The sequence below is a fragment of the Malaclemys terrapin genome, chromosome 4 (genome assembly GCF_027887155.1).
Source record: "Malaclemys terrapin pileata isolate rMalTer1 chromosome 4, rMalTer1.hap1, whole genome shotgun sequence".
Classification (NCBI taxonomy): domain Eukaryota; kingdom Metazoa; phylum Chordata; order Testudines; family Emydidae; genus Malaclemys; species Malaclemys terrapin.
The window spans coordinates 38728330-38841629 of NC_071508.1; the positions used below are offsets into that span (position 1 = coordinate 38728330).

At 47.3% G+C, this 113300-nt stretch overlaps 1 protein-coding gene across 4 annotated transcripts; it reads right to left on the reverse strand.

The window, feature by feature from the left end:
* Window positions 1-14153: 14153 nt before the first annotated feature.
* On the reverse strand, window positions 14154-93718 carry SLC25A22 (solute carrier family 25 member 22). 4 transcript variants are annotated; one of them, XM_054026663.1, is made up of 10 exons: window positions 93645-93718; window positions 52418-52531; window positions 44308-44433; window positions 42856-42911; window positions 34417-34507; window positions 22646-22764; window positions 19826-19997; window positions 18459-18613; window positions 15719-15794; window positions 14154-14868 (listed from the first exon to the last, which is right to left on the reverse strand). In XM_054026663.1, the coding sequence occupies exons 2-10, from the start codon at window positions 52435-52437 to the stop codon at window positions 14715-14717; spliced, it is 969 nt and encodes a 322-aa protein (XP_053882638.1). In that variant the 5' UTR covers window positions 52438-52531; window positions 93645-93718; the 3' UTR covers window positions 14154-14714. The 4 variants fall into 4 exon arrangements, with proteins under 4 accessions (XP_053882638.1, XP_053882636.1, XP_053882637.1 ...); XM_054026661.1 differs by lacking the exon at window positions 93645-93718 and adding an exon at window positions 91492-91598; XM_054026662.1 differs by lacking the exon at window positions 93645-93718 and adding an exon at window positions 59173-59251.
* Window positions 93719-113300: the final 19582 nt, after the last annotated feature.

Below are 113300 nucleotides of genomic sequence, written 5' to 3' on the forward strand. Positions count from 1 at the left end.
GAAGAATCAGTCAGGCCCATCAATGGCCCCTTGCTGGCCTGCATGTGCGTAGCTATGGTGTTTAGTGCCCAGTATTCATTCTCTCTCACTCTTTCATAGGAGATACCTATAGATTGAATCTGGCTTGCAGTTTTCTTACTCTGTTTTGGAGTTTGTTATAAATATTGTTATTGATAAATCTAACAAAGAGGAAGATAGAGAGCTGAACACTAGAGAGAATAGCTTGAACACTGTTTGCACCATTCGCATTTAGAAAATCCCGCTTTGTACCACGAAACATGGAAGAGCCTCTATAAATTAGATCAATTTCCTGCTGTTCTGAGAGTAGCTGTAAGTGGGTCACGCCTTGCTAATGTGAAGCGCAAAATAGCAAAGCATGGTGGAGCCCAGGAGTACTGATTCAGATCGAGAGGGGCAAGGCGAAACCAGTGCTTCCCTCAAGGTCAGCAAAGAAGAAAGCCCCATGAGCTTAAAATGTATCTTAATTATGGTCTATGAAATCTACATTCACAGCAGAATGAGGTACAAAATCTCAGATGATTGGTCAGAAGCCAGGTTGGCGGTTGGGTGCTAAGAGGCTGGGGTGCTGTGGAATGGTGACTCCCTCCCCATGCACTACTGCTGATCAATCTGTAAAAGCACCTGCCTCCTGGCTCCATATGGCTCCTGCTGCTGCTAACTGGGAAACTGAGTTTTGACATGGTCGGGGGGGGGGGGAAGAGACGAGAGTAGCCCTGCCTTGACCACGTTAGACAGGACAACAGCCATATAGATGGGGCTGTCAGAGAGAACACAATGCACTACAGTGTTCCCACAGTGGCTTCCGCAGAGCTGATTTTCCAGGCAAACTCAGACAGTGGAAGGCTGTTTTTAAACCTTCTAGCACCTTGGGAAATTGTTATGAGCTGCATGAGGCTGGGTGGAACTTAATCCTGCTCCACTGAAGATCATGGGAATTTGGCCATTGACATCCTTAGCTCACTGTAGCTTTTTCTTAATGAGAGGTGCTTCTGGAGGCTCAGCCATTGGGAGAAGTGACTCCCACCAATTGTGGACAGGAATTTGCTTCACGTTTCTGTAACGTGTGCCCAGTTGTTACAAGGATGGGCTGAATAGAAAGGCTTGTTTACAGGGGGCAATTTAGCCGTTTGTTGTAGTGGTCTAATTAACAGGGTAGTTATACTAGTGTAACTCCTGACTAAGTATCCACACGAGGCATTATACCAGTATATCTACAGCTGTATTATTAGACTGGTATAGTTATGCCACTTCCCTAGCTACAGAAGCCTGAAATCCTTACTATCTGCAAAGGGGCTAGGATTGCAAACCTGCTATTCGGCAGCTGGCCAGAAGATGTCAGCCACACAGACAATGGACAGAAGCAGGGAATTTTTGTCAGAATGTATAAAGGTGGCTTTGCTGCTTTAGGAGAGAGCTTGCAGAGGTCATCACAGAGGAGGGAGAGAGATCGGACTCTGGTCTCGTGCCACTGTACCCCCACTGGCTTCTAGGAGCCACTCCTGATTTCCACTAGGGTAAATACAAGAAGGCTCACTGCCTTAAAATTAAGAGGCTGATTTGCGTCTGATGTCACAATGGTACTATGTCACAGCCCCACTGTCAAGGGGAGGAAGGGAGGCAAGGTGATGGCTAGGGAGTCTCCCACAGGGAAAGGGCAGAGCTGCAGCTCTGGGACATGGTCCAATCTCTCTTACAGTCACGTTTCCATAGAAGCGGAACACATCTTGTTTCACGCGGTACAATCTCGTAAGGAACCACGTCACATGTGTTCATGGCCTGGCCTGGCCCAGCCACACACAATGTGTAGAGTAACTTCCGGGCCAGGGTGAAAAGCGAAGTGTCATTTTTTCTAGTGGATTTTTATTCTCTTGAAGGTGAGGGACTATAGTGCCACCCGGAGGCAAGCTGAGTGCAGGGCAGCGCTATGCTGCTATCCCTGCACAGGTTTGGAAATGCACTGGTCACAAACTGCACTGCCTCCTGCTATGCCAGTGTGGTGGTATTATTACTACTACCGGTACATCATCTCTAAGCAGCTGAGCTGATCCTTTTCAATCATGGATCTGCAAAGACTCCCTGCTTTCCTCGTCCTGCCTCCTTTCCCTTTTAGCATGACTTCCCTCCCCCCCCACACCTGATTCTTGACCCAAAACACCCCCTAATAGTGCACTAACGGGCCCTCACAAGCCAAGCTAATGCTCCTAATTCTTGGGTTCAGCTTCTGATCCCAGTTACAGTCCCACTTTTCTTTTTTCAAATGAAGCTATTCTCAATTTACACCAGTGTAACAGAGACCAGAATTTGGCCCATGATCAACAACATCCCCTTTTATTAGTAATACTAGGGTAGTATAGAGAGGCCCCAGCTGAGGCCAGGGCCCATTGTGCAAGGTGCTGTGCACAGTGAGAGACGGCCTCTGCCCTGACTAGTTTACAATCCATGAAGACAAGACAGGCAAGAGGTTTGAGGGGGAAACAGAGGCACGGATATACCTTGCCCAGGGTCACACACTAGATCAGTGGCAGAGGCAAGAACAGAACCAGAGAGTCTCCTAACTCCTAGGCCTGTGTCCTGTCCACTAGATAGCACTGTCTCTCCACCTAGTCTCCTCCCTAGCATTAACTAATTAGTTCATGCCTACCCATGGAGTGATTGTGATATGGTCAAACCTCTATAATGAGCTAGACAGACACACCACACTCATAGCACAGCAGGTATGTCCTGAATATTTTTATTAGCTACAGTTGTTCAAATCCCTACTTCTATATCCCTCAGTTGGCTTTCCTGGACACTCAGACACAACCCTCCCCACCCCCCACTATGTAACAAAAGAACCAGCAGAAAAAGAAATACAAACACCTAATCATAGGCCAGCACCAATAGGGATGGGAAAGATGGGCTAGCAAATGGGGTACTGAGCTGGGACTCAGGTGATTTGGGCTCAGCTTCTGGCTCTACCACAGATACCCCCATGCCTCACGTCCCCATTGGTTAAATGAGAATATACTTTCCTACCTCACAGGTGTGTCTCAAAGTCGATCATCAACCAGAAGCACACAGATACTATGGCAATGGGGTCAGATAAGCAAACAGACCGCATATCTCCCCCCCCCCCCCCCAAGCAACAGAGGGAATCCAGTTATATTTAGAATATTTATTTTACAAGACAATACACACAAAAAATTACAATATTTTTAAAAACTTCAAATAGGAAAAAAAAATGTCTCCCCCTTAAAGCAGCAGTTTTTAAAACAGTACAGGTATGGCCCAGGATCCTACAGTAACAGGATACAATGTTATATGGTGTTATTGAAAAACCACCAAAAGTCGAGGGCTGTACGCATTGCAGAGAACAGCAAAAGTTTAATACACACATGTAATGGTCAAACATTACTACACGGAACATGGAACTGAACCAGCTGGGTTTTAAAATGATGGAATGTGGGTCTCCCCCTTTTAAAAACACCAAGAAATAAATAAATTTACACAGAAAATAGTCCAATCAGTCAAAACACTCTTAACTAAGATTAGTGTTGCTGAATGGGATAGGTTACATGGGGATCTATTGGTCTTTTCCATGTTCCTGATTAGCTACTGCTCAAGAACTACACCAAGAAAATAAAGAGAACTGGAAATGAGAAGACGAGCTCTTCATTAGTAGAAGGTCCCAAGGCGCGCTCAGAACAGCACAGAATCATGCCAGCATTGGGAATGCCAAACTTGACAAGAACCTAGCATAGAACAGCAAATATTAGCAAATTGGGCAACGACAAATTTCACAGCTCGACTCCCTTAATGCCTCAGGAGCAGCAGATAGAACCTTGGACACCAAGCCACAGACACCAACAATGCACTCTACAGCTCGTTCACTTCATCACTGCGACGCCACATAGAGGGCCACATTTGGGGAGGAAAGATGGGTGATGCAAACAGAGGGGGATTTTATGCTGCTGGTCCCCTTAGCGCTGTCCAATGCCCAGTCAAGACAATGGAAGGACTCTCATGGACTTCAGTGGGCTTTGGAAGGATCATGTGTTCAGCTTTCCCTTCCAAGGTGGGGGGGAAAATGTCAGAACAAAAAGAGAAAAGACAACACACACACACACACACACTAAATACAGTGCAGAGCTGTGCAAACCCTGACACATACACAAAGCGTGCACACAGATTTGGCCAGCTGTGTGCGGGTACATTCTGCCTTTGCACATACCTTCACCTCCCGTTCATTGGACGCATCTACTGTGGATGTGTGCCATGTGCCTGGATTGCTGCAAGGGATAGGAAAGCCTTCCAGGCACAAGCAGGGCCAAAGGAAAAGTGTCTAACCAAAGGCATGCTTGTCTTGCACATCCTCTCCTTGGATTTGCTCATATCATTACTTTATTTCAGCAAGGAAAATATCCCTTCCTTTCTCCCACACGGGTTTGATCCAAAGCCCATTATAGTTGGCAGGAGTCTTTCCAGGGACTGCAGCAGGCTTTGGATGAGGCCTTACAATTTGTGCCCTGCACCCATGTCACTGTCCGGCCTACTCCTGATTTGCCAGGTATCTAGTTTTTGTCAAGAACGGTCATGTTTTTCCAGCTTTTTATGGATCGCTCCATTATAGCAAATCCCAAGCCTGCCTCGTCTCAGTCTAGTCTAGGAACAGCAACACTTTGCACTTGTAGGCAGCACTTTCCAAACAGAAGCTAATTCAGTCTCAACTGTGGGGTAGGAGAAATGATCTATTTTACCAATGGAAAAAAAGGGGAGGCAGCAAGTTTAAGTGACCTGACCAAGATCACAGAGGGAGGGAAGTGTCAGAGCGGAGATTACAGTTTATAAATTCCTGGCTCTTGGACCAATGATCAGACCACCCCTTGCCTCCCAAACTGTCTGAAGCAACGGTGGGATGTCTAGCACTTTTCAGGGAAGGTCACCACACACAAATGGACACATGCAAACCACTGGCTTTGTGTGGCAGTGGTTTTCTTTAATTGTACCTTCATCAATGGCATTTTCCAGTGTTTGTAGGATCCAGGAATGAAGTGTGTGACAGGGCCAGAATAGTATGGGAACAACATTTCTTCTCTGAAGAAATTAAAGACCCACTGATATTAGTCTCCAGAAAAGGCTGTGATGCAGTTGCGCCTTTAAATGATAGTCTCAGGACTCGCTGCTTCCCTTCCAGAATTGCAACTCTAGAGCAGCCTCTGGCTGATATTAAACAGACTGAACTGTCCAGAGGGAGCAGTCTCTCTCCAGAGGGTTTGTGCTCTAGCTCAGAAGCATACAGACTCTTGGACAGCCAGTCAGAGAATGGAGCACATTTAGCATGAAGGTTTTTGGGGAAGAGGACTCCAAATATCTGAGCCTGCTGCGCACACCCTCATTCAAAATATTTGCTCCAGATACCAAGGGCAGCAGCACTTCTGCTGTCCCTCAGGCACAACCTCACACACGAGGTACAGGACATTTTGTTGAGGTCCCTGATTCTTAGGAAACAAATAGGCTTGCCTCAAAGAGCTTAGTGCATGGCACATACAGTAGGGTAGGAGGGAGTGAAGTCCTGTTTCCATGGAAACAGGAGTCTGCTCCAGTTCTGAGAGAAATCAATTCTACTCTGAACCAGAAAGCAGTGTGTGTCTGGTTTAGTTAATTCTTCTGGGGCCAGGTGCCAGGTTGACAGCTCTGGAGGATGGAGTCCCCTGTTTACCCACAGCGTTCCTCAAAAGGCAGCTTTGGAGCTCAATGTTTACTGTCACCTTAGTGGAGGCCACGCCGAAAGGTCATGGAACCCAGGGTATCATTCCAGGTATCACGTTAGTCACCTTCGCCTGAGGCTCAACATGGTCCCCAAAAGCCATGAAAATGGGAGAAGGACGGCGCCCCTTCCACACCAAAGCATGAGTCAGGGAGAATCAAGCTGTAGGAGGGAGAAAAGTGAAACCAAAACACACACTCAGACACCCCCCGACCCCCAACACACACGGCCTACAGCTCCTTCCTGTGATGTGGCGGATTCAGATAGTGGACTCCAGGCTCAGAGAGGGATGAGCATAGGCAACAGTCAATTGTAGCACAAAATATACAGTCCATGTAAGCTAGCAATACACTGCATAGAAATCCAGACCCTCTTGCTCGTGGGCGAGACCTCCTATCACTGAGCCCCGAAATATTCCAAATAGGTTATGGCATATGAGTAACTTGAGGAAAAAGGTCTTCCGCTGCACACAAACCTACATGGATAGTATAGCTCACCCCATCCTAGAGATGTACAGCAAAACATCCCCTTCTCTTGTGCCAGCCTGCTTCCCTCACACACGTGCCAGGGGAAGACGGGTTATCCTTTGAGGGGTCCATTTAGTGAAAGCCTTTGTACCTGCCCTTGCTGCTTCCTGTCAGGCTCCGGTCATCAGTACCAAAGTAGAGCTTCCTAGATGTGTCCCCCTCATGTGGAAGTTGTGCTTACTGAAGCAGCATTGGGCCTCCACTCCCTTCCTGTTTGCCCGAAGAGCTCATGTCAGTGTGGTAACTGGGCACTGTGCTGTTTGACAGAAGATAAAGGGCCTACTCTGGCACCCACAGAAACTATAGGCAAAACATCCAGGAGCAGGACAGAACCAACAACACAGGGCATCTGGCCCTCAAGCCTGAACCCATCAACACAAACTTTGCCACTCCCCAGTGTTGGCAGGATCAAACCCTTGGCTGCTATAGCAAAGGCTTCTTCAGAGTCATGTCTTTTTAGTCCCTTCTATACCTCCTCTCTGTGCAGAGTCTCTTCTGCAGATCCCCTCGTTTCAGCTCCCCTGTGCCACGTTATATACTCCCTCCAGATTCCCCCCACCAACCGCCATCAGGTCCCTTCCACACAATGCCCCCTTTACTTCTCTCCTTGTGCCCTTATATTCACTACTCCCTCTTTCAATCAGAAGTTTTCACAGACTCCCCCAGCTTCTATGGGCCTCATTTTCAGAGAGGCTGAATAGAGCTGGTCAAAAGTTTTCCATAAAAACACAAACCACCACCACCACCCCCCACCCCAAACACAAACAAAGTTTTTCACTAAGTGTCCATGGAAAATTTAATCATTTTGTAAAAAATAAAATAAAATGCCCCCAAATCTAACTATTTCATCCAAAGAAGAAAACATTTCAGTTCGGGTATGCTGGCATGGTACCTCATGGAGCTGTAGTTTGATTTCCTCATGTCCCCTTTCTCCTCTGTGAGCCAGGCTCTTCAGCCATACTACATCTCCCACGATGTACCCTGGCCAAGGGCTCCTATGATGCACCCAGCTCTCCTTACCATGAGGAGAGACTGTTGTGTATCATTGGAGATGCAGTGATACCAAGAAGCCCAGTCTCTACAGGACAATGGGAGCACGAGGCACTCAAACTATGATTCCCATGAGGCACCATGGCAACATTTTCAAACCAAAGTATTTTGTCCCTTCCCCCCCACTCCGACTAAAAAGTCTCAATTTTCCATGGCAAAAAAAAGCCCATTCTGACCAGCTCTAGTGCTGAACCTTCAACCTTAGAGTTAATGGGAACAGCAGGTACCAAGTGCCACTGAACATCAGAATCCTTCTGTAGCCACTCCCCATCCCCCAAAAAAACCTTATACCATCAGCAGACTCAAGCCCCATGACTGCCCCCCACCTCCAATTTTCTCGGTGCCTCTTCCAGTTCCTGCTCACGTGCCATGTACCATGGCCTCAGTTTGTTATTAACCTGCACTCATGTGGCTGCTTACAAAAAAAAAAAAAAATCAAGCCAATGGCTCCTTTTTGGTGAGTGCACAACAAAACACAAATGTAACGTGTCACATGCCTCACAAAGTCCATTGGGGACAACAGCACACACGTCCTACAAAAGCCCATAGACAGCCTGAGGTTCCCAAAAGCATCAGCACTATTTGCAGGCCGGTCAACAGTTTGCTCTGCTCTCTCTGAACTTTGCAGGAATGCAAGAGATTTCACACCCTGTACATCTGATTAGTTAGGAATGGACGAGATTAAGGACAAGTGAACATCAGGTTAGAGTGGAATATCCCAGGTGGGCTCATTACAGTGACTTAGAGAACCTATTGCAAACAATCCCTACATCCAGACGGAGCAGTGGCTACATGTTGCAGATTTAAAAAAAAAAAAATTATTTCTGCCTTGTGCATGTTAATTGCAAAGTAAAGGCCAGATCCTCAGCTGATGTAAAATTAGCATGGCTCCATTCTGGCTATCACATTATCGTTCTTGCATCCAGTCAGGTTTCCCCAAGACACATGAATCCATGTTATTTAATTGGGCCTGAATGCTCAGTTCAATTCATATTTGAAGAACAGTCAACCCTTCTTATAATACCCATAAGCTGCATTCTGTAGTACCTTCCAGCCGATGATCTCAAGAGACAAATGGATTAAGCCTCACCACGTCTGCAAGGTAGGCAAGGATTCTTCCCCATCTCACTGGGGCACTTGAATTAGCAGCAGAGCCAGGTGGATCCCAGAATTCCCATCTCCCATTCCTGTGATTAGTCACTACACAACACTCACTCACCCTTACGGGTCAGTTACAAACCACCTCACCTGATTCTATCATTTAGTCTAAAAAGACTACTGACAAAGAAGACTAATCTGTTCAAGATGCCTATGCTCAGGGCACATCACGCAGATGAACTGTATACAATGAAGCTACGACTGTTGCAGTGGCCACAGTTGATGGAAACTGAAGCATTCAGCCACTGTAATGCTGTGACCTCGGCTTTGTTTTTCCATATGTCGTGGGATTCTGGCCTTCAATGATTCACTGAACTGCAAGGATCTTACACGCCTGGCATTAAGGGCCTGTCTACATTGGGCAGATTTGCTAACGGCTTTTAAGTCAGTACAGCTAAATCGGTTTTAAAACCCGATCAGAGCAGTAGCCTTGACCACTTGGCCTTCTAACTGGGCCGGGCTGCCTTAACTGCTTCAGTCCAGGGCTATGCAATGGTTCCTGACTATTTCATAAAAAAAAAAAAAAAAAGTTGGTCTAGCTGAACTGGTTAGACAATTTCTCCAGTGTAGACAGCCCTCGTGGGGTAAGCCACAGGCAGAGCTGGATGGTAAAGGCAGCCTGACAGACTCCTACTGCTGCATGCACTACAAAAGGTCACTGTAGTGGAACAAAGGGGTAATAGACCTGGACTACAGATCTTGGCACAGAGGTTTTTGGAGCCAATGCCCTCACGTTTGCCTTTGGATTTTGTAATTGTGTCCTGATAGGCCAAACCCCTTGGCCCCTACTGCAAGGCTTAGGGCAGACATTGGGACATCCATGGGTCCCCGTTCCAACAAAGCACCTGAAGTAGAGTATCATGGGGCACGAGGCTCTGCATGCATACACAGCTAGGTGATCAGCAACTAGCGCTCCCAAAAGCTATTTGGAAAAGCCACAGGCACCCTCGATCATGCGCCACAACAAGGCAGTTAAAAGGAGCAGAAATCCATGTCAAAGCACCACCTCAAAATGCAAGTTATCTTGCTGATCACTAGCACTGGTCCACACATCATGCTTTTCCTCTTCCCCTACCATGGAGACCCTTTTCCTGCTGACTCCAGGAACGCTGAATGGTGAGGACAGTGTCAGATCTCCTAGGAGAGTCACAATTACCAGTCAGCTTAGCCTGCAGGATGCTCATTACAGCTCTGGCCAGGTGAGTCTGCATTTTGAAAGACTAAAATTATTTCTGTGTTTGTTTCCCACACCACCTCTTAGCTACTCTGAGACCTCTGCAAGGGAAATACTCAAAACTGCTAGGTCTAAACACTGGCTTTTGTTGATGGGGTCCCAAGCCAAAGTCTTGGCTGTCAGGATCCCAGCCACGTCTGTTAGTTATAAAGTTAGGACCAACATTTCCAAAAGTAGCCTGATTTTAGGTGCCTACTTTGAGATGTCGTGAGCCAAATTTCCAGAGGCACCGAACACCACTGACTTCAATTAGAATTTGGGGTGCTCAGCTCTTCCAAAAAACTCAGGCCCAAAGCACCTGAGGTTGGGCACCCAAGGACCGAGCAGCCAAAATCAGAGGTCACTTCTGAAAATTTTAGTCTTCCTGTTTCTGAGATGGAAAGAAACAAACTAAAAACAACTCACGGTGCAGCTCACATGGACCTGGAAGTGCATATCATATCAGAAAGGGACAATAGCAGGCACGTCCTATAAAAGTAACAGGCTGGGCATTCTATGCCCGCGCACAAGCATATTCCACAGAAACACCAGTATCAGAGGTTTAACACCCCCTTGGAATCTTCAAGAGGTTGTTCCAAGGAATCAATTTTTAGGTCTAATCATCACAGACACTGATCTCCCTCTTGCAACAGGTAATCTCTTTAGGAGCATTCAGCTTCAACACACTAGTGTGTCTCTGTTTGAGCCCCTGAGCCAGCCAGTGTTGCAACCTCAAATCAAGTTCCCAACCAGAACAGCAGTTGCCAGCAGAATCACCAGGAAATAAAGTCAGGGGGATCATGGGAAATAGATCGCCTCTTTCCCATGCAGAAAAAAAAAAAAAAAAACCATCAGCATTTCTGCATCCTAGTCCTCCACTGCTGGAGTGACAGGAGACGATCTCCAGGGAAACACGGATGTGAGCAGGTCCTTTTAAACATACAGCATTAAATACATTTTAAAGAGTCTCCCCTCCCCTGTACTGGTCTCAAACCCTTTCCCAGGCCTCTCCCTCCCCAACAGGCAGAACACACTGCTGAAAGCTGTAGCGCGCACACTGATACAACAATGGTGCCAGACACATGCTTTGCTGGGTTCATGAAGCCAGTGAAAAGGGGATTTGGGTATAAACCCAACATTCCTGGCTTCTAGAGGGTTTGGGCATGTTCTGAAAACCCTGTGAGATGTGGGCCTGCAAGCTCCCTGCTGGGTCATAGGTTGGTACTCGATCTGACACTGGAATGAAGATACAGGACTCACTTTGAACTCTTTACCCTGATCCTGCTCTCCTCCTTCAGGCAAAGTTTTGCAGGGATGGGAGCTGCACTCCTGCCTGCTATTAATCCAGGCTCAGGCCCTTAACAGGGGTGGGTTCTGCACTTGGGCTTGGCAAGGTGACCATAGGGTGTTAGCTAGTCATTGAGCACTGCAGTTCCCCAATGGCCCTATCTACACCACCTGCAAGGAAGTGCTGGCCCTTTTGGTAATGCCCAGTGTGAAGGGGGTGGGGCAGGGTGTACGGAACTAACAGGGAGTCACACTTCTGTTAAATGGAAACTTCTACAGTTTGGTCTCTAGAGCTGCACTAAGGCCTTGTTCACATGGGGATATTAACCACTGCTGCCAAGCCCTAGCATACCCACGATCTACACCAGTGCAGCTGATTCCACTATAATCAATGGGCTACAGCTGCCAATACCAACACTGATCGCTCCCCTCCACAGCTGGAATTATCAGAACAAACAGAGGCACCTGCAGCATTCATGGGTGGCACCAGGCAGCCCTGCCAGGAAGGGACAGGGCTTAGCTGGGCGGGGGAGGAGGAGGGGTTTATTAAATGTTAACGTAAGAGTTTCTGACTTGATGGGTTGCAGGGTCACCAGCTAGAGACAGTTACTGCAGCAACGCCAGGGGCCCCCCTTTGAAATTCCAGGTCTCAGGCAGATGCAATTGCTCCTGATTTAAGGACAGACCTGTAAAATTCTGAAGTCTCTAGGCACTAAAGATGACTCCTCACTAGGCTGGAGCAGTGCAAGTTCGTCAGCACCAAGAACTTCAGCTCACAAAGGCCTCGCGCTGACATACCGCACAGGGCTCACTGTGTGCAATCATTCTGCTGAAATTTAAAAATAAAAACCGGGTGGGGGGGGGGGGGAAGAGGAGAAGAGAGATGGGAGAAAGGAAGGGATATTTCCATGGATCTTTGTCGGAGGCCATAAAGCAGCATTTTCCACCTTTTCTGTGCCCAATAACCATGGCAACAACATTGCTGGTCCACATCGCAGTGTGAACCCAAATGAGAGCAAAGCAGACAGCTGGGAGCACAGATATCCATAATAAGAGCAGCATATCTTAGGGAGAGAGGCTGCTTCAAACCTGTATTTGCCACGGAGCTCTTCATTTCCTTCTGACAAATGTTTACTGGCAATGTATTTTTAACCCCAAATTGTAAGTCTCATACACAATAATATATTGGTGGGGGGGGGAGAGGGAAGGGGGGAAATCACTATTTGAACATTAAAATTTTGTCAAGAAAGGCAAAGGACTGTTCAAAAAATGAGACACGTGTTCCTTTTGGATTCTTTATGATGTATAGAGAAGGCCTGTTTTCAAAGAGGAGGAGACCATCCCTGGTCTTGCTGGATGACATCTGGGAAGCGAGTGGGATGTTAGTCTGAGCTCTCATACCATAACTGACTGTGTTAAACAAAACCTCCTTTTCTCCAAAATGTAAGTTAGGGTCGTTAACATTAAATAGGGGTTAACACAAAGAAAAAAAGTTTGAACTAGTGACTAGAAATCCTCTCTTATCAATTGTCCAACTTTCACTCTCGTGGGACACCACCATTTCACCAGCTCTCCTACCATCACTCTTCCAGACTAGACGCGGATCTGAACCTTGCACGCAAAAAATCAAGCAGGAAAAAAAGAAAAAAAACAACAACACAACAACCACCACCACCACCACCACCTTCTACACCTTTCAGGCCTTCATTATATATCATAAAGCAGGAGAAGAGTCACCCTATGGAAGAAAAAGAAAAACTTTCCTTTAAGTGCAACTCAGAAAAATCCAGAGTGACACAAGCATCATCGTACTGATCACAAGATTGTTATGAATAGAGAGGTCATCTATGCAGATTCCCTTCTCTACATAGATAGAGAGTCATTTTTTATGTCTCACATAGGCAAAAGTAAGAACTTAGCTGTGTAACAACCTCCTTTACATTAAAGGTACATGATCAGGACAATTGGCCTCCAATTTAGGTTTTACAAAGAAAAAGTTTTACAAAACCTAAATAAAGAGAGTGTTGAAATACAGAGATTTCAACTGTTTTTTTTACTTATTCTTCATCTGTTATGTCTGAAACACAAACAGCACCATGATGCTAGTGATGGGGAAGCAGAAAGTGAAACTGACTAGTTTAGTTTACATGTTTAAATGGAATGAAGTGCAATAATAAAGCAAACTAGATTTTCAGTTCTTTCCCTTGTGACAATTCAAAGTGATATTGTGAATATAGATAAAGAAAAGGTTTGGGTTTTTTTAAAGCATTAGTGTCCCTTTAACAGAATTTGCACATGTCTAGGGTTGCCAGCCTGTTATCCAGTCAATGACCACCTCCCCAAAGTGAGCAGTAAGTCTGGCTATCGTCCTCAATCCCACAACTGGACGCACACAGGCAGGCTCTTGTGCCGGCGTGGATCCAACTGGAGTCATACTGCCTCTCTGTATGTACTTCAGAGAAAACATCATAGCAAAACCAGACCTGGCCTTTGAGAGGCAAATCATATGGAATTAGGTCCCTGTGGAAATAAAACAGATGCCCTGGCCTCATTTCTTTTCCACATCCCAATTTTAGTCTGGATAAAGAAGTTGGCAACTCAATTCCCAAGGACATTGCGCCAGATCCTCAGTTGGTGTAAACTATCATAGTCCAGCTGATTTCAATAGAGCTCACGGACGTCAAAGGATCTACGACCATTTAAACCAGCTGAGGATGTGGCCTATCCTGATCTTTAACCAAAAGGCCTGACTCTGAGACCATCTTTTTAAGTGACCCTTTGCAAGTGCAAACAACCACAGGAAAGGAGAGGAACACATCTTAGAGACAGGCCAAAAGACACACAACCAGTACTCTGGGTAGAGTAACTGCTTGACACATCAGAGCTGGGCTAATTTAAGGAATGTAATTGGATTTGTTTTTCCTGTATAAATAAAAAGTTGATCCCATGTCATTAAATTCTCCCCTCTCCCGCCTGTAGCTCGTAGCTAAACACTGATGCACCTGAAGCTATTCACACACGATCCCACGGACATACTCTTTCAGAGCAGACGCGTTGCAAATATGTGCAGCGTACATCTCCCCCCCAATAGGCCCCATGGCCCCTATTTAGGAGGGAAGTCCCTTTGATTTAAACACACACACACAAAAAAAAAAAAAAAAACAACCTTCCCCTTCCTCTGATCTCCAAGAAGTTCATCCAAGTCCAGCTGATTTTAAGGGGGTTTCAGGACAAGTCCTTATAAAGAAACTTTTTGATTCTGGCATCTACCTGCTTCCTCTATTGACAATATGGGTCCCCCTTTAGAAGGTGTGCTGGGGCCTTGTCTTCCCAGAAGCCTGGCACACCAGAAGAGGGACTGGGGGAACAAAGTCTGGTTCTTTTGCTCCTTTTTTGACTACCTGGTAATTCAGAGGGTGTGGTCGATTTCTTCCCCCCCACACACACTGCTGGGAGAAGGTCCGGGGACTGTGAGCCCAGTCTGTGCTAACCAGTGTCTTTAAGAATGACAATTAAAAATAATAGATATGCATAATTAAGTATTGTCCTGGAGGGCTGGATGGGGTGGGGGCATATCGAGAGGTAGAAGGGACTTTGTTTGGAGACGACCTTCACCCTCAAGATTGCTGCTTTAACCCTTTGTGCTGTTGCTCGGACACCATCAACGACGAATGCTGGATGAATTCTGACCAGCAGCGAGTGCGCACGAGGGTTAATCCCGGCGCTTCGGAAGCATGTCTAGGAAGAATTCTGCGATGCCTATGAAATAGACGACTTGTGCGATGCCGAAGAGTGGGGCAATGACCAAGGCTCTGCAGTACGCCCCCTTCAGGAAGGCCAGGGGCCCTTCCTTCTGCCAGATTTTCCTACAGAGGCACAGAAGCACAGAGACACATGAGATTTAGCATGAGATGATCCCACCCAGTGCCCATAATAGCAACTTGTGCGAACACAAATATTTCCCAAAGTAATGTATTGTCTTTGTCACCAGAATCAGGATGCTCAGAGTCCAACTGATCACCATATGTGGGGTCGGGAGGGAATTTTCCCCGGGTCAGACTGGCAGAGACCTTGGGGGGGGTGGGGGGAGGGTTGCCTTCCTCTGCAGCGTGGGGCATGGGTCACTTGCAGGTTTAAAATTAGCATAAGTGGTGAATTCTCTGTTACTTGAAGTCTTTAAACCAGGAGTTGAGGATTGCAGTTACTCAGCCAGAGGTTTTAAGTCTATTACAGGAGTGGGTGGGTGAGGTTCTGTAGCCTGCAATGTACAGGAGTTCCTATAAGGCAGGATCACAGAGAAAGTGTAGTTGCTGCAGATCTCACCTTTATCTATCTTAGGGGTTTTATAGTGCTGCCCACTCTAGGATCTGGGCACTTTCTCATGTTAAAACCAACAGCAATAGCAATACCCCAGTCAACTCCACAGAATCTCTGGTTCTTCTCTTTTCTGCTTGGGGCTGTGTATTTGTTTTTGAGGTTATTGCTTTTCGGGGAAGGAGGTGGTTGGGGTTTTCTGGTAAAAGGGGACACCTGCCCTATTAGCCTTCCCCAAGGGCCGGATAAACCCCTTTTAGGCATTCAGATAAAACAATTAAAAAAAAAAGAAGCCCTTGGTGCTGCAACTCCTTCCCATTGCCAAGAAGCAGGCAATGGAAGATGCCTAGAACAGAGGCATTGCAACCGGATCGTCTGGTAACCAGTGAGGAGACCTTTTACCTGGTGCAGTCTAGGATTCCTGAGTATGTGTCCTCATTCACTCCCCTTTTCAAGGACTGCAGCCTTGTCTTGATTACTGAGGACAGAGAGAAGGAGAAAAGAAGCTTTAAGAACCCTATTCACACAGGCAATGGGCTGCCTCTGATTCTTTCCCCAGAAGCTTCTGCCGGGTGCTTTACACACTGCTGCATAGCTCCTTAGTAGCCAAGAGGGATCATTTAGGGCCTAGCAAAGCCAAATTGAGATTACTGGGATTATGATCACAGATGAGATTAATCAGAATATCAGAAAACTAGGGAAAACCTTAACTGTTCCTTTACAAATGGATTTAAAAATCCCCACACAAAACACAAAGAACAAGATTTTCCAAACTGACTCTGATTTATGGGTGTCCAGACATCTTAAGGAGCCGGATTTTCAAAGGCCCAGTACTTTCTGAAAGTCAGCCCAGTGTGCAGTTGGGCACAAAAAAAAACCGAGGCACCAAAAAAACAAACAAACAAACAAAATCACTTGTCACTCTTAAAAATCTTGGTAATATAGGATTATGGGAGGGAAAACGACTTCCTATTGTTTCTCACAGGTCAGCCCTGCAGACAGAGGCCAGACCAAGCGGTGTTATTGGAAGGCATACACAGTCTAATAGACAATAAGGTAATGGCTTCCCAGGTGCTCACATTGGATGTACATAAGCCTGAATACACAAAGGCGCGTGCCATGTGCACGCACACACATGATTGTTTCTACACAGAAACACGTCCATCACAGAGACGTGATAATGGCCACTTCTGGTCCTCCCTCCATCCGGTTTAACTAACAAACACACCACAGACAGCAAGCACTCCCATGACAGGGGGTGAAGTAAAGGGAAAGCTCCGCTCCTTCTCAGCTGGGCGCAGTGGGCAAGCTCTCTCTCCTGAGCTTGGGGAGGGGGGAAAAGAAGAGCTCGGACCCCAGAGATCTCCTACTTATACTCCTGAGGGGCAAAGAATTAAAAATTCTGCGCACAATATTTTAAAATTCTACAAGCTTTATTTGTCAATAAATAAATAAATGCAGTGGCTCCAGCATGGCAGTGTGGAGCACAGGCCACTGGCTGCAGGAAGGTGAGATATCACCCTGCAGCCTCCCCACCCTCCACCCATGGGACATAGGGTAGGGTGCAGCCTCACCACTGAGTCTGACACAGCACAAGGCCTGGGCCTCTGCCAGAAACACCCTAGGGCCCTACCCCTCTGCACCAGGTGTGGGGCAGGCAGGCTCAACCAGGCAGGATCCAAATGTGGAGGGGTTCGGTGGGGGGGCATCCTGGTAGCGGGTGAGAGGATTCTGTGTGGGACAATCTGGGTGCAGGCAGCTCAGTGGGGCGGGCCCCCCCCCCCCCCCCCCAAGTTGTGCGTGGAGGATCTGGATGCAGAGGCTCGTTGCGGGGGTTCCAGGTGAAAGTGGTTGGGACTCAGCAGAGAGGTCTGGGTGCTGGGGGAGTGGGGCTTGGTGGGGGTCTGGACGGAGCTAGTTGGGGGTCTAAATATAAAAACTCCGGGTGGTACAGGGGGTGGGACTCATCAGGGTGGGGGTTTGAGTGTAGGGAGGTCAGTGGGGGGTGGTCTGGGTGCAGGGGGCTCCAGATGCAGGGGTTGAGGTTCAGTGGGGTAGGGTTTGGGTATGGAGGACTAGGGGGGTTCTGGGTGTACAGGGCAAGGCTTGGCAGGGGTGTCTGGGAGGTCTTGATGCATGGGGGTTGGGCAGATGGGAGAGCAGCTCCCTGTATAGTGACCCCTCCCCCTGCAGTTGAGCAGCAATGGGGACAGGAAGCAGGGGAGGATGCAGAGCTTCCTGCAGCTGAGGGAACTTTCTGGGATGGGTCTGACACAGCCCCAGCCACTCCTTGCAGGGGAAGAGGAAGTCCCATCCTCTCCTGCCTCCAGCCCAGCCCAGACTAGCAGCTGATCCCAGCTCAGGGTAGGAGCCACTGGCTGGGGTGTCCCCAGCCCTGCAGGGATTTACCTCTCCACCAGCTGCTCCAGGTGCCTGAAACGATGTACCTGCGCAGCTAGGGAGTGGTGCATGACTGCTCTTGCAGCTTCCTTGTCCGAAAGTCATTTTTCTGTGGGGAAGCAAAGAAATCTGCGGGGGGCATGAATTCTGCACACACAATGACGCAGAATTCCCCCAGGAGTACTTTTATGCCTCTTTCCAGGTTGGTGACATAAGGATTCTTCCAAATCTGGCATGGTAGTTCCTTCAGACCACCAGAGGGACAAAGAGCCTCCAGTTCTCCCACCTCTCTGTGGGGAGCAAAGGGAGACCCTGTCACTTCCCTTCCCCTCCCCTAGACAGAACGGCCCTGTCAGTGCTCTCTCTTCTCCTGGTACTACACAGAGGGGTGTGTGGGTGAGGTGGGGGCATAAGGGATATCCCCTTAACACACAAGCCATCTCCTTCCCCACCCCCCCAGTGCTTGGCTGATTCCAGGGCCACTTGGGGACATGGACTCCCTTTGAGTCCTTCACTCTGTTCCCCCTACCACATCTCATCATACAAGGGGGCACAGGGCCACTTCAACGTTTGACCCCAACATCATGGCAACACAACCACCATAAGTGGCGAGTTCCTCCTCCTCACTCGACCCATTGTAACCATTGCCCACGAGGGGCCAGGAGCTCCGTGACCGGGTGTCCGTGAAACTCCTCGTCGCCACCCTTAGGCGGCCAGCGTCTCCCCCCCACTCAGAACTCACCATCACACGGATTCACAGCCACTGCTGCTGTGCTGCCCGCCAGGCACCCGGACAGGAAGGACACGTAGAATGGGGCTTTGACGTCAGGGCTCTTCTGGCCCAGCTTGTTCAGGTTCGCAAACAACGGGAAGTAAACGATGGAAAACGGGACGTCTCTGTAATGGAGGGATGGGGAGAAGAGTGATCAGCAAAGCCGCACCCCCAGCCCAAGCAGCCAGTCACGGCAGGAAGGGCTGGGAGCTTTAGGGTCAACAATGGTTCCAGGCCAGGCCTCTTTCCCAGCTACTGGAATGACGTGCGAGGGGGTTTGAGAAAGACATTCCCTCTGCAGTGTCTATATCCCACAGAGAAGAGTCAGAGGGCAGATCCTCAGCAGGTATAATTCAGCACAGCTCTGCCGGAGCCAAGGGAGCTTTGCCTAGTTACTCCAGCTGAGGATCTGGCCCAGCATGTCCAGAGTTCTAATTTTTTTAGAAAGAGTTAAAAGTCCCTCCTCCTCCTCCGTCAGTCCCATTGGGTGTTACCACCAATAATTAGTGAGTCAGTCACCTGAGAAGATAAGAGCTACGTCAGAGCCACTCTCTACACTGGCTTCCTACGGATCAAATCAAGCTCAAGGTCTCGGTCCTTATCTTCAAGGCACTCCATGGATGGGGCCCAGGATAGCCAAAAGATCACCTAAGGCTCGGGGGGGGGGGAGGGGGGGAAGACTTGGCCCAATGGCAGTCTCTACAATAAGGGGAAAGCTTGCCTGCATGCAAGACGGAACTTTCCCAGGGGCTGATCCAAGATTGTGGCACGAACTCCCCCAGGCACTAAGGACCATCACAAGGTTCACCACCTTCCACTCCAAGAGCAAGGTGCATTTCTTATGATCTGCCTTCTCTAACATGAATACAGAGCCACATGTGTATTAACAAAGCAAAGACCACCCTATCAAAACAAGACACTCCACTGCACACATTTTTCCAAGAGCAGAGGATGAGAGAACTAACAACACGTGACAGATATCAGTTACATCTTTTCATACACAACTACAGCGATCAGTATGGTATAAGAACCTATGTAGACTAGAAGGAAGGCAGGTTACCAAGAATTCTCATTCTCTCTCTCTGCCCAACACAAAAGCACTAGGGGCCTTACTCTCCACTGATGTACTCCATTTCTACACCAGGGGAACTCCAGCATCACACTGATCTATGGGAGAGGAGAATTAGGTGCTTGATACACACATTTGTTAGTGACCCAGATGATTTTATAGAGTTGTCTAGTAAACAGTCCCAAATGCAGCAGCAGCACCATTGCAAGGAGCAGGGTTTGGGAGGATTACTTCAGGGTGCTCAGAGTTTCAGCGAGCACAACCCTACCTTAGCAGCGTGGCCCCAAGGCCCTTGTAAAGCCCCGCGATGCCTTTGCTCCGAAGTAGTTCCCTGGTGATTTGCGTCGCCGTGGTCCGTGTCTCCACTACCGACTCCGCTGCCCCAGCACTAGTGGTGGAGGAGAGCTGGGCTTGTGCTGCCATTAGCTTCTTCTGGGCCTCTGCATGGGAGTGACAGAGTGTTTATAAATAACACATGCTATGGGAAAAAAAAACCCACAACTTTCAATTATTGCACAGCACCAGTGCCAAGGCTATACAAGGACTTGGCTGTTTCAGAAAGGAAGATGTCTGGTGTAAACTGGATACTGGTGAGAGGGAGGGACTAACAGCATTGGCTAAAGCCAACCATGTACCCTGCAAGCTCCTTCCCCTCAGCCCTGCAGCATGCATCAGTCCTGGGCTCAAACCCAGCTCTGCCACCACACCTCAGTCCTGACCTGTAACATCGCCCCTGCAGTTCCACTCCTGGGTCTCTCCTGAGCAGACACGGTCAATCATGCAAGGCTTGCATGGTGTGGAGAACTGACTGCTATCAGGGCCGGCTCCAGGCACCAGCGCACCAAGCTCGTGCTTGGGGCGGCACCTGGAGGGGGGAGAGCGCGGAGCCCCGGCCGCCGGGGGAGTGCGCGGAGCCCCGGCCGAGCTCTCCGCCCTCCCCCTGGTGCTCTGGCCGCTGGGGAGAACGGAGCCCCAGCTGGCGCTCCGGCCAGTTGGGGAGAGCGGCCCACAGCCGGGCTCGGCGCCCTCCCCTACCGCGCTGGGGGGGGGGGGCGGGGAGCGGCGGCGGGAGGCTTTTTTGCCTGGGGCGGCAAAAAAAGCCAGAGCTGGGCCTGACTGCTATAGACTAGGCCAAGTACAAGAGATCAATGCAACAGGGACTTTAAACCCTATTGGGACACAGGTCTTCAGAGGGGAAAGGCCACTAAAGCACCCTAAAAATAAGAAAGGCTCATTCCTAATACCTTCCCTTAAACAATCACATTAAAATAAAACTGAAGAGCGCCTTGAAATAAAGTACCCTAGATCTATGCATTATGCTACCTATCTCCCATTACCTTTTAAACCCTAATGCACTACCACCATTTGGTCAGTAGATGGAGCACATGTCAATCCCTGGGGCATTCTGCAGCTCCCATACATACACTCTCTTTTGCAAGGCAGAGAATAGGCCTCGACTGTTCCACAGTAGTGGTAATCTTTTCCAAACCCCCTGTAAACAGTTTACACCCACATGCCCCACAGAACAAGGTTTGCATTAAAATTGGCAAGGGAAGGTTCTTGGGGAGGAAAAGGAAAAGAAACTATAACTCTCTGGTCTCATGGGGTGTTTGGGTTATGGGGTCCCACAATTAGGGTGTGATGTTACCATGTGTAATCATAATGGTACCTCCACAGAGGAAAGTCCCTGGACGTGCAGTTGTTATGTAAACATCACACTGGGCACACACTCTCCCCTGGGACACTGGGTATGACAATTTAGCTGCTTTGCAGAACGCAACCCTACAGGTAATATGGATGCCAAGCTGGAAGAATCCTGATCTAAGCTGGCTGCAGCCTGGTGCCTGAAATACTTCCTGACGGGAGAATGCGTGGGAGCCACTGTGGGTTAGCTGAGTAGCACCATTAACACTCTACCTGATGGGCATCGTTTAGGTGATTTTAGGACCTAAGCAGCATCTCTGGTGTGACTCCAGAAGAGATTTAGGTTTTACCAACACTTCTCTCCACAGATTCTGTTGTTCTAAGTAATTATCTTATAATTCTATTTACATTATTTCTGTGAAGACATTAGTGCCAGCCCATGGTGGACAGCTGGTGCATAACTAACAGCTCTGTCAACATGTCTCACGTGGGTTGCAACAGGACTTCTACGTAGTCTTAACTCCCTTTCCCGTCCCCAGCGCTGCCCACAAATCTCAGAACTGACACCACCCTGGTTTGTACTCATGATCCCCTCTTTCCCCTCCCTGCAGCTCTGCCAATGCACCCCAGTTCTGACCTGCAAGACCACTTGCTACCCCACTTCTGGGTTCCTACACAGTTCTGCCTATGAACCTCGACTTTTACCTGCAGCACCCTTTGCTATTCTAGCTCTAGGCCTCTCCTGAGCAAAGAACACCAAAGGTCCCAGACGATACCATGCTTCTCTACTAGAGACCAAGCTGAAATTGAATTCCATTCCCTGGCTACATGTGCCTTTGTTTGTCCCTTTCTGTGAGAGTTGATTACGGAAGCTCTAGCCCTGAACCAGAGCTCTCCTTTCACTCTGACAAGGGAGTCTGCAATTTCCTCTCAATCTCATAAGTCAGAGACTCCGCTCCGAGATCAGAGAGGAACCCAGAGAGGCAAGGAGGATATGGGACAATGACACAGAGTCCCACAGGAAGAGCAGGACTGAAATGGTCCCTCCCTCCCACCAAGAGCAGCATGCCCCACATGGGGAGCTTCAGTCACTGTTCAACAGAAGCCGATTGACTCTTGTTCTCATTCCCTCACAAACAAACAAAAGAAAAAAACAGATGACCTGCACTAGGGGACTTTCACAGGCAACAAGCCACTTGTGACAGGCTGGGGGAGGAGGGGATAACAGGGTGAGACACATCGAGGGGAAGTATCACAGGACAAGCACAAGGGGAAGTTAAACCCTTCTCCTGTGGCATTAACTGAGCATGGGGAAAGCTCTGCTACAGCTTAAGACCCCGAACTGTGACCTCTACACTCATTCCCTCCCCTTCTCCCACAGTTGCTCTCTCCCCACCCCCACTGCCCGCCTGTTGTACAAGGAGAGAAGAGATGTGCAAGGTACCAATTCGGCCTGCATCCTGCAGCTGGATTTTGAGCATCTCCATGGGAGTGGTGACAATCACCTGGCAGGTGCCCGCCCCGCAGCCGGCCAGCATCTCCTTCAGCAGCGTCAGCTTCTTCCTGCCCAGCAAGAGAGAGATTCAGTCAGAAGATCTGGCTCAGAGCAACGTGCCCCTGGAACAACACAGACAGCTGGGTTCCCTCAGAGAGATGCCTGCTCTCCGTGCCAGGCTCCATCCCCACCATGATGGAATTACAGGACAGATGGTCCTGGGCCACAGCATTGATGCACAGGTACTACCGGCTGGGACACAAAGTGGAGGTAGTCTGTACTGGGCACAATGAGCCAGCTGGTGTCAAAGGCTGGGCGTTTTGGTCCAGCATAATTTGCTCTGGAGCAGGGGAGCTCACAGCTCCCCCATACACTGAGCTCCCAGGAAAGTCACAAGTACCAGAAGTTACCACAGGGCCATTACTCTTTAACGGCATGCAGCTGCAGAGGTCAGCAACCAGGAATATGTTCTCCTTCACCTCCTCCAAAACCCCACAAAACAACAGAGTCAAGACTTCAAAAAGGAACTGCTGAGTTGGGGTGTTCAACGCAATACACCTTACTGAGGCCTAATATGCAGAAAGTGCTGAGCACCAGCCCTTTGAGAATCAGGTCTCCTTAAGGCACCAAAGATGGGCACCCAAGATCACTGTCAAAAAGTTTTCTAAAAAAATCAGCCAGAGAGTTTTTTTGTTAACTGCTATAGCCAGGCACCCTCACTTAGGGCTGGTCTACTCTAAAAGATTAGGTTGGTTTAACTACTTCGCTCAGGAGTGAGAGCAGCATTGTCAAGCTGACCTAAATCCCCATGTAGACAGCATTAGGTCAATGGAAGAATTCTTCCGTCGACCTAGCTACCACTTCTCAGGCAGCTGGATTACCTACACAGATGGGAGACTCCATCCCGTCAGCACAGGTAGTGTCTACACTGAAACACTATAGTGGTGCAGCTGTAGCCTTTTAAGGGGTTGTCTACACTTACAAGAGACTCAGTGGCAAGGTGTTATCCCCAAATTTGTCCTACCTTAAAAAAAAAAAGTTATACAATAATCTGATAAGAGTTCTCAGTATCCTAAATATTTACTATAAAAATCTACCATGCCGAAAAATAAACAGCCAAAACATTCTTTTTTAATAGGACCTACTCTAAAGCAATGTTTTTGCACCTCCTAATGGCTCTGTGGCAATATTTCACTGACACACTATTCCAAGGTGGTACCGATACCACTGATGATACAGACACAAAGTCAATTTGGGTTAGCAAGATGTATGGCTGCATTTATATAAATACAACCCCATTCAATTTTTAACAAAACCATAACAATATCCCACTGCATTGACCCAAACACTTTAACAACAGCTGTTGTGTTTTGGGCCAATACTGTGTTTTGAGGGTTAACTCCAGCTCTCTACAAAAAAGATGGGAGGACCCTGAACAGTTTCCAAGTAGAATAAGAACAACACACATTAGTAAGCAATTGGGGAGTGGGGGTGAGAAATCAGGTTTATTTTAAAGCCTCTAAGAGAGTCTTACAAGCAATAAGATGTATAAATATTGTGTGACATTCTCAGGGCACCCAGGGCCGAGAGTCACCTTGTTACCCCTCCCAACAGCAAGAGGGAATCCTTTCTTGGGGCAGCACCTTGACACTGCCAGTCCCTCAAGCTCTCTCCTCTGGGCTATGCCAGCCCTTCCTTCACCTTGCAGATTAATAAGAGGTGCACCCCAATCCCCAAGTCCCTTTGAATTGTTCCCCCGTGATATCCCCACCCCTGACACTGGCTACTCACATAAATCCCAGACCCCCTGTACCCAAAGGTGCAATGTACCCCAGTTTACTGGGTAACCGTAAACCACGCAGCACTTGTGAGTATTTATAATAAAACAAAAGAAGGTTTATTTATGAACAAATAAAAATTTAAATAGAAACAAGAGTGCTGGAAACAAGTAGTTACAATAAAAAAAAAAAAAAAGTAAACGCACACAAACCTGGGTCTACACTTATCAATTGTTACCTTTCCTATCTAATAAAGTAGATTTCCTCCCAAAGTTTAGTCTATTGCAGAGCTGGCTGGTTTCTCAAGAACCAGCATCCAAAAGTTCATGAAAGCACCCCCCATCCCAGCCAGGGATTTTCTTCAGTGAATGGATACAAAGTGCCTTATCCTACATTGTGTTACACTGAAGACAGACTGGTTTCTATTCACAGGCAGGGCAAACCCCTGCTTGCTGCAGTTTCTTTTCTACCTTTCCGTGGTTTCAATTGTTTGTCACAGTCTCTGACTGTTTTCCATTGACTGTGGCAAGGGTAGACAACAGAACCTTGCATTACCCTGCTGTCTGATTAGGGAGGGGTGACAACTCCCTTTTGCTTGATTGGGTCATCACCAAGACACATTACCTCCTGGTGACTAATTTCTGCTCCAAGCCCAGACAGCGCACTCAATATTCCCAATATACATTGTTCCTTAAACATTATCTGTACATACATCTCGCAACGATTATGAGTCTTGAGATACCTTACATGCTACTCTTTATGGATAAATAGCCCATGAGATGTGTTTGGTGTGGTGAGTCTGTCAGGTCTTAGGTTACAGCTGTTTGCAAAGAACAGGGGAACCTTTGCCAACAGATCTCTGTATCACATATTGAACTTAATGGGTCAGACCCTCAGATGGTGCAAACTCAGCACAACTCCACCAGTTTAAGTGGAGCGATGCTGGATTTGCACTAACAAATAATGTTTTGAAAGCATCCTTCGAGCCCAGGCTATAAATGAGCTCATGGAAGTGTCACACTGTTTCCGCACCACCACCTCAAACACAATACAATGCCCTTAGCAGCGGCTCAGAGATTCAGTGAGTTGTCAACATCTCCTGCCACAGGGAAGAATCAGGTGGCATGAGAAATAGCCTCACTCCCCTCTCCTCAGCAATATTCCCCCCCACCCCTTTAAAGCTCCCTCAAGGCTAAATTCACCTATCCAGTGACATGACAGGATTGCTAGTCAAGCTGCTACCCACAACTAATCCCCCATAGCCTGCATGTCAGCTGTTCAGATTTCTCTACTTCACATCTGCTCTGGGGGGAGGACGTCAGGGGAGGGGATTATGGGAATAAGGTCTCAGTGAAGATTATCAATGACTAAAGATAGATTCCTCCCTTGAGAACAAAGGAAGGAATTTCTCACCGAGTTTCCGTCTCAAAGACCCCTGGGTACAGGATGATCAATGAGTTGCTGAATTAGACAGTCACCTGCAGAGAGTCTGGGTCCACATGGACCTTTTCTCCCCCTCATTGAGGTGTTTTAAGAGACTCATTGAGGAAGTGGGTGTTTTCCTAGGACAATTATCCCTCACGGCTGGATTGAGGGCTCTGAATACTTGGGAGAGCTATTTAGCAAGCCTCTGATTGTACAACAGCCCAAGAAGCAAGATCCTCACCCCTTTCAGTCACTCAGGAGCCAGGCAGGGTTGTGTGCAATTAAAGGTGAACTTCAAACAAACACTCCATGTTCTATCAGCATCATCAGAACAAGTAGATTCCACCCACTACCACCTGCACACTAGGCAAAGGGCAGTACCTCCGCTGGTGTATGTCAGTACGACTCCACTGGCTTCTATGCTGTTATGCTGACAAACACCAGCTGAGGGTCTGTGCATACACCATTTTTAGAAGGCACCAGCTCCTGTGTGTGTCTATGCATCACCCTACGTGCTTAAATACTACGGTAAACAGGGAATTGTGGACCAGATCCTCAGCTGGTTTAAACTGGGGTAGAGCAACTGAGTTCAAAAGGAGTCACACTTAATTTACCCCAATGGCAGTCTGACCCTATCAATGCAGAGACCATGTACCATTCCTGCACCTGGTGTAAAAATATAACACCTTCTAGCAAGCATGTGTCAGGGCTGAGTACTCTGGCTGTGGAACCTATCCATTTGAATTTCCCGACATACCGTATGTCATAAAAACTGCAACCTTAAAGGCACCATGTTCCATCCTCAAAGACAGCTGAATGGTGGTCTTCAAACTACCCCCATACACACACACACACACACACACAAATGCCAGCCTGAGACAAAGAATGAGGATTTTCAACCGGAGTCAGTGATCTCGAGAAGGTTATAAGCAATTGGAACTGTGGTTTCAAAAACAAAGAACGAACCACAGTAGCATCACTGTAGAGTTGGCACTGTGATGGAGAGAGTTAAAAAAAAAAAAAAAAAAAAAAAAGCAACATTACCACCACTTCTCTCTGACAGATGCATTCTGTTCCTCCACTGCCTATAACATCAATCCCTTTTTAATCCCCTCACTCCACGTCTGCCCCCCTTTAGGTTGGTGCTAACACTTGGCTCCCAGAACTAGCAATGCAGTCTCCAGGGCAATGCACTTAGCATGCAGTTTAGAAATTAGAGGCCAGGGCAGCATTGTCCCAAGCATTGCTCCAGCTCAGTGCTCACACCACCGCTGAAATGTGACCTAGCCATCCCTCCATCCAGAAAGAGGGGCAGCCAGGCCAAATAGTGCTGTGACCTGGTGTGTGGGGAGTCTGTTCCTGCATGGCAGAGCACAGGGGAATGCACCCAGATCTCGACTCCTGGCAGCACCAGCTCATGCATTGTGTGGGTAAGTGAGAAATATCCCAAGTAGTATCTGAATTGGCACCCTGTTGTGTACCGTTGGTGGACAGCTGTTTAACCCCGTGCCATGTTCTAGCCTGGCCGTGACAGTACTTCCATGGTGGGAGAAAAGATGGATTAGAGAGACAATATATAAATATAAACACAGACCCCCTCAGAAAAAGTCACCTCTGGGGTGGAACACAACAGCTGTTTAACCACACATATCAACACTACACAAAAATATACAGGGCTGATCCAAAGGCCACTGGAGTCAATGAGAGTCTTGCCATGGGCTTTGGATCAGACTCCTAGTACATTTGAACCTTTTGGGAAGAGTGCAAGACATTATAAAATAAAGAGGAGTCAGGGTCAAACTTGAGATCTGATGGAAAGGAATATTCCCACCAGGAGCTGGCAGAATGGTCAGGGTGCCTGCCATTCTAGCAGATTAGTCCCCAGCACGTACTGGGAACTAAAATCTCTCTCATTTCTCTTCACAGAGAGAGACAATCCTGTGTACACAGTGCAAGAAAGAGGAAAAAAATACCCATTTCCCTGCAGAATTCACTTCCGTCAGCAAAGAAGCAATTAACGCAATTGTGCTGGGCTTGCTAGGAACCAAAAATCACTGAATCAGCAGCTTTCCAGCCCTGCTCCAGAACAGCAAACAAAGCGAAGGTCAAGGAAAAACAAAACAAAAACAAAACAAAAACAAAAACAAAAAGAAATATCAGAGGGGAGAGGGAGGGAAATCAATGATGAGAACGTGCCTTGGAGAGGAGCATTCAGCAAGCCAGCCGGCCGGACACTGGGATATTCTGTAAGCAAACCACACCTTTTATAACAAACCGAGACAGTTTTCAACCCACTGAGGCCAAAATACTAGGCAGAGCCTAAATATGAGACACCCTACATGACTGCCAGCTCCCATCACAGCTGCATAGCATGCTGAGTTTAGGAGACAAGGGATGAAACCCTGTGGGGCAGCTTAAAGGCTGCTCTCAGTGCAAATGCTTTGTAGAGGCTGAGATTCAAGGCTAAGATTTCCAGAAGTGACTGTTGAGTGCGAGTGCCCGGCATGAGACACCTTAAAGGGGCCCAATTCTCAGATGGGTGCTTATCACCCAAGCTCTGAAAAATCTGGTCCTTTAAAATGGCTCTCAAGTTGGGCACCCACAAATAAAATGTTTTAAGTGTACGCTGGCGGCCCCCCGTTGATGTCAAGGGTTCTTATGCACATGTTTAAGTGCTTTCCTCAATGGGGCCCTAGCAACTCCTCTCCTGTTTATATATTGCTTCGCTCTGGAGGACAAATGCAGCTGCTATCTTATCGACTGGTGTATGTACCTGGGCCTCCCACTGCAGGAAAGAGCACGCAGAGACTTCCAGCTTCAGAGAGGAGCAGGAAGAAGGCCTCTCTCCATTCTCTGTAGACTGGAAACCCCCTAGTCTCCCTCTCCTGCCTTCTCCTAGTCCGAGGGGCCTCAGAGAGGACAGACGCATAAAAGAGGAGCAGAGCGAGAACCCTCATGTGGCTCCTCTGTCTACATAGTTCTTGGAGCCCCAGAGAATTTCCTAGCTGAGACACCAAAATCAGAGGATGACGTCAGCTCTAATGATGGGGATGAAGCACAATCAGAAGAGAGACTCAGAATTCCCTTCAAAGGTTTTTGGGGTTTTTTTGCACATCTGAGACACACACAGCAAGCCCCGAGCAGAACAAAACCGGGTCAGCTGCAACCTGGAGGATATTACAGCATCCTCTCGGCTGGTTTCCACTTGGAAGAGATCTTACAAGCATGAGGCCTGCTGCACCCAGCTGCCCATGGTGGACTCCTTGGCTGGACACAGCGAGGGGTAAAAAGAAGCTTTTCTTCTGTTAAGTCAAACAAACAGAAACAAAAGCAAAGAGGGAAATGCAGCAATAGCCAATCCCAGATCATGAACCCCTCTCTCCCCCCTCACCTTAAAGTGCCCTCAGGATTTCGAGTAGTCTCAGTCAGCCCTTTGTGACTGGGACATACGCAGTCATGCCTAGTGGTCAGAGCAGGAGTCAGGCCCAGGGTTAGAGCAGGAGGCAGTAACCAGGAACCAGAGCCCCGAGTCAGTCCAAGTCAGAAATCAGAAGTTGGAGTGGAGGGTCAGAGCTGGGTTACCTGCAGTATGGCAAGGCAAGGCTGGGAACACTGAGTTGCAGGACCTATCGCAGCCATAGGCAAATGCTTGGCGCAGCCACAGGCAAATGCTTGGCGCAGCCACTGAACTGCTGCTGGGTTTAAGAGCCGGTCCGGTGACCCTTTTGACCAATCAGGCAGTCTACTACAGGCCCCCTGTGCTCACTAGGTTGCCTGGAGACTGGCTCAGCAGCAATCCCTGACTCCTGACACAATCCACATCTTTGAAGCAATTAATTTTTGCTGGTCACTCAAGGCAGGTTCACTGTAAGACTGCAATTTTCTGTGGAAAATAAAGATAGCCACGTGCTCTGTGTGCAGTGTCACTCAAGGATTGTTTGTTTGGGGTCATATGGCATCTGCCACGATACACACACACACACACACTTTGTCAGACAAGCAATGCCGACTCATGCAAATCCTGAGCATACTTCCAGCTGGGCAGCCACTGGCAGATCTACAGTTAAGACCTTCAAATTCAAACTGCCAGAGAAGATCTTTGCAGCTCCAACAGTCAGAAAAAAATAAAATAAATAAATAAGAGAAGCTGCAATCACGTCACTAGGCTGGGCATCAGCCAAAGCCAATATGTGTTTTAAGAGCACTGTAGCTACACATACAGAACAACTAACTGTTCCAGCAAATATGACCTGCTCTGCTAATGCAAGATCTCCATGGCCATGTTCCTGCACCATGTAAAACTAAACTCCAGACAACAGGCCCTTGGACTAGAATAAACCACCGCAAACAAATGTCTTTGCAGAGCTCTCATGCTACTTGCCATCCTTGTAATCACACATGCAGGAGTGGAGGTGCATTCACCTCCATGCAGAGTGCAGCCTTGCCTTTCTACAAGATAGCAGTTTGTTATTCGTATCTAGGTCTTGTACCAAGAGCTTACCCAAGGCGCTGCTGATAGACAGCCCTGGAGTTCTTGATTTAGTCACAGACCAGGGGGCACAGGCTGAGCCACGTTAGCAGGGCAGGGAGGATGCAGCTCACGCTGACGCTGGCACTGCTGTCCCTGGGCTCTGTGATTAAGCAGAGTAGTTCGGTCTGCTGGGTTGCCAACCCTGCCTGACAAGCCTTGCTTGCAGGGAAGGGGGCAGAGGAGATGGCATTTTCCCCCCAAAGGAAAGGGGCTGCCTTGATGGAAAAATTCACCACAGCGAGCAGTTTGAGGAAAGGGATCAAACACAAGGTGCATGAGGGAGGCGCTGTAGGGGGCATACACTTGGCTTAATGAACAGGGCAAAATGGCCCCCTTCAATCATCTTATAGTTAACCACGCGTCTGCCATAGCTCGGAGAAGGTCCAGTGAATGGTAAGGCAGCAGCATGGGAAGAGCACTACATGGGGCAAGCTCTTTTAAGAGGTTACACTCTCTCCATCCCAAGGCACTTAAGAGTTACAGGGGGAAAAAAGGATGCTATGCAGCAGCTTCTAACGGCCCTTATGCTACCCAGGAGACATTACTGCTCATTCAGCCACCTCCCGCTTTCCATACACGACACAAGGGTCTTCCAGACCTCAATCCATTTCAAAAATCAGATCTAAATCGGAGCATCTATCGATATTCTGTAAGGGACAGCCTAGAAGAGCCCCCTTTCCACAGAGGGGAGAGGAGTGGAGTTCCCATCTCTCTAGGGACACAGGTGAACTACCCACCACCACCACCACCACATCTGGGCATCAGCTTGAACTTCCTGCTTTCGAACCAGGACTCTTCCCCTCCCCCCGAGTGCTCCAGCTGACCGGAACCACACTGCTCCAGAGCAGACTCCTCACTGCATTTCTTCCCTGGCCCTGACTCTCACTCCCCAACTCTGGCCAGCATCCACTCGCCTCTGCAGGGCAGGGAATGCGGCAGGCTGAGCCAGCACCTTCCCTTTCCCCCCCTCCCCTCTTGAAGGGGGATCCAAGGACAGAGCAGCAGAAAAACACCTCCCTTAATCCACAAGGTCATCGGGAAAGGAAAAACACTACTCAAATCCCACAGAGCTTCAAAGCTCATCCAGGGCCAGGCAGTGAGAGAATCGAGTAGGGACCGTTCAAGTTTATCATGCAGGCAGGACCAGCTCTGGCTCCCCAAGAGCCCATGGGCGCTCTAGGCTGTCACCTTGGCTGAGGATCAGAGTGGGTTGTGAAGGAGCTTTGCCAGCAGCAAAGACTGCGCATGGTGCCTTTCCCCAGCACTGCAAGGGAAACGGGAAGAGGCAGGGGAGGGAGGGGCAACACGCACCGACTCGGCACGACAGCTCGGCCTCCATGTTCGATGAGCTGGGACCTTTTATTTGAATGCAACAGATTAGGACTGAGTGGCATCTTCCGTACTTTATTCATTCCCAGCGGTATCTAACTTGGAGCATCGCCCAGTACAGCCCCAGAGTCCCGGTGCGATCCATTACTGCAGTGCATGCCATGGCACTGGGGCCAGGCAGCTGTTCATCACTTTGGGGGGGGTGTCTCTAGTTTTATATCTGCACTATTTCACAATGAAAATGAAGAGGGGCTGGTAGCACTAACACAGCAGAGTCTTAAGTTAGATCCCAGCTGGCTATACTAGTCCTGGGCCTCTCTCAAGCAGAGCCTGCCAAATCACCCTCCCTCCCCCCCAGTGCCTGATGGTTTAGTGATGGGCATAAATGCAAGGCAATACATAGCCGAGACCATATGCAATTGGATTCTCATGCCACCTAGACCAGACTCCAACCAAGCTATCCAGAGCCAAGTGAGTAACTGCACCAGCTCTTTCACTGTCTCCAAGACGGTTTGGGTTGGAATATGAAAGCTCACAGCTAACTGCAGAAATGGACCTTTCCCAAGTGAATGCAGTGCCTGTCCCTGCCACAGCATGCATTCAGGAGCATGCCGGAGGTGCAGGAGAGGCCTATTAATCCTAACCACAACAACCCCCCAACCACAGCACTGCCCACCTCCTCCCCTATGCAAGGGAACCAGGAGGCTAAGAGAAATCAAAACTGGAAGTCCACTCCCAAAGCTGCAGACAAAGACCTACTACACTGCTGTACATGACTCCAAACACAAGCCATGCTAACCAGCTGCATCCCAGCCTATGTACTGCCTGGGGCTGCTTGTCACAACAAGTCAGATAGTCTCGGGGTGTGCGGAAGCTTCAAGGTACAGTCCTTTCCTCTTCTAGTCGAAAGCTCTAGAGCCTTCATGGGTAGGATCCAGCCTTCCTAATGCTGAAATACTCAGGGTTAAACATTGATCTGCCAGGATGCTAGGTACATTGAAGTGTAGGCTGGCCAGAGGATGCTATTTCTCTGCCAGTCTCAACTGATCGCTCTCTGGATTGCCTGGTTGAAAAGATACTCTAACGGTAAATGGCTGTAAAAAGCAACAGAGGGTCCTGTGGCACCTTTGAGACTAACAGAAGTATTGGGAGCATAAGCTTTCGTGGGTAAGAACCTCACTTCTTCAGATGGTAAATGGCTAGCAGCCCCAGGCCATTCTTCCTTCCTTTCAACATGATCCTTCCAAAGCTTGCGGCGCCTTCACTAGTTTGGGGCCTTTAGTCCTCAGATAACCCAATGTTAATAGCAAGTTAACAATCTGCAACATCTTGTGCTCTGCAACATCTGGGCTCAGAACCAATGCAATCACAGCTCTGTCTCCACTCCAAGCTTCAGACTTAGCTACTTGGAACAAGGACAGATTCTCTCCCTGTTTGTTCACAGCACAGAATAGCCACAGCTACTGAAAAAGAAACTTAAAATCTAAGGAAAAAACCCATGATGAGTAATTACAGGACTATTGGATGGTGAATCATATGGATCCTCATGTATGAACATTAACTTCTTGTTCTGGGGTCATTAAATCACTAAAAAGTCACATACATAAAAGGCCAGACCCTCAGCAGGAGTAAATCAGCATGGCTCCATTGAAGTCATGAGCTACACTGATTATACCGTCTGAAGATCTGGCCCTGTACATTATGTGGAACTGATGAATCAAAGAATTGGTAATGGGATATGGCGCTTTTCAGCTGTAGGTCCCTAGTGCAAATCCAGCTCAGGTAGCTAGTGGTCAAGAGCTGTGACCCTCTACAGGACAATTGTTTACTGGCTCATGTGAAACAGGTATCTAATTCCCAGGGAACAGGCATCCACACCACAGATGGCTTCTCTTATCAGCAGGGTCAGAGAGGTCAAGGACTGAATGGGCCACAGACCCTGAACTGTCCCCTGGGCTGGAGCAGCGATATCTTGGCAAAACAAGCAGTAGTTATTCAAGGGATACCGGACTTCAGACTTCATGGTTATCAATTTGGCACCTTTCACTGGCACTAAGTTCACATGAACAAACATTAAATGAAGCCCGTTTTACTGACTTATGACCTTTACATGCAGGTGAAGTAGCAAATGCCAATTATCGGAGAATCAAAATTCACTCCCACTCCCCAGCTGCCAAATATCTTCAAAGAAATCAAACCCCACGAGACTGCAAAGCCACAAGCTGGTGCTAAGCCTAGGGTCTGGGACCATCCAGAACTCGACTCACTACCTGCTCAAAATATAGTCATTGCAAGGGTGGGAGGAGCAGAGGAGTGTCCAACAGGGGGTTGAGAAGGACGGACCATCTCAGCAGTTACGTGGCCAGTCGCTGACGCTGTGTTCCTGTGCAGATGTTTTCTGTGGAAATTCTGGCTGAGATTTGGAACTATTTCTGGGAGCTTCAATAAAACCCTCCAGGGAGGGGCTTTTCGCTTTCAGTTCTAAGTGCAGTGCACGCAGAATGCTAGTGCTGGCTGATCCGGATTAATCGCATTCAGAACAGCAGGTTGCCCAACTGCATATCACCAGGTTATTCAGAGCAGACCAGTCCCAGTGAGCCCACATCCTAGCACAAATCCCTTTCCAGCACTGCCAGTGGTGCAAGCCATCCACTCACCCATCTTTGGAGAGATGATACCGGAAGAAGTCATTGGCTGCTAGCTTGATGGCCTTTTCTGGTGTCACTAGAGTCAGGTTCACCGCAGCCCCTGGGAAAGAAACAAGAGGAAGGAAACACTGTAGCAGCCGGAAAGACTTGTTATCTGGACACATTCAGGAGTGCAGTGGATAAGCTTTAGTGGAGTTGAAGTCAAAACCGGGCTAGGAACAAAAGGGGAAAAGGTTTCAAAAGTGCCCAAGGGATTTAGACACATCCCACTGAAAGTCAACAAATGTGATTTCTGTGTCTAAACACATTGGGCTCTTTTGACCCCCCCCCCGAAGTGTCTCAGTTCCACTTTAAACAAGCTTTTTATAATTCCCATGGAATTGGTGCAGCCCATCTCTCTCTCTCACACACACACACACACACACACACTCAAATCCCACTAAAGAAGTCAAAGGAAAGACTCCCATGGATTCCAGCAGGCTTTGGATCAGGCCCCCCAAGGAGGAAGGACACATTTTATTAGCCCTGCAGGCAGCCTGTTAATGCCTCTTCCCAGATGGGGAAGCATCAAGCTCCCCAGAACAAGACTGCCACACTTAATTTGCCTGCAAGTCAAGTAACATATACAGGCCAGAGGCTGTGAAAGGCTCAGGGCCTGATCCAAAGCCCACTGAAATCAATAAGAGTCTCTCCAGAGACTTCAGTGGCTTTGGATCAGGCCCTTGGCTACATGATTGCACTCTTATTTCCTTGTTGTCAGTGTCATCCTTCCAGCTGCCTCCCACTGGCCGCTTCGCCTAGCGCTTCACTCCTTGTCTGTAAGACATCACATCAGAGCACCAGGACCAGTCCCAACCAGAGCCAGGAGACTGCCTCCCTCTGCGCTGGTACATAAACAGAGCTTCACACCCACTGTACTATTAAGTACGCTATTATTGAGAGCAACAAATGGCAAATCCCTATATTGTGGCTGCCACAATGAATGGCCTGCCCTGCTCTGTCCTCAGACTGACAGCTATGGAGACCAGTATTAGTGAAACACAGGGGCACCCTAACAGTATTTAAGTCACCCTGAAAGGGAAAATAAAACAGTTGCTGCACCCTGGCCTGAGCAAAAAGTCGTAATGTTTGGTTTGTTGCTTCAGAGCATTGAGCCTCCTAGTGACCTGTGTGTCAGAAAGGACCTCGAAGGGTCAAGTTGTCCATTCCCATCCTGCACCGGGGCAGGATCGATCCCTAAGCCATCCTCAAGAGAGGGCACCCAGTTTAGGCCATCGGGCTCTCTGGCACCCACAATACTTGGGAAAAGTCTCTCATTCACTAAGCACTTTACAGAACAAAGCCCTACCACATGCCTGTGAGGAAGTGTTATTTCCATTTTAGTGATGGGGGCGCCCAGGCAGAGAAAGGTTAAGGCCTAGATTTTCAAAAGGATCCACTGATCTCAGGTGCCAAACCTGACATATCTCCTGATTTTCATAGGTAATGAGCACCCAGAAATTCAGCCAGAGTCAATGAGAGCTGCAGGTGCTCAGTGCCTCTAAAAATTTGGCCCCATGTTTCTCAGGGTGGGCACCCAAAAACCACATTGCAGAACCCAAAATTAGCAGGCATTTTTGGAAAATGGAAGCCCTAAAAGGACTCGCTCAAGGTCACAGAGTGAACCAGAGTCAGAGTTGGGACCAGAACTCTGGAATCCCTGGCTTCATGTCCTGTGCTCAGACAACACTGTTCTCCACACTGTGGAAAATCATCCTTGTAAACAAAGAGCCTTCACTGGTTCCTGCCAGACAGGACAGGCTTAGAGCCTCTCTCCAGCTACCATGAGTCTATGTTTGCTGGCAAAATCTTAAACACCTTCCTGGTAAGAGACAGACAGATCAATCTCCTCACTTCACCTCATCAATGAGCAACCATCAGATGGCAGTAACTTCCACAAGCATTACATCCAGGAGATCCTGTGCCGAGTCGCATACAGTCTTACTGGGACTCTTGCAACCTCCTCGCAAGGCCAGATATTGGTTCAGTTTAAAAATGTTCCTCCTCCAGGGGCGTGAGCATGTGATCAATAATTGCAAACTCGACCCCCACCACCGACGCATGAATGTTTTCTCTTGGATTTCCCTAGTGACAGCCCCCAGAGTAAGTAGGCAGCACATTCACAAGGCCCCATTCTCAGATGTGTGCGCCTAAGGTAAGTTCCTATTCAAGTGCCCAAATGCAAGAGTTGGATAATTAACCAAGTTAAAACACACACACACACACACACACACACACACACACACACACAGAGTTAAGGGGAGATTCTTGCAGCTGAGAAATACACCTCCTCACCTCCCACCTTATGTCACTAAATAACATTACCTAGGTAAAAGTAAGAAAACCAAATATCCACCTCCCAATTTAATATCTGTGCAGGGGGGGGGGGGGGGAGGAGGAAACGAATGACACCAGAAGGTGGGAAATGGGAGAGCACAGACAAACATGGAAGCCCTCAAACTAATGAGGGCGTTTCAGATCAATGTGATCTCCCAATCTCACATCAATTGGAAGAAAACCCCCACTACATGTAAAAATTAATAGACCTGGTTTAGCAGAAATCCCTTTGACATTTTCAGCAAAGCTGCTTAAGAGAATATAGATAATCCTTGTCCTCAGTAAATCCACAAGAGCTTCCAAATCACCACAGTAGGAAGAAATGGAGGACCGCAGCAACCTCTACAGTACCCAAATATGCCATCCCCCAAAAAATATTTTGCAGATCCAGAATACACAGATGTTTTTTCTAACCCAAGTTCACTTGTCGGAGCTCTCCAGGGACTATAAATAAAGCAAAAGGATCTCTAAGGGTATGCCTGCACTGCATAGCAAACCTGGGCCTGTGTGACCCGTTCTTTCCAAGCTCACCTTTGAGCAACCACACTGCATTGCTATGCACAACTCATACTATGCCAGCACATCCATGCAGTGGTACACAGACAAGCCACTCTAGGGATTAGTTCATGGTATATTGTGGAAAAAAACTTGACAGTAAAGGATTGGGAGGCAGGATAAACTGCTACCATAAAACAAAGAGGTTTTAAAAGAGGTGGGAAATCCCATGCAATCTGCAGCATGCAATCAAGAGTAACTGCCTGACCCTTTTGTAGCCCTAATACATCTTATGTGGGCCTTCCATTTACAAAATCCTCCAGGCATTGTTATAAAATATATTTTATCATAAAATCCTGTGTCCTAGCAGCAACATCTGCAAAGTGCTCCAAAAGTTGAATTGCCCTTTTGGTTTTTTTTGGTTTTAATAAAAACCATCACTGATCCAGGATCAAGGCTTAGAAATATACTGGTCCTGAAAAATGTTTGTATTAGTCCTAAGAGTATCTAGCCCTCTCGGGTCGTTAGGCACAATTGTACAAAGCAGTGGTTTCCAGAGCTAGAAAAAGAGAGACAGTGGCCATTAAAATCAAATCCCAAGTGAAGTGACACACAAGAAAGCATGATGGTAATCGGAACGATGGGTATTTCAGTCTGAGCTCTCGTGAACTGCCAGAGTTAAAAATTAATACTGTAAACCTCTGAACAGCTGAGATTCCGACAACAGTCTTAACGCCCACATGACTGTGACTCAGTAGTTACATACCTGATCTTTTAGGACCAGAAAGAAACAGAACTTAGCAAGAGGTACGTAAATCCAGCTCAGCTTTCACACCAGCAGTGTTATTTGGGTAGGCATGTTATACTGGAGCAGCCTTGCTTTGGATTCAGCTTGCAGGGTTTCAGATTTTGGGAAGTCCGATTCTGTTGCATGCAGCTGTGATGTGAATGCAACAAGGCGAGAGATCTTGGATGAAGTGGAACATCTGGAGACCTTCCAGCAATGACAATTAAGGGTAAAAAATAAACTCAAACCAGCTTGGTACTGCAGAACCAATACATTATGTGCAGCTGGGTGACCAGGGAGGTCAGAGGAGAATGGGGTGTTGCCATACATGCACACCTCTGCTTCATTCTCCTTGGGAAAGGAGAGGGCAGAGGGCGAGCAATATAAAAATAGCCACCAAGAATATAAATAGCATACGTTAAGGCAAAGTTTTTTGGACATGACCTCAGCAGCCCGGAATAGTTTTGGCAGGTATCGTGCGAGCCTGGGGACGCTGCGGAGGGTATTCTTAGCAGGAGTCCCAGAAGGCTGTCCAGTTTGCGTGCGGAGGACTGAAGCGCTATTGTCATGCTGCAATTTGGAGACAGCTTGGCACAGCGACAGCATCGTGCTCAAAGTCCAAAGTGACTGAGGAACAGAGCAGGCTGGGAGGCACAGCTTTGCTCTGTTAGTCCCTTGGCAATCACGGGCTAATCGGACTGGCTGCCAGGAATTCTATTGGGACCCAAAGGCGGCCATGTGTTAGGATTCCACTTGCACACACACACACACACACACACACACACACTCTTTCTTTTTGTTACAGTGAAGGACATGTGTAACAAACAAAATCAGTAGGGTTGGATCAGCCCATTGGACCCCTTAACAAAAATGTTGGGCTCTCCTTGTAACAGGTTACACGGTTACTTCTGGGTCAGAGAAGTGCACAGCGCACATCTGTCCTGTGATAGATCACATGGAAACTGTTCTGCTAATAAAGGCTCCTCTTACCTCTCCAGCTATCTTCAATACTTTTATGCCCCCCCCCCAATATGTCACAATCTTCAATGCACTTATCCTCCCAGTGCCCCTGTGTGGTAGAGTGCAGTGCTATTACCCCTGTATTACAGATGGGGGAACAGAAGCACAGAGACACTTAGGGTACATACATCACAGCAGCGGCACTACAGCTGTGCCGCTGTAGTGTAGATGCCTCTTGCGGAAGTGGTTTTTCCATCACTATAGTTAATCCGCCCGTCCGAGAGGCAGTCGAGCCAGCTGCATCTGCACTAGGTGACAGGTCAACCTGCGTCGCACAGGGTGTGACATTTTTCACAGCCCTGAATGATGTAGCTAGGTCGACCTATGTTTTAGATGCAGGCCAGGCCCTGGTGACTTGCCCAAAGTCACCCAGGAAACAACTGCAGCAGGAATGCAGCCCAGACACTGCCATAATGATATTTGTCCTGTTGGTAGAGCTGGACTGAAGCAAGTCAACAAAGCCATCTGTCAGAGCTCCTTGTCAACATGCAGCTCCTGTTTTTCTCCTACATAGGACCCTGCCTCTCAGCCAGGGATTGAGAGATACCAGCAGTAAACACTATGCTTTTGATCACAGCCGGATGTGGCAGGCTGGACAATTTAGGGATTGGCAAGGAGAGGATACAGAGCCTTTCACCCCTAGATCACTGGCTCAGATATAACTGTGATTGGGAGTAACAGGAGTCCACCTCCTGTGCTGGCTGCTCCTACACACACAGGAGGGGGTTAGTAGGGCATTTTGGGTTTGGAACAAGGGGCTAGATTGCTCTAAGATGGTGCAGGGGAATGTAAAGCTATTGGACACTTCTTGCCCTCTTTCAGTTGTTTCCACTCAGGTTGAATTCTCCCCTTAACAGAGGCAGAGCTGAGCCCCTAGCTGCACTGACCATGCTCCATCCACGGCCACATTGCTCCCATGCACACCCGTAATAGAGGGGAGGCTGCAGCTACTTCCAACCAGTGAACCCTCTGCCACCAGGGACCTAGAGCATGCCTAGCAGTGGCCAAATCCAAGCTAGACCCAGGGGCGAGTTTGGGCCTGTATGTTTCTGCACGGTTTTGATAGGATGACAACGACTTCTGCGTGTTTTTACATCGGATAAAAAAAATAATTAATAATACACAACTTTGGTAGAGCTGGATCCAGTTAGTTCTGACATCACCGCATTTGCTGCAATGTATTTACCAAGGATACAAAGCACCCTAGAAATCCAGCCCTTGGAGATCTGAATGTCATTCACTTTGGAATATTTCTTTAAGATCAAATTTGCTAAGACTTTGTTAGGGCCTCCCTGTCCAGGCACTGCTCCCAAAGCCACCACCACAAATCAGCCAATCCGTAACCAGAATCCACCCCGCCGCCCCCTTTTCCTCCCATCAACAACCTGGGCCAGAGAAGGCTGCTCTCAGCAGCCAATCCACTGTTCCCATTATATCAAACCACAGTATTCCTGTTTCCCTGGTAACCTAACAAAGAACTGGCAAGATATAGCATGCCCGGGAGCCGCAAAACTCAAAGATCTCTGGAGTCCCATTAACAAAGGGAGTGAGGATTCATTTAATCAAGTAATCTGAGAACCTGTTCTTTATCTGTACCAGTGAATAGATACTATGATGACTGAAAATATTTGAGGTATTTATATAGCACCATATACTTGCAGCTAGATACCACAGTTATAGAGTTTAAGACCAGACAGGACCACCAGATCACCTAGTCTGAGTTCCTGTACAGCACAGGCCTCCAATCCCACAACCAGAATTAGAGCAAAGTATTATCACGCACAGGAGACTAAGCTATTATGTGCCACAGGTGGAGAACAAAAGGGACCGAGGTGCACCAATGTCCAATGGCAGGGAACTGACTGAGATGCACCCAGATAATCCCAGCAAGTGACCTGCATGCCATGCTGCAGAGGAAGGTGAAACCCCACCCTCCCCTCGCCCCTCCAGATCACTGCCAATCTGACCTGCGGGTGGGGGGGGGGGGGAAGGGGAGAATTCTTTCCTGACCCCACCTACGGCAAATCAATCAGTTAGACCCTGAGCATGTGGGCAAAAAAACACCCAGCCAGCTAGCACCTGAGAGAGAGAGAGAGAGAGAGAGAGAGAGAAAATATCCTGGGTGCCATGTCAGATCACTGACTCACCCTGTCCAGTGTCCCACCTCTAGCAATGAATCCCTGATGCTTCAGAGGAAGGAGACTGACCACACACACACACACACACACACACACACACACACAAAATCCCTTCCTGACCCCTGCAGGTGACCAGCTGAAGCCCGTAATCATGAGCTTTAGGAACATAAGAAACTGGAAAGCCACTGAATCTTGCCCCTCTCATCACAAGCAACCCCAGCACATAATCCCACTGCCAAATTTGTCCAGCTTTCTGTTAAAACAAAGTAAGTGGTTTGGCCCCACAACACCTAAGTGGGAGGCTCTTCCACAGCCTGACCCCTCTGAAAAACTCTTATTTCCAGCCTGAATTTGTTCATAGCCAGATTATAACACATGCTAAAGAGCTTACCAGATGTCCCCTCCAGCTCCAACCTAGAGCTCTGGTAGATTTTAGTCCTTCAAACCCCCAAACTGGGTTTCCCCCGCAGTTACAAGTTCATCTGTCTTAAATCCAGAACCAGAACCATAGCTGGGCAGATCAGCCATTTCTTTATACAGCTCAGGCCTTTGTTCTTGGCCTTCTGTAAGAGGTAAATCAGCAGACAGACAGACAGACAGACAATGTTCTCTCCTCCGGGCTGGGTTTTTGCCTAACCGGAGTTTGGGAATTTGCATTAACCTCTCCCAAGTGGATTTCCTGAGGAATCCCTAAACGCTCATAGTCCCAAAAGTCCATACTTATCCAGCACATTTTCAGTATGGTCTTTTGAACTCCCAGGTCCCATGTCTCTCCTCCTGCCCCCCACAAAAGAGGTGACCAGACAGCAAGTGTGAAAAATCAGGACAGGGGTGGGGGGGTAATAGGAGCCCATATAAGAAAAAGACCCCAAAATCGGGACATCTGGTCACCCTACATACCCTCCAGGCCCATAATAATACATAAACTTTATCCTTGGAAGACCTTATTTGGGAACTTCAGCAACTGCCATACCTGTCTCAATCTGCCAGAAAATTCCCAAGTTTTATGTATAAAACAAAGAGGTAACATTTGTCAATGGAGTTCTCTCTAGAGATGATCTGCTTGTGGAACTCATTGCCAATTATTGAGGCCAAGAGAAGATTGGGACATACTCACTTCCTTTGTAAAATGCTCTGAGACCTATTGATTGAAAGCATTACATGAGAGCTAGGTATTACTTGTATGGACAATGAGACTAGCCAGTAGTTATAATAGTAAATATAACAAAACAAGGGCTTAGGAAGGGATATGAACCCACTTGTTTCTGGACATGAACCAACCTCTCAGTTTATGGGCGTTAGGAGGAATTTTCCCTGCGGACATAGTACCCCATAACTCCCTGCACCGTCCGCTGAAGCATTTGGCACTGCCCACTGACACAGACAGGGAACTGGACTGGGTGAAGCAGGGGGGTCTAGCCAGCCTGGCAAGTCCTGTGTTTCTGTATATTGAGCCCCTGGTTTTTAGGTGAGACTTTTTCAAGGTTTTTCCAGCCAGTTCAGGGCACCCCTAATACCTCACTCCATAAAGAGAGGAAAGTGGCTTTGTTTTTATTTCACCTGCGGTCACAACAGCGTTTCAGGCTAGGACGGATGAGTCAGATGCTGTTCTGCTCTGCCTCCAGCCCTTACCTCTGTACATGCCGAAGTAACCTTCCGAGCGGATTGTCTTAATGAGGCAGTCAGACCTGCAAACAAGAGACACAGAGAAAACCTCAGGAGTTCAAAGGTGGAGAGGGAGGAATCTAATCAAGCGATTTGCATTTACAGTTTGTCAGCCGAAGTCCAGGCAGAGAGGAGAACAGCGTTAGCCAGGGACACCACCATTGTGAATGCCCCAGTAGCACTCCTGTCCTTGGCGCACAGGGGCTTTGAAATACTGGCTCACCCCGCACACAGAAAACAAGTTTGCTATCTACAAATTCAAAAGGGAAAAATGTGAATTGGAGGAGCTGCTCGTTAACCAGATGGGAGCCCAAAAACAATAGCGCAACATGTTTCAGTAATCAGATCTGCTCAAGGAAAGGAAATAAAGAGCTGCCTAATGAAGTCAATGGAAAGAATCCCATTGTCTACAGTGGACTTTGGATCAGACCTATATGCACTTATTTATACCAGTCCCAGGCTTTGCAAACAAAAACTGCATGGCTCGGTCATATCTTGTGTTATTGGGGAAACAAGATCCACACACACAGTGACCTGAAACCAAAAAGCCTCCCAGGCTCCCTGTTAAGAATAATGCACTGTCTCCTGCTGCCATGAAATCAATGGCTATTTGGTCACTGATTTCAGCAGGAGCAGAGCCAGACCCCAAACTTCTCTAGGAACTGAGAAAGGTCACCTTCAGAGTGATCTTGAAAGAACATGGAAAACCGTAAACCCTCTGTGCAACAAGCCAATATTAACAAGGGACAATACTATCCCATCCACAGCTTCATGACCCCTTCCCAGTAAGTCAGACTGGCAGGTGTAAATGTGTTACTGGTTGATTAAACGTCACTGTTTATTTCAAGGCTGAACAAATAAGACACCTGTGTGCGTTCAGAACCCCACTGTGCTAGGCATGGCACACACACAGTAGCAGGCAGCCTCTGTCGCAAAGAGCTTGTAATGAGAATAGGTGAAGCAAAGGAGATATTGTTATCCCTATTTTACAGCTGGGAAACCAAGGCAGGGGAAGATTAAATGGCAATTTCACAAGGGCAGTCTGTAGCAGAGCAGAGAATTGAACCCAGCTCTTGATTTATAGGCCAATGTATAACCCCAGCCTTACTCGCAGCTCTGGTGCAACAGAATGCACTGCTGCTAGGGGTGAAAAAATTAATATAATGCAAGACACACAAGTAAAAATACGCCCAGCAGGGACTTCATCTGTGGGGTTTCAGCCTGGGCTAGTTAAAAATAAATAAATAAATAAAAATAAATTTAAATACAACTCCTTTTGATGGCTGATTTTAGGAGAGTTAAACTCCTAGAAATGCTGATGTCACCATAAGTGTGTGTTGGAGGGAGGGAAAGTTGAGAATCCCACCCAGCCAGATCAGGAGGTCCCAGCTGAGCCAGTTTGGGCGAGGCAGTACTTACATGCTGGTGTACATCCGCTGGCCATTTTGCTGGTTCTGCAGGCGAGTTTTCGCCAAGTCAATGGGAAATACACAGGTGACTCCAATCAGCCCAGCTATCCCTCCATTGATCAGCTTGGCAGGTAAACTGCAAGGGGGGGGAGGGAAGGGGAGAAGGAGAGAAAAAAAAAAAAGAGACAGATGCATTGGCAACAAGATATCAAAAGGGAAAGAGGAAGAAAGAACCACAACCTTCAACAGGAGTGCTATGAGCTGAAATAAACCAAGCTTCCCACAAGCAAATGTTGCACTTGGCACTTTCCATCTAAACACACAAAGTACTCTGCTGGGGGTATAATTGGTCTCATTTTACAGATGGGGAAACTGAGGCACAGAATCCAAGCTCAAAACACTGAATCAAGAGTGCCCAGGTCCCACACACAAGGCACGTTGCCATGCTCTAGCCACTAAGAAAGAATGAGGGGGATAGTTTAAGGCATTTTCAGCAGTCTTATTGTGACCACTTCCTGCAGTACAGTATTGGGATCCTTCCAGCTCCACAGGGGAAGGCTGGCTTTGTGGGTGAGGCCCAGAGTGGGATTTTGGAGATCTGGATTTGATACCCTGCTCTGCTACAGACTCCTTGTATGACCCTGGCCGAGTCATTTAATCTCTGACAGATGGGGAACTGAGGCACAACTAGGAAGGATTATCATCCCCGCTTCCTACTCTTCGTCCCTCTTGTTTGTTTAGACTGTCTTGCCCCATACGTGTGTATGTGCAGCACCTAGAACAATGCGGCCCTGATCTCTGCTAAGGCCTCTAGATGCTACTGTAATACAAATAAACATTATACATAGCTCTGTCCGACGCTGCCCCCCTTGTGTGACCTCTTGTCGTAGACTTGGGGAAACCTAGTCATGAAATCTAGAACCCACCAGTAGATGGGAGGGGGTAGGACTAGAATCTGTGCCTTTCCTCTTTGCCTTCTCTGTGCACCGAGTGCTCATCACTTTTGTCCTCCAGCCCAGAAGGTTGAGCAAAGCTCCCATCCGGGTTTGGTTCTTGTTACTCCTGACCAGCCAGCAGGTGGCACTGCTGAGCGATACAACACTCCCCACTGAGCTGTGGCTTCAGGTGGTTTGGGATTCATTCAGAAACCAGAAAGGGGCTGAGTGAGGTAAAGCCTTTGCCAGATAAGCAGAAACATGCCCCACTTTTCCAGACAGATGCCAGAAAATAAGCCATGGGCCCATATTTGGGGAAATCCACCTGTTCTGGCCCAGGATTCAGTGAAATATTTGCCCAGGCCCACTAATAGAAACACTGGGAGTGAAAGTTACACCAGTTCAGGGTGCAAGGCTTTCTATAGTCACTCAAGAGCCAATGCCCTGCTAGACCAATGAGGTCAGTCTAGACTGACTTCATTTAAAGGATCTGAGGTCTTACTAACCATCAGGATTAGAAATGAATGTTTTACAACAGCAGAGGAAAGTTGGCATCAGACATGCACCTAACTAGTGGTTCATGACACCACAGCTGCTAACATCATGTGGAAAGACCAGTGCAAAGGAGCTTCATTGGCAGGCTAGCCCTACATACTTTCAGAACCAGTAAGACATTTCAAACACTGCGCCTGGACCTGTGATCAGAGAAGACTCTGTGCATGTGAGGAATTAAATTTCTGATATACACAACCGTCAGTGGAGCCACATAGACAGAGGTTAAGCTGAGTGCATGTGGATATGGAGGAGTGAGATTACACATAGCAAAGAAAACAGACAAAAGCAGGCTGTATTGTGCAGGGGGTCTGAGTTGAGCTTTTCCACCTGCCCTTTTTTTTTTTTTTTTTTTTTTTTTTTTTTTTATTTCTAAGCCGCTCTCCCTGCTACCTACATGCACCTCAGTTTTAAAGCCGATCTACCACCCTGCTTAGCGAGGGTCCAGCACTCTTTCAATTACTTGGAACATCTGACATTTAAAAACCGAATGAATCACTGATGTCAGAGACAGAGGATGCCTAGGAGATCCTTCAAAGGCATTCCATCCAGCAAAGGGCAAGATACAGACCCTTGAACAGAGGATATATCAGCTATTAAACTGATGACTGATAAGCACTCCTGATCACAGCTAAACAGACTGAGAAACAACTGATCCCGCGTGGCTGCCTCAGAGGCCTCTCCCTTCTGAAGAATAATGGACATTGCATACAGGATGCCAGCAGGCAGGGCCATCAGTGGTGCACTGCTCTGAACCGAGGAAGTGGCAGGGATAAGTTGCTGGAGTGAAGCAAGGGGAGCAGGAAGGCCTATTAACTCCTCCGCAGCTCAGAGGCATTCCAGAGGGCTCAATAATGGATGAAGACTGCCAGACAGAGACCAGGCTTCAGAAGCTGTCCAGCTACAGGTATTCTGGAAGGTCTGCTTCTCTGCTACAGGCCTGATGGAAACCCTCTGAGAGTAAGGCGGCCCAGGGCATGAAAGACAGTATGTATTTATGTGTGTTGGGGAGACCTCATGGAAAAGGCCTCAGAGCAGCGTATAGAAGGAATAAACCTTGGCTTTCTATACACGCACAGAGACTATAACTTTTGCAAAGCTAAAATCCCAGGGAGGGATCCAGGGCTGGAAAGGTGCATGCGACAGGAGAGGTGTCCCAACAGGAAGAGTCAGACGCCTATATAAAATCCTAGGGCTGTGGTGAGGGGGGAAAAATAAGGGTTAGATGCCCTCGAGGCCCTGCCTCTCCTACCTTTCACCCCATAGATCAGATGGGTGAACCTGAGCCATTTCTTGGCACTTTTTGTACGGGACAATACAGTGCCATTCTGGAAGGGCACTCAACGTTGCAGAGCAGAGCTGCTCTCTTGGCGCCAGATTTTCAGCTGAACTTCAGCCCGCATTCTGCGTTTACATGTACTCTCCTATTGCCTCTACAATAAATCAGAGGTGCAAACAGAAAATCAATAGTTCGGCATTTTAACTCTCCCATTTGCAGAGTCACAAAGGAAACTGAACATCTTGCATCTACAATTTCCAACATGTGCACCCTCCCCCCGCCCCCCCCCAAAAAATAGATATAATAAAATGCATCCACAAAGCAGAGGCCCCTTTAAAAGCTCTAGCACCCTGTTTCCAATAACTATATTAGCATCTTCTCAACACTAGTTCTCAGGGCCCTCACACATGACTCTTTCAGTAGGACCCACCCTGAAGGAATGAGGCTAGAGAAAATATAGTACCTTAGACAGGTCACCATTACAGGGCATAGCATTAGTGAAGCAAGGCCAAGACACCAGTGAAAGGAAAAAGAGGGAACATTTAAAGCCAGGTGAACTGAGCTCAGCTGATGCAAAGGACATTATTGCCTGGATCTGTTCATGCAGCTAATGCAGGATGGGAGCCTGACACCTAAATGTGATTTCAAAGCATCTGCTGGTAAATTACAATCCTGAGGAGAGTCAAGCTGGGAACTGGGACAGCCCCAATCCTAACTCTGGCAATCTGAAGCAATAAGGAGAAATTATCGCTAAGAAGAAACCAAGTGGGAGTGAGGAACCCAGCCCCATAGCTAGCATTGTATACAGTAGAATACTAGGCACGAGGCAGGACAACCTCACGCATTTCAGTGTGGACCCCAGCACCACCACACAAACATAAGAGGACAAACTAGAAGGCTTGGGCATGCTGACACACGCAGAGTGTGAGGCCATGTGCAATTTGCAAGTGACGGCTGTGAGAAGCTTCTCCCCACCCCTGTTATTTGAGGGCAGGAAAGCATTGCTTAATACACCTATTCAACTATTCCGGTTCCTCCAGACTCATCACCTAGAAGAGGAGAACATGCACACAGACTCACATGGTCAAAATAGTTCAAAAAAAGAACTAGATAAGTTTATGGAGGATAGGTCCATCAACGGCTATTAGCCAGGATGACGTCCCTAGCCTCTGTTTACCAGAGGCTGGGAATGGGAGACAGGAGATGGATCACTTGATTACTTATTCGGTTCATTCCCTCTGGGGCACCTGGCATTGGCCACTGTCGGGACACAGGATACTGGGCTGGATAGACCTTTAGTCTGACCCAGTATGGCCGCTCTTATGTTAAATAATAATTCTCTAGCATCTCCCAGATGAGTCTCACAAAGCATTTTACACCCACAAATGGATCTAGCATCACAGCACCTATGTTAGGTGGGTATTATCCTCCAATTTACAGATTGGGAAACTGAGGCACAGAGGGGCAGGATGACCTGTGGTTAAGGCAGTGGAACTAAGGTGATCCAGGTTCAATTCCCAGCTCTGCCACAGATTTTTCTGTGTGATCTTGAGCAAGTCACTCAAAATTTCTTTGACTTAGTTCCCAGTCTGTAAAATAGTGATACTACTACTACTACTACTACCTTCCTCCCACCCTTTCTCGGTCTTGTCTATTTAGGCTGTAAACTCTTCTGGGCAGGTACCATCTCTTACCGTGTGTATGCACAGCCCCTACTGCCTTCGGGAACTCTAAGTGCTACTGTAATATAAACAGAGATTAAATAACTGCACAAGTTTATACAGCAAGTGGATCACAGACGTGGGAACAGACTCGTCACCCCCTAGGGATTAAAATACAGGATTGGGATATGGGAGAGTTGGGAGAAGTTCCTCATCGTTCTGTACTCCATGTGCCAGCACTGCCACGGACAGAGCGGTGGGCTGAGAAGACGTGCTGGGTGACAGCATGCAGAGGAGTATTCCACTCTGCCACAGAATTCCAGTGTCCTGCATAGCCACCTCCAGCCTGGTCAGCTGGAGCCAAGGCTGAAGTCCGCAGCTGCTGACACATGTGATTCACTCCATTGGGGCTCTCAGGCACGTACAGCCATGTGGCCTAGCAGAGATTAATCTGGGCTTGCAATTCAGACTAAGGAAAGAATACACACAAACACTGTAGAGCTCCTGAAAAAAGTTAATGGACGAGACACACTGCTCGGGGTTAAACATGCAATGATGTTTTCTTGCTGCTGTCTGCTCCGCCTGGGACTCTTCCATCAGCTGTCTATGCCTTGCAGAAAAATAGCCCAATCCTGACAAGTCCCAGTAAGGGCACCGTCAAACACAACCAAATCAAGATAACACCATTATCTGACCCAGGCTAGCCCTCCCACTCTGTTCAAAGGTGTTCTTGGGAGACAATGCAGGTCTTGGGAGGTCAGGTGTTAGCAAAGGGGCACTGACAATGGGACTACAGTGAAGTTCTGGAGCCAGACAACAGTCACCTTTCTTCAGGAAAAGCTTTATGAACAGCAAGTGTAAACCCCGCACACACTAACAAAAAGCTACACTCACCCTTGGGACCATGCTGGGCCAGCCATCATGGTTCCTGGAAGGCCAATAGCATGATCCACAACAATCAGAAGCATATTCCAGATTTACCCGCCTAAAGGACACAAATATAGCTCTGGGACAAGCCAGGAGCAAAGTCTGCAAGCTGCCTGCTGTGTCCTCACATCATCTAGTTGTTTTAAACCTGGTAGCATCAGTGCTTGGATACCAAGGAGCTACGGTTAGATGGCCAGACTAGGCTTTAGGAAGAGAAAGATAGGTCACTGCTGTGTATTGTTCCAAAATAGAAAGTGCCAGATCCTCAGCTGGTGCCTGTCAGCATAGCTCCTTTGACATTAGTGTATTGAAGTCAGAATGACCCCGATTGAAACCAGCTGTGGAACTGGCCTTCGAAAGGAGAGGGGAGCTAAAAAGGAGGAATGAATTGGGGGCTGGTGGGTGGACAGATAAAACAGGAAGAGGGGGGGGTGTAGGGCAGGATGAAAGGAAAAGACAATAGAAGGACACAAGAAAGGAGAAAAGGAGAGAGGAGAGTTGTGACACCAAGCACTCCTGTATTCACATGCTACAAACTGCGGTGATATTTGTACAAAATATGCCTTGTGAGGTATCAGTTGAAAACTAACAACTCGCTGATCATATAATATTGAGTGATGTATGTACGTGATGTGTACTAAGAGTTATGAATATATGCTGCAATAATGACTGAATGGGTGTAAACCAGGTATGGCAGAAGGAACAAAGGAATGTATATTTACCTCAATTGACACATAAGCAGTAAACAGGACCATCAAGGCAGCAGGGGGAGGAAATGGCAGAAAACCGAACAATTTGCATTTGAGCTAATAAGTGGGGGGGGGGGGGGAGAAAAAGCATGGAGCTTCCTTCACCACCAGACAGCTTGAATAAACTTTACTTTGGAAAGAACCTTCAAAAGAATCCATTGCCAAGGTTTACTGATCTATAAAGCCAAGGGGGCTGAACCTCAAGTGATAAGCAACTGAATCAACTGATTGCACTTGTATACTACAGTAATATTGTATGCCTAGAGTTAGGTCTGTTCTGATAGTGAATGACAGATACACTGGTGATTACGAGCATTCTGAAAAGTATGTACTAACACTACATGAGGAAATATGGATACCTAATGATACTATGTTTTAGAGACTGTCCAAACAAAGGAAGAAGTGGGTTCCCTCCTAGGCAGGAGGGAACATCACAGCTATTACCTGTCTCCTATGTAAATCAAACATGGTGGAATCAAAACAATGGAAGCTCTATTTACATAGAGGGGGTGGGAAGGCCACAGGAAGGGAAGAACAGCACAAGGTCAGCCTGCCTCATGAAAAAGTCACTGAACTCTGGAAGAGATAAGCAGAGAGATGGAAGCCATCTTTGGCTTCCATCACTAGACAGACAAGGAAGCAGAGCTCTGACACGCTGAGATAGATGGGTCCTTCAGCCAAGGCTGGGTCCAAGTCTCTGGAAAATGATTGAAGGTAGACACCATCTTGAACAAAGCCTGTATCTTGGTAAATTACATTTTTGACGTGTTTTCACTTTTATTTGCATGTAACCATTTCTAAATTTTATTCCTTTTACTTGGCATCACTTCATCTAGGTTTCGTAGTTAATAAATTTGTTTATATTTTTACTATCAACCAGCTCAGGGCTGTGTTTTAAGGGAATGGTGTATTTACCCCAGTTAAATTAATAAGCTGTGATGTACTTGTGTGTCTTCCTCTGAACTGTCCAGCAGAGGACATGGTTTGGGGAAAATTTGGGACGAAGGAGTGTGTTGGGGTCAACCTACAAGCAGTAATTTTAGGTTGCATTAAGAGAGGCATAGCATGCAAGTCACGGGAGGTGAAGGTACTGCTCTACTCGGTGCTGGTTAGGCCTCAGCTGGAGTACAGTGTCCAATTTTGGTCACCAATTGATAGAAAGGATGTAGAGAAACTGGAAAAAATCCAGAGGCGAGCGACAAAGATGATCAAAGGGATGAAAGGCAAGCTATGAGCAAAGGCGGAAGGAACTTGGTATGTTTATTTTGGAAAAAGATTGGGGGGGGGGGGGAGGAAAATATGAAGCAGTCTTCAGATAAGTGAAAAAAAAAAAAAAAAAAGACGGAGAAAAGTTGTTTTCTCTTGCCATGGAAGGCAGGAGAAGAGGCAATGGGTTCAAACTACTGCATAGCAGATTTAGATTAAATCTCAGAAAAAACTTCCTAACTGTAAGAACAGCAGGGCAATGGAACAGACGCCTCCGGAGGTTGCGGAAGCTCCTTCACTGGTGGTTTTCAAAAGGAGGCTGGACAGCCATCTGTCTTGGATGGTTTAGACACAACAAATCCTGCACCTTGGCAGGGGATTACACTAGATGACCCTTGAGGCCCCATCTAACCTTGTGGTTCTATGAACCAAGGCTGGTGGAAGCCAGAGTGGGACCGTGGGGCTGTAGACAGGCTATGTGGGTTAGAGCTGCTGAACCAGGGGTATCTAGCACACAGACACTCAGGGCGTGACCTGCATGCTTTTAGGCTTGTTGAGAGCATCCCAGGTTGGGAGCTACAGCAGCAAAGCATTGTGAGGCACCCAAGGTTGCAGGGAAAGTGGTGACACAGCCCCTCACTGGTCCGGATTGCACCCTGAACCCTGTCACAGGAGTGGGGAAAAAGAGAGAGTCACAGATTTTAGAGGCCGGAAGGGATCATCAGATCATCTAGTCTAACCTCTTGTATATCGGGTGAGATTCTCTGGCCCAACAGTTACTCCTAACAAAAGGAACAGCAAAACTTTTTACCTGATCTGTTTATCAGCCATTTAATTCAGACGTGATCCTGTTAAAAATCGATTTGCTCCTCCTGAATGTCCCTTAACTTCTTTTTATCCCCTTCAGTCCTGGTGAGTGGTTCTCCTGAGAAGGGCGAGAGAGAAACACCAAGATTGAGAACAGGACTTTACATTCCCCCAAAAACCCAAACCTTAGTAGGCAGAATACACAGGCTCCCTCCCCCACCCCACTCAGTGACTGCCCAGTCTGTACTTGGCACCTAGCCAATGCCTCACGCGCACACAGCACAACACGCTCCAACGAGAGACACTGAGTGAGTGCCTGCATCCATGCCCCTAAACCTGACCCCAATCCCAGAGACTCCTGCGAGCAGTTCCCAGACACGGATTATTCAGAGAGGAAGGAGGGTTAGTCATATCGTTTCACTCATTTTTAAAAGAGGCAAATTTTACAAATGACTTTCCCTCTGCCACGCACAGAAGGAACAGTCAAGAAGCTGCAAGGCTGTGAAATCATCACACCCACCCACCCCATGGTCTCTAGCTGGCTGCCAAAAGCACCATGCTCCAGCGCATGAGGGAGGAAGGATGGCAGCCAGACGCTGCAAGCGCCCTGCAGGGCTTAAAGGGACAGCAGCCTGTTTTGCAGCTGTCTGCTCTTGGGAGCAGGTGGAGGGGGGTGTCAAACTTCTACACCATCTGGTCCCACAGGGAGGAGCCTGTTCTCTCTATTACGCTGCCCCACAGAGTTACCAGGGAGCTGCTGGAACCCAGCCCATGAAGGAACTCAACCCCCAAAAGGTGGACATTTTGAAAATTCAGCATTTAGATTCCTTTAGTATTTGTCATTTCTTGCCACCTACTCCTCATCCCTGAAAGCAGCTGGTCCCCAGCTCCCATCTGGTAATGCCGTGCTGCTCATTGGCAGCTTCCTTTTCAGTTACCTGGGGAGTAGCAACCCATAGGCTGGAAATAAACTGTTTGTCCTCTGGCTTGGCAATGAAATATGCCACTGGGTTACCCATGAGAGAGTGTGTGTACACACACGTACACACACCTTTAAAGCAGTGGTTCTCAACCAGGGTACACCTTGGGGGTATGCAGAGGTCTTTTGGGGGTACATCAACTCATCTAGATATTTGCTTAGTTTTACAACTGGCTACATAAAAAGCACTACTGAAGTCAGTGCAAACTAAAATTTCATACAAACAACTTGTTTATACTGTTCTATATACAATTCACTGAAATGTAAGTACAATATTTATATTCAATTGATTTATAATTATGTGGTAAAAATGAGAGAGTAAGCAATTTTTCATAATAGGGTGCTGACATGTTTGTATTTGCGTGTCTGATTTTGTAAGCAAGTCATTTTTAAGTGAGGTGAAATTGGGGGTACGCAAGACATCAGACTTCTGACAGGGGTACAGTAGTCTGGAAAGGTTGAGAGCCATTGCTTTAAAGCAGAGGTTCCCAAAGTGGGCGATACCGCCCCCTGGGGGGCGCTGGAACGATCCAGGGGGGCAGTAGTAGCCTCGGGTGCAATTGGGGGGCGTTGAATAAAAATAAGGGGGCGGTGGAAGCATAAAGAAAGAATATAAGAAAATTTTGAAAAACCGTTCTTACATGTTTCATCTGTTGTGTAACATAGAGTTAAAGTTGTAGTGATTACTTTATTTTCCAAATAAATTCACAAATTATAACCGATCAGGTGTCAAGTCCGCCAACAACTCTTAACAAGCAAGTGTTGGCAGGCGAGCGTGTCGCGCATTGTCGGGAAGTCCAGCATGCATCAGCAGGAATATGTGCGTGTAATGACTTGTTTACAATACGATACTATAAATAGGTGACATGTATGAAATTAATTTAGATTGTTTCTTAATTGTGTAAAAAGCAGTTAACAATAGTGCAATAAGTATTTAAAATTTTTTATTCATATTCAATACCTTCGATCTTTACGGATCACATACAAAGCAAATTGTATTATTGTTGTTTCAATAAAACAGCAATTTACACGTGAGTATTTTTATACATTTTCTTACATATCTACCGTACGTTTCTGTGTCTCTAGTGCTTGCTAATAATAAAATCGTAGCAGGCTTGTGTCAGTACAGTCCTATTTGAAGTGTACAGTCAATATATTTGTCATTTTTTATTACAATATTAACGAAAACAGGAATGAAATCGTAAAAAAAACAACTATTAACATTTATTTATATCTATCGAATCATCTGTGTTAATTGGTAAATAAGGCGTGTGTTAATAAGGAACAATTATTTAAATAAGGGCAAACTAAATTAAAACTATTAACTGATTTTTAATTGCATATTGATTATTTTTTAATTAATTATTTCTTGATAAACTTAGTTTGATATTTGACAATTTAATATCAAATACATATATCTAATGCTGAGCAAAGAACAAAACCCAGTTTATTAGTTTCATTAGTATTTTAGTTTGGTTGTCTTTTGCCATCTTACGCAAAAACCACTGTATACCTGATGTCGTGGGCGATATTCTAATACATCTTTCTTTACTATATTGTAGGACGTAGGTAGAAATATAGATACATAAAAGAACACAAATTTGTCACTGCATCTTTCTGTTTGTTCGCTTAAAGAAGGTAGATTTCCAGGGGGGCGCTGAGTAATTTTTTTTCTGAAAAGGGGGGCGCTGAGTAATTTTTTTTCTGAAAAGGGGGCGGTAGGCCAAATAAGTTTGGGAACCTCTGCTTTAAAGGCTAACACTGCATTGTCATTGCAGGGTACAATTTCATGACTCTTCGTGTTTGCGACAAGGAGAAATTCCTAGAGCTACATGAAGGCAGCTACACTGCAGGCAGGCCCTGCATAAGATTCCACACACAGACGCTGCTTTGCTAGCGCACCTCAGTCTTGACCTACGATCCCCACTTTCTTCACGATAGTCCAGCTGGGGGTCTCTCTCGGGCAGAGACTTCTAGCTTCAATGACAGGCTTGGTGGTATCTTCACAGCCATCCACCATTAGGCTGAGCCTTCAAATCCATTTGCACTTGAGATCCAGGACTCATTTGAAGCCATGAGAGGCCAGTGTACTAACCCACTGGGGAATGGAGCTCTTTCTAATATACTCTGCTCTGACTTCATTCACCTGCATGTCTTCTGGGTTTCTTTTCAGACAGCCAGTCTTCGTCATTCACTAGTTTTGAAAAGTGAGAATATACTAAAATCCCTATAAACTAAGGCCCTGACTACACACAACTTGTAGCATTTAGTTAAAATGGTTGAAAAGGTGTCCACACAGGAGATTGCATTTACTTTAGCTTAAAGTTATCTGAGAAGCAGTTTAAGAGACACAAATCACTCTTAAACTAAAGTAAGAGTGTATCCACACAAAGGGGTTTGCACCAGTTTAGCTTCACACCTTTTGTTAAGCTGGTATGCCTCCATGTAAGCAAACCCTAAACCATGAAAACTCACTGGTAACAACTACAATAAATAGGGTGTTCCCTTATATGGATAGAAGAGGTCTGGGCAATTCCAAACAGTCCTCATACAGCTCTGTTGCCATCACAGAGGCATTAGGTTCACAAGATGCTTTTCACAATAGGGCTTTTGCCCAGAATACATGGTCACACCACTGCTGTGTACTAGTCAGCTGTTGCCCTCCACTCCAGAGGCAGCTGCATTTCAGATATGCTACATATTTTGTATAATAGTTCAACACACAAAACACTGTAATTTTAAATATTTACATTTTAATCGGTCGAGAGGAAAAATTGATGTTCAAGAGACAGTTTACCATGTAACTTCTTGATCTCTCAAGACAGTGGGAATGGTACAGAGCAAAGATGGTTTTGTAGCCAAGGCACTAGACTAGAAATCAGAAAACCTGGGTTCAGCTCCCAGCTCTGCTATATGTGTCATGTCTGTCTGTTTGTTCTTCAGGGCAGGTACAGTCTCTTTACGTGTGTGTCCAGCACCTAGCACAGGGGAGCCCTGCACCTCCAGAACTACAGGGCGCATTAGGGAAGACTAACCACACCTGGAGGTTGAGCCTTAAACCATGACAGAAGGCAGGCTTATCCCAGCTTTGTTTGGAAAGGGCTTCAGTTGATGCCCATTTGCAAAGCAGCCCCAATTGCCAATTTAAACTCCACCAGTGCACTTTGCTGTATTCTCCAGAATCCCATCATTCATTTTAAGGTATGAAATAAAGTTCCATGCCCCTTGGTTGGGAAGATCCGAGCGCTGTGCCAGATTCCAGTTCCTCTAACAGCCGGATGCTAACTAGCTCCATCCAGGGAGCGAGGGGGGAGTTCAGGCTAGGAAAAAGTGAGAGGATACCATCCCTGGGAAATTCTGCAGGAGGTTAAAACACTTAAACAGGGAAACAGAGGAATAAAACAGAGAACTTAGAAAAATATGTGTAAAGCACAGGGCTCTTCATAACCAACGACGCAAAACAATTAAGTGAAGCTTCTGAAGCAGAGCAAGTGCCCAGACTCACTCCTGGGGCATATTTCAGAGATCCAGACTCCTGGATTCATTCTCACCTTCATAGTCAGGACTCATCTACACTGGGAACACTACACTGCCACTGTAGTGTTCCCAGTGTAGACACTACTGACACTGATGGGAGGGCTTCTCCCATCGGCGAAAGTAATCTGTCTCCCCAAGAGGCGGGAGCTATGTCAACAGAAGAATGTCGACGGATGTGGCCTAGCATGGTCTACATGGGGATTTACATCAGCTTAATTGCATGGCTCAGGGGTATGGATTTTTCACACCCTAAGCGATTTAGCTTGGTCAAGCTAATTTTCTGGTATAGACCAGCCCTAAATCCCTGCCCTGCAGCTGGATTGTGTCTGCAGCAAGACAGATGGTGCCAAGGAAAGTTTCCCTGAAAACCACCACATGGTCATTCCAAAATGCTACAGGCCAGCCATGTGAGTCACACCACTGCTAAGACCACTTTCCTGCAGCCCAGGTAACAAAGGGGTTCTGCAAAGGACTGGATGTAAGCATGGATAGGAAACTAGAAAAATCCAAGAACTCTCTAACCTGTAACACCAGAGAAAGAGTGGGGGAGACCCTCTCTCTTGCCCCTCAAATGGGAGAGAAGAGTGTACCATTCAGCAAGCAGAAGGGTTTTCTATGGGGTCCTTCCTTTAAGCAGGACTAGCCAATGAGCCCTAAACAGCGGCAGTTCCTAAACCTTACAAGCCATGCCTTATTAAGTAGGAAGAACCGCACATAGGATGAATTATAGGGTGTTAATTTTCACCTAGCGGGTTGTTAATACAGCCAGGCATGGATTAATGCTCCATTATTCACGCACCGGGATCTCCCTTTTATGTTTATTAACATGATCGAGCAGATTAGTCTTAGCATGACACACACATCCTTCATTATTTGAGGAAGCTCTAGAGTTCTAGTCAGACAATCCTAGGGAAGGACCGTGGGACACAGTACATTAATGGCACACTTGTTAAGGGCATATATGCTGCATTACAGCCACTGCCACAGATTATAGACAATCACACTGTTTCATCTGCCTGTTTTATAAATGCCTGTATATGATTAACGCAATAGTCCATGTAAACTATGCTGGGCCCAGTACTAGTCTACATTCGTGGTTCTCAATCTTTTCCAAACCAGAACCATCTCAGGACAGCAGCCCCATTTTACCAGACCCCCTTTCCATCCAGCCAGCCCGCCCCAACCCCATTTAGCAATCTGGGGAGGGCAAGTGTTTGTGATAACCCACGCTCAGATGCTAGGACATGGGTACACATTTCTGGAGTGCTGGGGTCCCTAGTGAATGCTTCTGCAGCTGTAGCTCATTCTGTTCCCACAAACTTCCCAACAGCCCTGAGCCACCCTGGTTCGTTGACCACTGGCGTAGCTGCATCAGGGCAAACTCCCAGCATACACCTGTTTATACTGGCTTCAAACCAGAATAAACTGAACTCTGACATGTTGCAGCGCATCGGTATAAATCATGTCTACGTAAGGGATTTGCCCTGGTTTGAAGCTGCACCTCAGGATAAAGTCCTAGTGTAGCCAAGGGTCACATTCCAAAAATCAAATTATCCCTTCCCCCACCTTCTCTCTCTCACACACACACACACACACTTTCTGCAGTCATTCCCACTAATTCCAGTCCTGCCTGTGAGGGATCACAGCTGTCCAGTGCACTGTCCTCCTTCCCTCCCAAGGAAATACCCCACTGCTTAATGCCAAGAACAGAACTCTGACCCAAGGTACCGAAATCCCCAGGGGAACTGGAGCTTGTGAACCCAGTATCCTGTGCTGGCTGCGCTGGATCAGATCACCGCTCTTCATTACAGCTACAAACTGCTCCCTTTGCATTTCTTAATGAGAGGGAGTTAGACACCAAACCAATTAACAAACGTTAAAGAAAAAAATAAAAAAATAAAAAAAAAAAAAAAAAGACTCCAACCTCCCTCTGCCACCCACCCTCCCGTCCAGGGGACCTCTCTAGCAAGTCTGTGCCTCACCTTTAATCTACTTTTCCAACACCTAGTTCCCCCAAACAGCCCCACAGAGATGGAACCACCACACCCGGCTACACCAGGTAGCACCACAACGCAAACCCAGTCAGTTTCAAATGCTACTGTGGCCCCCCCATGCAGTCTGCAAGGAGGAAATAGTCACAGAAGATAAATTAATATATTCCTCTCATACGATCTCTCTCCCTCCACATGCACTGATCTCTGATGTACTGTCCACAACTGAATTCCCCTTGCATAAAATTTTACCCTTTCAAGCTGGTAAGCAGTTTTCTTCAGGGACTGCAACCTTAGTACCTCCGACTCCTTTGGTGCAAGTGTATCCCTGTGCACCTGGCTGGCTATTAACCTTTGTTTCCCTTCACCTTATCACATGAAGGAAAGTGCTTTATCACTGAATCACAGTCCACTCTGTGTGCGCAAATGCTCTTTGTGCAAACAGACCACTATGTGGAGAGGCAAGGGGGAGGAACAGGAATGGCAGGAGTTTGCTGGGACCCTCAGGTACTTCCAGTGACCTTACTAGGTGATCAAAGACACTTGAGACTTGTGTACTGCATGTCCCATTCAAAGCAAACCCTAGCTGGCTGATTCTCACCACAGCCCTCCGAGACAGGTTAATAAGTATGGTTGTCCCCCTCGGTAAAATGAGGTGGCAGGGCTTGAGTGGCATGCACAAGGCAGCAGAAGCATCAGCATGGAGTTAGCACTCACGAGTTCCCAACCCTCAGGCCCATGCTTCTGCCATCAGGCCATGCCCCGCTACTCCATCTAGAACACTAACCAGGCCTGGATTCAGGTGACACGCAACTGTATCAACTGAAGAGTTGGGGGCTCCCAAACCCGCTACCAGTCAGAGACAGGGAAGTGCTGCAGTTGCAAACTTTCAGGTCTGAAGGAGACCTATCTGCTCACTTCCCTCCAGGGTCGGTAGATTTGCCCAAGTTTGGCAACCCCCATTTGAAGTGCAGGACCCAGATCAGCTGATCTGTCGGAACCTGCCTGAACCCGCCAATGCTGCTGAAGTGACAGTGCATTAATGTCCAGGTGTATTGGGGAGAGCCCCAGAACCCTGCTAGGTCACCACTTGGCAATTTTGGGGCATCATCTGACCCACCTTTACACTGTGAGGACAGCAGACACTCATTCTCCAGAGACGGGGGTCTCACCTGGGCGAGATGCCACTTTTGGTGTTGCAGAACAGATCAGCAAAACCTGCATTGTCACCAAGGTCTCTTCTGCAGAGCCTGCACTTGGCCCCCACCAAACACGTGACTAATCCACAGAGCCAGTTGTTAAACCAAGGAAGCTCTCCTGCACACCTGTTCCCAGCTCAAGAGGATTCTAACCAGAGCCCAATCTTCAGAAGCTCTCCCGCTGACATAGCACTGTCCACAGTGGTTCTTAAATCAGCATAAGTTATGTGAGAGCGTACACAGTGCAAGGCAACATGACTTTTGTCGGGAAAAATGCCCGGTTTCGATGACAACCTTCCACCCCACAAGAGACCTTTTTTCCCCCCCTCCCTTTGACGACAAAGAGCCAGTGTAGACACCGCTGTTTGTTTTGTCAACAGAACTGGTTTCCACCAGTATCCCACAATACCTGCCCTGATCCCTCTACTCAGTGTTTTGACCTCTACTGCCCTGCAGGCATGCGCCCCTCCCCTTTCAAAGCTGCAGGAAGTATCTGACAGCTGAGGGTGCTGCCCTTTGGGGAACAAAGAGCAAATCATTGGAATGCTCCTGTTCTGTCCGGCACTAGGGACACAGAGGCAGGCAGACTGCTGTCATGGAAGGGGGGGTGGGGGGGGGGGGAGAGAAGGAAAACTGCTGTGCCTCTTTGCCATTCCTCAGCACCGAGAGCTCATAGAGCTACCCAATGTGTGCAAGCAATCAGCTCCGCCTTCCCACAACATACCCATGGTGCATTTCTCACACTGTCAATGATGGTGCCTACAATGTGGACATGATCTGTCAGAGGGAGCAAGTGTGAACACCCGTTGGCGATTTTTGTTTTGACGACTTTTGGGTGTCGACATAAGTTTTCAGAATAGTAGCCGTGTTAGTCTGTATCTGCAAAAAGAACAGGAGTACTTGTGGCACCTTAGAGACTAACAAATTTATTGTAGCATAAGCTTTTGTGGGCTACAGCTCACTTCATCGGATGCATGTAGTGGAAAATACAGAAGGAAGAAAATTTTTATATATATAAAAAAAACACACACACACACAAACACACACACACTGAAACAATGGGTGTTACCATACACATAAGGAGAGTGATCAGTTAAGGTGAGCTGTTGTCAGCAGGAGAGAAAAATAACTGTTTGTAGTGGTAATGAAAATGGCCCATTTCCAGCACCTGACAAGGAGAGATAAGGAACTGGGGGGGGGGGGGGGGGGCTGTCTATAATCGAGTGGCCAGGGAGGCTGAAGTGTTTTGAATGTTATAATTCTAGACGTCTGATTTGTGTCCATTTATTCTTTTACATAGAGACTGCCCGGTTTGGCCAATGTACATGGCAAAGGGGCATTGCTGGCACATGATGGCATATATCACATTGGTAGATGTGCAGGTGAACGAGCCTCTGATGGTGTGGCTGATGTGACTAGGTCCTATGATGGTGTCCCCTGAATAGATATGTGGACAGAGTTGGCAACGGGCTTTGTTGCAAGGATAGGTTTCTGGGTTAGTATTTTGTTGTGTGGTTGCTGGCGAGTATTTGCTTCAGGTTTGGGGGCGGTCTCCAAGCAAGGACTGGCCTGTCTCCCAAGATCTGTGAGACTGATGGATTGTCTTCCAGGATAGGCTGTAAATCCTTGATAATGTGCTGGAGAGGTTTTAGTTGGGGGCCGTAGGTGATGGCTAGTGGAGTTCTGTTACTTTCTTTGTTGGGCCTGTCCTGTAGTAGGTGACTTCTGGGTACTCTTCTGGCTCTGTCAATCTGTTTTTTCACTTCAGCAGGTGGATACTGTAGTTGTAAGAACGCTTGATAGAGATCTTGTAGGTGTTTGTCTCTGTCTGAGGGGTTGGAGCAAATGCAATTGTATCGTAGAGCTTGGCTGTAGACAATGGATTGAGTGGTGTGGTCTGGATAAAAGCTGGAGGCATGTAGGTAAGTATAGCAGTCAGTAGGTTTCCGGTATAGGGTGGTGTTTATGTGGCCATCGTTTATTAGTACTGTAGTGTCCAGGAAGTGGATCTCTTGTGTGGACTGGTCCAGGCGGAGGTTGATGGTGGGGTGGAAATTATTGAAATGATGGAATTCCTCAAGGGCTTCTTTTCCATGGGTCCAGATGATGAAGAGGTCATCAATGTAGCGCAAGTAGAGTAGGGGCGTTAGAACAACGCTTCCTCAGCTCTCGTCCCCTAAGTCAGCCATAAAAATGTTGGCATACTGTGGGGCCATGCGGGTACCCATAGCAGTGCTGCTGATTTGAAGGTACACATTGTCCCCAAATGTGAAATACTTGTGGGTAAGGACAAAGTTACAAAGTACAGCCACCAGGTTTGCCATGACATTAAATCGGGGATACTGTTCCTGATGGCTTGTAGTCCATCTTTGTGTGGAATGTTGGTGTAGAGGGCTTCTACATCCATAGTGGCTAAGATGGAGTTTTCAGGAAGATCACTAATGGATTGTAGTTTCCTCAGGAAGTCAGTGGTGTCTCAAAGATAGCTGGGAGTGCTGGTAGCGTAGGGCCTGAGGATGGAGTCTACATAGCCAGACAATCCTGCTGTCAGGGTGCCAATGCCTGAGATGATGGGGCATCCAGGATTTCCAGGTTTATGGATCTTGGGTAGCAGGTAGAATACCCCTGGTTGGAGTTCTAGGGGTGTCTGTTTGGATTTGCTCTTGTGCTTTTTTCAGGGAGTTTCTTGAGCAGATGGTGTAGTTTCTTTTGGTAACCCTCAGTGGGATCAGAGGGTAATGGCCTGTAGAATATGGTGTTGGAGAGCTGCTTAGCAGACTCTTGTTCATATTCAGTCCTATTACTGATGACAACAGCACCTCCTTTGTCAGCCTTTTTGATTATGATGTCAGAGTTGTTTCTGAGGCTCTGGATGGCGTTGTGTTCTGCACGGCTGAGGTTATGGGGCAGGTGATGCTGTTTTTCCACAATTTCAGCCCGTGCACGTCAGCAGAAGCACTCTATGTAGAAGTCCAATCTGTTGTTTTGACCTTCAGGAGGAGTCCACCCAGAATCCTTCTTTTTGTAGCGTTGGTAGGAAGGTTTCTGTGGGTTAGTATGTCGTTCAGAGGTGTTTTGGAAATATTCCTTGAGTTGGAGACGTCGAAAATAGGATTCTAGGTCACCACAGAATTGTATCTTGTTCATGAGGGTGGAGAGGCAGAAGAAGAGGCCATGACAAAACTCGGTAGTGTAGACAAAGCCTTAGTCTTTGAGTGGAGATTGTTAATCCTGTTACTTTATTTGAAAATGTTTTGTGATGTGCAAAGACTGGGACTAGGAGGAGACCAGACATTTTCCCTGGCTACTCAAGACAAGTTTTGCAGCTAGTTCTTGGGAGGGGACTAGCCCACTGAGCACGCTCAGCTGGTGTGTCTCTTTGATCGACACCTGTTAATTGTACACTACAATCAGACACTAACCTGAATGTCAGGAAAGGGCAGGTGGAAAGGGCTAGCAATCAGATAGCTGAATCAATCCAAACCAGGTATGGGTCACTGGGATTATAACTTATGTACAGAGACCTCCTCCTTCTCGGGAAGTAGGTTTAATACCGAGAAGCAGTGTTCAGACTCAGAGTGACTGTGTGGAAGAGGAGATGGAAACTGGTGCAGGAACAGTCAGGGAGCGTAGGGATCAGCCATGAGGTGGGAAGATTTTACACATAACAGCACTGTGGCCTGGGCCTGCAGGATGCAATGTCTCATGAGAAGCGAGGTGGTGATCTAAGCCCAACTCTTAGGACAGGTGTGCTCAGCACAACTGGCACAAGTGAGAGCGGTCCCCACACAGAGGCGAACTCTGCTGTGATAGCTAGAAAACAACCTTCAGGGCAGGGCTACCTGTAGCATCCTGCCTCCCTGCAGGGTACAGCCATGCAGATTCTTGCTTTGCCGATACTTCTGCTATGGTTCAAGAGAGGCCTTCAGTCTCCAGGGCTACTAGGCCAGCATCTCTAATTAGCACTAAATTAGCACACACACTTTATCCAAGCAAGGATGTCCTGGGTTCATCCCCACAATTCCTGGGGGCTGGAGGCATTTAACCCATCACTTGATGCCTGTCAATCCATCCCAAACCTGCAGTTAGGGATGTGGTTATGGTATCCAATTACACTGGATCCATTTGTGTATTTTACAAAGCAAAGTCCTTTCCAGTAATACTGAGCCGCAGATACCCTGCCAAGCTTCACTAACTAGTAAGGTGACCACGCAGTTACTGCGATGACATTTTGGGAACATAAATGAACTGAAAACGTTTCCAGAGAGAAGTCTTCTAGCCTCCCGCCGTATAATAGACCACTGTGTATTGGCACTGAGAAATCTCTCCCGGGGGCTTCTGGTGAATCAGACACTGCTCTCGCTTGATACTTTAAAGAGGGGAAAAAAAATGAAATGACCTCCTCTGTATTTCCTTCCTGCACGCCATCGGCCTTTCAGACTGTAGGCTCTGTGCAGCAGAGTGTTTGAGTCGCACACAGGGCTGGGCATCTCACGGGGCTTAGATAATAAAACACCGATGCCCCCTGAACTGCTTGATGGCATTGTCCCCTTGCATTACAGAGTCGCGCCTCTCCACAGCACAAACACCAAATGCTGCAGTTATAAAATACTGTTAGGGTTGCTGATGTGAACTCATCACCTGTCATCAGAAGCACAAAGGTTATGGGCTGGACATCTCTGTACAGGCTGTGCCTTTAAGAAGTAGAAAGCAGGGAATGAATCTCTTCCCCCTCCTCCCCGCCTTTGCTCTTAGGCAGATACAGACCAAAGTCCCTGAAGGTAGAGGGGAGGGGGAAGGCGTCAAGCCAAGCAGCTTTCCGATTGGCTGCTGGGAAACAGGGGGCAGCGCAGCCACTGGAAGGCCTCTGCCCACCCAAGCTGCAGGGATGCTGCTTAATCAGCAGCTCACAGCAGGCTGCTCCCTAGCCCTGCAAGAACGGCATTCCTACCACAGACCAGGCCTGCAGCACCTGGGAATGCAGCTCTCTCCCTCATCTCCTTTACAAGGCTTTTCTCCTCCCTGTTTTTCAAGTGGGTGATCCCCATAGGCTGTCCAACCTCTCACAGGGGAGGGCTGCCCTTCAGTCCCAAGCCAGAAATGATGTCAGGGCAGATTTGCTGTCAAAACTCAAGCCTGGAGACTTGCAAAACAGCAACTCACAGTATATCCAGATCTCCTGCCGCCACTTTCCCCATTAGCTCTCTAAACAGACTTGTTATCTCAGGGTTCCTAAACCTGTTCCAGGCCATGTTACAACCAAAAAGTCTCAGGGGACCCACCCTTCAGATCTGGCCATAAAGAAGAAAAAAAAATTAAGTGTGGTCTTGTGCTCACAGGGGTGGGAGAGAGGGTCACAACCCCCAGGCTGAGAATCTGCATGTTCTAAAGGCATTCAGTTCTGCAGACTCAACACAGTTTGTGTTTTTTGGACATGCTAGGATGTCTAAGCACCTAAAACCAGTGGCTGGAGCACATGACTGGCAGCTGGAACAGCTGAAGTGGAATCCCAGCTCTGCCACTGACTCACTGTGTTATCTGGGCAAGTCTGTTCACCTCCCTGCCCAAGATTTTAAAGACTGAGTTGTGATTTGCTGAGCACCCCCAAAAGATCAGGCCTTCAAAAATTGAGGCACCCCAAAAATTGTCACTTTTGAAAATCCTGGTCTCTGTATCCCTATCTGTAAAATGGGAATAAGAATGCTTTCCTCATAGGGGTGCGGAGAGGCTTAATTCATGGACATTTATAATGCACTGAGACCCCTGGATGAAATGTGCTATGAGAAATGAAGACAGAATCATTTCTCCTGTGCATGGCACTCAACTGGTTAATAAACTGAGGATTCCACCTACCAGGTCCTCTACCCTGCCCAGAACTTAGAGAGGGAAAGGGCCACGACAGTGCCCAGTGTCCCCCTCCCACATTGCGGACATTCTTCTGTGTGATCCAAGGATCCAACGGCTGGTACATATCTCCAGAGTGCATTCTGTGGACACACTCCAAATACCCCCACAATCCCCACCAACCCCCCAGGAGCTGTAATTTTCCTCTAAAAGGAAACCAAGAAAGACTTTCTCCCTGGCATTTCTGCAGCAAGCAAGGCAAACAGAGATTCCAGACGGGGCATGGTTCGCATAACAACTTCTGCTGCTTGTATTATTTGTACTGTGGTAGCACCTAGCCACCCCAGCCATGGGCCAGGACCTCACAGTGCTAGGCACTGTACAAACAGGACACACACACAAAAAGTAAGTCCATGAGCCAAAGAGCTTACAATCTAACTAAGCTCTGCATTGAAGGGACGGAGATTGGGCTGACATAAAGGAAGACCCAGATTGCTAACAAACCCATCTCTTGCAAGCTGCTCAGCACCCCCTGCGGGTTAGAGAGGGCACCCTGAATACTCATGTTCTTATACTGGCATCTATCAGCACAGCATTTGAGCACTTCCCATTGAGTTCAGTCAAAGTTGGGGCTATCTAGCACCTTGGAGAAACCGTCCCAAAAGCCTCTGAGAAAAACCAAACGTTTTTCTCTTTAGTTGGTGGGACTGTCTCTTTATATGGACAAGATTGAACCATGCACCCCATAAGCCACTCACCTCAGCACAGGCAGAAGAACTAGTGAGGATAAGCAGTGGCTGCTTAGCTGCAGGAGGGAGAGGTTATCTGATGTACACTTCTCTCTCCTGTTGCTCCATCTGTGGGGCCTTGTTGAGACTTCTTCATGTGTCAATACAACCCCTTCTGGCGGTCCAGTGAGCAGCACCTCATGGAAGAGGAGCCCAGTCCAGAGGAAGTCATCACACTGCTTTCAGTGCAAAATAGTCACTTTCAGGCCAGCCACATTCCAGAATGGTTAGCAGGAGTGCATAGCAGGGCTTGTAAAAGGCTGTCCAATCAGCCAGGCAACTGCAGGCTGGTTAGTCTCAGGGTAAGTCTATATAGCAATCACAGGATTTAACTGCAGCTTGAGCTGACAAACCTAAGCTAGCTTGGGCCCTAGAACTTCAAAGCCACAGCAGTGCAAGTTTCAGCTCAGGCTGTGCAAACCCACCCAGAACTCATGGAACCAGTCCACACTGCCCTGGCTTCTTTGCTCCAGGACGTGAGCTAGATAGATAAAAGCTAGATCAGGTATGCCAGATCAAGCTGTCCTGCAGTCACCGGGAGTGATTGCAGACATATCTCCCCACACTGAAGGATAGAAAGGCTTGAACAGCAGGTCTGCCTCAATCTGAAATGAACTCCAACTATACCTGAAAAGTTTGACTGCACTGGGAAACTGCTCCAATCCAGTAACCAGAAATTAGTGTACCTGCATTTAAACCGAGGTATAATTAATAACACTATTGCAGTAGCGCTTAGGGATCTAAGATCTGAGCCTAGTTATGCTAGGTGCTGTACAGACCCATAGCGAGAGAGACAGTCCCTGACCTGAAGAGCTCATACTCTCCATAACAAACGGTGGGGTTTTTTTTGGGGGGGGGGGGGAAGGGGGGAGAAGAGAAGAGGAAGAAGAGACATGCAAACACAGCTGGTGAGTGACGGAGGTGAAAACAGAACCTCGAAATCAGGATTCTATGAGAACTCAGAACTCCCCCAATCAAGCCTGTATCCACTAGACAATGCTGTCCCCCTAGTTCACTGGTGCAAATCCCAGTTTGTTCTTATCAACACTTAGGGTGGTCAGCACCAGTGCAGCTTCCCCAGTTACCGTGTCAGGGCTATTTGCTAGCATTGGCAAGCTCCAGGACACCAAGAAGATATATAGAAATCAGGGCGGTCAAGCAGTGAGAATTTTAATGGAGGGAGTTTTCAAAAATAAGTACAAGTGAGACTGCAGTTCAGTGAGACCTTCACAGAGTGGAGTTCTGCTACATAAGAGGGAGACATTTTAAATGCTCCCTTACAAATTAAAGCAACTTCCCTCTGATGTGCAAGACTTGACAGGTGTAAAAATATCCACAGCGTCTCTCGCAAAAAAAAGAAACGTCGCTAGAATTGTGAAGAATTTTACAGCTGTGCCAGCTCCCATTAAAAAAAAAACATTCTAGGAGAGGCAGTTTGGTCCAATGGAGAAAACAAAAGACTAGGTCTCTGGAGACATGGGTTTTATTCTTTGTTCTGCCAACGACTTGCTGTGTGACCTGGGGCAAGTCACTTCACCTCTGCTTCTTTTTCTTCCTCTCACCCTGTTTTTTGTGTATTTAGGCTGTAAGCTCTTCAGGGCACAGATGGTCCCTTATTGTATGTATGTATGTACAGCACTTCATACAACGGAACCCTGGTTTCGGTTGGTGCCTCTGATGCTACTGTAACACGCAACATGATTCTTAGAGCTATAGACACCAAGGTTGTGCCATTCATGTAGAAAGACAATTCCAATACTGACCCATTGTGACTTACAGGAAAGCTAGAAACGATACATGTGACCATAAGGTTACAGAGCCAGCAGGACATTTCACGTGCATCTCTTCTTGCAAAATCCTCATTCACATTGGGACACAAGGTCAGAGCTGTAGCACAGCACCAGAAGTTGAAGCACCGCATTTTGTTTTAAACCAATCTTAAAGCAATTGGGAGCAGTAAGGAAAGTCATCTGAATTGCAAAAGCTAATACATATTACTTTTCCGTCTCTTGGCAACCATGGTGATGTTAAAATATAAATAGATTCAATTCACTATTGTTGCCAAGAAATGAAATCTGTTAAAAAGGTAGCCAAAAAAAGTTTATATAGGTCCTACATTAATTTGTGCCTGATGATCCAGCAGAGGGAGCAGAAGTTAAACTAACCAACCCCATTCCCAGTGTTGTCCCAGTACACAAGCCAGGAGCGAAACAAAAGAGAACCATTGTGGCTTGAGATTTATGAAAAGCTTGGAGGAAAAGGGGGCCAGTGAATGGAGAAACTGAAGTTTGCTAAATGGAAAAACAAAGCTGGTAAGAAAAGACATTTCTTTTTCAATATTCTGAGAGGGTCTGACAGGCCATGGAGAATAAAACCCAAAATGGATAGACACAGACACCAGCTGACTGGGGCCCTTTAACTAGCTACTTTAGGAAGGGTTTGGCATAGATGCAGAATGAGTGACTTCGACCATTTATTCAGATTCTTGTGGGTACCAACAGACAGACAAAGGGCTACTGGCAGGGGTATACGAAGAGCAGGGGCATGAGAGCCAGAAAAAACAAATTTCCTCAGTGCTTTAATACAATCAAGATACAAAAGCAAGTCATTAAAAACCCAAGAAGCCTGGTATAAAGAGAGGGTCTCCCTCCAGTTCATTACTTCTAGTGGGAACAGGCTGAAGCGAGCCCTGCCACCCAGCTGAGATCTCCAGGAATGAAAGGCCCCATTCATTCCCCGTGAGTGACAAAATAAGGATCCTGGCTCAGAGCCGGCTGCTGTACTCCAAAAATAGGGCTTCAGAGGCCCCGTCAAGAAGAATAAACTTCACTTTTGTCTGGAATCCCTGCATCATCTCATCAGGAGTAGCGTCTAATGCCCGGAGAATGGCTTTTCAGGGCTATGTGCTCTCCAGTAAGCTTCCATAGAGAGACACCGGCTCAATGTACCAGACTTTCACCTCTGTAGTCTTGGGTTTAATTACAAATGGTCATGAGCATCAGACTCCATCTTAGGCCTTACTGGCACACAACTGGCAGCCTTGACTCAGGAGAGTATTAAGGTTGGACTAGCAGTGCATGCTACTGGTCAGGGTTGGGGTGCATTGGTGGAGGGGGGCAGGATGGGATGGCTGGGGGGTGCTTTGGCAGAGCAGTGGGAGGGGCCCAGGGCAGGGGATTGTGCAGGTCAGGGTTGAGGGACATAAGCAGAACTGGGATAGCTAGGAGCCCTGCAGAGAGAGAGAGTTGTACAAAGGAAGCTCACACATTGGCTGTTGGCCAGAGCCAGCCAATCTCACAAGCACTAACATTTGCCCACAATGATGTTTACAGTCTGGTAAAAGGCGTTTTTTTAAAAGTTGTTTTCCTTCTTAAAAAAAAACACAACAAAACAAAAAAACAACCACCTTTTGCCCCCTATGTTGTCCCTTTTGGTGCTGTCATTCAGCATCTGCCAAATGCCAGGAATAGACTCTGCTTCAAATATTCCAGTGCTACAAATCAGGCAGCAAGAGCTCTGACACTCAGCTACTGTTGCAGCACTGCACCAAAAGAAAGGAACGTGGGATCGATACTTTCGGTTAACTTTACCCACATCTCTGGGACCCATCTTTCTCTGCCTTGTCCCAAACCCGGCATTTCCCTCCATCCCCACAAGCAGACATTCCCAACAGGATCATCACCACAGGTAATGCCATCTCACTCACCACACACACACACACACACACACACACACACACCTCGAGGAGATTTCCACTGCAGTGGAAGAGAACAATGTTCCCCTATGTGACCCAACTGAACACACTTCTATTTCCCTTTGGAGGGTAAAAGGGATGGGTCTCCATTTTTTCTGCCCCACCCTATCATATTACTAAATGCTGGTGAGCCAACTCCTCCACTAAATTGCCCACCCTCTTGGCTACTTTGACAACTCAGGCCTGGTCTATGCTAAAAGGTTGGGTCGATCCAGCTCCATCACTCGGGGGTGTGAAAAATCCACACTCCTGAGCAATGTAGTTAAGCTGGCCTAAGCCCTAGTGTAGACAGTGGTAGGTCAAGGAAAAAACCTCTCAGAGTGGTGGGTTTGCTACAGGTATGGAAGAACCTCTTTTGTTGCAGTGGTAAGCGTTTACGCTTCAGCAGCACAGCTGCAGTGCAGCACCTGTGCGGCTGAAACATTTCTAGTATAGACAGCCTTACTGTGGGCCCAATGAGGCCATGATCCTTTGCATACAGACTCATGTAAATAGAGATTTAAAAAGATATACACCTCTACCTCAATATAACTGTCCTCGGGAGCTGAAAAAAAAAAAATCTTACCGCGTTATAGGTAAAACCGCGTTATATTGAACTTGCCTTGATCCACTGGAGTGTGCAGCCCCGCCCCCTCCCGGAGCACTGCTTTACTGCGTTATATCTGACTTAGTGTTATATCAGGGTAGAGGTGTATTAGATCATTAATACTAGTCCATTCCCCTGCCAGCTCAAGATTCAACTCTTCATCTCAAAGTTTTTAAAAGCAAAACACTATTTCTTTATTCCCCCCCTCCCCATGGTCTGTGCTCTGCAGGAGGATTAGATTATCAGATTGGTTCCTTCTGGCTTTAAAGTCTATTAACATACTGAAAGTGATATCGGAAATATCTTGTAAATTAGTTATTCAGCAAATTCCCACTAAAGCTTCCTTTATCTCTTGCACATGTTGGTATTTCACCAGAATCATGAGCTCTGTACACACACACACACACACACACACACACACACACACCCCCAAAACTGGATGACCCTGAGTCACCACCCAGACGTCTGGCAGGAACAATTGGTGTGCACTCCTGCCAAACAATGAAGAGAATATCGTTATTAGGCAATAGGATCCGCCAAACCTGGCTACTAAGACACGTTTGTGTGTGCTTTACTGACCTAATAAGGCATGTACGAATTATATTAATTCAAACAATCCCCGTGTGCCCTAGGGAAAGGGCAGAACAAACCCAGTTTGTGAGCGATAGAGGAATGGCACAGAAGTAAAACAATCTTGTCTAGACTAGGATTTAAAGGTCTGATATTAGATCGAGTTACCTAGTGCACTCTAGCGAACGCCTTCCAAAACTCTAGACAAAACAAAACAACTTAATATTAACAGCACCTGCTAACCTGGTTGATTTAACTTGGTAACTCTTACATTTTTTAATCCTAGTCTAGAGAATGCCTCTATGAACTAGAGCTATCTAAGTGAAGCCTAGGGGAACCCTACCCCTGAAATCCCATCCTGGGTGTCTACCAGAGAGCGATTTTAAAGGCAATGGCACTTCTGCTCCTAAATAATTTTGGTACTTTCAAAAAATCCCATCCCAGGGGTGAGAAGCAGCAGCCTCCATGCCCTTTTTTTTTTTTGGAAACCACCACCACCAATTTGGGGGCAGGTCCTAATCTTCAATCAGCGTAACAGGGTGTGTGGACGTTCAGAATAATGCTAATAGTTTGCACTTCTCTAATGCGCTCCAACTAGAGAGCTCAAAGCAGTTGATCATCTACCTTAGGGTTTTATACTGCTGCAATATCAGAGCACCGTCCATGTATAATCAATAGCAACAGCCAAGTACCTTGTGCACTGAATGGGGTCTCTGGCTCTTCTCCCTTTTCAGCATCAAAACTCTGCGTGGGGTACAGGGTTTTTTGGGGAGGGAAGGGTCATTTTGTTGGCAGTTTAGGGATAGAAGGGAGTCAAAACAGTTTCAAATAACTAATAAATTAATCCAGATATTCTTCCCTCAACTCCCCAGCCATGGCACACACAGACTCAATGCTTCACATGCACTCAAGTCCCAGAAGTGCCACAGACATTTCAGCTTTCACCTTTAAACCGTATAAAGGAGAGGGGAACGGAAGCACCAAGAGGCCTAGCAATGTTATCAGATGGGGAAGGGAGAGGGTCCTAGGGGGCACTGGGAGACATACAACAATGGTGACTGCATGAGGAGAGAATTTAAAAAGGTCCATTGGACGTCATCACCCCCTAACAAGCTGCAGTACTGCTTTGGGTGGGCCTCAGAGTCCCACATCGAGCAGCCAGCTGCCAATCACCTGTCTGAGTCTCAGGGGTTCAATACCATACAACAGGAAGGGGGCTGATGCAGACACAGATGCAGAGGGCAACTGACCTTGATCAATGTTCCCAATCTCTTATACCAGGGGTGGGCAATAATTTTCACAGGGGGGGGCCACTCCACGAATTTTGGTAAGTCACCACAGGCTGCACATTTCTACTACATTAATGCAGGAGGATGCAGGGTCTTGGAGGTAGCTTGGGTGCAGAGGGTGTGAGGTGCAGGCTCTGGCTGAGAGGTGCTTACCACAGGTGGCTCCTGGCTGGTGGCACAGCAGGCCACTCAGGCAGGCTGCCTGCATGGCATGGCCCCCCCATTCCCAGAAGTGGATGGCTGCTGGCACCATGGCACCTCTGCGTGTCCCTTGGGGGGAGGAGGGCAGCGGGTCAGCCGCCGGCCACTTCCAGGAATGGCATGGGGCCGCGGCTGAGCGCCCTGCTGTGCCGCGTGACTTCTAGCAGCCAGGAGATCGCGAAGGGGTAGCCAAAGAGCCTAGCAGGACAGACAAAAATGTTAGATGGACCAGATCTGGCCTGTATTTTTCCCATCCCTGCCTTATACTGAACCCTACTGTTTAACGGGGATCTCTAACCTCAGTTCATGTGCCCATCTGGGAATGGGGGAGGAGGGGAAAAAAAAAAGGGAGATTAATTGTTATATTAGCCTCCTAGACTTGAAAAACAGATCAGGATTTCCTGAGCAGAGGCCTGGCTCCCCCTCTCCCCTGGCAGGAAAAGCAGGCAATCCCAGCAGCCTCTCTTCTCTCTAACACTGAGGTAGCCAGATCCCTGAACTCTACCACCACTAGAGAGAAGTATTTCTGACAGCTCTGCTCACACCATGGCTATATTTGTTGAGTGCTGTCACCTCCCCTGGTGCATGCAATGTTGGGGAGGGAGGAAGAACAAAGGAGATTGGTCATATTTCTTCACACCTCCAAGGAAACGCCATACACAGAGCACTTCCTAAAGCATGCCCATGTTCATACAGTCCCTAGGGGCCTGGGAGACTGAATGGAGTGAGAGCCCCCTCTCTTTGTTCCTCTGCCACAGGCACCTGGTTATGCACAGAACTGACGCTTCGTAGGCCTGGAAAAAAAAAAAAAAAAAAAAAAGTTGTACCAGCTCTTGAGAAGGAACTGAGCACAGGAATTGTAAAGCGTCTTAAAGAAAAAAGTGCTGACATTTACCCTCCCATAAAATACCACAGAATCATAGGACTGGAAGGGACCTCAAGAAGTCATCTAGTCCAGTCCCCTGCCCTCATGGCAGGATTAAGTATTATCTAGACCATGACAGTTCCAAGGCTGTGAACGGGCACTCGTATGACGCAGTACATTCGTGAACAGAGGCAGTTCCAGTACTGACTCCACATGACCTTCCCCGGAAAGCTAGAAAGGGGACGCATGACCAAGCACTTACAGGGCAACCACCTTTGTGTTTGTGACCTGCCTTGCAAAATCTTAACATTGCAGTGCGAGGTCACAGCTGCATCCCATGATCCACAGCCCTGAGCAACGTAGTCAAGCCGACGACCACCGGTGTAGACCGCACTGGGCGGACATTGGGAGAGCCTCTTCCGTCGCTCTAACAAGCGTCTACACTGAAGCACTACAGCGCTGCTGCTGTAGCGCTTCAAGTGTAGACGAGCCCTTAGTTTTAACCAATCTTAAAGCAGTTAAGATCTGTTAGGGAAGACATCCTTGGACCTTAAATACTTATATGGGGTGCTCTTTGTTTAAAAGTCATTATTGTTTGCCAAGAAAAAAAAAATTGCCATTTTTTATATAGGGCCTACAACATTTTGCATTCTGCTCCCGCAGAAGGCGCATCAGAAGTCACCTGCCTGTGACCTTGCCATACACAACACTTGGAAGCAAATGGTGCCCCCCTAGATCTAAGGTGCCTTTGCCAGAAAGGGGGGGGGGGGGGAAAAAAGAGGCCCTGTTAAAATAACTGCCCTTCTGAGTTATACGCGACTAGGTTTATATACAAACACAACAGCCATCACACAGAAACTCTCTGGGAGAACAAAGTCTTCCCATCACATTCAAAGAGTGCAGCCCTTTGAGGCCCAGTGTTCAGCAGGAGCTTGCACACTGTAATTAAAGGCTAGTCTACATAGGTGGTTATACCGGTTTAAGATAAACCATTATAGTTATACTGGTATAACTTCCCATGTGGACACTCACTCCAGCCGAAGAAGGCTTTTTTTCCTGGCTTAGCTTATGTCGCTTTGGAAGCCGTTTATGCTAAACTGGAAAAAGTCACTTTTATTCTGGAATAGGAGTGACAGCCTGGGGAGTTGTACCAGGGAAACGAGAGAGGTGTAACTGCACTAGCATAGCTATACCAGCATAAAGCTCCCCAGGGAGCACAATTCCTAAGAGGGAAAACACTATACACATGGGGGGGGGGGGGAAGCAAATGCAATGCAGTCTCCTACCTCATCTCATGAGGAAGAGAGAAACAGCCTTCCCCAAGATTTCCCTCATTCCTTGCAACAAAGAGACAGAAGTGGGGCGGCGGGGGTGTCTTTTCCACAGCCTGCTCTCCTCCCCGGAACGGCCTGAGGAGGCAGCGTTAGTCTGCATGATCTGCTTTCCAAAGTGAGGGCTTGTTCTAAGGCCCACTGAAGTCAATACAGATTACCCCTGAATGAGAGAGACTGAGGCCTGGTCTAGATTAGGAAATTACGTCAGTGTAACATCGCTCAGGGGTGTGAAAAATCCACTCCTGAGCGATGCAGTTAAACCAACCTAACCCCCAGCACAGACAGTGCTAGGAGAATTCTCCCATTGTCCTAGCCTACTGCCCCGTGGCGAGGTGGAGTACCTCCGCAGATGAGAGAACCCCTCCAGTCAGCATAGGCGGCGTCTTCACTGAAGCACTAGCACAGCATCACTGCAGCATTTTAAGTGTAGACAAGCCCTGAAGCAGGAAGGCCTTTCGAACCTAGCACCTGCTTTCCGCCTCAAGAAAAGAGAGACATTTTCTTCTAGGGGGTGGGGACAAGGCCGGCTCTGGCTTTTTGGTCGCCCCAGGCAAAAAAGCCTCCCACCGCCCCCCCACCGCCCCCCCCCGGTGGGGAGCGCGGCAGGGGAGGGCGGCGAGCCCGGCCACGGCCCCGCTCTCCCCGGGTGACCGCCGCCCACCTCCAGGTGCTGCCCCAAGCACATGCTTGGTAGGCTGGTGCCTGGAGCAGGCCCTGGGTGAGGAGGCTCATTATGAGGCAAGTATAAAGAAACCTGAAGGGAAAAAAATTCGCTGCAACTAAGGATAGATTTTTTTATTACATTTTTCATTTTAGAGGAAGTACTTGTAGTAAGCATGAGAACAGCCATATAGAAGTAGTGCTGCCTGCCACAGAATATAAATAACTCCAGCTGTTAGTCTCTAGGGTGCCACAAGGACTTCTTGGTGTTTTTGCTGATACAGACTAACACGGCTACCACTCTGAAACCAGCTGAAGATGTAACACTAATTCTAGTATCATGGAACACAGCTTGGACTCTATAAGAGGACTTATAAATGGAAATTCAGAGACAGAGCCCGTTGGGCCTGCATTTCCCACTGCAGGGTGCAGCAAAGAATGACAGCTGCCTCCAACAGTCCTCTTGGAAAAGCAGCAAACACATGATTTGCCTGCAGAACTCTCTGCCACAAGAGGTCATTGAAGCCAAGAGCTCAGCAGCATTCAGAGAAGAATTGGACATTTATATGGATAACAAGGGCATCCAGAGTAACACCAGTAAGGGTTAAGGAAACTCAACCAAGAGTTTCGAAAGGGTATAAACCCTCAGGCATCAGCCTCTAGCAACTGGCTGTTGGAAGGAAACATTCCCTAAAGGGCAGGTTATCCCATAACTAAACCACACCTCTCTCTGAAACAGCTGGCACTCCCCACTGATTGAGAGGCATACTGACTTGATAGGACACTGGTTTGATCCAATATGGCAGTCTCAATGTTCTTCGCCTCTCAGAAGGTAGGGTTACCATATTTCAATACTGAAAAAAAAAAGAGGACACTCCACGGGGCCCCGCCCCAACTCGCCTCTTCCCCACCCCCTCCCCTGAGCACCCCGCATTCCCCCCTCCTCCCTCCTGCCCCCTGGGCTCCGGCTGCTGCTGCGCTGGGGAAGTTGCTTCGGCCCCCACCGCGGTGGAGAGCGGCGGGAGCCAGGAAAGTTGGAGTTTGGGGAGGAGACGGCTGCGCGCTCGGATGCCGCCCGCTGCCTCTGCGCCCCTGCAGATCGGCGGAGTTGTTAGTTTTGCTGCAGCCACTCCACTCTCACCTCGGGGTCCCCCCGAGCGTCTTTTGCCCGAGTGCGAGTGGCTGCAGCAAAACTAACTCCTCCCCCGATCTGCAGGGGCGCAGAGGTGGTGGGTGGCATCCGAGCGCACAGCCCCCTCCTCCCCGGGCTCCAGCTGCTGCTGCGCTGGTGAAGTTGTTTCGGCCCCGGCGCACAGTGGAGAGCGGCGGGAACCAGGAAAGTTGGAGCCCGGGGAGATGGTCGTCCCTTTACCATGCCTCCCTATTTTTCCCGGACATGTTCAGCTTTTTTGGAAATTCCTCCCGGACGGGGATTTGAGGATCAAAAATCCGGACATGTCCAGGAAAATCTGGATGTATGGTAACCCTACAGAAGGGGCCACAGCTGCTCTAGCCTTCAACAGAAAATACAACTGCAGGGGTGGGGATACAGGATGGCACAGGAGTCTATTGAGTCCGCCAAGCCCTTTGTTTCATGGGTACAGGAGCGTACCTGCTCTTCTCCAACATCACAAATCACAGGGTTCCCCTCCCATCTCCATTGTTTGCTGATGCTGCCTAGGAACACAACAAAATGGCTCCTAGCTAAATGCATTTCAAACAGCGATGCGCTGGTTACTTCCTCCCTAAAGAGGTTAGTGGTTACTCAGGGGAAGCCTATAGATACCAACAGTTGGCATAGAGATGGTATTTCCAAGGCGACTACAACGGTGCAAATCCGATTGACTCTGGATTCTCTGAGTTCTCTCTCACATCAAGCACTGTGAAATAGCAGTCTCTTTGGTGGTCTTTAAAGCAGACAAGCTGCTTAGCTCTTTCCAGTATATGATAAAAGCTAGAGACACAACGTGCACACAATCCTGGCTATGGGATGTTTTCTTGCTTTAAGCACATTTCATATATTGAGTGAAAGTAGATGTGGGACACGTTTTACACATCAATAATCAGAAGAAATTATTGTAGGTGAAATTACACATGTACTGGCCAGTGCCCCCCATCCTCCAGGTACATCCAGAGTAATTTGTCTATGACATGATTGCTGATCCTCAATAAATAGGTTCTGCATAATGCATATATTTACACATGCCATTGAGAATCTTCAAGGGTTTTTACAAAATTATCCCCTTGTTCAAAGTTTGCACAAGAATCCTGCTCTCTCAATTCCCAGCCCTGAGCCGCAGCCTCTAGACCAGGGTTTCCTCAATCTTTTTGATACCAGCGACCGGCTTGCTGTCTTCTTAAACTGTGTCAAGGAGATCTCAGGGAACAGCACTGGTCCACTCATTGAGAAACACTGCTCTATACCACCTGGCCTACAGCATACAATAACCACCCTATTAAATCTGATATTAGCTCTCATAAGACAATTGTGTTAACACTAGAGTAAGGATGGTCTTTTAGTTAAGGAAATAGACTGGGCGCTCTGCCAGACTTCCTGACCTTGGGCAAATCACAGCCTCTGTGCTTCAGTTCCCCATCTGGAAAATGGGCATATTGATACACCCTTTCTCCCAAAATGTCTATTTACATGGCAAGTGCTTCAGCGAATGTCTTACTATGTGCTTGTACAGCACCTGACACAATGGGGCCCTGATCTCAGCTGGGAGTTCTAGGCACTACTGTCACAAAAAGTGGTTAAAACTAACAAAGTTGTTATGACTTTCCAGCGGATCAGAATGTACAACACCCTTATGTCTGGGTTAAATGATCCTTGGGGATCAGCGAATCCATATATAGGGGGCCTCACATCTGTACTGAGCTGACAGATGAACGTTGTGACACAAAGGTGCGTGGGTGCACATATGCCCCTCTGAGCAGGGTATGTGCATACTTGCAAAGCATCACCCTGTCTGCCCCAAACTATGGATTACCACAATCTGCCTGGAAAGCGCTGCTCAAGGATGCCTTTGCACTGCTGCCGATACTGAATAAGCATGCCCATCCCTTCAATGCTATACAAGCCCAAGAGGGGGGACAAACATCCCATGCCACGTCCTTCACATAGCAAAGGGAGCTCCAGCAGTGAGCAGAGCTTGGCTCATGCATACGCCCACACACCAGGCACAGCAGTCACTGCACCATCTTTTCTTCCAGAGCCAAATTCAGACCATCTGTTGAAATATTTCTGCAAATCACTTCTTCCTTCGGTTAGAGCTGGAGGCTGATTCTGGTTATTTATCTACAGCACTCGTCACTATAGGATCTGAGCCCTTTCCGTTGCACTCTTAATTATATTCAAAGAACAGGAGGGAGAGAGGTCGGTGCATCCCCATCCCACAGTTTTTGCAAAACTTATGCTGAAAGACAAAAGCTACTTGGGTCAAGCAAACTTCTGATTGCAAACCGAGTGATAAGACAACTGTTCCCATAGATTATCCAGCCAACGAGGGTCAGGTCAATGCAGTGTAATTTTGCACAAGAACAGGTTTTTAAATGGATTTAAAATGCTCCCATAAACAACAACCAGGTCCAGTGAATGAGACAGGCTAACAAGAATGCCCACTGCATAGACACACAGGCGGAGAGCTTTTTCACCAATGGGCTGAAAAGGAAGCTTATGGGCAACATGCGGGATGGTTATAGTGTTGGTCCCAGGATCTGAGACAGACCAGAGAGGGGAGGCAATATCCTTTATTGGACCAACTTCTGTTGGTGGAAGGGTCAAGATCACGAGCTTCATAGAGCACCTGAGGAAGAGTTCTGTGAAGCTTGAAATCTTGTCCCTTCCACCAACAGAAGCTGGTCCCATAAAAGTCATTATCTCCCCTACCTGGTCTCTAAAGTGTTCCTCCAAAACAAACCTGCCATCTCGCAATGTAAAACCGAAGAGGGAAGTGAAACGACCAAAAAGGGAGATCACGCTTTAATGCAAGAGACCTAAGGTACTTACCTGGCCCACCATTACTATAGTATCAAAGCACCTCACCATCTTTAATGCATTAGCCTCAGAATACCCCTGTAAGGCAGGGCCATGCAGTTATCCCTGTTTTACAGATAGGGATCAGAGAAACTGGGAGACCAAGATCTGCAAAAGGTATTTAGGCACCTTCCTCCCACTGACATCAATGAGAGTTAGGCACCTAAAGTGATTTGCCCAAGGTCACACAGGGAGTCTGTGGTAGAGCAAATAATTGAACCAGGTTGTCCCAAATCCTACCCTCACCCCCGCCCTCTGGCCATCCTTCATCCTACTGGACTATCCCTCCTCTTTGTCAGACATTGAGACAAAACGACTTTTCTTAAGCTTTCCTTCGGCTGGGGTAGGGAGGATGACATTACTGGATAGCGTACTGGACCTCAAGAGACCCGGATTCAATTCCCAATCGAAGACCCCCTGTGCAACTCTGGCCAAGTTTTTCCATCTACCCTTTCTCAGCTCCCTATTTGTAAAAATGGGGTGTTGTGAGGAGAAAAAAATCTAACAACAATTGTGAGGGGCACAAATACTCCAGCAGATGGCCATACAAGTACCTAGATAAAGTGCAACATTGGTGCTGGAAATTAGTTCAGACAAGGCGCTTTCATGTATGCCCGTTCCCACCAATGCAGCATTTAGCTCTGCTATAAGGAAGGTCAGATGACACTGTTAAAAAACTACAGGTGTCCTGATTGCATTAGCACCGATCCCATGCCATATGTTTGGGGGCCATATTGCATTAAGTTTATGTAACACTGTGGGCTGGGGATTGTACGCAGCTCCAGAGGGGAGGGGGACCAGAACTCCTGAAGTAGCCAAAAACAGGAGAAGGTGATTAAGGTGAATCAGTCAGGTTGTAAATACCTTCAGAGAGGTACCACTCCAAGGATGGTTTGCATATATTGTTCAAACTGGGTTGTCGGAGACCAACAGACAAAAGAGGGCTTTGCACTGGCTGTTAGTCAGACTGGCTTGCTTGGGATATCACGGTGTAAGGCAGGGGGATGTGCAGCCTTAAAACCTCCACTCAGAAGAGAGCAGGTTGGGGTCCCTGCCCAGAGACAGGTGATGTCTGTAGACCTGACAAGGCACTTCTGGAGTGGACCACAGAGGGAGATGGGTACAGGTGCAGTTACCCTGAAACTGCAGCAGCCACCACAAATGGAGCTGCAACAGTAGGAAATTTTAAGAAACAGTTTATTATGGCCACGCACAAGAGTGCTCGCAATAATGCACAAGCAGTAGCAGTGGTGCCAGTACATGTGCTTGGAGCCAGGCTGCCCCCATCACAGCTTATATTGAGTCACTCTGCAGGGCTGCAGCACTACTGTAGATTGAAGGTAGAAAGGCAGGACAGTCCAGTGATTAGGGCACTAGCCTGAGACTTCAGAGACCCAGGTACAAGTCTCTGTTCCACACCCTACTTGTGTGACCTTGGGCAAGTCACTTAACCTCTCTGAGCCTTATTTATCCCCATTGCATGGAAGGGCAACAGCAGTTCCCTACCTCACAGGGGTGCTGGATGGATAAATACATTGCGAGGGGCTCAGATACTAAAGTAATGGGCTCCATTACAAGTATCTAAGCTTGAAAGTGATGGCACTACAGCCACACTGTTGCACCTGCTCTTTCTACCCCATTCCTAGTGTGCTTCAATGGCCATTCTGTGCTGTGTGCCAGACTTCCTCATCTGGACGAGTGCAGTTTCCCCAATTCTATGCATATAAGTTTCCCATTGTAGACTGTGCAGAGCGTGCACTTGAAAGGCTCAGAGAATACAGTAGTGAAATACACAAGACATTTTTCAAACTAGCTGCTACTGTATACTCTGGGGGGGGGGGGGTAAGAGATCATATGGGTGAGATTTTCCCCTGCCCTGGCACAAGGGGGAACCTTAACAGTGTCTTTCATGGCACAGTAGCGTTTGAACCCTGATTTTATCATATCTCACGAGACACTAAGTCACCCCGGGGCATGTTTCTTAGACAGGGCACATTTCTCCAGGTGGCTCTGTACCTGGCACGTTACCTCCCCCTTTGTCATTAGCCCGGTTGCACTGGCCATCGGACAAGTGAAAGGAGCCAGATTAACAACGGAGGTGTCTGAAAGCTCTTCCCCCACGGAATAAGTATACGACAGACAGCAGCAATGCCTTCGCCAGGCCCTGCACATACCCCCCTAGAGCAGGTGAGGAGGCCTACTCAGACTCCGTTCCCCCTTTCAATCCTTGCCTGCTCTGTAAGAGTGCCCACAAGTGCCAGTCACAATTGGCATGCTAGTAGGCTGGTGTGTCTACTTGCTTCACACCAGACCCCAAATCCCTGCTGCGCAGCAACCATTTCTGGTCCTTAATGCCCTGAGCTGGATTGAAACCAGGCACCTCAAAGTGAAAGGCTCCCTGCGGGCCTGATCAAATACATCTTTCCACTGACATCAGTGAGCATCTGAGCAGGTTCTGTCTCCCCCTCCCAGCAGCCTTGGTTAAAAACACACCACACATCAAGGCCCCAGCTACATTGATACAGTAGCCACATGTGACAGTGCTGTACAGACATGGTCTTTAGTGAACCAGGTTGTAGATACTGTTTGGCCAGCACCTAAAGACCAATCCCCGCCCCCCCCCCCCCCAAAAAAGTGTGTGTGCACACGCGCACACACGCAACGGGAGTTGGCTCCCAAACAATTTCTAACATGGCTTGGCCCAGTTCACACAAGTTGGACCAAACCATGGGCTTGGACCACACCACCAGCTATTAGGCACAACTGTACAGCCCCATGTTATGGCCTGGCTCGCCAGGAGCCCCTTTTTGAACCCAAAGAGGAAGGATGAACTTGTGGGTAAGGCACTGGACTAGTGCACAGGAGCTTTGAGTTCAATTCCCAGCTCTCTAGAACTTATTTTCTACATGACCACTGAATATGTTGGTGCTTCAGTTTGCCCCTCCACCCCCTCATCTGCAAAATGAGAGGTGGGCATTCTTCCTCCCCCAGCACAGAGAGCTCACTGTAAAGTTCACTTTCCCCTTCCCTTCATCATAATGGTAGAAACAAACAATCAACTGTTTAAATAGATGGAGAATATAGGATCTTGTGAGTAACTCATTCTGTCAAGATCAGGCTTTCCACTCCCCTTTCCATGCTAGTTTATAGGCAAAGCAGAACTTGTCTGGGAGCTGGAACTAGAAATAACAGTTTCATGTTCACGGTGCCTCAGAGACAGCTAATAAATCTGCCTGGAAGGGGAAGAACAAAAATGCAGCTAAAGTGGCCTCACCCCGCTGGAAGAGCAGAGACCATATTGCCACTGCATGCAGTGAGTGCAGGCGTCTTGTATGACATGTCAGAGGGAGAGGAACGTGGCAGCAGCAAGAAGTGGCCTCTGTATCCCAGGGCGGGGATGCAGAGAGCGCGCGCATGTCCACGGCTTGAAAAATCCATCCGCTACCAGGCACAAGTAGGAAACTTCCTCAGGTGATCCTACATTAGCAACTGTGGCAAAATTAAAGCTCTTTAAACATCAATTTTCTTCTCCCTTATATTTCTGGCTCTGACACAAACTACCTTTATGACCTTGGGCAAGTTTCTGTGTGCCTTGGTTCCCCATCTGTAAAACAAGGGGGATAATCCTTCATTTCTCCCACCCTCTGTCTAGATTATCTATTTAGACTCTAAGTTTTTTGGAGCAGAGAAATTGTCTCTCACTAAGTATTTGTACAGTCCCTTGTGCAATGGGGCTCAGGTCTTGGCTGAGGCCCCCCCGTGATACTGCAATGCAAAGAGTAATAATGCCCGGAGCACAGCTAAACACAGTCCAGCACTCTAGCCTCTGTCCAGCAAAGCACAGACTCTGATGGGACTTAAGTTCATGCTTTAGTGATCCAAATTCAACGAAACACTAACAAGAATCTCAAGAGCTGGAGGGGAGGAGGGATGGGCTTCCCAGCAGGACATTGCTTCTGAACCTGGTTGGTACCAACCACTCTTTTCTTTCCTGTAGGCCTCTGGCTAGAAAGCACATGGTAAATTGTTCATGCCTAGGAAGGGGGAGAGTTGGGCCAGGAAATCTTGATACCCCACAGGCTGACAGCACCGGCAGAACGTTGGCACAGGAAGGCCTGAAAGCGTGTAGTCACCCAACTGCATTATAGGGACAACAGCACCGAGCAGTGGAAAACAAGGGCAGGAGCTAATTACAATATAAAAAGGTTTTAATGAAAAACATCAAATTGCATTGCTGTCCCCCCCCCCCCCCTTACAAAGAGGCCACATTGGGCTGCTCTAATCTGAGCCCCAGGTTTTAAAAACACATTCAAATCTCTGACACGAAGTCAAAGAATAAATGTGTACTCCAGCGTGCACACCCCTTCTCAAGCAATAATCCCAGCAGAAGCAGCTGTCATAGGAAAGTAAGTATTTCAAGAGAGTTTCTATTTTCAGATATGTAAAGGGAAGTTGCCCAAAGGAGAAACCAAGCCACTGACAGGGAGAGCTTGTTTTTTTTTTTTTTTGTTTGTTTTTTTTTAAAAACACACACCACACAGAATCCATGTTTGATTTTGAGTGATGTTGCAAAGTTAAAGCTGCAGCACATAGGTTTGCTACCTGGCGAAGCCAAGCAATTCAATTTTCATCTCTGCCTTTAAATAACCTGAACAAAGATTTGCCTCCATGCTAGTGAGTGATGGGAGACCTGGGCAGAGCAAAGCTACGTATTCACAGTTAGCTTTTCTGGGTTTGTGCAATGTTATTTTTATTAGCATGCATCGCAGGTAAAAGATCCCAGCCTCTTTGAGGACTGGGAGTAGTGGGTGAGGTCCACCTAAACAATGAAAGTCCCCTCCAATGACAGAGGGACCACACAGAACCCAGCCTTGCAGACTCCAGTCCTTTGGTTTACCCACAGACCAATCACAAGCAGCAGCACTGCAAGGGAATGCACACTGCCTGACAAAGTGCCTCAGCTCTGACGTGGTATCCTTCCCGCACAAGAGAAGGGAGATCTGTCTCCTGGCCCATTCAGTCCTTCACCTCTGTTGAGGTGGCAATAACAGAGCCAGCTAAGGCCATGATGCTTTCAGTAAGGCGAGTTTGCTAGTCTCACTCCACTTCATTTAACAACTGACACCCACAGCAACTCTTAATCTCTAGTGACCTGGCCTAGATTTGAACTCATGATGCAGAGATGAAAGTCTGCGGCTTGTTACCAGACCCCTGAGGCATCAACTCCACCATGCATACATATTTTTTTAGACTGTAGCAGGGACAGCTACGGGCTACCATTAGCGGTAACTAGGAGCTGTGCATGCAAGTCCTAACCGCCCGCCATGAAACATTCAGCCCACCCTTCTGTCATGGAAGCAACTGAGAACCTGAATGTCGAGTATCTCAGCAATAAACTGGGACAGACTGTGACGGGACAGAGTGAGGGATGCCACACAACTTAGGGGGCAGGGGAAAAGAACACCCACAACACACAAAGAACATTCCCATCAGCTGAAGATTGGACTCGCACTGAAGGAGAGACCAGAGAATGACTTTCAGAGCTACAGGCACCACTGAAACAAGAGGAGCTTGAATTATTCCATTACTTAATGTCCCCAGGAAACCAGTAGGGCTCACTAATTATTGATGAGCTCTTTAAAGCTTTGCAGAGAGTCATGTGGAATCAGATAAGCTTGCACTCTCTCACACCCTGCCTCATTCTTCCTCCAGTTAAATAAATACTTTGTTCATTATTACATTCTTACTTTCTGGTACCCATGGAAATTCACAGCTAGGTTGGATGGTGACAGCAGTGGTGGATCTCACTCCAATTCCCTTCCTTGAGGCTTATGACTTCTGTAGGGTACAGCCATACAGGAAAACCCAAGCACAAGAAAATTTCATCCTGCAGAAGGTAGAATTCTGGAGGAGACAAGTTTAGGTCTTGTCTACACTGGGTATTTACCCTGATGACAACCAGCAGTATAGCTGCATCAGTTTGGACAAGCAAAGTTGCTATTTGCACCAATTGGTCTTACCCCAGAAAGGTCAGAGAGTCCTTGAAAGTTATTTACGGGGGGGGGGGGGAGGAGGAAACCACACACAAACCCAAACCAAAAACAACCAAATACAGAAAGCCATACTGACACACAACACAAAGTAATAATAGAACAGAACAACAAAAGAAAAATATGCTGCCATACATAGGCTGACATTTGCAGCTCATTTAGCTTTCCAAGTAAATGCCTTGGTACCATCTATATCAAGATTTGTATAACCTTGGTATCTGAGCATCTGCTCTACACCTAAGAAAACACTGCTGTGTAGATGTGACCAGCTAAGTTTGGGGCAATTAACTGCCAAGCTTTCTCTGAAGTGCACTTAAGAAAAGTGGCCTGCCACAGCTTTGTATAATACATGGGTCCTGCCTTTTATCAATATTAATGCAGTTATAAGAGAACTGAAAAGTGTTACATGCATACACAGCATCTTATATATACTTATAGAAGGAAAAGCATCTGACATAGAATATGCTATTCCTCAATAATTAAAGTCTGCCATAATGGATACGTACAAGGAGGTAGAATTAAGGTTACATAGGCAATTGTAACCTTAGCACTCAAAATCTGGAAGAGCCTGATCATGCAATGAATATTCTCTTTGCATACTGTTTGGATTTCTATTTTTAGATTAATATAGATGAATGGTTCTCACACTATGGATCAGATCCTCAGTGGTGCAAACAGGAGTTGCTCAACTGACTTCCCAGAATCATGCCTATTAACACCAGCTGAGGATCTTTCTCACTGTCTATGGAACACCAGTGGTGGGCAGAGCCATTTCCGAGGGGGTGGGGGTAGAAAGGCAAATGGGAGCGGGGGTAGGTTCTTGAGAGGCTGTGTCTGTCTCTGAGGAAATGGCTCAGAGAATGAGAAATAATGGCGATGATTCTGAACAGACTTATGTTCTACTGTAACATGTATACAATATATTAAGTGTGCTCACTACAGAGTTTGGCCAGCCCTGAGCATTCCAAACCAGAGCTTGTTACATATTATCTCCACCTCACAAAATATTTTGAATTTCTCTCTTCACAAACATAGGCCTCTGACTTTACATACCCATGGGGCCTGACACAGTTATGCTAATGATCTTTTATGCCACTCTGGCAGCATACACGAGGGACCTTAAAGTGGGTGCTAACAGCCCACTGAAGATACATCCTCTGCAGAGGGCCTCCCTGGGCATTGAGGAGTTAGTGGAAGGGTTCTGCACTAGCCCAGTTCCTAGATGCCCCTGACACAGACAGGAGAGGAGAAATATGCTGGAGGTGTGGCCAGGGCACATTGGATAGTCTGTTCTCAGAATAGCGTGTATGCTGGAGTAGCCCTGTGGCTGCTCTGCCTGACCACTGGTCTAAATTAGGTCCTTGTATGGCCCCAAAATTCACAGTGTTGACTGAAAAGGAGGCCGTAGGTCTAGTTATATTTAAACCTATTACTACACCTTGGCAGGTCTTGCAGCTTATAAATCATAGTCCTAATGCAGATACCGAGCTGAAGGAATTTCTGCAGGAACCACTGTATTCCCTTCCCACGTAGCCAGTGTAAGAAAGAGTGGAAAGCAAGGGAATGCACTAAAAGTTTGCGATAAGGGGGATGAGGAACAATTGTGGTTAACATTCTTTCCCTCTGCCATGCTGGTTGAACAGCACCTGAGGCACTCTAAAGAGAGATGAATGGAGTGATGCCCAGATAACGGCAGTTGGGTAATGTGGTGTGGGGAGCTGTCTGAAGGGAAAAGGGTGGAGAGGTGATGAAGTGGAGCCTCTTGAGCCTGGTCTTTCCCAAGGTAACCCAGTGAGTGAGGCCCACTTGAGCCAGAGGGCCCAGAAAACGAAGCACTGTTTAGCTGAAGTGAGAGCCAGCCTGGCAGGGTTCCTCAGAAAGCCTCACCACCAGTTTGCTTAGGTGAGCACAGTCCACTCAGGTGGAGTTGATGTGGATAGATCTTCCCTTTGCCAAGGCAGTTGGAGCCCCCTCCCTCTCATCACAGCTGCCTCACCAAAGTGTGCCATTTCTCCACAGCTGCCACCCGCTTGGTAATTACCCCAAAATAGAGAGAGATTTTGCATCTTCAGCTAGTCCTAGGGGATGAAGTCTGGGTTGGGCTCTTAGCCCAGTGAAGATTCATCCGAGTCTGCAAGATGGCCACCATCGGGGACAACACAGGTATTGAATCGGGGAGTTCCAAAGACTCAGGCTTTGGGATTTACAACTTGAGCTGTAGACAGGGCCAGGTCCAGGCACCAGCCTACCAAGCATGTGCTTGGGGCGGCACCTGGAGAGGGGTGGCCCTCCCCCGCCACGCTCCGGCCGGGGAGAGCGGGGCCCCGGGCGGGCTCACCGCCCTCCCCTCCGGAAGGCTTTTTTGTCTGGGGTGGCAAAAAAAGCCAAAGCCGGCCCTGGCTGTAGAGCCAGATTTTCAGGCTTGCACATGTCATCCCCTGTGGCTGGGCAAGGATGAGGGGGATACATAACATCCCCGTGTAACACCTGAATGCACCCTCCCAAGGGTGGGTGATCGATTGGTCACTCCCTCTCTGTGGGACCTCTCCAGTTCCCTGGGGTTATTTGGTTGCAGTGAAAAGATGATCACTTGATATTTCTGAGATTTTAATAATTATCTATTTTAAATTATTTGTGCAGCCAGAACACATTCCAGCAAGACTACTCCATGTAGTAAGCACTGTGCTCCATCCTAAGCACCACTCCTGTGAGTAAGTGTGGACGGACCCTGCATCACTTATTTTCAGGTGTCAGCTCTCATCTTTCACTCCACTCCAGCTCTGCACATTTCCCCTCTGCTTTCTCTTCTGCTGCCCCAACTCCAGAAACCTCCCTCTCTGCTTGGCCTCCCTCTGAAGAATTTCACAATACTCAGCATGACAGATGTTATGCAAGAGTTATTGTATATGCATGTGAAATATGAGGCTTGTACCCTAGTGCACTAGAGATCAGTGAAGTTCTCCTTAGAGATGGGCCTGAATCAATGCCCCAGACCCAAACAGCTCCCAAACTTTGAGGACATATAAAAATCAAAACATTTACCTCAAGCCCCTCTCTAGCTAGGACACATGCCAAGGTATCATTGCATAGATAGAAATCTAGAACATGGGATCAGACAAAACACAAGACCTATTTCCATGCTCACAAACTTCGAGTCCTTTGCACTGACCAGGAAATCATGCAAATGTTACCCATTGCCAATATCCAAATGAATGGGAAGGGCAGTAAGGGAAGCGAATGGGCCTGACAGATTATCAGTCATTTGTACAGTGTTTGGTTAACCAAACACTGTACATATCCCTCATGCGATGATGACAAGAAATCTGATGAGGTCTCTGGTGTCTTGATAGGATATTAAGAAGGTTGCTAGATCTAAAAATTGACCATTGATGTTACTGGACAATACTCCCATGCTGTAGTTCTTCTAAAGTCTGGATTTGATCCATATTTTACCTCCCCCTGCAAATAATGGAATCATTGTGATTCTCCACATAAGCAGCCTTACTCTAAGTCCCGCTGTAAAACAAACTGGCCCATACATATGGTGATAAGAGATAACATGACTTATTGGCTTGGATTTTAATGCAAATAAAATAATGCACAGCTGAAATCCTGAAGATAAGAACTTCAGTGTGGGGCAACTGTCAAAGGAGGTAAATCCCAATTAAAGACTTGTACTTACTTTCTGGGGCATAGGTTAGAATAACTCTTTTTGTTAGGAGTCTGCTATGGCCTTGCTTTCAAGGCTACCCAGCTGAGCTAACCCAGTACGCAGCAAGTCTAGAGAAACTAGCTAATGTCAGAATCCTCTCACATAAGATTCTGAGGGATCTGTTATTTACCACTTTATTTTGATGATCCATTGAGTGTCTATTTGCAGACAGCTTTATTTAAAGCTATCTGCAGAGAGTAACATTGATCAGAATCATTGCAGTTGCAGCCTGAAATAGCAGCAACCATCATGCTGTTATTTGTATTACAGTAGTGGTTAGATGGATATAGTAGTGGCTCAGAGATTGATGCACCTTTGTACAAAGGGCTGCGCAAACACACACACACACACACACTGTAGTAAGAGACGGCCCCCGCCCCAAATAGCTTACAATCTAAATGGGCAAGGCAGAGAACGGACAGGAGGGGAACAGGCACAGAGAGTGAAGCAACTCACCCAAGGACACACAGCAGGTCAGTAGAAGAGAACAGAACCCAAGTATCCTGAGTCCCAGACCAGGGCTTCTATCCACTGGGGAATTTAAACAAAAGAGATAAACCAAGTAAATGCTCCTTGCACTCTACCCTGAAGTTTGCTAGACTGCAGCAGACTGTCAGGGTGTATGAATTAAAAAGGTAAGAAATCTTGATTGAAAAAGGCTGGGTGCTTTGGAAAGTTCAGTTTATATAACTACACACACAGCCACAGTCTTAATGTGTTAGAAGTCAGAAGAAACCAACATCCACCTCTGGCACTTACTGCCTTTTTCCATCAGTCCACAGAGAGACTTACAAACATTCATTAATTAAGCTTCATCACCACACAGCTGAGATAGATCAGACCACAAATTAGTCATTCCCAACTCACTGATGGGGGACCTGAGGCCCAGGGAAATGAAGGGACTCACCCAAGGTCACAAAGCAAGTCAGTGTCACATCCAGGAACAGAAACCCAGAGTCTTACCTCACAGTCCCTGCCACAACCACTGGGTACCTTCCAGACACCCAGTGAGTGCAAAACTACAGGAACAAAGCAACAAATCAGGTCTTGGAATATGCAACACTCAACTCACTGGTTTCCTCTCATCTCTTGCGGGTGTGGGGTGGGGGAAGCAGCTTTGGGAAAGAAACAGCAACATGAATTTGCCCAACTTTCCAGTACACCATGGGTTAGCCACACAGACTGGGGGTAAGGAGGGGTGTCCCAGTGACACCTCCGCCTCACTGAAAATGCTACTGCCCTGGAGCAGACAGGTAGAGATGCAGTTCAAGGTAAAGCAAGACACGTTTACAAAGAGGGGGCATGATGCAACAAATTGGGGTGGGGGTACCTCGAGTGGAGCTGGGGGAGATTATGCCCCCACCTCGTAATAGTAGAGGAGTTCATTGCAGCCAATAGCATGTAAGCGCACTGTTTCTCTCTGCATTACAGAGGGAGAAAGGGCGCACACACACACAGGCAGCCTAATCCCGGCTGCAGGCCAATGCACAGCGAAGGGGCACTCGCAAACCCTAGTGCATTTGCACAGCATTGAGCGCGGCGCTCCCCCAGGCGAAGGCAGACGCCGGGTCCCAGTGCTGGCGAAGGGGAGACTGGAAAAGGGACGGCCTCCCACACCCCGACCTAACCGGTATCCCTGGGGAGGCTGCGGAGCCGTAGGGAGAGGCGTTCAGTGGCACTTACCGGGCTCCCCGCGAGCCGCTACTCTGCTTCTGCCTGGGATGGGGAAGCAGCCGCCGTCTCCCTGTGTCCCTTTCGCTGGCTTTCCCTTTAACTGGCGCAAAGCAGGATGTCTGCACGGTTCCTTTCCCAGCCCCACAAGGCAGCTCGCCCCTGCCCCCTTTGGCCGCTGTGCAGAGCTACAACCTCCCTCCCTCTGTTCTAGTCCCCAGCAGGAGGTTTCACGTGAAATCGTCCACGTCAGTAGAAAGTCTCCATGACTAAACCACTGAGCTATCCCTCCCACACACCATGGGTATTACTGCTGCTGCAATAGCACGAGACTGCTAACGCCACCCGCAGGCCTCAGGGATGAGGTTAGAGCCCCCCAGCCCCCGGGACATGGTCCTTGCCTTTCCGAGAAAAGGGGAAAATCAGCTTCCTTTTCTGCAGTCACTTTGGCAGAAATGTTCATTGCAAAGGACAGGGTATTTATGAACAAACAAACAAGGCTACTGAATGGCACAGCAGACGGGGCTCAAGCTATGGAGCCTGAATTTCAGAGGGGCAGAGCACCCTCACTAGGGCTGGGTCAATCATGGATTTTTCAGTTCGCTGGCCAGTCTAAAAAGTCGGGAGAGGAAACGTGTGTGCCAGGCCCAACAAAACATTGTGTTTCGATTTTGGCCATTTTAAATGTTTTTGATTTATATTAAAATAAAAATTAGATTTCAAAAGAAATGTCATTTCAACAACAAAAACCCCATTTTGCTTCAAAGATGTCCACGTGAAACAACGTGGAACTCTTGACACAAATTTGCAAAACGTTTGCGGATCACCAAATCTGCATGTTGTTTTTCCAAAAAATAAGTTTTGTCCCCAAAATGTCACTCAGCTCTACTTGCAGCCACGTACTACATAAGGAGAACTTGCGCTGACCATCCATGAGGATAAACAGTCCCTGCAAGGTGCGCACAGCAACGGGGAGCATAGGCCACTAGCTCCATGGAAATGGGGGGGGGGTGTCCACCCTGCAGACCTCTCCCCACCAGGGCACAGATTCAGCAGCAAGGCTACACTCAACCTGACACAACACAAGAGACGGGCCTGCCCTAGAAACACCTTCCCCTCGGTGCCGGAGATAGCAAGCAAGAGGGACAGAGTCTCACACACATGCCCGGCCCCCCAAGCAGTGATTTATGTTGCTCCCAATACCCTAACTGACATACCCGCTAGGGACCACTCCTGGAGAGGAGTCAAGTATCAGGGGGTAGCCGTGTTGGTCTGTATCTACAAAAACAACAAAGTCTGGTGGCACCTTAAAGACTAACAGATTTATTTGGGCATAAGCTTTCATGGGTAAAAAATGCCTCACTTCTTCAGATGTTGCAAGTGAGGTTTTTTTACCCACGAAAGCTTATGCCCAAATAAATCTGTTAGTCTTTAAGGTGCCACCAGACTCCTTGTTGTTTTTGTGGATACAGACTAACACGGCTACCCCCTGATACTTGCTCCTAGGAGGTAATCATAAGCGTAGAGCTAGAAGGGACCTAGAGAAGTCAAGTCCATCCCTCTGCCCTGAGGCAGGACTAAATAACCCTTCATGACATAAAAACCACCATGTCCCAACAAAACATCAGCAGAGTGTGACAAGAAGACCTATCCAGCTGTTGCAACATAGTGTCTGGAGCCACTCATCACTGTCAAGGCTCTTCAAGGGTTCTCCCAACAAAGCACTATCCCTTTAAGAGCCGGATAGGATGGGATCAAGAGGTATCCGCCCCAAAAATCGAGACACTAGGTGGTCTCCGTGCCATTACAGCAGAACGCAGCCAGGCTGTATCTTTGGGGGAGTGACAAGAAACAGTAACTAGCCTCTCAGCAGTCACAGGGTACAATCCTCTTAAAGAAACAGCACTGAAAGCGAACACGTGCGTACACACCCACACAGAGAGATAGCAAACCCCTTGCAGGAAAGCGAACCTTCCTTTTGGTTTAGCAGAAGCCGCCCAGGGAGGTAACAGAGGCACCCTAGGGGGAAGAAGGCGGGCTGGGCTCTCTCGTTTGAAGTAGCTCTTCCTGCTCGCTCATCCTGTGCTTTCCCTCTGACAAAAGCACGGGGGGGTTCAGATGCAACAGTTCGCTCACTCAGAGCCTTCAGAGCGATCTGTACTTACACTGGGAGCATGTGTCAGACTCTGGCTGGATTCAGACTCCCCACCAACGCGGGGTTGAGTCATATCGCTGCAGCATCAGAAAGGCTGAATACCTGCCGCTGCATTCTTTCTTGATGAGTCACTTTCGTGCACTCCTGCCAGAAAGCACCCTTTCTGGCTGCAAAAGTGGGTGGTGCCCAGATTAGCATAGGCTGGGAGAGAGTGACTCACAAATCGGCTAAACGCTGCCTTTCGCTCATCAGCAGCACCTGTGGAACTAGTACTCTACAGCCAAGGCGGCATCTGTACAGGCACCTTACTCAAAACAGGTGGTTTAGCTGAACCCACGTTGAGAAGTAGCTCCTGACTCCAGTTAATAAACACTTTTCCATCAGATGGTCAGAAATCAGTGTTTTCAGGTAAAGCACTGAGAATATTATTGTAGCGAGGGGTTGAGGGATGAAATGAACTGAGAACAAATCAACTCATTGCTTTCAGTGCGGTCTCTTGTACAAATCCCAGATTTCCTTGATACATTGTCTTATTTAATCAATCAATTTCTCCTGTACCAATCAGCATGATTTCTTAGCACCATCCAAGCAGGAGCTGGGCCAGCCTAAAGGGAAGAACAGGCTTGTGATTAAAGCACTGAATGGGACCCAGGTAACAGGTTCAATTTCTGGCTTTGCTGCCGACTTCTGGTGTGACTCAGGCAAGTCTTCAAAGGTATTTGGTGCCTAATCCTGTAGAAATCAATAGGAGTTAGGTGTCTAAATACTTTCAGGAATCTGGCTTTTAGTCCCTCTGTTTCCTATCTGTAAAACGGCCTCCATCTCTCCTTTCTATTTAGAGGGTGGGCTCTTTGGGTCCAGGACTGTCTCTCATGATGAGTATGTGTAACACCTGGCATTATGGGGCTCTGATCACAGTCAAGATCTCTGACTGCTACTGTAGTACAACTAATAATGCTATGGCCATCTTCTCTGCAGCTCCTTCATTGAGGTCTTATTTCACAGGCAGATCTCTACGGGAGAAGGAAAACTCGCCAGCCAATGTGCCATTGACTCTATTGTGGGAAAGTTTTGCCAAGAAATGCTTTTTGCAACTAAAGACCCGATCCAAATGCCATGCAGGTCTTGAATGGGATTGGGATCTAGCACTAAAAGTGGCAAGACATGAAGTCAACCTGATATCCTGCAGTAGGGAGTTCCACAGGTTGGCATCCTTCACTACAAAAGCTTTCCCCCAGCTCCTGGAAGCTTCACGCTGGCTAGCCAGAGTGTCCCGGTTGATCCTGGTACTGTTGATTTGAGGCGGAGAGTCTAGTTCTGTGAACTGTTCAGGTATAGAGACCAGAAAAAATTAAATGGCAGGTTCCTGAATAGCACCAGTTTATTCTGAGTAATAAGCAATAAATCCTATCTTGACTGATGGGACTTAGTCACCATTTCAATAGGGAAGAGAGCATCTAGGGAGTCCTTCTCCTCCTTTCCCCATGGGCAAACCTGGGGTGAATTTAGCCTCTTATGTTGCAGTATAAAGGATCTGGATCTCCCCCTCATGGAATTCCTCTGGGTATCACAGGGCTGATATAACAGCCCTTCACTGCTCCCCCCTTGTATTCTTGGTAGTGAGGTGTCCTGGGATATAGCCAGACTGCTCTGACCTCCAGCTGTTCTGGGCTGCTGGATGATCCTGTGGGGGCTGTTGTAGCCCAGGCATGCATTACAGCAGCTCCTGGGGCTGATTTGGCCCTGGCAGCCCCAGAATTACAAAGATGCAAACATAGCACAAAGCTGTCTTCTCCTGCACTGCCACATGCACCACCAGCCTGGGCTGTGCCTCCTGAGACGTGCAGCTCAGAATCAGGGCCTACAACTGTGAACCGAAACACTGATCTCCTACTTGATGGTACAGAGCATGTTCTCACAGCACTGAAATCCATGAGAGTTACTCAGACCCTACAGTAGGAGAATTCTAGCCTGGAGACACAGCACTCAGGGTTTGTCTCTATTTCAGATCTGTTTACAGAGGACACTACATATTTAACCTAGACTCTTTAGGACAGTGGTGGGCAAACTTTTTGGTCCAAGGGCCACATCTGGGTGGGAAAATTGCATGTAGGGCCATGAATGTAGGGCTGGGGTAGGGGGTTGGGGTGCAGAAGGGGGTGTGGAGTGCAGGAGGGGGCTCAGGGCAGGGGGTTGGGGTGCAGAAGGGGGTGTGGAGTGCAGGAGGGGGCTCAGGGCAGGGGGTTGGGGTGCAGGGTGTAGGAGGGGTTTGGGGTGCAGACTCCAGCCCGGCCCCGCTTACCTCGAGCGGCTCGGGTGGCAGCAGTGTGCAGCAGGGCTAAGGCAGGCTCACTGCCCTGACCATGCTGCTCCCAGAAGTGGCCAGCAAGGCCGGCAGTGGCTCCTGGGGGTGTGGTGGGGTGGGGCAGGCGACTCCACCGCATTCTGCCCTCGCCTGTGGGTACCATCTCCGAAGCTCTCATTGGCTGCGGTTCCTCATTCCCAGCCAATGCGGGGGGCGGTGCCTGCAGGCGAGGGCAGTGCACTAAGCCCTCTTCCCCCCTCTTCCCAGGGGCCACAGGGACATGGTGGTGGCTGTTTCCAGGAACGGCGTGGGGCCAGGGCAGGCAGGGAGCCTGCCTTAGCCCCACTGCACCACAGGGCTGGTAATCCCACAGGCAGGCTTGAAAGTCCTGACGGGCTGGATCCGGCCCGCGGGCCGTAGTTTGCTCTCCCCTGCTTTAGGAGTACCTTCTGTGGCTAAGACTTGGCTCCATTTAGCCCACCCACCTCTTAATACCTGCCCTGAAAATTCAGTCATGCTTTGCCAAACCCACAGATCAGTGTTACAAAGGTCAACTACTATCCAGTAAATCTAATTTCAATCCCTAGTAAAATAACAGAACAAATATTAGGAGAAACAAACCTGTAAACACCTGTAGAATAATGAAACCATCCTTATGGCAAAATTCATAACCTCTGGTCAATCACTGAAAAACTTCTTGTCTCCTGAACCAATGTGCCTGTGTCACACATTGCTCAAAGGCTCCCTGGGACAGATTTTGCTGTCAATTCCACTGGTATAAACCGAGAGTGATGCCAGTGGGACCACTTCAGATTTGCACTGCTGTCACCGACATTGGAAGCACCCTCTTGGTCCGTAGAAGTCAGAAGTGACTTTTGTTTTTCTTCAGTCAGTTAACTGGTGACACACTGGGATGACTGGCCACAGTGCTTAATTTGTAATGAAAGAGGTGCCGGGGCTCAGCCGTGACACAAATTAAACACTGACTGGCAGATCAGGTGGCTACCTTACCAAGAAGGTAGATTTACTTTTTGCAACTCTCCTGAATACCAGTTTCTTTTATGATGCCAGAGATGGTGCTAAGTCGTGTTTAGCAAGTAAAGTTTTCTGTTGATTTTTCCTACTTTTAATTGGAACAGATGGAGTTTGATTTTCTCACACTCATTATGTGTTGAGAATAACAACTCTTAGATCAGTGCTGAGTAGGCGGAAAGGAGTCACCATACAGCCCTGCAAATGCTCTTGCAGTCTGGACTTGGCTATATAGAAATGCAGCTTGGATGCAGAGCAAAGACAATTGGTACATGAGGTATTGATTAGACCCCCATCATGTGATGGACCTTCAGCTGGTGAGCAATACGCAGCATGCGCTTCAGAAGCACAAATTGCTTCAGAAGCACAAATGATGCCAGACAAATTGGATTGCTTTTTCAGATAGAATTGCAAAGGCTCACTGTACCAAATGCCTTACTGACACCCAAGCTATATTCCATCCCCTGGCCCTGCATGCCTGGTTCTCTGCTTAGCTATACCAGTCAGTGCAACTCCATGGGCAGTGGATTTACTCCTGATTTACACCTGTGGAAGTGAGAGCAAAAATCAGTCTCTGTGTCTTCTCAAAACCTTACCTCTACAATTAATTCTGCTGGCACTGTCACGTGGATTGAAAACTGAGTGAATGAAGGCAGAGCTATAAACAGCAATGTATCAAGGGAGCTGCAGCAAGCCTAGATGTCAGGTCCTGTTTTATTTACCATCTTCACTAAGAGGGAGTGAAACAGCATGTTAATGACATTCAGAGTTGATGCTGAATTTAGTGGTGATGTGAACAGAGGACAGAGAAATAGTACACAGGGACTTTGGGTTTGAACCCATACCCACTGAAGTCATTCTAAATTCTTCCCATTAATGTCCCTGGGCTCTGCACTGGGCCACCAGTAAGGGTCAGACATGGGGACATGAACTAAGAAACTAGCAGAGCTGCTCAAAAACCGGGAACATTTTTGTGAGAAAGTTGTCCCTTCTTTTTTATTGAAAAGTGTTGAATTTTGAAAAAATTTCCACCAGCCCTAGAAAATAAGCCTTGGTGTGGGAGAATATGAGCTACCATAGCAGCAGGAAAATAGCTGCAAGGCTAGACGGGCAACAGGAAGGAGGGATCTGAGGTGAGCACATAATGGACTGCAAATATTTGAGATGGTGACACACAAGGGAGCAAGAGGAGTTAGTTATCATAAAAAGCGTATGGGCAGAAGTGATGGGAGGCTGTTAAGAACAGGAAAACATAGGTCGGGCAGAGCATGAGAAAATATAGTGTAGAGACTGTCGTGCATAGGCAGAGTCTCACTCTAGAGCAGGGGTAGTCAATAGGTGGACCACGGGCCAAATCGACTACCAGAAACTTTTGAACAGACTGTAAAAAATCTTTTAATTTATTTATCATGATAGTTGTTGTTTTCTCTGGAGTCTGGATCTTGACTGTACCTTGAGCAAGAAATTTGGACCTTTCCCAAAAAAATAATGGACTGCCCCTGCTCTAAGGCTGGATGGCCTTCTGGTTAAGGCCCAGGGCTAGGACACAGGAGATCTGGGTTTAAGTCTTACTCTGCCACAGATTCTCTGTGGGACTTCACCCAAATCTCTGTGTCTCAGTTCCCCATCTGCAAAATGGAGATAACGCTTCTGTGCCCATTTTGACTATAAGAGCTTTGGGGCAGCCCAGTCTCACTCCATGTATATAAAGTGCTTAGTGCCAGTCTTGGTTGGTACCACTAGGTGTTAATGCAATCACAATACTATTCTTAATGGTCCTAGGACATGGTGTTTATAAACCAATGACCTATTATGTTTTTTTCCATCTCTGATTTGTTTGTTGCTGTAACAAGTGGGTACTGGGACTCAGCCTGGGAGTACTGGTACTGGGGTATATTTAGTGTTGCTTTCACTAGACAGCCCTGTTCCAGAGCAAACTGAAGTCACATTACAATACAGCATAATATTACAAATTGGAAGAGAGACTTCTATGGCCCAAAGATATTGATGTAGGGCACAGGGCAAATGGTCACCACCTGTCCATCTTCCGCAATTTCCTGCTCTGTAAACTGCAGCTAATATCCGATTTTACAAAGGTGTTGTGAAGCTTATTTAATGTTAATCCCTAGCAGGGGTGTCTGCAGGGATTACTCCCCAAATGCCTGGATCTAAAACTTCTACTGCTTGAGCTAAAGGAGGAACTCCATTCGTTTGGTGACAGTAGCAGCCTCACCAATCACTTACATCAGGGGTGGGCAAACTATGGCCCAGAGACCGCATTCGACCCTCCAGATGTTTTAATTTGGGTCTCGAGCTCCCGCCAGGGAGCGGGGTCCAGGGCCTGCCCTGCTCTGGTGCTCCAGCCGGGGAGCGGGGTTAGGGGCTTGCCCCACTCCAAGCGGCTCCCGGAAGCAGCGGCATGTCCCCCCTCTGGCTCCTATGTGTAGAGACAGCCAGGGGGCACCGCACACTGCCCCCACCCCATGCACTGCCCCTGCAGTTCCCATTGGCCAGGAACCACGGCCAATGGGAATTGCAGGAGCAGCACCTGTGGCTCGGGCAGCACACAGGGCTGCCCTGTGCCTCCGTGTAGGAGCTGGATGGGGGACATGCCGCTGCTTCTGGAAGCTACTTGAGGTAAGCACTGCCTGGAGGCTGCACCCCTGGCTTCCTCCCGCGCCCTGACCCCCTGCCCCAGCCCTGATCCCCCTCCTGCCCTCAAACCCCTTGGTCCCAGCCAAGAGCACCGTCCTGCACCCCCAGCCCCACCCCAGAGCCCGTACCCCTAGCTGGAACCCTCACCCTCACCCCCTCCCACACCCCAAACCCCAATTTTGTGAGCATTCATGGCCCCCCATACAATTTCCATACCCAGGTATGGCCCTTGAGCCAAAAAGTTTGCCCACCCCTGAGTTACATAGTCCTGCCCCTAGAGAGAGACAAGAGATGCAGACTGAGAAAGTGGGAATTACACTCATATACGTGAAGCGCTTTGAGATCTTTCTTAGGGTGCACTGCACCTTTAAATGCCATAAATCTATTTGGCCAAGTGGACTCAGCCTAGGGATGAATTGTGCTCAGCGTACATAGTGCCCAGCGGACATTACTTTTTATGGCAATTGCCATCCTGGGGATCACGTGTACTTTCATCTAGCAAGGAAGGGGTTAAAACAGTTATGATTTAAAGTGCTCTCTCGATACTGCAGTCGTTGTACTTCTTTTTTTGGCTCCACTACTTAAAAAGTCGGCCATGTTCAAGCTGGGTCTGAAACCTGCATGTAGCAAGTGTCCCACTTCCTCTGACAGCTGCAAAGAAAAGAAACAGAGGAAAGAGGATGCAGATTCAGCCAACCCCAAAGCTGTTGCCAAGGTTCCCTGTTCTAAGCGAATGTGAATTCTTTCTTCTGACAGCCGAGAGTGAAATTTTAAACCATTCTGTACAAAGAGGAGCTAAAAGATCAGTCACACCTTGAAATGGATTTGATGTTTTTTTTTTAAAGGCGTCACTGTGTTTAAGATCATTGCCCTGGAGTTCTTTCCATATGCGTCCACAGGCATTGAATTAGGCCCTAAAAGTTTCATGAGAACAGTGTCAAGGTACCTAAGGGAAAAAAGAGATGGATTCAATGGATTACTTGTAAATATTTCCCCCTCAACAGCTCATGCCTGTAACTGAAAAACTAGAGGTATATTAAACATTCTGACATTCATCTTTCTGCAATTCTTCCCTGTAAGCTCCCTTGAGCGCATGCTTTCTCTCAATAGCAGTGCCCCTACCCCCAGATGTCACCCTAACTGAAAGGCAGGTAACTTTCAGGAAAAAGGATGATAATGTAGATAAAGAATTGGATGGGGACTCGTGATATGGGTTTGATTCCTGGCTCTGGCACAGACTGTGTGTGCATGACCTAGGGCAAGTCACTTAATCTCTCTGTGCCCAGCACTAAAAAGGGGAGAGTAGGCCTTCCTTTCTCTCTCCTGTTGGCTATTCAGACTGCAGAGTCTTTGGGACAGGAACAAAGTCTCTTACTATGGGTAAGTGCAGCACACAGCACAATGGGACCTTCAGGGCTGCCGTAATACGAACAACCGCAGTTGGCATGACCCCTGGAAAGGGAAACCCATGTTAAAGCCTAATTTTTCTATAGCTTAAATGTTAAAGAGCAAATAATAAATGAGAATAGCAAATATGTTCAAATAAAAACTATTCACTCAGCCTCCGGATTGATCTTTATTTGTAATAAGGGTAGCACCATGTTAGGAGTTATTTAAGTACATCTAACTACTGGAGTAGTGCAATTGCAGGGAAAATCAATTTCATTACCTACTGTTAAACCTATTGGATAGGTCCAGGCAGTCCAGTTAAATGTGATTTGTACAGGGGAAAACCATGTGTCTCTGAGATTCACAAAAAATATAAAGGCATGAAGGAGCTCTCAAATTTTTTTTTCCATTAAAAATTCAAGTCTTCTCCCCACTATTTTTCCTGGAAGACTCTATGGATGACTGGAGAACCAATGCTATAACAACATCTCAGGTACTGACAAAATGAATGCTGATTAATTGAGAAAAGAAAGGAGTTTTATTGAGACTGTTCAGAAGTCATCATTTTTCAATTTCATATTTTTACAACTCATTTGATTTTTAGTAAGTTTTGGGATACCAGGGGAATTCCAGAAGCCTGGAAGAGTGCTAATGTCACACCAGTATTCAAAAAGGGCAAGGGTTATAGGCCCCTTAGCCTGACATCAGTCTCAGATAAAAATGATAAGGAATTCATTTGATAGGGAATTAAAGGATAAGAATATAATTACCGCCCTCAACATGGTTTTAAGGAAAATAGGCCTTGTCAGACAAACCTGACTTCATTCTTTGAGGTTACAAGTTTGGTTGACAGAGGTAATTATGTAGCTGTTACAGACTTAGATTTTTGGAAGGCATTTGATTAAAAAATTAGCATGATACATGATCAATAAAGCACATGTTAAATGGATTAAAAACTGGCTAACTGACAGATCTCAAAAAGTAGCTGTCAATGGGGAATCATTATTGAATGGGGGCATTTCTAGTGGGGTTCGATGGAGATCAGTTCTAAGCCTGCCCCTATTCAACATTTTCATCAGTGACTGGAAGTAAATATAAAAGCACTGCGGATAATATGTGTGGAGGATACAAAGATTGATAAATGATGAGACGGGGAGTCATGCAGCATGAGCTGGATTGCTTGGTAACCTAGGCCCATTCAAACAAACTGTGTTTTAATAAAGCCAAACACACAGTTATACATCTAGGAACAATGCCAGCCATACCTACAGAATGGAGGACTGGATCCTGGAAAAGATTGACTCTGATAAGGATTTAGGGGTCATAGAGGACAAGCAGTTCAGCATGGGCTCCCAGAGCATTGCCGTGGCAAAAAGCACTAATGTGAGCCGTGGATATATAGAAAAGGGAAGTAGGAATAGGGAGGTGATTTTACCTCTGAATACCGCATTGGTGAGAGAGATGCTGGAGCAATGCATACAATTCTGGTGCCCACACGTTAAAAAGGGATGTGGAAAAATTGGAGAGGGCATAGCAAAGAGCCACGAAAACGAGTGAGGGCTGGTGAGAATGTCTTCCCGTGAGAGACTTAAAGAGCTCAGTCTGTTTACCTTATAGAAAAGAAGCTTGAGAGGCGACGTGATATAGTAGGCCAGTACCTCCATGGGGAGAAAATACCGAGCACTAAAGAACTCTTTTAATTTAGCAGAGAAAGGAGATAACAAAGAACAATGCCTAGAAGCTGAAACAGATACATTTTTTTAATTGTGATTCAGATGATTAACCATTGAAACAAACCATCCAGGGAAGTGGTGGATTCTCCGTATTTTGAGGTCTTCACATCAAGAGTGGATGCCTTTCTGGAAGATATGCTTTAGCCAAACAACTTATAGTGCTTAAGACAGGGGTGATTGGATGAAATTTAATGATCTGTGACATACAGGAAGGCAAACTAGATGAGCAAATGTCCCCTTCTGCCTTTAAACTCTATTAATGAATCATAAGAACGGCCACACCGGGTCAGACCAAAGGTCCATCTAGCCCAGTATCCTGTCTTCCGGCAGTGGCCAATGCCAGCTGCCCCAGAGGGAATGAACAGAACAGGTAATCAAGTGATCCATAAACATACCCTGTCGCCCATTCCCAGCTTCTGGCAAACAGAGTTTAGGGACACCATCCCTGTCCATCCTGGCTAATAGCCATTCATGGACCTATCCTCCATGAACTTACCTAGGTATTTTTTTAATCATAGGTATTAATACCTATTTAATTCAAAAGCCTAACAGACTAGAAAAAAGCTCTCTCTGTTAAAGATTGAATAGAAACCCTCATTCAATTAAGGGATGAGAAACTTCCTCTCCTTTCCAGCCAAAACAGGGAAACAAGACTGGATATCCAAGAAATTAGAACAAAATAAAATGCAAGAAAAACTCTTTCAGGCCTCCTTTATTGATCATAAAGCAGCAAAAAAGGGCATGGACTCTCAATGTTCTCCCCTTTGTAGGTGACCTTTAAAACTGAACCAGCAAGATCCAAATTCACTGTGGGTGCCCTATGAATCTGCTTGATACCACCACAAAAGTAGCACCCAAGTTGGCCTGTAAAATGGGCAGCTCCCTCTGAAGGAGCAATATGCACACTACAAATACCCAAGTAAACATTTAAGATGTAACCATAATCTCCAGGACTGTATGTTTTGTGGAAGCATCAATAGGTCCAGTTACAGACCAGGGCCCCCGTTGTACTAGACCCTCCCCTTATCTTTACTGAATTTCATCTTGTTCTTTTCAGACCAAACTCTCCAATTTGTCAAGGCCATTTTGAATTGTGTATCTAGTATCTATAGTGACTGCCTTGCATGGGACTCCTGGGTTCCCTTAGAAATTTTGATGGGCAGCAAAAGGGTTGATTTTTTTCCCCTCTTTTGATATTCTCAAGTATTGCTACACATGCAGAGAGATGCCAACAAGGAGTCCCACATGCAGGTTAGAAAGAGAAATAAACAGTGTTCTCCACTGTGCTCTTATCTCCCCATCCCAGATAAAGAAGTTAAGCAGTTTGTTTTATTGAGTGCTGATGAATGGAGTTGTCTTGGCTGAGAATTTGGGCTCAGGTTCCCATTCCCAAAGCATGGAGTTGGAAGCAGTGTACTGCCACCTATTGTCAAGAGGGTGTTAGTTCAAGCCTAATCCTCTGATGCATCCATTTGGCTTATTACTTTGAAGAGGGATAGGAGGTCCAAGTTAGTCCCAATACGGAGATCGCTGAAGTGCAAACCTTTGGCTTTTGCTGAGTGGAGCAGCAGAGGGAATCCTGCCCTCTTTAGCTGTTGTCATTGTGTACCAGAAAGGAAAGAAAGGAATTAATTAGCGATTCACAGGCTACGTTTCCACCACAGCTGCAGTCCAAAACACCTTCCTCTTGCCCAGACTTTGTCTTGTCCTGACCCTACTTGACCCCAGAGAGAGGGAGTCAAGTGTTGCAACATTTCACTCAGCAGGAGAGATGATAGGAGGGCATCACAGCGCTGAAGGGAAACCAGACGTCCTTGCCACTCCTCAGAAGTGCTGTAGCAGGTGAGGGGAAGGATGGTTCTGAAAAGGAGATCCGGGCCCTCTAGCCAGCATGGAGACCACCATGAAACCACAGCTGGAGGTGGCTCCCAGAAGGGGAAGAAACAGAGATAAATTCCTTTTGGGAGAAAACAAGCTGTGAGTTCCACTGTGGTTAGTGCAAGAGAGAGGATTTTCAAAGATAGAATGCCCATTGACTTCAAAAGGAGCGGGGTTAGGCCAACAGTGAGTGCTTTTGAAACACTCCCCCACCCTATAGGTCCTAATCCTAAACCCACAGAGTGAGCCTTTAACTACCCTCTTGTATGGCTCCAAATGAAGCAACACTGAGTACCAGTCTAGAAAGCACACATTAAAGAACTCCATGCATGTCCACATATTTATCCACAGAGATTGCAAAGCATTCTGGGTAGAGCTATGCAAACAGGCATTCCAAGCCACCCACTTGGCTTTAGGACGTCCAGATCCCAATCTCCATCCCTTTCTGGAGCTTGTTTGTGGATCTCTCATTCAAGTAGCTGGTAAGTAATGAGGGAAATTTGTATTCAATATGAACATTATTAATGGCACAGGGAGGTAAGTTTGCTCCACTGCTGTTAAAACAGGAGTCCCAGAAGCAGAAGTTTAAAGCATCCTCTGAAAGTGAAATAGTGTAACCCATATCTTTGTGGGGCTAAGCTACACCTGATGCTCCAAGCCAGCCTTGGTCCCAGTGAGCCCAGGAGTGAAACAGAAAGGGTGCCCACAGTTATTTCCATGCCCTCTTAGTTTGAGCTCCCAAGCCCCTGCTTTTAGAAGCTAATGGATTCATTTGTGACCATCTTGGTCCTCAAGCCATTGCTGATACTCAGCAGCTGTCCACTGCACCATGTACTGTTTAAGCAACAACGTCCTCATTTCTGTGCTTGGGCTATTATTGTAAGGGATATTTGGTTAGGAGCTACTGTACAGTTGCTTGGCTCAGTACCCACTGAGCTATACGGGGACGGGGAATAAAGCATGGCCAGGGGATCAAAGGATTCCTTCTCTCCCTCTCCCCCACAAACTCCTATATCAGCACAGAAAGGCTGCACTGGGAGTCTAAAAGAGAGTCTTCCACAGGGGCTAGAGACATATGAGGCAGCAGGTGCTACCACTGCCAATAGTGCAACAAACTGTTTTCACTTTCAGCCCAAACTACAGGACAACCCAACCTCATCCCAGTGCAGAAAATCAAAATCACACGTTTTTCTTTTTTCTCCAGACTGCACCCTAGAACATTGCAGGTAAGTCAAAACCATGGAGACCTGGGTGAAGGGTTGGAATCTGGGGGAAGCACAAGCAGTTATAGCAGGGACAAAGGAGAGGCAAGAGGGAACATTGGGGAGAAATCAAAGCAGTATGTTAGATGTCTGTATACTAATACAAAATATATGGGGAATAAACAGGAAGAACTAGAAATACTAGTGAATAATCACAATTACGGCATAATTGGCATCACAGAGACATGGTGGGATAATTCACATGACTGGATTATTGGTATAGAAGGGTACAGCTTGTTCAGGAGGGACAGCCAGAGAAAAAAGGGAGGAGGTGTGGCCTTGTATGTCAAAGATCTATACACTTGCACTGAAGTTGAGATGGAAATAGGAGATAGTCTTGTTGAAAGTCTCTGGATAAGGATAAAAAAGGTAAAAAAAACAAGAGTGATGTCATGATAGGGATTGTCACGGAGTTTGGGGGGAGACAAGGCCCTAGACCCCCGGCTTCCTGCGATTCACTGTGACTCTCAGCCAGGCAGTAGAACAGAAGGTTTATTAGATGACAGGAACACAGTCCACACCAGAGCTTGTAGGCATAAACAGGACCCCCTTAGTCAGGTCCTTCTGGGTAGTAGGGAACTTAGCCCCCAACCTCAGGGTTCTCTACGATTCCCCAGCCAGCCCAAGACTGAAACTCTCCAGTCCCTCCTTATTGGCCTTTTCCTCTTTCCCGGGCCAGGAGGTCACCTGATCTCTTTGTTCTCCAACACCTTTAGCTATCCCCTTGCAGGGGGGGAAGGGCCCTGGCCATTAGTTGCCAGGAGACAGAGTGCCAGCCATTTATGCACACTGGCCCTTTGCTCTGCAACAATCTCACCCCCTAGAGACTTAAGAAATGTATAGGGGAAACTGAGGTACCCACGCAGTATTCAAAGGAAACATTAAGAACAGTCCCACTTCATCACAAGGGGTCTACTCCAGACCATAGGCACTGACTCCGTGGGTGCTCCAGTCCTGAAGCACCCATGGGGAAAAATTGGTGGGTGCTTAGCACCCACCGGCAGCTCTCCCCCCCCGCCAGCTCACCTCCGCCTCTGCTCTGCCTCCACCTGCTCCACTGAGCGCGCTGCATGCCAACTTTCCCCCCCCAGCTCCCAGTGCTTGCGCCGCAAAACAGTTGTTTCGCGCGGCTTGGAAGGAGTGGGGAGGAGGGGAAATGTGGCATGCTTGGGGAAGAGGCAGGGCCGGGGCATTGATTTGGAGAAGGGGTTCAATGGGGCAGGGAGGGGGCGGAGTTGGGGCAGGGGAAGGGGTTGGAATAGGGGCGGGGCAGGGGTGGGGAAAGGGTGGAGTCGGGGCGAGGGGGGCACAAGCACCCACCGGCGCCGGGGAAAGTTGATGCCTATGCTCCAGACCACCTAACTAGGAAGAAGAAATGGATGAGGCTTTTAAAAAACAAAACAAACTAACAATCATCCAAAGCACAGGACTTGGTAGTGAAGGGGACTTCAACTACCCAGACCTCTGTTGGGAAAATAACACAGCAGGATACAGATTATCCAACAAGTTTGTGGAATGCATTGGAGACAATTTTTTATTTCAGAAGGTAGAGAAAGCAACTAGGGGAGAGGCTCTTTTAGATTTGATTTTGACAAACAGGCAGGAGTTGTTGAGAATTTGAAAGTGGAAAGGTCCTTGCGTAGAAGTGATCATGAAATGGTAGAGTTCACAGTTCTAAGGAATGGTAGGAGGGAAAAAACAGCTAAATAAAGATAATGGATTTCAAAAAGGCAGACTTTAGCAAACTAAGCAGTGGGTAGGTAGCATCCCATGGGAAGCAAGTCCAAGGGGGAAAACTGTTTTAGAGTTTGAAAAACTGTCACAAGACATTATTAAGGGCACAGGAGCAAACTATCCCACTGCGTATGGAAGTTTGGCAAGAGACCACCCCGGCTTAACCAGGAGATCTTTAATGATCTAAAACTCAAAGAAGAGTCCCACAAAAAGTGGAAGATTAAGCTAGCTAGAGACATGAAGGGTAACGAAAAAACATTCTACAAACACATTACAAACAAGAGAAAGACCAACGACAGGATAGGCCCATTACTCAATGAGGGGAGAAAGATAACAACAGAAAATGGAAAAATGGCAGAAGTGCAAAATGACTTTTTTGTTTCAGTTTTTACCAAAAGGGTTAGTAAAGATTGGACATCTGACATAGATCCTACCTCATTTTCACTGGCATTCACTGAGGCTAAAATAGAGAAAGAACAAGTTAAAAGCAACAGAGGGTCCTGTGGCACCTTTAAGACTAACAGAAGTATTGGGAGCATAAGCTTTCGTGGGTAAGAATCTTACTTCTTCAGATGCAAGACTTGCATCTGAAGAAGTGAGGTTCTTACCCACGAAAGCTTATGCTCCCAATACTTCTGTTAGTCTTAAAGGTGCCACAGGACCCTCTGTTGCTTTTTACAGATTCAGACTAACACGGCTACCCCTCTGATACTTAACAAGTTAAAAATTACTTAGATAAGTTTGATGTCTTCAAGTCCACAGGACCTGATGAAATACACCCTGGAATACTCAAGGATCTGACTGAGAAGCTATCTGAGCCATTAGCAATTATCTTCGAGAACTCATGGAAGAATTCCAGAGGAGTGGGAGAGGGTAAATATAGGGCCAATCTATAAAAAGGTAAATAAGTGCAACCTGGGGAATTACAGATCAGTCCGCATAATTTCAATATCCAAGAAAGAAAATGGAGCAAATAATCAAACCACCAATTTGCAAACATCTAGTAGATAATAAAGGTGATCAGTAACAGTCAGTACGGATTTGTCAAGAACAAATCATGTCAAACCAACCTAACAGCTTTCTTTGACAGGGTAACAAGCCTTGTGGATGGGGGGAAGCAGTAGATGTGATATATCTTGACTTTAGAGTAAAGCTTTTGATACGGTCTCCCATGACCTTCTCATAAGCAAACTAGGGAAATATAATCTGGATGGAACTACTATAAGGTGGATGCATAACTGGCTGGAAACCTGTTATCAGTGGTTCATAGTCATGGTGGAAGCGCATAATGAGTGGGGTCCCACACGGATCAGTCCTAGGCCCAGTTCTGTTCGATATCTTCATAAATGATTTAGATAATGGCATAGAGAGTACACTGATAAAGTTGTCAGATGATACCAAGATGGGAGGGATTGCAAGTGCTTTGGAGGACAGGATTAAAATTAAAAATGATCTGGACAAACTGGAGAAATGGTCTGAAGTAAATAGGATGAAATTCAATAAGGACAAATACAAAGTACTCCACTTAGGAAAGAACAATCAGTTGCACACATACAAAATGGGAAATGACTGGGAAGGAGTACTGTGGAAAGGGATCTGGGGTCATAGTGGCTCACAAGCTACATATGAGTCAACAGGGTAACACTATTGCAAAAAAAGCAAAATCAGTCTGGTATGTATCAGGAGTGTAGTAAACAAGACACAAGAAGTAATTCTTCCACTGTACTCCGTGCTGATTAGGCCTCAACTGGAGTATTGTGTCTAGTTCTGGGTGCCACATTTCAGGAAAGATGTGGACAAATTGGAGAAAGTCCAGAGGAGAGCAACAAAAATGATTAAGGGTCTAGAAAACAGGACCTATGAGGAAAGCTTGAAAAAGCTAGGTATGTTTAGTCTGGAGAAGGGAAAACAGAGGGGACACAATAACAGTTTTCAAGTACAGAAAAGGCTGTTACAAGTGTGACGGTGCATGCTTATGAATGTATATAGGACATAACTAGAAAATGTTTTATGCTACATATGCCATGTAACATATCTCTGTAAAGGTTAAGATCTACTGAATCTATTAATCCTATTTGTATGCATGTATCATTTTTGTATTCAAAGTTATGAATATTGGCTGTGTACTGGCTTGATTTTTAAATAGCCTTTGTAAAGCATTTGGTCAGCTTCTTGAGAAAGGAATGTGCAAATTAAGTGCCCAATCAAGAAGCACTTAAGGGACAATGGATCTTGGAAGGCTCCAATCCACATAAGAAGTCTACTTGAGGATGTTCAAAGTAGCAGGTAAGCAATGGCTGCTGACTGTAAAAACTGAGTCATGCATGGACATGTGACTTGCCCATGTGACTCCAAAACTCGCTGTTGGAGCTGGACTTTGCATAGGAGAGAGGAGGGGGTCTCCACCCACAAGAGAAAGTCTATTTAAGCCCGTGGGAGACTCCTCCATTTTGTCTTCAGCTGGCTAAAGAGATAGCCTCTCCACCCTCAAGGATACCTGAAAGAAACTGGAACAAAGAACAGTAACCACAGGGGGTGTGAGTGATTGCTGGACCCAGACTAGAAGGAGACTAGTCTGTAAAAGGAAGCTTACTGGAATTCCTCTAAGGGTGAGGTTTTTATCTGTACTCAGTTTTCTTACTGTATTAGACTCAGACTTGCGTGTTTTATTTTATTTTATTTTACTTGGTAATTCACTTTGCTCTGTCTGCTATTATGGAACCACTTAAATCCTACTTTCTGTATTTAATAAAATCACTTTTACTTATTAATTAACCCAGAGTATGTATTAATATGGAGGGGGCCGCAAACAGCTGTGCATATCTCTCTATCAGCGTTATAGAGGGCGAACAATTTATGAGTTTACCCTGTATAAGCTTTATACAGGGTAAAATGGATGTATTTGGGGTTGGGACCCTATTGGGAGTTGGGCATCTGAGTGTTAAAGACAGGAACACTTCTTAAGTGGTTTTCTGTTAAGTCCGCAGCTTTGGGGCACATGGTTCGGACCCTGGGTCTGTGTTGGAGCAGACTGGTGTGTCTGGCTCAACAAGACAGGGTGCTGGAGTCCCAAGCTGGCAGGGAAAGCAGGGGCTGAAGTAGTCTTGGCAAATCAGTTGGCAATTCCCAAGGGGGTTTCTGTGCTCCAACCTGTCATAACAAGGAGGAGAGTGAAAAATTGTTCTTGTTAACCTCTGAGGAAAAGACAAAAAGCAATGGGTTTAAATTGCAAGGGAGGTTTAGGTTGGACATTAGGAAAAACTTAACTGTCAGGGTAGTTAAGCCCTAGAACAAATTGCTTAGGGAGGTTATAGAATCTCCATCATTGGAGGTTTTAAAGAACAGTTTAGACAAACACCTGTCAGGAATGGTCTAGTTATTACTTAGTCCTGCCTCAGTGCAGGGGACTGGACTAGATGACCTACTGATGTCTCTTCCAGTCCTACACTTCTATGATTAATGTTCATTAAGGCACCACTGCTTAGAACTGGCTGTAGTCAAACTTATTCCTTCCTCTGCTCCCATTACCCTGTATTCATAAGTGAATATAGCAGTGACCCGATTGTCTCTGGATTCCCGATCACCATAGAAGCTAGGCTATTGGGGGTGCAGAAAAGTAAGGTGCCAATCTATTGGACCTCAGAGAAGAAGAGGGGGCCCTGGAAAGTACTCACTAACAGGAACATCATTGGTTACCCCTCAGAAGAGGGACAGGACAAAGGTACAGGAATGGGCGTGGGGTCAAAGGGACAATACAAAGGAACCACTGGGGTCTCCAAGCATGGAACTCTCCAAGCCTGGCCTATCTGAGCTCTAGTAAATGGGCAGAGCCCCCAAAGAAAAAAATCCAACCACCTCCCTCTTGACAGAGGGGCAGGGCCATAACACAGAATTCAGCTAAATGCAGGGGATAAAGAGAAACAGCACAGGGATGAGCGGGCCGGTCAAAGGGCCAAGGCAAGGGAATGAGAAGATGGCCCTTAGCAGACTATCCAGGATGGGGAAAGGTGCCAGACTGAGGGCCCCAGAAGGCCTGTATTCATCTACAGCATGTGTAGTGTCAGCCAGCATGACCCTCGACCTCTAGGGGGCAGAGGAGAGTTCAGCAATTGTAACGGTAAGTTTAATGACTGGGGTGCCTGTTCGCTCCAAACTGCACCCAGGCCACCAGCTCCTCACACACTGACCCCCCAAAACAGGCATCTGTTGGGGATTTCCCGTCAGTACAATCAGGGGCTGAATGCAAAGGCACTACATGGCGCTGAAGAGCTCCATCTCCACCATCTTTGCTTCCAGTGAATGCCACAGTAGTAACACAGCCATTATTCTGAGGCACTTAACTCTCTCTGGGGGAATTGCCTTTCCATAGCCATACCTTCATGAGCCCATTGTTTTCCTCCTCAGCCCACACCCTAATTCCAGCAGTTTTTCCACCAGGCATCAACTAAATGGGGGGATTTTGTTGTTGAAAGTTTAATGGAAAAATCATGGCAGAAGGAAACCCACGTGGAGCCCAACTGAGTGATGGGTGCCAGAGAACCCATCTCTGCCCCATCTTTCCGTTTGGTGGGGATTCCCTTTCTCCTCTCCCAGAACCTGCAGATCTATCTTTCCACTCCCTGCAGTCATACAGTACAACGGCTAAAAGGCCAGCAGAGGCTCCTCAGGGCATGAGCCCAATCTGCTTCTTGGAGCATCTGGCCTGCACATGGAAGATGTCCAGCTAACATGGTAGATTCCATGGATGTCCAGAGATGAGGGTGCAATGGAACCTAAATCAGAGTTAGCTGGAGACAAGGCAGTTTCCATAGGAAGGGTTGGTTGGGAGCATATGGGCCTCACTGGAATAGTAACAGACTGCTGGGGGCAGGGAAACAAGCATCCAGAAGCAAGAAGCAGGATGTCATTCCTGCATGCAGAGTTACTATGGTCACTGGGTGAGGGATAGGGACCCAGAGCCCACAGTGGAAGCTTGACAGAATGGAAATGGCAGAATTATCAATAATAAGAATATAGAAAAGGCAAAAGTGATCCATAAATATTTCTGTAATGGATTTGGGAAAAAAACAGATGATAGTCTCATCATGTGATGATGATGATGATAACACTTTCCATTCCACTGGTATTTCTGGAGGATGTTAAACAGCAGCTATTACAGTTAGACATTTATAAATCATTTATAAATCAACGGTGTGTTGTTGCACACCATATGTTTTATGGAAATATGTTTATAAGTGTGAATACGATGTAACTGGAATATGCTTCATGCAAAAAGTCTCTTGTAAGGTATCATTACAAAGCTTATAATCTACTGAGTGTATTCATCCTATTTGTATGAATGTATCATTCTTGTATCTAAAACTAGAAATAGGAATTTCTAGTTCTCTGAGGTCCTATTGTAATTATGCAAAGCATTAATGGTGGCTTAGGATCTTGATGGCTCCCATTATCTATAACAATTGGTTGTAAATGGCTCTATTTACTTGTAAGCCTTCCTGTGTTTGTGAGAGTCAGGCCGGAAAGAATGGAGTCTTGGGGTCTCACAGGATATGTGACTATGTCACTTGGTACTGGAATACATCTTAAACCTGGTATTTTTCCATTTAGGAGGAGGGGTGGGGACCCAGAGAGACAAAAGATTCCCACCTTGTGCCAAAGCTTGTGGAACAGAACAAAGG

Bases quoted from the DNA above. Each gene is read 5' to 3' on its own strand.
- SLC25A22 (XM_054026660.1), bottom strand. From the start codon at position 47,074: ATGGCTCAGGTTCACCCATCTGATCTATGGGGTGAAAG. The intron at 22,765-34,416 runs GTGAGTGGATGG...CTTGCTGGGCAG, and splicing joins TATCATCTCTCCAAAGATGG to GAAGAAGCTGACGCTGCTGA. The intron at 19,998-22,645 runs GTACCTTGCACA...ACTCCCATGCAG, and splicing joins GCAGGATGCAGGCCGAATTG to AGGCCCAGAAGAAGCTAATG.